Source organism: Bubalus bubalis, chromosome 23 (genome assembly GCF_019923935.1).
Source record: "Bubalus bubalis isolate 160015118507 breed Murrah chromosome 23, NDDB_SH_1, whole genome shotgun sequence".
NCBI classification, from domain to species: Eukaryota; Metazoa; Chordata; class Mammalia; order Artiodactyla; family Bovidae; genus Bubalus; species Bubalus bubalis.
In genome coordinates this window covers 10832798-10976976 of record NC_059179.1, presented here as the reverse complement: position 1 = coordinate 10976976, position 144179 = coordinate 10832798, and the positions used below count along the sequence as shown (strand labels likewise).

The following is a 144179-nucleotide window of genomic DNA, read 5'->3' as shown; positions in this document are numbered from 1 at the left end:
TTTACATAAACAATCATCTAGGTTCACCTTCACATTAATCTGTGATGGGCAGGTATCAGGGATCTGACAAGACTGAGGCTCACAGTGGTCGCTAATCAAGCTGGGATTCCAATGGCTGACTCCTCTGCTCATAACTGTGCTGGAATAATCATTGTCCCCAAGACTTAAGATTTTGGAGATAATTAAGCTAAATCTGGAAATTTTCTTTCTTTCTTTTTTTATTGGCCACACTGTGTGGGAAGAGGCTCTTAGTTCCCTGACCAGGGATCGAACTCATGTCCCCACGAATGGACGTGTGGAGTCCTAACCACTGGACCACCAGGGAATTCCCTGAGCTAGACATCTTCTCACAAAAGAAATCATACAACAGAACTAAGATCCCAAATGGCAAACTGAAACAACATCTGGTTTATCCACTTCAAGGTCACATTAACTAAAGAAAGAATTCCATGGTAATTCTATCATGGAAAAGATCTTAAAAAGCAAAAGACTGCAGAGCTGCACATATTTGGAAGCCAGCAGGAAACAACCTCTTTTCCCTAAGGGCATGGTGTACCTGCTTATCCAAGGGCTTCAGCCTGGTGTGTGGGCACACCTGAGCCCAGCAGCCCCAGGTGAAACCTTACTTAAACCCTCTTGAGTTACACTCACTCTTTATGCTTTGGTGAACAGACGATGGCAATGGCCTCTGGCAACATGAGCTGATAGGAACAGTGAGTGTGGAGATCAACACTGGATAAGAATGCAGTTTGGGTTGGATGTGTCTATAAAAAGAAAAGAGGACAATCTTATTGAACAAGCAACAGATAAGTCTTAGCCAAAACCAGAGCCCATTCCAATAAAAAACTCTAGCTATTTGCTTTATCTTTTTTACCACCACTAATCAAATGGGGGTTTTGAAAACGTCTTACTGACATAATCCTTCCCTTTATACATCTATGGAATAACTAGAACTTTGAAAAGAGACTCTTGGGAGTGTTTATATACTGTCTGCTTACTGGGAAAGATAAAACTGGAGATTTGCCAGAGGCTTTAAATAGATCCTCATTTAATCATTGCAACTCATCTGGGAGATACTTATTATTAATATCTCAGTTTTATGTATAAAGATCCTGAGGCTCCTTTAAGTAACTTGCCTGCAAGGAACAGAACCTCAACTGCAAGATACTTAAGATATGAAACTGTGGACACAGAAGGAAAATTCTTGCTAAATATATCCCACTATGCTGGTGTCCTTTCATGGATCTCCGCCCCCTACAACAAGAGAAAGGAATTCGAAGAGCTGTTGAAGATGTTTGGCGCTCATCTTGCATGATGAGAGGAAAGGGGAGATTATAAATTAAAAGAACTATCTTCTAGGTTTTGGCTATATACGGAAGTGTTTATGAGAGGCAAATCAGAAGTCTATGTTTGACTATGAAAAATGCATGCATTCATAATGATTTTTAAATTCACAATAAACTCCAGCCACTTTCGAAAAGGAATGTGACCACTTAAATCATGAATCCAAGGTCGTATTCATGCGGGGTCCTGGCTTCCTCACTTGTTAGTTGTATGACACTGCAAAAATTCTTTAACATCCTCAAACCTATGTCATCAGTTATAAAATAACGATAATAATACTTTTCTTCATGGGATTACTATGAAAATTAAATGAGACAACCAATGTAAAATTCATAGAACAGTGCCCAGTACACAGAAAGCTGTCAAAATCATTAGCTGTTATGATTGCTGTTATTGCCGTTATTGTTATTTTAACATTGTTATTAAATACTTCTCTATAAAGCAAGCAAAATAAAAGGTGGTTCTTTCTCAGTCTTTGGTGAGACGACTTGTTCCTACCCCAGGCCCAGTGTGAGACTGGATGGAAAAATGTTCACCAAATAGGGAAAACATGGATAGCAAAAGTACCATGTCATCACCAATAACAATTGCTTCAATATTCTGGGTCCCTAGAAGAAAATGTGTTGAGAAATTCACTGACATATGAAGTCCATTATTATGTCCCTATTTTATGGAAGAAAAGCTGATGCTGAGGTTGCTTAAATCACTTGCCAACATTCCTACAGTGAATTCTTAGCAGAGCTGATATTTAAACTCATGTCTTTTGATTTGTAAGTCCTGTCCTGCTTCTATGGTGGCTTGGTAAATGTTGGAACACAAGTTTTTGGTCCCACTCCGTGGCTATATACGCAACCGCACAAGTATCTATGGCCTGTAGGAGAGGTATTTATAAAATGGAGTGTATGGTCCCTATTTAACAAGTACAAACATTGTTTAAAAGAAACATTTTCAGAAATTTTCTTAATCTACTTTAGACCCACAGCCAATGGAAAAGGAATATTAATAATTGTCTAATCATATTAGACAGATAAAAATCTGCCTAGGCCTCCATTAGACTACATAAAATTATTAAGACAAGCCAACCTGACTTCCAAAAGTTCTTCTTTTAACTTGGAATGGTAGTAAAAAAAGGATATTTATAACAGCACTCTCCAAATCCAGATTTGACAGATTTAGACATTGCCTCGCATTGAAGAAAATGCTTTAATATGATGGCATTTATTACACTTGGAAAAATTAAAAATAATAAATTATTTCGATTAAGCTGAAATTCCTCCAGGAGGAAAAAAGCCTTACACACACACACACACACACACCAGCAACAACCTAAAACCCAAAAGGCCAAACGTACATGGATCCACCCCAGAGTGAGGAGATCATGTTGATCCTGAACACTGAATAATTCTTCTACATTCTCCACGTCACAATAGTCTGGTCCCGCAGACTGCTTTGGCACTATTAAGTGGGTAATAGTAAATTCATTATGTGTCTGAAAAACAAAGAGCATAGAGAATAATAAACACCTGAGAGAGAAAAAAAAAAAAAAAAGCCTGAGTAGGAAGTGTAATGTTTTAATAAGACTAGAAAGTACCCACCACTTACATCATCCTCCTCCCACCCACATCACAATTCAAAAACAAAGGCCCAGACTTGAAGACGGATCATTTACCAAAAACTTTGAGAGTCAATTGTTTGGCGCTTGAAACCCATTTTCACAACAGAAAAATGTGTCATAAATAGGAATCAGTATCCTGGGCTGATCCCTGAAGTTTAGATAGTAAGTAAAACGCTGCATTAGAACTGCCATAGAAAAATCAGAATAAAATAGCGGCAGGTTTCTCTGGGAGGGGAGATGGTCATTAAATAATTCTGTGGTTTTATTGAAGGACAATTTCTAATGGTTTGTGCAGGTTGATGGTCTTTCTTATTATTTAATTTCACCTGAAGACTCACGACTTTCTTTTACTATTGGGGGGAGGGATTCACAGGGATTTTCCATAATTAAGACACTGTTTTGGACAGGCAATTAGATAAAGGGGAAAGAAAAAAATATTTTATCCCTTTGTTGTTGTTCAGTCATTAAATCACGTCCGACTCTGCGACCCCATGGACTGTGCCACGTCAGGCCTTCCTATCCTTCACTATCTCTCACAGTTTGCTCAAACTCATGTCCATTGAGTCGGTGGTGCCATCCAAACATCTCATCCTCTGTGACCCCCCTTCCTCTATCCCCTTAGGTAAAAGATAAAGAGTTGAAAGGAAGAGGGTTGTAGTGATAGGATCCTCAGATAAGAGATGCTTGTGCAGTGAGGAGCTATCCCTCCTTCGACGGCACCATCCTGTCTCTGCTCTCAGAACGCCTCTGCAAAGTGGGCACTATTCCTTTGGCCTTGATTATAACACTTCCCTCCACCCCAACCCCTCCTTTCATGACTAACTTTATGTATTCTAAACATATGTAATGTAACCATTACCTTTCAAGGGAAGCCCTTTTTTTTTTTAATTTAAAAAATCATTTATTTATTTTAATTTGGCTTCACTGGGTCTTAGTTGCTGCATGTGGGATCTAGCTCCTTGTCCAGGGATCGAACCCAGGCCCCCTGCATTGGGAGTGCACAGTCTTAGCCACTGGACCACCAGGGAAGTCCCAAGGGAAGCCCTTCTTGACCCTCTCCCATACACCTTCCCAGGATACCCTACACTTCCACTGAGAGCACCCAGCTCCATTTATAATTAATCATCTGTCTGGTTCTTTACAAGCATCATATAGGTATCATGTGGCAAGACAGTGGCTATTGCAGGCTTCTGAATGCCAACATCTAGGGCAGGGCCTGTGAATATTTGTTTGATGAAGGGATGAAGGAAGAATGAATGAATCAATCAAACTAAGTACAACATGTGGTCTTGGGGAAGACGAATCCATAGCATACTGCCCCCCTGCAGGGCAAAGAAGGTGAGCTGTGGGGAGGAAATGACAGGTTATTCTGTGCTTATCTTCTCTGCTTCCTCTGAGGAAACCTCGATAACGCAACACTGGAATACAGTAGGAGAATGTGTGTTGAATGAAAGTGAAAGTGAAGTCGCCCAGTTGTGCCGACTCTTGGCGACCCCATGGACTGCAGCCTCCCAGGCTGCTCCGTCCATGGGATTTTCCAGGCAAGAGTACTGGAGTGGGTTGCCATTTTCTTCTCCAGGGGATCTTCCTGACTCAGGGACTGAACCCGGGTCTCCCGCATTGCAGGTGGACGCTTTGCCCTCTAAGCCACCAGGGAATGAAACATATCATTAAATAACAGTCCTCAAGTAAATGTTTAGGAATGAAAATGTGCCTGAATTCAGAAATATAAACTGATACCCCAAAGAGAGTATATTTTTCTTGAAGCAGAAAAATATACGCATCTTCTCTCTTTTATCTCCTTCTAGTTTGACATTGTCTTTCATCACTTATTTCTGATAAAATCTTCCATACTTAAACATGACTGGTGCTATGTGATTGCGGTTTGCTGAAGCTATTGCTTTAAAGAAAACACCACCACCCTAGCTTTATTCATCACATATCTGAAAAAGGGTGGCAAGATTATCACTGCCACAGATACAAGCAAGTTGAGTTAATTATAGGAATGCATGCAAAACTAACAATTACAAGGGAAATCTGATTTAGAAAACTAGACAATTCTGGAAATCTGAAAACCCCCCTTTTTCTAAACAAAGACTTAATTTACAGTGTGATTAGTTCTTTACAACAAACTTTACAGCCTCCCTGAGATTTTGCAATCTATTTTCTAGAAGGATAATTCCATTAATGACAGTATTTTTATCACGTTAGTCTATATACAGGTAATTTCATAATGACACTGAGGATGTTTCTGTTCTGCTCAACTCATCACGAGAAAGCCAGTTTTCCTGACAGTATCCTGTGCAGAGAAGACATGAACACAGTCCATACCAGCTTCCCACAGAGTATTCCACAGGTTTCAATTCCTCTCACTGTATTGGATTCTGCCAGCAGCAGAAATCTGTGGCAAAGATCTCTTGATAAAACGACGCATCTCAGTCCTTCAACCACTAAATCTAAGAAACAGAAAAGAGAGAAAAAGCTAAAAAAAAACAAACCTTACATCCCCTCCCTCAAGTGACTACAGGTAAATATAAATTCTAAAAATGAAATGATTGGGTGTTCCCCTTCCTGCATTTTATTTTAAAACTTATAAAAGTGAACAATGACCAGAGGGAAGGTAGAATTACCCTTTGCGTACAGATTATTTCTATGTAAGTGGGAAAAAGTACAAGCGCTTGTACATCTTGGGGTCTTGGATCAACTGTTCACATGCGTGTGTGCCGTTTTCACTTGGCACAAAGCGCAGAGGCTGCAGACGACACAGCTCGTATTCTGTAAGCCTTAAGATATTCTTTTTTTGCGTTTGCCATGTGTTGCTTATATCTTATGGAGGTTGGTCATCATTAAGTAATAGCACCACATTTTCAGAAATAGCTGGCAGTAGAGTAATTTATAGCATGACTGCTTATCATAAGTCTTTCCAAATAAAAAGAAATACAAACTCCATCTGACAGCGTTTGCTGGGAAATTTTCCCACTTGGTTTTGGAAACCTGCCAGCACTGATGTAACAGTCCCAAGCAGCACTAATTCTTGGCAGAGACACATAATCCATTGGGAGGTTAACCACCCATGTGTGCGGATCCTCCTGGGCCAGGGAAATGCTAAATATTTACATTTAATGACTGAGCAAAGTTCTGGACAAACAAGTTTACCAGCATCTTCTTTCTTCTCCAGTGTTAAGTGTTTACCTTTTAGGATTTATGTGTTTCTTGATTAAAATACATGAATGAAAAAAATGTTCAGAATGTTTCTCTTCTAAAATATCTGTACTGTGATCAAATATAATCTTCTTTATTATGCCGTCTCTGCTCTGCTGCTGCTGCTGCTGCTGCTAAGTCGCTTCAGTCGTGTCCGACTCTGTGCAACCCCATAAACGGCATCCCACCAGGCTTCCCCATCCCTGAGATTCTCCAGGCAAGAACACTGGAGTGGGTTGCCATTTCCTTCTCCAAGGCGTGAAAGTGAAAAGTGAAAGTGAAGTCGTTCAGTCGTGTCCGACTCTTCGCGACCCCATGGACTGCAGCCTTCCAGACTCCTCCGCCCGTGGGATTTTCCAGGCAAGAGTACTGGAGTGGGCTACCATTGCCTTCTCTGAGTCTCTGCTCTATCAAGGGGCAAATCACATTTCCTGAACGTTAAGGTTACATATAGCAAAACGCAGATGACACAGTCATTCACACCACATCATGCAGGGGAACTACCACGGCTCATGATAAAATGAGTAGACCCTGCCCAGATGTTGCTATACGGTTCCATAGTGAACAGACTTGTGGACACAGTGAGGGGAAGGAGAGGATGGGACAGATTGAGACAGTACCACTGAAACATATACATTACCATAGATAAAATTAGACAGCCAGTGGAAGTTTGCTGTATGACCCACAGAGCTCAAATTTGGTGCTCTGTGACAACCAAGAGGGGTGGGATGGGGTGGGAGGTGGGAAGGGGGGCTCAAGAAGGGGGCACATATGTATACCGATGGCTGATTCGTTGATGTATGGCAGAAACCAACACAATATTGTAAAGCAATTATCCTCCAATTAAAAATAAATAAATGAAAAAAAAAGAAAAACAAACCAAAAAAGAGGTGATTGCATGTTTTGTGGGCGTGTATCACTTACTCTGAACAGCACTTAGAGTGGCAGCTGGCTTTAAGGCCCTGTTGACGGGAGGTGAGTGGCCAGCATAACTGGTTGCGTCACCTTTATGAGACTGATCTGCAAGTACATTCAGCAAGGAATTGTTCTGGTGTGTGGAAAAGCAGGACAAAGCGCTGCCATCGATCTGCTCGGACAGTGCTGGCGTTTCCTGACTTCGCAGCTGACTCCGGGCTAATTCCTGACTCCGGGCTAATTCCTGCTTCTTGAGCTGATCTTCAAAAATCGAAAACTGCTCTGACTCCAGCTGCTGCTGGCGCATCTGGGCGATCCTCTTCCTTTCCGCCTCAATCAACCTCTGATGCTCCAGTTTTTTGAGGATTTCAGCTTTGTATTTGTTCTAGAAAATGTGGTTGCCACAGGAAAAAGTTAGTTTCCAGGCCAAATAAGCAGATGCTTTCAATCTTCCAGCAGACACAGCTAGATACTCCCACATGCCTACAGGGACACTCCTGAGACCACCAGAGAAATACATAACATAGTGGCAAAAGCCCCTTAGTCTGATTTCAGGAGCAGTTTGGAGTCCACTCATAATTTACCAGAGATGAGCCAGGATAATCAAGCTCCCTCCATCCTCCTGTGCTTTTAAATAGTAGAAAATCAAAGTCAGGACTATCTGCATAGCCTGGCTGATCAGACTATTTCACAGAATGGTCATATTACCCTAGACTGCACTGTCCAGTATAGTAGCTACTAGCTATATGTGACTACTGAAATTTAATTAAAATGAAATGAAATCCGAAATTCAATCCCCCAGTCTCACTAGCCTTGTGTTAAGTACCACAGGTTAGTGGCTCCCATATCAGACAGCGCCAGAGAGAACACTGCCTTCATCATCCAAAGCTCTTAGGGATAGTACCACACCCTTGAACCTTTTTGCATCTGACTCTTGAAGTCATAGTGCTGGGACTTCATGGAGAAGGGGGTATCCCTAAAAAGTGGTTCTCAGAATGGGGTCATCATCTCTATCAGAACAAACTAATGGGAACTTTGTTAAGAATGATGATTCCCAAACTCTCCAGCCTTAACAAAAATATCTAGGCTTTATTAGGTCAGAGAACTAATCTTTAAGAAGCTTCCCAAATAATTCTGTTGAAAACTAACTTTGGGAGCTACCAGGAGGCAGGGGCGAGGTGGGGGACATAGTTTAAAGCAGCACTTGATGTACATGAATCCCCTGGGTCTTGTTACAAGGCAGACTGGCATTCAGCAGGTCTGGGGTGGGGCCAGAGAATCTGCATTCTACCAGACTGCAGGTGACGTGAGTGTTGCCTGTACCAAAGGCTTATTGCTATGTCTGTGTCTCCCAGACATAAAGGCTGCTATGCTATCCCCCCAAATATTTCTACCTGTCATATACTTGGGATCCTATTGTGGACTATGAGTAATTGGTATCACTAACAGCAGACCACAACTGCTGATGCTGTTCCTCCCAGAGAGCGGAGGGGACTAGCGTTCACACCACTAAGTAGGGAGGGGAACTCAGGCTTTGCTCCCCCTTCCTGTTGTCCTGTCTGGGCCGCCAAAATTACTTCAATCTTTTGCGTGTGTGCTTGCTAAGTCACTTCAGTCGTGTCTGATTCTTTGCAACTCTATAGAATGCAGCCCATCAGGCCCCTCTGTCCATAGGGATTTTCCAAGCAGGAATACTGGAGTAGGTTGCCATGCCCTCCTCCAGGGGAATCTTCCTGACCGAGGTCAGGCAGGGTCTTTACCACTGTAACCCCTTCCCAGGGGCCACCTGGGAAGCCCCAGTCTTTCACAGTTCAAATCAAATGATCACTATCCACCCTGGAGGGAATCTTCTGATTTCAACCTTCCTTCTGTTACTCAGTGCACACGGCTCACTCAAACCTACTTCCAGCGACACCAAAGGAAGTAAACAAGGCCTGTGACCATGTTCAGCAGCAACGAGACTGGACTGAACTGAGAATCAGTAATAGTGAAACTTTCAAAGCACATAAACACACAGTCAAACAAAATAGCAAAACAGAAGCTGTAAACCTTAAGAGTTCCAGTGCTGAACTGGAATATCTTATAGACTGATCGGTCAGTTTCATTGCTCAATGCCCTTTGATCTCAGACATAATTTTTCTTTTCACTCTCTATTTAGTAAGAATCCAGAAGTCATCATCCTTTGATGATATGATTACATTTCACGCATATGGCTAGATATTATTCTATGTTATTATAGTAATTATAATATTTAAGAATATAATAACATAACATTAAAATATTTAAGAATCGAATTAGATACCTCAGAAACTATATACTATTCTCCCTACCTCTCTTACTGACTCCTTTCATCGCTAAAGAGCAGCCATCTGGTTCAAGATTACACTGGCAAGAGTTGGTCAAAGAGCTCTGTTTATTCTTTTTTTCCCCCAACTTTGAACTTTTAATTTTGTATTGGGGTATAGCCAATTGACAATGCTGTGGTAGCCGCAGGTAAACAGTGAAAGAACACTCTGGTTAAATTACTGTAGAAAGTCTATTTTCTAATGCTTCTCTTTATTAGATCTTGTTGGGAAATAAAAATTACCACATCTTTGGTGCAAGTACTTAACCTGGACATCAACATCAAACTTTTTAATGTGTTTTCCATCACTGTTTCTTTAATTTCAACTTAAATGCATATGACATTTGAAAAACTCATGAAAATAAAATTCAAAAAAATATTTGCACAGAAAACAATTCATGAAATAAAGGCACCGATTGAACTTACTTTGCTTTGCAAATATTCTTGGTATTCTACGTTATATTTCTTTAAAAGGTCCTTTTTCAATTCATCTGTCCTTGGGAATGCAATCTCCTTCAGTTTCTTTTAAAAATATATATATACACACATTGATTAGTAGAATTTTCAGTATAGTCTTTCAGATCATCAGCTGAGAAAGAAAAACAACTGGTATGTGTATTAGAAATCAAGACACAAGTAACCAAACAGGAAGGTGGAAAAATCAGTATTTTCTAGGGCTCCAAAATACAACTTTTCAGCAGAGAAGAGAAAAAAGTATCCCCTTTGTAAGACCTTTATTGACTCCACTGGTTAGGTAAGCATTTTGTTTAGGTAGGTACCTCATTTTCAGGTAGTGGATTTGTAACTGCACATCCCATGGTATGTAAATTATATGGCATCATAGTTAAAAGGGACATTGGAGAACACGGTAAGTAGAGATCCCTAGGCTTAACAGACTGTAAAAAGCAGTTGAGGCACCTTTTATAAAAATATAGATTCCCAGGCCTAACCCCAGATTTACTGAATCAACATGTTCAGAGAAAGGATTGGGATCTGTATCTCAAACAACTTCTTGGTGATTCTTGATGGCATGAAAATACCATCCAAGTACCCACCCCAGCCTTAGTACAGATGAGGAAACAAAGGCTCAGAGACATCAAAAGGCTTGTCCCGTGTCATACAACTGACTTATGGCCTCCTTATGACTAAAACCCCAAACTCCTAACTCTAGCTAAGCTCCTCCATTAAAATTTCTGTGCTCTTAATCTTTTGTCATCCATCAATCCATTTATTCAATGAGCACAAACAGAAAATGTTTATGCTTTTGGAGAATTTTTTTTCTCTATAAGTGAAAATAAGAATAATCCTAGAGTGGGCTTCCCTCGTAGCTCAGTCAGTAAATTATCTGCCTGCAATGCAGGGGACCCGAGTTCAATCCCTGGGCTGGGAAGATCCCCTGGAGAAGGAAATGGCAATCCACTCCAGTATTCTTGCCTATAAAATCCCATGGACAGAGGAGCCTGGCAGGCTGCAGTCTGTGGGGTTTTAAGAGTCGGACATGACTTAGCAACTACACCACCACCACCAAATTAGAGTAAAAGAGTCATCTTGGCAGCCTAACACCTTGATTTCCATCCAGAACTTTCTAACATTAAATGAACAAGAGAACTGAAGGGAAATGTTACACGAAGGCTGGATAAAGAATGACCCTGCAGACAGTGTACAGAAATTTAACAATGTAGATGACCATTTATGTTCTACTTACAGGCACCCTCAGGCCTGACATAACTGGTTGTTGTAGTTTAGTTGCCAAGTGGTGTCTGACTCTTTGTGACACCATGGAGTGTAGCCTACCATGCTCCTCTGTCCATGGGATTTCCCAGGCTAGAATACTGGAGTAGGTTGCCATTTCCCTCTCCAGGGGATCTTCCTGACCCAAGGATCCAATCCACATCTCCTGCATTGCAGGTGGATTCATGACCACTGAGCCACAAGGGAAGCCCCACATAACTGGCTAAGAGAGTTTTTATTCCATTATGTGGTAAAATAGTTATGGAGAATAATTTCAAATTTCATGTTGTGATCGACTTTGTGTACATTATCTCCATCATATAAAATCAACCCAAACTACTTAAGACTAATAAATGGAAAACACTGTTTAAATGTTATCTAAGAGGATATATTCTCAGCTAAAGATATTTGAAACTATATATGTAGCAAACACCGATGCTAAATAAATACATTTCAACAGCCTTCCTTTTCCTTTGGAATATTTCAGATCACTCACTAAAGACTTTATTGTCTAAGAGGTGAGTACTATAAGAAGACAATGACTAGAACTTTGTGGCTGCCTTGATAATCAACACTGATTTTCAAACAGGTATTGAGTTGAGAATTGTATGGAATAACCAAAACCCGCCAAAATGATTGTCTTAAATAAGTATGGGGAAACAGACAACTATTCTCTCAATCTCTGAGAGGAATCATGAAATAATTCCTTCTTCATATCTTAAGATCAAGTGCATTCTTGATTTTTTTCTTTTCTTCTCCCAGTTTTAAGTAGACATCCCACAGTAATGATGACTAAAAGTCTAAGAAGAGATTGAAATATCACAGCTAATGGAATGATTTTTTTTTTTTTTTGCACTGAAACTCTCGAGAGGATTAGACAGAGGAGGAAAGAAAAGGGATGAATCAATAATGGATACTTGGGGAACTTGAACCTCCAGAGAGAGTTGATCACTCAATACCTTCATAATATCTTGCTTTTCGGGTACTGCACATTGCTGGTAATCTCGATGGTTGGGAAGCTTTTCTACAAATAAACTGGAGAAAGAGAAAACACATCCTTAGAGTTATATGACAGAAAAAGTTCAGTGATGGTTTCTAATATAAGATGAACCTCCTTTTCAAAAGGACATGGTTAATAACATTATTTATGTATGCTCAGTCGTGTCCAACTCGTTGTGACCCTATGGACTGTAGTCCGCCAGGCTCTTCCTTCATGGGATTTTCCAGGCAAGAATACTGGAGTGGGTTGCCATTTTCCTTCTTATTTAACCTATATTCTTTCCATCGGCCATCAAAGGTTGGTTTAATATGATTTGGGCACTACAGAGGAGTTAAGCTCGGCAAACTAAGCACTGAGGTTAAGAGGGTTAAAGTCAGGGTGCTCCTCAACAGATCACATCACTTTAGTTTTTCTCAGGTCTGGGGCACGTAACCCCACTAGAGCAGCATTCCACTTGAGTATAGCGCTGGCAACACTGAGCACCACGTGAACATGTCAGAGTCCGGAAAGACGGATAAAAGCACCTTCAACAGAAACAGACTCGAAGGGCCCCCGATGAATCAGCAGTGCCTTGGTGTGAAAGTCACCCAGTCGTGTCCAACTCTTTGTAACCCCATGGAATAGTCCATGGAATTCTCCAGGCCAGAATACTGGAGTGGGTAGCTGTTTCCTTCTCCAGGGGATCTTCCCAACCCAGGGATCAAACCCAGGTTTCCCACATTGCAGGAGGATTCTTGACCAGCTGAGCCACCAGGGAAGCCCGGCATGGTATATATATGTGTATTAAAAACTCATATATGAAAATTCATAACTCAGATAAATGTCAGCCAGAATCCTTAATGGAATCTCACACGCTAGTAAAGTAATGCTCAAAATTCTCCAAGCCAAGCTTCAGCAATACATGAACCATGAACTTCTAGCTGTTCAAGCTGGTTTTAGAAAAGGCAGAGGAACCAGAGATCAAATTGCCAACATCCACTGGATCATCAAAAAAGCAAGAGAGTTCCAGAAAACCATCTATTTCTGCTTTATCGACTATGCCAAAGCCTTTGACTGTGTGGATCACAATACACTGTGGAAGATCCTGAAAGAGATGGGAATACCAGACCACCTGACCTGCCTCTTGAGAAACCTGTATGCAGGTCAGGAAGCAACAGTTAGAACTGGACATGGAAGGGCAGACTGGTTCCAAATAGGAAAAGCAGTACGTCAAGGCTGTTATATTGTCACCCTGCTTATTTAACTTCTATGCAGAGTACATCATGAGAAACGCTGGGCTGGAAGAAGCACAAGCTGGAATCAAGATTGCTGGGAGAAATATCAATAACCTCAGATATTCAGATGACACCACCCTTGTGGCAGAAGTGAAGAACTAAAAAGCCTCTTGATGAAAGTGAAAGAGGAGAGTGAAAAAGTTGGCTTAAAGCTCAACATTCAGAAAATGAAGATCATGGCATCTGGTCCCATCACTTCATGGCAAATAGATGGGGAAACAGTGGAAACAGTGTCAGACTTTATTTTTTGGGGCTCCAAAATCACTGCAGATGGTGACTGCAGCCATGAAATTAAAAGACGCTTGCTCCTTGGAAGGAAAGTTATGACCAACCTAGATAGCATATTCAAAAGCAGAGACATTACTTTGCCAACAAAGGTCCATCTAGTTAAGGCTATGGTTTTTCCAGTAGTCATGTATGGATGTGAGAGTTGGACTGTGAAGAAGGCTGAGTGCCGAAGAATTGATGCTTTTGAACTGTGATGTTGGAGAAGACTCTTGAGAGTCCCTTGGACTGCAAGGAGGTCCAACCAGTCCATCCTAAAGGAGATCAGTCCTGGGTGTTCATTGGAAGGAGTGATGCTAAAGCTGAAACTCCAATACTTGGGCCACCTCATGCGAAGAGTTGACTCATTGGAAAAGACCCTGATGCTGGGAGAGATTGGGGGCAGGAGGAGAAGGGGACGACAGAGGATGAGATGGCTGGATGGCATCACCGACTCGATGGACATGATTTTGAGTGAACTCTGGGAGTTGGTGATGGACAGGGAGGCCTGGCATGCTGCAATTCATGGGGTCGCAAAGAGTCGGACACGACTGAGCGACTGAACTGAACTGAATTAATAATTATTTTTCATCACCTTTTCAGGAACAAGGGACAGTAAAAATGAAGGGAAATCCTTATAGCAAACCAGGTTCATTGTTTCCAGGTAAAGTTAAGATTTTGCTTTCACAAGGGCATGAAATTCTGTTTTTTTCCCTCTTACTGATATATCCTCAGCCTGTAGAATAGTGTCCATCTCATCATTATAAATGCCCAATAAATATTTGTTAAATCAACGAATAGCCCTTAGAGCAAATACTAGTTTTGATTAACATAGTAGCATATTCTTCCTTCCTCCAAAATTGTTTAATTATTGATTCACCACAGACATGTTTCAATTAACTACTTAGTTTTTTTATTGGCTGAAAGAGACCACTTTTCATACCACACTAATTATCTTTAATTTCACCCATGGTAGAATCACGGATGCAGCATTTAAAACAGTTGATCTTGGACTTCCCTGGTGGTGCAGTGGATAAGAATCTGCGTGCCAACACCGAGGACACAGGTTTGATCCCTGGTCCTAGAAGATCCCACATGCTTAGGAGCAACTAAGCCCATGTGCCACAACTACTAAGCTAGTGCTTTATGGCCTGAGAGTGGCAACTACTGAAGCCCCTGTGCTTACAGCCTGTGCTCGACAAGAGAAGCCCCCCGGCACCACAGCTAGAGAGTAGCCCCCAATGGCTACAATTCCAGAAAGCCTGCACAAAGCACCAAACACCCATCGCAGCCAAAAACAAATTTCAAAAAACAGTTAATCTTTTCAACTTCTTGCATGGCCTCAGATTAAATCCCCAAGTAAATTAATACAATTAATCAATGAGTGACTTTCAGTGGAAACAAAAATAAGGGCTTCGGCTCTGATCAGATCACTTTTGGTAACAGGAGATCTTCACAATCGGTAAGATGGCAAATTGGTACAGAAAGTCCAAATCTCATTTTTTTAGTTCAAATGAGGATACATTATTAACAAATATCTATCTAATGTGAAGTATGATATTTTTACATGACTATTTTGATGTTGCCACTTTCAGTATATTGGAAGATCTTTTATACACAACAATTCTTACACAGCTAAATAATTGCCTTAAGAAATACGGACTACAATGTTAAATCAACTACTACACTCTGTCCCCCAATCAGTTCCTTCCTAGGATCATCCATTTATCCCTTGTTTCAACCCATCAAATTGAACTTCAAGAACGTTAATGGCACGTTTCAGATGCTCTAGATAGAGCCACAATATGATGTCGGCGCTCTAAGGCTTGGATTCTTGTGAAGGGAGAATGACAGGGAACAAGAAATTTTGTGAAGAGAGAGAAGTGGGCACTCAGGTTACAGTGCTGGTCTATGGATATACATCCCTGCACCTCACTTCATCTCTGATCTTCCACCCCTAAGCCTCAGAGACGGTATTGGGACACCTTTGAGTACATGACTTGGTAACTTAAAAACCTGACCCTCTCCTGCTTCTGGAGATTGTAAATTTGATCTGAGTATGAATACATGCCTGGCATTGAAGCTGTCTCATCAAAATAGCATGTAAATATTTGCTCCCAATGTTCTCATTTCAAAGATCTCCAAGATAAAATACTTACGTTATAAATTTATTATAAAGGACAAATGCACTTTCCAGGTTTCCTTCTTCCAAATACACAGACGCCATCCTCTCCATTTCTACCCCTGATCTAAAGTAGCGGCGTGGAGTGATATCTTCATTGATGGTGATGTTCCCGCCCAGCTTGCTCAGGGCACGGACTCGTTCTTCTGGGGTGAGGGAGACATCCGTGTGGTCGGGCATCGCAGCTAACTTTTTCTGCAGAGCCAAATTTGAATCTCTGGTTATAAGAAGAAATGAACAGACTGAAATTATAGATGTATTTTTTGTACTAAATATCTGACATCAGAACCTAAGGAAAGTTTTTTTTTTTTTTTTAATGAGTTAATAACATGATAAAAGAGGTCTTTTTGCTTAAACATGTGGCCTGCACACCAGAAAAGCACATATCTGCAGGGTAAACATACACTTTTTTGGACTAAGGTCTCTTGCAGGTTTCAGCTACAGCTATGTGGCAGTTCCTGGGTATGTGTAGGTCATTTTAGGTAAAATATCATTGACCATTGCTGCGATCCATGGGGTCGCAAAGAGTCGGACATGACTGAGCGACTGATCTGATCTGATCTGATATCCTTATGGAAGTAAGCCAAGAGATGGATTCCTGCCAGGGTAAGCATCATATCATTATACTCGAAGGGTCTCCAAGACATGTTTTGGATCCAAAGTTACTGTATGTATTCAATTCTATTCCAAAATCAGATCAGATCAGATCAGTCACTCAGTCGTGTCCGACTCTTTGAGACCCCATGAATCGCAGCACGCCAGGCCTCCCTGTCCATCACCAACTCCCAGAGTTCACTGAGACTCACGTCCATCGAGTCAGTGATGCCATCCAGCCATCTTATCCTCTGTCGTCCCCTTCTCCTCTTGCCCCCAATCCCTTCCAGCATCAGAGTCTTTTCCAATGAGTCAACTCTTTGCATGAGGTGGCCAAAGTATTGGAGTTTCAGCTTTAGCATCAGTCCTTCGAAAGAAATCCCAGGGCTGATCTCCTTTAGAATGGACTGGTTGGATCTCCTTGCAGTCCAAGGGACTCTCAAGAGTCTTCTCCAACACCACAGTTCAAAAGCATCAATTCTTCGGCGCTCAGCCTTCTTCACAGTCCAACTCTCACATCCATACATGACCACAGGAAAAACAATAGCCTTGACTAGACGAACCTTTGTTGACAAAGTAATGTCTCTGCTTTTGAATATGCTATCTAGGTTGGTCATAACTTTCCTTCCAAGGAGCAAGCGTCTTTTTTTCATGGCTGCAGTCACCATCTGCAATGATTTTGGAGCCCAGAAAAATAAAGTCTGACACTGTTTCCACTGTTTCCTCATCTATTTCCCATGAAGTGATGGGACCAGTTACCATGATCTTCATTTTCTGAATGTTGAGCTTTAAGCCAACTTTTTCACTCTCCACTTTCACTTTCATCAAGAGGCTTTTGAGTTCCTCTTCACTTTCTGCCATAAGGGTGGTGTCATCTGCATATCTGAGGTTATTGATATTTCCTGGTTTAATGAGCTTTCAGGGCCTCTTTGAATCTTTACCAAGTGAATAATATAAAACCCCACCAATAGGTCTTAAGAGAAGCCTTTTTCAGCATATGAACACACCACCTTCCTGCCCTCCCACTCCCACTCAGCCCCCCCAACATTATTCTACTGTTAATTCATCCCTGACTAAGAAAATAATGATAATAATTACTGAAAAAGGATCTGTGATATTAACACATTTGTGTTTTATTAATAAAAACACATACACATTTGGAAAAACACAGAACATATAAATTCAGGATAATTATTCAATAAAAAGTCAGTACTTCTGAAAGGTGAAAAAGTCAACAATTTTTTTTTTCCTGTTAAAGGCCCTATAGCACATCTCTTAGGCTCTGTGGGACAGAGTCTCCGTGGCAGCTTCTCAGCTCTGCTGGTGAGGAAACAGCATAAGCCCCATGTAACCAAATAATCCTGACTGTGTTCCAAGAATGCCGTTATATGACCACAGATTAATGCTTCAGTGACATCAGAAAAAAAATCTAGGAAAATTAGGGCAGACTTCAGCCTCCTGCATGCACAAAAGTAACTTGTCCATTTTTTTACTATGCAGTCTATGCTGAGTTATGATGATTTGTTTACAAGTATTTTTGACTCCTTATAAGCTCCTTGAAGGAAAGGAATCATTTTATACTCATCTTTGTGCTCTGGAATATAGTATATTCCCTGTAACACAAATGATAACCAATAAATATATCAAATAAAGGAGGAAGACAGAAAGGGAACAATATGATTATAATTAGACTATCTTTTTACCTGAAGAAAAAAATATTTATTTTCCATCTATGGGAATGTTGCTACTCAAGTTTAAAACTGATTTCAGAGATAAAGTGGGAAAGAGCCTAAACGCTTCATCAATCTATAATTTTTCATTTGAATATGAACTTCTTGGATGTAAATAAAAATGACAAAGCCTTAGTGTTCATTTTTTACATTGACATGTCCACTAAAATTTTAATTATTTTCACATAACATTCTCGAAAAACACACAAGGAACTCCAGGAAAATGACTCCTTCTGCGGAGGTGGAAATGCGGCAGTCTTGACAATACAGTGTCAGAAAATGAAAAGTGCCTACAACTTTCTGCTCCTCAAACATACTCACAAAAGCAACTGGGCAACTGTGGAGGACTTTTTCCACAGAGAGAGAACACTACCCTGTTGCAGAGCGAGCACTAGGCCCTCTGTTTGTGTTCCGGTGCTAAGCTTTGTGTGTAGAAGGTATTCAGTATACTGCTGCCCCCAGGACGACAAGGTTAGTGAGTGGGTTTGGGAGCGTCATCAGGAGAAGGTGGATGGTAATGACAACCTTTGTTTATCAAGCCCCAGTGATAGGCTCGTAACATTAAAACTGGTTTCCAGAAGTCGTAAGGCACAAAGTACAGAACTGGGCCATGGAGATTATATAATGTCGCTATACTCACATTCAGAGACTGATCTGGAACGCACAATAAACCCATGGGACCTCTAGGCCCCTGCTATTTCCTCTCTAGCACATTATTTCTCCTAAGATGTAGCTCAAGAAGGTGTGTACTATGTTGGCTGTAAGGGGAAAAGATGAAAAGGACAAGTGTTCCAGGTATTTGCACATTTACACAAGGATTCCAAAGCCGCATCTCAGTGTTAAACATAAAATGTTTCCTTAGCTATTACCACACAAGGTAAACCTCTAATTTTTCATCTGTGACACACGGAGGCACAGAACAGTCAAAGTACCTGTTACAATGTCATCTCTGAAATTCTCTCTGGTGTCGTGCTAAAGAACTACACTCCTGGAACCACACCAGAGAATTAAAATTTCATACTTTCATGGAAAAAAAAAAGAATTATTTTTAATTCTAGCAAAGATGGTTTTATTAGTCACTTCCTCAAAGGAGAGGACCACACAGATGGATGAAAACGGCAAGTGTTTAACTTCTTGAAGTAATCGTGACTCATTTCACATTTGGCATGTTTCTGTTCTTCTTTCTGGGTTTTCGAAACACGTGTAAAATATCAGTTGGTGCCACCTACCAGGGAGTTCACAGTTAACGGCTGATCCATGTTGTCCTGTCTACAAGATGACGATGTTCACTGTTTCTTCTCAATCACTTCATCTGTTTCAAAGGCAGAAAAAGCAGAGCTAGGGTTATTTCTTGAGAACTCAGGTCTCATATCCCAAAACCCAGGGTTATTTCTGCCTGAGAAAAAATAGGAACCAATGGCAATAAGTTATATAATCAGAGACTACTGGAAATTTCTTTCTGAAAATACAAAACTGCAGGTGGTTATAAGGTTTCTTGAAGCAGACTTTGAAAAGAGGAGGTATGAAGAGATTTAATTATTGCCTAGTACCCGGTAAGAATCTGCTGGTAAGAAATTATCTTTCTTAGAACACCATGCAAGGTTATAAAGTGGGTTTACTTGCTTCAGAAGGAGAAAGAAGGTCATTGTGACTGAGAGCATGGACTCTTAGACCTGGATCCAGTCAGGGCTTAACCTCAGTCTTCCTGGCTATGGTAGGTGGAATTCTAAGATGGCACTGTGATACGCCTTGGGATGCGCAGGTTTATATAATCACCTCACCTTGAGTGTAGAGAAGACCTGTAACTAGCTTTTAACCTCAGCAAAACATGGCAAAGGTGATGGGACATTACTCCCATGTTTACATCCTATCATATGGCAAAGAAGAACAGATTTTTGCAGATATATTAAGGCCCCTAAACATTTGACGTTAAGTTCATCAGAAGGGAGATTATCCAGAGTGGGAGACCTTTCAAAGAAAAAGACATTCTTCTGCTGACCTTGAAGACTCAGTCATCATGAGTCCCATAGCTACAGGGAGATGATGCTGCCAAGAATGACGTGCACTTGGAATACGACTTCAAGCCTCAGATCTGATCCTTACCTTGGTCAACACCTCCATGCTGTCTTGAGAGACCTCGAGCAGTGGACCTACTTATGCCTGGGCTGCCTAGGCTCCCAACCCCATGAAACTGTGAGATAAAACTGTGAGATAATAAATGTATGTTGTCTTAACACATGAAGCTTGGGGTGATTTGTAATGCAGCAATAGAAAACAGAATATTTTATCAGGGTGACTGCAGGTAAATATATAGCTTTCTGTACATCTGAATAAAGGGGAAAAGTACTAGTACCTAAGTCATGTCGATGTGGTAAGGATTAAATGACCTAGCATATAAAGTGCTTAGAACAGTTCCCAGCACACAGTCAATATCATTTCAATGTTTGCTCTTATTAGAATCTTGATTTTGCAATTGAGAAAGCTGAGACTTCAAGATGTTAGGTGAATGTACCCAAGTTCAAATACTCAATAAATGCTAGTCTCCTTCCTTTGTATGCTAGTTTAGATCAAGCACTGCATTATCACTTCCCACTTCTAAATTTATTTTGGCTTTTAAACTCCACTAATCAATTATGTGATGTTGGACACATAACTTCTCCTCAGTTCCTCATTCATGAAATGAGGGAGCTAAGCGCCTTTCAAGTTATAACCTTCTGTGATACTAGAAACTTCAGAGGTACATTATTCAATCCTTTTGTGCTATTTTCTGGCCTGAATCCATGAATGAAAAGCTTTCCAAGGAAAGTCTCTCAGTATGTTCCGATCTCTCACCTTCATCCTCTCCAGTGATTCCTGCAGTAAACATCAAGCTGTGGACCAGCAGGCTGCAGAAATGCCCAAGAAAGAAATGCCCTGCAAGAAGCCCCAGTCATGGTATAGTTTTAAAATCCAAATCAATCCTGGGACCACTGAATATAGGCAATCCCATTGAGGGAATTACTACTTCTCAGGGAGAATAAGCCAGAGGAAAAAAAAAGACATGAAAAGAGTTGAAGAGACAGAACAAAGAGGCTTAGGGAGAATTTGAGGCTGGGTGGAGAGAGAAGAGGACAGGGAATACTAGTTACTCATTGATTACTACTACTACTACTAAGTCAGTACAGTCGTGTCCGACTCTGTGCGACCCCATAGACGGCAGCCCACCAGGCTCCCCTGTCCCTGGGATTCTCCAGGCAAGAACCCTGGAGTGGGTTGCCACTTCCTTCTCCAGTGCATGAAAGTGAAAAGTGAAACTGAAGTCGCTCGGTCGTGTCCAACCCTCAGCGACCCCATGAACCGAAGCCTTCCAGGCTCCTCCGTCCATGGGATTTTCCAGGCAAGAGTACTGGAGTGGGGTGCCATTGTGTTACAGACAGTGAATTCTTTGAGGGCTTACTCAGATCTTTAAACAGAGCACAAATAATTTAAAAAAGTTGGAAACATTAGGAGAGCAGTTCTAAAATCATATAAACCTGAGATGTTTAAACTGCAGGTTGCTGGGACTTCCCTGGTGGTCTAGTGGTTAAGACTCTGTGCTCCAATGTAGTGGGGATGGGGGTGGGTTTGATCCTTGGTCGGGGAACTGAGATCCCACATGCCAGGTGGCATGGCAAAACAAAGAAAGTGTTAGTCGCTCAGTTGTCTCCGACTCTCTGTGACCCCATGGCTGTAGCCCACCAGGCTCCTCCATCCATGGGATTTTCCAGGCAAGAATACTGAAGTGGGTTGCCATTTCCTTCTCCAGGGGATCTTCCCAACTCAGGGATCAAGCCTGGGTCTCCTGCATTGCAGGCAGACTCTTCACCATCTGATCCACTAGGGAAGCTTCTTTGGCATAGCCAAAGAAGAAAAAATAAAATAAATGAAATTCAGGTTCCTGGAACTCAAAAGGATTCTGGATCCATTAGTTTCAAGTCCACCGACAGGCACGGATTGTTAGGATGTGGCCCAGGTAATTCTGATTCGTGAGACTTCCAAGCTATGCTTTGAAAGACACTGCATCTGAGAATGGATCAAGCAGGATTCTCAGTTTCAAGCAAAGAACCCACAGAATGATAATGGAAGGATCACATATTTCCAAGAGGGCCAGAGAAACTGGGCTTGGAGGCTACATATCTGGGAGCATCACCCCAAATCACACAGCAGCTGTGGCCTGCTGCTTGTCGCTGACGGGTAGGACAGCCAGCAGCTCCCGCTGCCAACAGCAGCTGCCGTCCTGGAAACCACCTGGGGAGCTGCCACACGCATTCTCAAGTCACTGGTTTCTATTTCAAAATATGAGATGGAACTGCGTCTGACCAGCAGAACCTCGGTCACATGCCTGCAGTCGGCTGCAAAGGTGGTTGAAAGTGCAAATATCTTTACTCTTCCATAGGAGGTAAAGTAGGACCTGCCAAGTGAGAAAAGGTAGATGCAGGGCTGGGTGGCCAAAAGCAATGATAAGTGTGCACAGAAATCAAAGCTTTCCATAATGAGCTTCTAGATGTATAAACTGTTTAATTCAATATATCTTAAACACCAGAATTTATTGAGTTGCTATAGATGAAAACCAATAGTTAAACCTCTCTTTAACTCTACTCCACAGAAACAAATCTTTTCAGGGTTCTTAGTAATTTTTAAGACTGCAAAAGGGTCCCAAGAACAACAACAAAAAATTGAAAACCAGCTGCTCTAGACCTTTTATGCAAATAAAGAAAGAAAGAAACAAACAAAAAACAAACCTCACCAAGCTACTTTGATAAGCTACTTTGATTTAACCAGAAATACAGAGGGCTATAAGAATCTAAAAGATGAAAAACTTATTGTCAAGGATCGCCTTCCAGGGCTTCCTTGGTGGCTCAGTGGTAGAGAATCTGCCTGCCAATGTTGAAGACAGGTTTGATCCCTGGTCCTGGAAGAGTCCACCTACAGTGAAGTGACTGAGCCCCTGCACCGCAACTATTGAGCCTGTGCTCTAGAGTCTGGGAGCTGCAACCACTGAAGTCCTAGCACCCTAAAGCCCATGCTCTGCAACAAGAGAAGCCACTGCAATGAGAAGCCTGCTCATGACAACTGGAGAGTAGCCCCTGCTTGCTGCAACTAGAGAAAACCCCGTGCAGCAACAAAGACCCAGCACAGCCAAAAATAAACAAACAAATAGAATTTTTTTTCTTTTTTTTTTGGCTTTTAATTTTATTTTATTTTTAAACTTTACATAATTGTATTAGTTTTGCCAAATATCAAAATGAATCCGCCACAGGTATACACGTGTTCCCCATCCTGAACCCTCCTCCCTCCTCCCTCCCCATTCCATCCCTCTGGGTCATCCCAGTGCACCAGCCCCAAGCATCCAGTATCGTGCATCGAACCTGGACTGGCAACTCGTTTCATACATGATATTTTACATGTTTCAATGCCATTGAATCACCTTTCATTTGTACCACTGAAGTCTTACTAAAATAATTAGAAAATTGAGGATATAATAAAAGATACCTTACCTCAGAGAAGCCAATACCCACAAGAGCAAATGTGACAGATGGGTATATAATCTGCAATACCCATTCTCTTTTTCTACTATAAAAATGTAACTTTTTTATAGCCACCGGGGTAAAAACCTACACTTCTTGGCTTTCTTGGAATCAGATGTGGCCATGTTACCAAGTTCTGGCCAATGGGGTGTGAACACAAGTACTGAGATCAAAGTCTGGATCCTGCCTTTAAAGAAAGGGTCATGGCCTTCACCCATTCTTCCCTTCCCTTCCCACCGGCTGGAATGCTAACCTGCAGCTGAACCATCTTTGGCTTATGAGAATGAGCCTTAGCGAATCGAGAAAAGGAGCACTCTAGTTTGCTTACACTCAGACCATTATGACAAAGATAAGTTTCTGTCTTACCTAATACTTTGTTTATATCTGTACACTGACAAACGCAGTAAGTTTAACCTAAAAGGGTAGTTCAGTATAACCCAAGGGAGACTACTGCCATTACTGCTAAGAATATACCTCCTCCATCACCCTTCCCCAAACCTGGTGTCAGCACTCTGCCTGTCCTGCCTCAACACCTTTGCTCCAGGTACCAGAAGCCACAAAAAAAACACTCCTTCCCTCTTTCATCCCCACAGCACACCTAAATCCTGTCCATCCTCTAAGATCCACTTATCATCTACAAGTTTCAGACTGCTTCTGAGTTGATACCATGTTATCCTTCAAACTAGCAGATATTATAAGCAAAGCCCAAAGGCAACATATGGTGGTGATAAATATTTAATTTTGTTGTCACAGTAAGTTTAGACATTCTAATTTAGTTATCAACATTTAAAAACTGAGAGATTTCATATAACAATTCAGATTAAAGCTTCTCTTAAAAAAAAAAATCAGAGAATCTGGCTCCACTGAGCCTGATACTTGGAACACTTGTTATTATTTGTCTTCTATCCTAAGTTTCTAACAGTGCTTCCTACATAATAAGGTCTATATATACACTCACATAAATACACACACACACACACACACACACACGCGTGCATGCTCAGTTGCTTCAGTCATGTCCAACTCTTTGGGACCCCATGAACTATACAGCCTGCCAGGCTCCTCTGTCCATTGGATTTTCCAGGCAAGATTACTGGCATGGGTTGTCAAGCCCTCCTACAGGGAATCTTCCCCACCCAGATATTGAATCTGCATCTCCTGCATTGCAGGTGGGTTCTTTATCCACTAAGCCACCTGGGAAGCCCTACACACACACACACACACACACACACACACAATTTGTCGAACAAATGAAAATGTAATTCCCTTAAAGTATACAGTACACTTCCCATCACATTCCCTGGAATATAACAAAAGCTTACAAAATATTTGGCTGTAGATCTGTGTTAAAATGTATCTTCCAAAGGTGCTAACCAGCCTTTAAGAACTTACAGGTGGGTCATTTAATTTTCTTAATAGTCAATTTATTAATTCAATCCTATATTCATTCAACAAACATGGACTGAACACCTAGAACGTGCTAGGCATTATTCTAGGTATGTGGAGGTCATTGGTGAACAAAACTGGAAAAGATTTCTGCTCTTGTGGAGCAAACATACAGAGAATAAACCTGTTCAATAAATAAACTGTATAGAAGCTGGAAGGTAATATGTATTATTGAAAAAAAGTAAAATCAGGAATGCTGCAGGGGGCATCTGTCAGGCAGCAGGTAATAAATGGCATTTTCAAGACAGGTATCACTTTCAAGGGTTTCCCAGGTGGCTCAGTGGTAGAGAACCCACCTACCAATGCAGGAGATACAGGAGACGTGGGTTTGATCCATGAGTTGGGAAGATCCCCTGGAGAAGGAAGTGACAACCGACTCCAGTATTCTTGCCTGGAGAATCCCATGGACAGAGGAGCCTGGTGGGCTACAGTCCATGGGGTTACAAAGAGTTGGACATGACTGAGCAGGCACGCACACACACACACACCCCACTTTGAAGCCAAAAAGAAGCAGCGGCTTGAAGGAGATGAGGATTAGGAAAGGGCCAGTGCAGATGCCCTAACGTGGCAATGCGTCTTTTTGTGTGTTTGAGAAAAAGCAAGAGGAGAGGGGTGAACGGACAGGAGAGTGGTGGGACATGAAACAAGAGAGGCAAGGAAAGTAAGAGGTCACCACAAGGTCACCAAACAGACTTTCACTTTTACTCAGAGTTAAATGGGGAACTATTTAGGGCTATGGGCAAATGAGGGGCATCTATGGCAGTATAATTTAAAAAGTGACCGTGGGGTGTGCTATTGAAAAGGTGATGGCGCCTTGCTGACTGCAGTGGATCAAGCCAATATGATGTCTAGTATTTCCTCCATTTCCAGCAGAAGGAAAGAGAAATTAAGTGCCATAATAAGAAGCAAATGGTCCTTAAAGGAAGGAAGTAATCCATGTAACATCAATGACAGGAGAGTTGGCATGATGCTGGAAATGCTGTCTTCTCCAGATCCTCACACTTCAGCACTTATCATGGGAGGACAGACTGAAGGTGACCTCAAGTGCTAGAGATAAGATAAACCTTGCAGTTTGGAGGATCAGAAATACACAGAAACAGGACACCCCAGAGGATGCCAAAGGCACAGGGAAAGGACTCAACATCATACACAAATAAAATATAAAGTCCCTTTTCAAAGTGGAGGCTCTGGGACTTCCTGGCGGTCCAGTGCACTCCCAACGCTGGGGGCCTGGGTTAGATCCCTGGGTGGGGAACTAGGATGGTTCTGTAACTAAGACTCAGCACAGCCTAAATAAATTTTTTTTTTTTTTTTTAAGTGGAGGCTCCGGGAGCACATAGTGCAAAGACAGCCTTTGGCTTCAGCTTGGGTGTGAGTCCCAACTTCAGTATCTACTTGCTAGTCATCCTCACTGGACCCTCCCAGGCTCACTTCTCGCATTCACAACCGGGCTCCTCACCACTCCATCAATTCAGAGTGGTCTGTGCTGTACTTAGTTGCTCAGCTGTGTCTGACTCTTTGTGATCCCATGGACTGTAGCCACCAGGCTCCTCTGTCCATGGGGATTCTCCAGGCAAGAATACTGGAGTGGGTTGCCATTCCCTCCTCTATACCCTTCTTGACCCAAGGATTGAACCAGGTTTCCCACATTGCAGGCAGATTCTTTACCATTTGAGCCACCAGGGAAGCCCAAGAATACTGGCTTGGGTAGCCTATCCCTTCTCCAGGGGATCTTCCTGACCCAGGAATCGAACCAGAGTCTCCTACACTGCAGGTGGACTCTTTACCAGCTGAGCTACTAGGGAAACCCTCAGAGTGGTCTACAACTAATCAAAAACATTCATCAGGAATGCCTGATTTAATCCCAACCTGCTCCCTACTCTCTGCTCCCAGAAGAGTCCATATTCCTGAAGCTTGCTGCTGCTGCTGCTAAGTTGCTTCAGTCATGTCCGACCCTATGCGACTCCATAGACGGCAGTCCACCAGGCTTCCCCATCCCTGGGATTCTCCAGGCAAGAACACTGGAGTGGGTTGCCATTTCCTTCTCCAATGCATGAAAGTGAAAAGTGAAAGTGAAGTCGCTCAGTCGTGTCCGACTCTAGCAACCCCATGGACTGCAGCCTACCAGGCTCCTCCATCCATGGGATTTTCTAGGCAAAAGTACTGGAGTGGGGTGCCATTGCCTTCTCCATCCTGAAGCTTGATAACATCTCAACTACAGCCTTGTGATACATTTAGCCTGAAAGATACCTCTTGAAAGTTCTTTTTGTTTTAGAGCTCCTGTTTTCTTGCCTTTATCTCTGGACTGTAGGTTCTAAAGACACAACGTATTTCCTCTTTGAGTGGACCTTTTAAAGTGTAGAGAGTCCTCTCTCTGTTCATCCTCACATACAACACTGTGGGGGAATCAGGCACAGAAGGGGTATCGGGACCATATATTTACAATGAGCACACGGAGACCAATCCTGGCACCCATGGAACAGCTAACAAGTAGCTCCAGGAACCATCTGAGCAATTTCTGACTGTGCCCAGAGGAGGTGGGGCAAAAATCAAATCTCAGCCAAGAGTGGCCTGGGAAGGGGCACGACCCTCTCCAAACTGATATAGCTTTGACTTTTACTCTCTCTATGCCCTCAAGGTATTTATTACACCCAACACCAGGATCCTTCTGGGTTCAGGGTCCCATCTGGATGTCTATGTGTCTCAACTGCCCCCAAGGAAATGTGGAAGCAGCTCTATGATCTTGCACTTTATAACCAGGAGCAAGTAATGCCAAGAATAAGAGGAAAATGTCAGACCAGTTAACACAGTGTTTCTTTTGAGCCTTAATTTTTAATTCCCTTAATTTTCCTTCTTTTTCTTACTTTGTGTATGTGTGTGTGTGTGTGTGTGTGTGTGTAAGCTCAGAATCCTAACTTCCTTGCACAAACAGAACCAGATTTTCCAGAATACAAAGTATAGAATACAGACCAACCAGGCAGTGAACAGTCTCCTTAGCGACGGAGCACACAGGACAGCAGAGAGACCTTGGCACAAACATGTCATTGGCTCCCTGGCACTCCTTTCAGACTGACTGCTGTACAGAACTGGATAAGCAGGTGTAGGCTTCTGGCAGATGAGAGAGGCCAGAACACCTCATGCATATCCTGGACTCTCATTTCTAATTGGTCAATCCAGCAGTCTTTCTTCTCCCTACTGGGTTATAGTTCATGTTTTCCAGGAAGAAAAGGGTGCAGTTCACAGCTGGAGATAAAGGAAATGATCATAACCCAGGCTGTGGGCTGCAGTGACCTAATCTGATTTAGATAAAAGGAAGCAAAGGGTCACTCCCATGCCTTTAATGACAGACGCAGAAAGATGGAGCTCCTGAGTCACACATTTACAGATTGGGACCTGCTTCAGGAAAAAAGAAAAAATGACCTAAGCCCATTCTTGCTATTTGGAAGGATTCAGACATTAAAACCCAAGATTATTTTTTTATACTTGAAAGTTATTTCTATGTAATATTTGTAGATCAGAAATATGCCATGACCCAGTGGATATCTTATTTGTATTAAAATATTGGTAAGATAAATGTGAAATTTGATCCAAATATGAGAACTAGCTTTTGTTGATTGTTTTATATGCTTGTTAAGTACTACATGCAAGCACTCATTGGGGATCAGGTGTTTGTCTCCTATCCCTAGGAGGATGTTGTGTTAGTCACCCAGCCATGTCTGACTCTTTGCAACCCTGTGGACTGTAGCCTGCCAGGCTCCTCTGTCCAAGGAATTCTCCAGACAAGAATACTGGAATGGATAGCCGTCCCTCAACCCAGAGATCAAACCCAGGTCTCCTGCATTTCAGGCAGACTCTTTACCATCTGAGCCACCAGGGAAGCCCATCCTCAGAAGGATATCCAAAGGTAAACACACCTCGCAGTGTAGTTTAGATCAATCGGCAGGAATGCAGTTGCTTCAGGAAAGATTATGAAATAAATCACCACACCCAACATATGTTTTAAATTACTGTGAGGTAAATCTCGGCCACTCTGCATGCAATCAAGTCGCACTTTGGGCCATAAAAGAATTATTTCTCATAGTGCAGTACAGTTTTCGTTCTGACACCAGGAAGAAGTCATTGCCTAGTCTTAACCCAACAGTTCAGGCTTTGGGGCCATATACCTGTAGGAGATTCCAGCATCTACCACTTGTGAGACAGGAGTGCTATGGTGTCTTATTTAACTTTTTTGTGCACTTTATCTTCATCTATTAAATGGAGAGAAATAACAGCTTTCCAGAAGAACTGGAATGGAAATTTATTTAAAGAAACACACAAACAAAATTCTATTATAGTTCCTGGCTTGCAGTAGGAAGATAAAAAAAAAAAAAATCAGCCCCTTTTCACATCAAATGGTTAGGAAAGTAAAGTGATACAGACTTTTATTATAGATATCAGAAATGACTAATATCTAACTACTTGCTTCATTGCAGTTAGCTTTTTGCCAGACACTGTCAGTTGTCTATCCAACAGCCGCCCACTCCTCCACACTCCACCATTCTTCCTGCCAGCAGGGTCCAATCTCACTAGAGATACTCACTTTTCCAGACTCTGTGGCACTCAGGACTTGACTAGTTGACAGTTGACCAAATTTTGGACAAAGGGACAAGAAGGAAGCAATTTGTTGGGAGGACTCGGAGAGACTTTCATCTCCAATACAAAAAGACTGCAGAATACGTGCCTTTTCATCAGCTGGACATGTGTCTTCATGTAGAACTTGAAACGCAGCAGCCATCTTGCAACCCAGATGGGTCAAGCCTAAGAGGCAGCTGGTGTGCGGAGGATGGCAGAGGTGGAGGGTGGAGGGAGCCTGGCTCCTTGCAGATACTGCTGAGCTGCTGAAGTTATCTTGAAACCATTCTCCTCTGAACTGTTATTGTGTAGGACACAAGTACCACTGTCTAAGGCACTCTTAGTATTCCATAATCTGCCGCCTAATTGATACAGGGTTACTCTAACAATATAGGGAAATACTGGTATTTACCTATGTGAATCCAGGGGTGAAAGTGGTGATTCTGAATATCAATAAGACAAAGAAGGAGAAGAATTTTGTGAGATTTAACTGTCGAAGTAAATATTTCTAAGATAATATTATATTTTTCTTTGATTAAAATATAAATAGTGGTAAAGAATTCACCTGCCAATGCAGGAGACCCAAGAGATCCCTGGGTTGGGAAGATCTCCTGGAGTAGGAAATGGCAACCAGTTCCAGTATTCTTGCCTGAAAAATTCCATGGACAGAGGAGTCTGGCGGGCTATAGTCCACAGGATTGCAAAGAGGTGGACGTGACTGAGCAACTGAACACACACACACAATTCATTATATACTCTTTCTTGGTGACTCAGTCTTATTTCAATGTACCTGCTCATAGCGATGTTTCCCTCTATTTCTAACTTGCTTTCATCTAGAAAATCACTTAGAAAAATAACTTCACCAAACCGCTCTGACTTCAGTCTTTCTCTCCTGTTAGTCTAGCTCAATCACTCTAATTTAAGCTTATTTGTAAAATCAAAGCTGAATTGGACACAGGTCTGAAGGGATCTCCTGTATAGTCTCCTGTGAGTAAACTATATGCTGATTACGATGACTGCTACATGATTTATAATTTGGTTGCTCAAAAATCATCTTTCTTACCTTTCCCCACCCCCCTCCACTTCCTTTTAGATAAGAGCAAGCTGAGTTCTGTGAAGGTGATGTAAGACTATGTATATCACCTTTAATTCAGCAAAAGCTATCATAATAATAATAGATAGGGCTTCCCTGGTGGCTCAGATGGTAAAGAATCTATCTACAATGCAGGAGACTTAGGTTTGATCCCTGGGTGGGGAAGATCTGCTGGAGAAGGAAATGGCAACCCACTTCAGTATTCTTGCCTAGGAAATCCCATGGACAGTCTGGCAGACTACAGTCCATGGGATCGCAAAGAGTCAGACACAACTGAGTGACTACCACACACACAACTAACCGAAAGCTTTCCTTCTCTGGAATGTATTAACCCCCGTGAGCTCAGTCCTCACAATAGCCTTATCAAACAGGAGGCAGTTGAGTCTAGACATTTGATATGCAACCTCCAGGGTCAACCACAGGAGTTCAAATTCCAATTCCAATCACTAACTGCAGAGTCACAGCTACCCAGACTTCAAAGTGGGGTTGATAATAGTAAGGAAGGAAAGAGCTGTTGAGAAAGTAAAGCGAGAAAATGCTTGTGAAACCAACGGTGGCAGGAGGCTTGGTGGCAGGAAGCACTCAACAACTGATAATGATCATCATCTCCATTTTAAAGGGGAGAAAACTAGAGCCTAGAATAGGTAAGCAAGTTAACTGAGTGGTGAAGTGAAAGTGAAGTCGCTCAGTCGTGTCCGACTCTCTGCGACCCCATGGACTGTAGCCTACCAGGCTCCTCTGTCCATGGGATTTTCCAGGCAATAGTACTGGAGTGGGTTGCCATTTCCTTCTCCAGGGGATGTTCCCGACCCAGGGATCGAACCCAGGTATCCTGCATTGTAGACAGACGCTTTACCATCTGAGCCACCAGGGAAGTCCAACTAAATGGTGAAGCAAAGACTTAAAACTAGGTGTGTAAGATCCCAGAGTTCCTACCATTAGTCACACAGTGATACCGGTAACTCATATTTAATAGTTAATGATGAAATCATGGGAAGGTCAAATTCTTGGGCCTTTATTGCAGAAACGAGACTTCAGTTTGGCATTACTAGCATCTGATTCATAGTCTTTTTGCCGCCAAAAAGTAAAAGGGCATCCATTCCCTCCACTTGTTTCGTAGGCAGGATGATTCAATGTCTGTGGACTGAACACCTGGAATACGTAGTTAAGAAATTCAGTGTAGGGCTTCCCTGGTGGCTCAGTGGTAAAGAACTGGCCTGCCAATATAGGAGACACGGGTTTGATCCCTGGTCTGGGAAGATCCTATGTGCCATGGGGAAACTGAGCCCGTGTGCCACAAACTACAGCCTGTGCTCTAGAGCCCAGGAGCTGCAACTACTGAGCCCACGAATGGCACCCCACTCCAGTACTCTTGCCTGGAAAATCCCATGGACAGAGGAGCCTGGTGGGCTGCAGTCCATGGGGTCGCTAAGAGTCAGACACGACCGAGCGACTTCACTTTGACTTTTCACTGTCATGCATTGGAGAAGGAAATGGCAACCCACTCCAGTGTTCTTGCCTGGAGAATCCCATGGACAGGGGAGCCTGGTGGGCTGCCGTCTATGGGGTCGCACAGAGTCGGACATGACTGAAGCGACTTAGCAGCAGTAGCAGCAGCTTCAACTACTGAAGTGTGCACGCCGTAGAGCCTGTGCTCTGCAGCAAGAGAAGCCTGGGCACTGAAATGAAAGAGTGGCCCCCACGGGCTGCAACAAGAGAAGAGCCTTCAAAGCAATGAAGACCCAGCACAGCCAAAAATAAGTAAATAAATAAAAATAAACATTAAAAGAAAAGAAATTCAATGCATAATTATCTAACCAAGAGAGTTCAATTTAAAATATTTGCTGGTTTTTAATATAAATTCTAAGTTGTGGTATTCAAATTACTTGGCCATAAGAAAGAATGAAATAATTGCCTTTGTAGCAACATGGATGGACCTAGAGATTATCCTACTGAGTGAAAAAGCCGTATTATATGATATCAGTTATATGTGGAATCTAAAAAGTAATACAAATGAACTTATTTACAAAACAGAACAGACTCAGAGATAGAAAACAAACTTCCCAAAGGGGAAATGGAGGTAGGGATAAATTAGGAGCAGGGAATTAACAGATATACAATACTATATATAAAATAGATAAAGAACAAGTACATCAATGTCATATAACTTATAATGGATGAGAATTAGAAAAAAATACATATGTATAAATGAATTGGTTTTCTGTACATCTGAAACTAAGATGATATTGTAAATCAACTATACTTCAATACGAAAATAAAATAAATTGTGATATTCAAAAGGCATTTCATATGCTCATAAATGTACTAATTTATGATTCTGTTGTATCTTTAAATGAGATGATTCAATTAATATTTTCATAAAACAATAACAACTTCATAAAACATTTGGAAAATGAGTTTGAAGTGCTGGGAAGAAATTCAGCTAATTTGTCACCATAAATTCACAAGAGCCTAATTGTGTTATCTTGCTGTTAAAATACTAAAATTTCCTAGAAATTATGCATTCTAAAGATAAACCGCCCATAAACCACCAAACTCTAATATCCACTTGAACATACTTCCCCTTTATTGTAATTTGCTTTTAAGAAAATACCATCCAGAAGTTATCTAATTCAATAAAGCATAATGAATCAGAAATAAAATTTCTAAATATCATTTTCTTTGCCTGCCAGATGCCTGAAGCCCAGAGATGAGGTCAGTGCTTGGGCATTATTAATCAATTTTATTTAATTTTCATGTATTTCCTAAGGGCAGTACACGAACAAGATGAATTTAATCCAGCACTACTTTCAAAAGCAAAACCTCTCCTAGAATACCTCTCATCCACCGCTTCTCCAGGGTTCCTCAACCACAGGAAATATTCTAACTGTTCAAAATATTTCAGTAGACAGCTGCAGTCACATTTCTGGTTTTGAACTAGACAATCTCTTCAATGCAGGGGACAAAATCCAAACAGGCTGTGTCCCTCCAAAAGTTTCCCTGGCAGATTACTTGTAAATGGTCAAAAAATTCCCTATACTGCCAATTGTGTGCTTAGTCACTCAGTCGTGTCTGACCCTTTGTGACCCTATGGACTAAAGCCCATCAAGGTCCTCTGTCCATGGGACGTTTCAGGCAAGAACACTGGAGTGAGATGCCATTTCCTCTTCCAGGGAATCATCTCCTATGTCTCCTGCATTGCAGGTGGATACGTTACTGGCTGAACCATCAGAGAAGCCCCTGCTGCTACTGCTGCTGCTAAGTCGCGTCAGTCGTGTCCAACTCTGTGCGACCCCATAGACGGCAGCCCACCAGGCTCTGCCGTCCCTGGGATTCTCCAGGCAAGAACACTGGAGTGGGCTGCCATTTCCTTCTCCAATGCATGAAAGTGGAAAGTGAAAGTGAAGTCGCTCAGTCGTGTCCGACTCTGTGCGACCCCACAGACAGCAGCCCACCAGGCTCCTCCGTCCATGGGATTTCCCAGGCAAGAGTACTGGAGTGGGGTGCCATTGCCTTCTCCCAGGGAAGCCCCTATGTATTGCCAAAATCATTAGCAAGTCCACTGTTTCTCTTTGCACACCCCACTCACTTCCTATTTTCCTTCCCTGCAGCTGACATCCCTCCACTCTGATGTAGTTTCCTCTGAGTGTGGTTCCTGGGCCACCTGCAGCATAATTACTCAGTAGAGGAGGAGGGTGGTTGTTAACAAGAAACAGATTTCTATGCCTCACCGAGTCAGAATTTCTGGGAAGGGTGCCCCACAGATCTCTATTTTTATCAAGTGCCCCAGAAGATCTTTATGTTCATTGAAACCTAAGACTCAGTGCATTAGGAAAAAGTTCTCTAAGACAGTAACCAATAACCTCTAAATGCCTGGCCTTGATCAGCTGAACAGTACCTACTCTAGAACAAACTCATGCCTCATTTTAAATGAAGTAGAGGTAGTTCCTTTCTCCTCCCACTTCCCTCACCTTTGTTGTTCAGTCACTCAGTCGTGTCTGACTCTTTGCGATCTCATAGACTGCAGAACTCCAGGTTTTCCTGTCCTTCACCATCTCCGGAGCTTGCTCAAACTCATGTCCATTGAGTCGGTGATGCCATCCCACCAGCTCATCTTCTATCGCCCCCTTCTCCCCTTGCCTTCAATCTGTCCCAGCATCAGGGTCTTTTCTAATGAGTCAACTCTTCGCATCAGGTGGCCATAGTATTGGAGCTTCAGCTTCAGCATCAGTCCTTCCAATGAATACTCAGGACTGATCTCCTTTAGGACGGACTGGTTTAACTTCCTTGCAGGCCAAGGGACTCTCAAGAGTCTTCTCTAGAACCACAGTTGCAAAGCATCAATTCTTTAGCACTCAGCCTTTTTTTTACTGTCCAGCTCTCACATCCATACATGACTACTGGAAAAACAATAGCTTTGACTATATGGACTTTTGTAGGCAAAGTAATGTCTCTGCTTTTTAATATGCTGTCTAGGTGTGTCATTGCTTTTCTTTCAAGGAGCAAGTGTCTTTTAATTTCATGGCTGCAGTCACCATCCACAGTGATTTTGGAGCCCAAGAAAATAAAGTCTGTCACTGTTTCCATTGTTTCCCCCATCTATTTGCCATGAAGTGATGGGACCAGATGCCATGATCTTAGTTTTTCGAATGTTGAATTTTAAGCTAGCTTTTTCTTGTAACACACTTTATGTTAACACACTTTTCTCTTAATGTTCTCTTATTCCACGTTTCTTTCAAGGCTTCAGTTAAGGCTTGGTCTGAGCACTGTGTCTTCACTCCAGCCACTTTCACCATGGCATCCAACTGGGATTGAGTGAGAACTCAACAGTTCCAAGGCTAACTACCTCTTTCCCACAAGTATTCAGTTCAATTCAGTTCCCTCGCTCAGTCGTGTCCAACTCTTTGCGACCCCATGAATTTCAGCACTCCAGGCCTCCCCGTCCATCATCAACTCCCAAAGTTCACTCAAATTCATACCCATCAAGTTGGTGATGCCATCCAGCCATCTCATCCTCTGTCGTCCCCTTCTCCTCCTGCCCCCAATCCCTCCCAGCATCAGAGTCTTTTCCAATGAGTCAACTCTTTGCATGAGGTGGCCAAAGTATTGGAGTTTCAGCTTTAGCAACAGTCCTTCCAAAGAACATCCAGGACTGATCTTTAGAATGGACTGGTTGGACCTCCTTGCAGTCCAAGGGACTCTCAAGAGTCTTCTCCAACACCACAGTTCAAAAGCATCAATTCTTTGGTGCCCAGCTTTCTTCATAGTCCAACTCTCATATCCATACATGACTACTGGAAAAACCATAGCCTTGACTAGATGGACCTTTGCTGGCAAAGTAATGTCTCTGCTTTTGAATATGCTATCTAGGTTGGTCATAACTTTCCTTCCAAGAAGTAAGTGTCTTTTAATTTCACGGCTGCAATCACCATCAGCAGTGATTTTAGAGCCCCCCCAAAATAAAGTCTGACACTGTTTCCCCATCTATTCGCCATGAAGTGATGGGACAAGATGCCATGATCTTCGTTTTCTGAATGTTGAGCTTTAAGCCAACTTTTTTGCTCTCCTCTTTCACTTTCATCAAGAGGCTTTTTAGTTCCTCTTCACTTTCTGCCATAAGGGTGGTGTCATCTGCATATCTGAAGTTACTGATATTTCTCCTGGCAATCTTGATTCTAGCTTGTGCTTCTTCCAGCCCAGCGTTTCTCATGATGTACTCTGCATAGAAGTTAAATAAACAGGGTGACAATATACAGCCTTGACATACTCCTTTTCCTATTTAGAACCAGTCTGTTGTTCCATGTCCAGTTCTAACTGTTGCTTCCTGACCTGCATACAGGTTTCTCAAGAGGCAGGTCAGGTGGTCTGGTATTCCCATCCCTTTCAGAATTTTCCACAATTTATTGTGATCCACACAGTCAAAGGCTTTGGCATAGTCAATAAAGCAGAAATAGATGTTTTTCTGGATCTCTCTTGCTTTTTTGATGATCCAGAGGATGTTGGCAATTTGATCTCTGGTTCCTCTGCCTTTTCTAATATCAGCTTGAACATCTGAAGTTCATGGTTCACGTATTGCTGAAGCTTGGCTTGGAGACTTTTGAGCATTACTTTACTAGCATGTGAGATGAGTGCAATTGTGCGGTAGTTTGAGCATTCCTTGGCATTGCCTTTCTTTGGAATTGGAATGAAAACTGATCTTTTCCAGTCCTGTGGCCACTGCTGAGTTTTCCAAATTTGGTGACATATTGAGTGCAGCACTTTCACAGCATCATCTTTCAGGATTTGAAATAGCTCAACTGGAATTCTATCACCTCCACTAGCTTTGTTCGTAGTGATGCTTTCTAAGGCCCACTTGACTTCACATTCCAGGATGTCTGGCTCTAGGTGAGTGATCACACCATCATGATTATCTGGGTCGTGAAGATCTTTTTTGTACAGTATTACCTCTAAGTAAAGTCATTCATTCACTGACTGATTCAACATTATTTATAAAGCTCCTACTTCATGCTAGGAGCTAGTGAGCAAAGATACAGACACTATTCATCTTATGAAATTTATATTCTGCTAGAGGCAGGAAGTTGAGCAGAGAGACGCTAAGATATTAATCATCTGCACAAATAAATCATTAAAACTGTGGTAAGTGCTACAAATACAAAATACAACAGGTAGTTATGCATTTTGGGGGCAAAAATACCTCAGAAGTGGTGACATATTCGTCTCAGTACTTCAGGGAGACACCGATTTGCCTTGTTACCTGATGTCAACTTCGATCACCTAAGTTACATCTGCCAGGTTTCTTCCCTGTAAAGACACTAGTTTTCCTCTTATAATTACAAAGTATCTTATAGCGAGTTACTTTGAGAAATGCAAATATACTTTTGCCTATTCATTTCAGCGTTCAAAGATGATTCATTCCTGAAGCAGTTATTTCTGTCGAGTTTGAAAATGGTGAATTTTATATTTCTGTCCTTCTATATCATTATTCTATATTTATTAGTTTAGTTGGAGTTTTTGTTGAAGGTTGTTTAATTTTTGTACCAAATTTTTAAAGTTTTAGCCTAATCGATCTATTTTTCCTTGATGATATCTGGGTTATACATCATTCTTTAGAGGGTCTTCAAACTCACTAATGATAAAAATTTTAACTATGTCTACCAATCTTTTTCTCCTAGTAATTTTATGGTTAGTTATTTTTGAATGAATACCTTTGATCTGTGTGCAATTTATTTTTATGTAAGGAGTATGACAAGGACAGTTTCTTTTTATCATGAGGCAACCTGACCCGGAATCTCTTCAGTTTTGCTTAGCTTCTTGTCTAATTCTCAACTCTGCTCAATAAGGTGATCTGCCCAAACTAGACACATAGTACATTATTTAGTCAAATGAAGTAATCTCTGGTGGCTCAGGTGGTAAAGAATCTGCCTGCAATGCAGGAGACCTGGGTTCCATCCCTGGGTTGGGAAGATCGCTTGGAGAAGGGAATGGCTACCCCCTCCAGGATTCTTGCCTGGAGAATTCCATGGACAGAGGTCCCTGACAGGCTTCAGTCCATGTGGATGCAAAGAGTTGGACATGACTGAGCATCTAACACTGTTAATAATACCTCAATGAAGCTGAAAAAAACAGAGTCTGTGAATGATGGGTAAACTTACATAGAAAAAAAGATACTGGCAATTCAGAAAAAAGGCAAAGATGCAACTGTGTTTGAGGTATCCCAGGACTGGACTGAGAGTGGTAAAAAGAATGTAAAAGGATAAATAGCTATTGGGAGAGATTCTGAGGGGAAAACACATAGAACTTGGAAGTGAAGTGGACAGACTGGGATTCAGGGGCACAAGCAGGCAAAGATACTGTGAATGTTGGCATGTAAGGGAAGCAGAGATGGTGATGCATCTGACTTCAGAAGAGATTTCTCCTGTATTTCAGTGCATGCCATCAACATCCAATCAGTTACACAAACCCGGGAAAACCTGGAAATAGTTGCCATACATCTCCTTCCTCCCTCAATCCACATCTATTCTATCGCTCATATCTACTGAGTCACCCTCAAAGATAACTCTCAAATCTGCATTTTCTCACCATCTTTCTTCAGAGGAGCCTAATCTGTGTCACTTTTTATTATGTCTGCATCACTAGAATAGCCTTCTAATTGGTCTATTTGTTTCCATCACGCCCCTCTTTAATTCTACATACAACCGGCATGCCATTCAAATATTGTCATTTCTTCCCTTAAAACCCTTTAACAGCTTCCCATCACTGTCAATATCACATATCTTTAATAGGTCCCACAGAGCTGGGTCTGATCCAGCTGCCAAACCACCAGCCTTCTCTGTACCCTCATTTCACACGTTTACTTCCTCTGTATCCTTCCAGGGTTAGTTTAAGCATCTCTTCCTCAGGCAGATATTTTTGGCTATTTCCAGACTAAGCCACACTCTTAGTCATACACTCATGAAGAAATATACGACAAACCTATATTGAGGGATTTTCTACAAAACAACTGGCCCGTGTTCCGAAAACGTGTCAAGATGATGAAAGACAGACAAAGACGGAGGGAACATTTCTGACCAAAAGGGACTAAGAAGACGTGACAGCACAATGCCATGTGTGATCCCGGATGGGACTCTGGACCAGAAGGAGGACACTGGTGAAGCGTGAATAAGATCTGTAGACTAGACATTATAGTACTGTAGCAATGTTAGTATCCTATTTTGACAACTACCATGATTAATGAGGTGTTAAAATTTGGGGAAAATGGGTAAAGGATACACAGAAACTCTGTGTACTATTTTTGCAGTTTTCTGTAAGTCTGAAATTACTTAAAATTAAATATTTGTAAAATGTTCAGCTAGTCCTTTAACAATTCCTTCAACAAAGGACAACAAAAGGAAAAAAAGTTTGCATGACATGCAATATATATAATACCGGCTATGTCTAAACTATAAGGCATATTTGGGTAACAGTAAGAAAGAGATAAAAAGTTGAATAAAAACAGGCAAATGAACAAGTCATAAGAGAACTATGAATGGCTAAGCAACATGTGAAAGATGTTAATTTCACTAGTAATTATGAAACTATGAATTTGAAATGGTATTTTCATTTATTTGATAAACTTACATGATCCATCATACTTAATATTGAAGACTGGAAGAAAAATTGGCTATTTAAAAAATAGTACTTGTTTCTGTTGACCCAGCAATTCCAAGTTTTTCCCATAGACTGTCCTGCCCAATAAAACACTAATAACACACGCACATACACACACACACTTAAACACACATTTGCTCTAAATCAATGCAGAATAGCTTAAAAATATTACAATTCTGGAAACTGAAATATGTAGGAGGAAATGGAAATATGCAGGTTATTTGAAAAAAAATTTCTATAGTAAATGAAGCCATCAGAAAAGACTTACATCTGTATGCTCTGAACCAGGAAGTTGTCCGAGTTACAGCATTAAGTGAAAAAAAAGCAAGTTATAAAATAACACAACTCCCATCTTGTATTCCTAATACATATGTATTTAATGTATTTTGGTGTTTGCAAGAAAAAAGTTGAACAACATACACTGGACTGTTTTCAGCTGGTGACTCAGACAGTAAAGAATCTGCCTGCAATATGGGAGACCTTGGTTCGATCCCTGGGTTGAGATGATACCTTGGAGAAGGGAATGGTGACCCGTTCCAGTATTCTTGCCTGGAGAATTCCATGGACAGAGGAGCCTGGTGAGCTAAAGTACAGGGGGTCGAAAAGAGTCGGACACAGTTGAGAGACTAACACTTTCACTTTCAACATAATTTGTTACAGATATGTATCACTTTATAATCAGACAAATAATACTTTTTTTTTTTTAAAGCCTATAAATCATAAGTAGGTAGCTCCAGAGTTTTAGTCCAGCCCTGCCAGTTTCTAGATGTATGGATTCTGATCAATTATTCCCTGAGTCTATTTCCCTTGTCTAATGTGAGACTCATGCCCAACCATGGTATGGCAGTAATACTAGTTGAAATATATAGTTATTCAAGGGCTCTCAAAGCTGAGAGAGACTATATGTCCTGATGGCTGGGCTGGGTGACCTTGATGTTACACCATAACATGCAGCTAGCTGCCTGTTGTTGTTTAGTAAAGTCACCTTTGAGTCTTTTGTGAACCCCATGGACTGTAGCCCACCAGGTTCCTCTGTCCATGGAATTTTCCAGGCAAGAATACTGGAGTGGGTTGCCATTTCCTTCTCCAGGGGATCTTCCTGACCCAGGGATCGAACCCGCGTCTCCTCTGTTGGCAGGTGGACTCTAACACTGTGCCGCCGCTGCGGCTGCTGGAGACAGCAATTTACTGGCCATAGGCCTTAAGGAAAACAGCTTGGGACAATTCTGCTTCATGAACCTTTCAGTCAGTCCTGCTAAAATCAAGGCCTAAGTGCTCACCTGCTCCCTTCTGCCTTTCATGAATCCTCTCTTCTGGACCAGGTATCAGGTGTCCCTTGCACAAGAGTAAGGCTTGTTTGCATCAGGTTAGTCCCCTGCTCAAAAAAGCAACTGGCAACCTACTGCCTACCAGAAGAGGTCCAAGCACTCTTGCCAGCCCTCGGTGCTGTGCACTATTGACTTTGTTTTCCACTGCTTCGTAATATATGGCTTCCTCTACTTCTCTTTTTGATCAAACCCTCTCTGTCCTACCCCAACATCCGCCATTCAGAAGGTTCGACATCCTTTCTAAAACTTCCCACCAACTCTGTGGTTTTCTGATTTCATCTATTTAAAAATAGGTAGTAATAAGGAAATAAAACACAGTATTGGGTGCCATTATAAAAACCCCAAGGCAGCACTGACACATGTTATTCCATAAAAATGTATATGAAAGTCAGAGGAATAAATGCATAAAACTTAAAAACAGAAGCACAAATCTGAATATGAAATTAAATTTAGCTTCTAAATAGGTTTTCCTCTAAGTATGGTTTATGGACCACCTGCATCAGAATTCTCTGAAAAGGTTGTTAAAAGAAGTCTCCCGGGCCCAGTCTAGACTTACTGAATAATAAATAACCTATGGGAAGACTTCTCTGGTGGTCCAGGGGCTATGAAATGTAGGGGCACAGGTTCAGTTCCCAGTTGGGGAACTAAGATCCCACATACTACATGGCCAAAAAATAAAACAAAATTTTTTTAAAACTTACAGGGGTGGCATGGAAGTCGTTCTGGTTTTTTGAGACAGTTTGAAATGCACTGCCTTAGTGACCTTTCTAAGTCTTTCAATAATATTACACTTGACCAAAAGAAAGGGCTTCCCTTGTGGCTCAGATGGTAAAGAATCTGCCGGCAATGCAGGAGACTCAGGTTTGATCCCTGGGTCGGGAAGATCCCCTGGAGAAAGAAATGGCAACCCACTCCAGTATTCTTGCTTGGAGAATTCCATGGACAGAGGAGCCTGGTGGGCTACAGTCCATGGGGTCACAAAGAGTTGGACACAACTGAGTGACTAACACATTCACTAACATTCTGATGAAAGAAAAAGAACCTTGATCTCCTAAGAATGTCATTTACATTTCTTTCAAAGCCATATTTGAATTTCTTGAACTTTTCAATATTTGGACAAAAAAGTTCCACACCCACTACTGATTCCAAATGATTTTCATTTTTTTCCCCCTTAAAGAGGTATAATGGTTCAGTAAGCAGTTTCTCTGCCCCATTTTTACAAAAACAGGAATGTATGAAGGATTTATTCCAGGTTTCTCTTTTCTAACCTCATTCTATTCACCACTTCCAATTGTTCTTCCCGTTAAAGAAAATTTACCTTATGGAACAACTTAAAAGCCAATCTTTCAAGGACAAAACAGATTGGAAAAAAAAAACCTGGAGTCAACCCATCAGAAGACTGAAGCATGAACCCACAGGCATGAAGGCCTCCCCATATTTCTTCCCAGTGGCTGAAATTCATGCTTCCAGAGTTAAAAGACAAGGCTCCATAAACAGGTTAAATAAAATTACAGGGTCCTTAGATGAGCAGAAGTTAACCAAGATGGCCATTAGTGATTACAGTTTTCTTTCTGCTTTTAATGAAAAGGTGCACAGTTGATTATTGCCCTAGCCATTCAAGTCTGAAATATAATACTCCCCTAGAGACCCACCCTAAGAGGTACCTTAGAGTGTACCTCTAAGTACCTGGGCAGACAAAACAGGCAGGCAGTGTTAACTGGGGCCTAGAAGGGTTAAAAATGACTCATCACTGGCCACCTGTTTCCAGATAAACCAGAGTCAAATTAAGTGAAGCAATCAAAGTGAATAATTTGTGATGGGTCTCTGAACAGTTATCTCTTATATGAACCTGGGTTGAATCTTTGGTTCAGTTACTGCAGTACTGCTGAAACCTAAGTATAGCAAAAGTGTAAAAACAAAACACCAAATTCATAAAAACTCAAATTCTTTCATCCTTAATCAAGTTTAAACTCACAAATTTTTAAAACAGTTCCTTTAAATAAACTGGACTTCAGTTAAATAATTACTAACACAAAAGGGTAAAATCAAACAGCGCAGGCTATATTTTTAAAAGTCAGATTTAAAAAATATTCCTCAAGTAAATAGTATCCATGAACTTTTTACACAAGACCAAGAATAGTTTTTGCCTCTTTAGAAAAAAACAATGAGTTACAAATTTCTGAAAGTTATTTATGAAAACAAATAATTATGAGGACTAAATTGCCAACATTCGTTGGACCATAAAAAAAGCAAGGGGATTCCAGAAAAAAATCTACTTCTGCTTCATTGACTGTGAGAAAGCCTTGGACTGTGTGATTCACAGCAAACTGTGCAAAATTCTTAAAGAGATGGGAACACCAGACTACATTATCTGTCTCCTGAGAAACCTGTATGCGGGTCAAGAAGCAACAGTTAGAACCTTACATAGAACGACTGGTTCAAAATTGGAAAAGGAGTACGAGGCTGTATATTGTCAGCCTGCTTATTTAACTTATATGCAGAGTACATCATGTGAAATGTTGGGCTGGATAAGTCATAAGCTAGAATCAAGATTGCAGGGAGAAATATCAATGACCTCAGATATGCAGATGATACCACTCTAATGGCAGAAAGTGAAGAGGAACTAAACAGCCTCACCTTGAAAAAGGTGAGTGAAACAGTTGACTTAAACTCAACATTAAAAAAAACTAATATCACGGCATCTGTTTCCATCACTTCACAGCAAACAGAAGGGAAAAAAGTGGAAGCAGTGACAGATTTTCTTTTCTTGGGCTCCAAAATCACTGTGGATGGTAACTGCTGCCATGAAATTAAAAGACACTTGCTTCTTAGAAGGAAAGCTACGACAAACCTAGACAGCATATTAAAAAGCAAAGACATCACTTTGCCAACAAAGGGCCATATATAGTCCAAGTTATGGTTTTTCCCGTGGTCATGTACAAATGTGATAGTTGGACCATAAAAAAGGCTGAATGCCGAATTGGTGCTTTCAAATTGTGATGCTGAAAAAGACTGTTGAGAGTCCCTTGCACTGCAAGGAGATCAAACCAGTCAATCCCAAGGGAACTTGAATATTCACTGTAAGGATTGTTGCTAAAGCTGAAGCTCCAATACTTTGGCCACCTGATGTGAAGAGCCAACTCATTGGAAAAAACCTCGATGCTGTGAAAAATTGAAGGCAAAGGGTGAAGAAAGTTGCAGAGGATGAGATGGTTAGATAGCATCACCAACTTAGTGGACATGAACTTGAGCAAACTCTGGGAAATAGTAGAGGACAGGGAAACCTGGCATGCTGCAATCCATGGGGATGCAAAAAGTCAGAGACAATTGAGTGACCGAACAACAACAACAACGTAATGTTAAAATATTGAAATCAGTGATGACATACTCCTTCCTAAAGAAGTTGTGGAGGAATTGAGAATTTTTTATTCTTTGTTGCCGTAGCAGTCTTCCCACCTCTAATTAAAATCTGATATCTATTTTTTTTTAATTGAGGTATAGCTGAAGTATAATATAATGTTAGTGGTAGGTCCAATAATAAAAAAGATCTGGCCTTTTATAATTAGATGTGATGTAATTATTTCAACAAGTCAAAGAATAGCTGATATTTAACTTTAATATTAAATTTAAATTAAACTAAAATTAAATTTAATTTTAATATTAAAGTTAAAATATTTAAATTAAAATATTAATACTCTAAAATATTCTGAATAAAAATGGTCATGAAATAGCATCATAACTTCACCATGGTTTATGAATGGGAGATATATGAGACTCTTAAAAAGTGGATAAAGGTAGATGGCATAGAAATTTTTCAAACTACATTTCCAATAATTTCCAATAATATAATATTGGAATTATTATAATATTGGATACATTTCCAATAATATAATATATACATACTCATCTGTAACATCTCTCCTTATCCAGTGATTATATATAATGTAAATATCTCCCTAATATAATGTATTATACAGCATATATATTACATATAATGCATATTTTTATAATGCACACATTTATATAATGAACACATTATATTATGTATACACTACATACACTGTAGCTTCCCAGGTAGCTCAGTGGGTTAAGAATCTGCCTGCAATGCAGGAGACACAAGAGACACAGGTTTGATCCCTGGGTCCATAGGGTTGCAAAGGTCTGGTGGGTCCATAAGGTTGCAAAGAGTTGGACACAACTAAAGCGACTGAGCACACACACACATTGTATAAAAGATACGTAGTACATATTACACGGGCTTCCCTGGTGGCTTGGCTGGTAAAGAATCTGCCTTCAATGCAGGAGACCTGGGTTTGATCCCTGGGTCAGCAAGACCCCCTAGAGTAGGAAATGGCAGCTCATTCCAGTATTCTCACCTGGAGAATCCCATGGACAGAGGAGTCCGGCAAGCTACAGTCACTGGGGTCTCAAAGAGTCGGACATGACGGAACAACTCATGCACACACACACACACACAATCTTCCTGCCTCCAGCAAAGGTTCACTAGGTATAAGAAGGGATGTCACAAATGAATATAATATATATTACACAGGTCAACTTTTAGGCAAAAACAAATTGGAACCCTTCTTAATAAGGAATTTAATGAAAAATACCACTTACAAAACCATTAAACATCAAGGAAAAATAGAAATAATTTTGTACAAGAATCTGGGTACTAATTCTATACAGGAGATGATAAACTCTACAGTGGAAATGATTGGAGCACCAACTCTCATGAAGACAAGCCTCCACTTTTCTCACTCTAATAAGTGTCCCCACCTAAGTCAGGAAAGCAGACACTCAGTCAGATTGTCTAAGTTTGATGCTCAGTTCTGTCACTCTCTGAGCAATGACCCTGAGCAATTTACCTAGCTTCTTTGTGCTTCAGTTTTTTAATTTGCAAAATTGTACCTATTGCATAAGATTGTTTTATGAATTAATAATAATAATAACAAACATGTTGCAATTAACCTCATGTCAGACACTTCTTAGAACTTTCCATTTATATCTATTTATTCATTTACTCCTCCCCCAAACCTCATGAGAGAAAAACTAACACCCCAATTGAAAGACGAATAAACTGAAGCTCAGAGAACTTAGGAACTCACCCAAAGACACATAACTCATAAATGGCAAAAAGAGTTCATGTTCCTAACCACTACATCATCTTTGAGATAACACACGTAAAGGCTGAGTACAGTGCCCAGCATATGGCACATGTCTCATAACTAATGCTTTTATTAATAAGCATTTGTCAAATGTTTGCAAGATTCTGAGGTTACATCAGGGCTTGGGAGGAAAGAATGCTTTGCATCAAGTGGAGAGGTGTTCTGTGGATGTGGAATACGTGTGTGACCACACTGTATGTACCCCAGGTTAACACCTCCTCTTCCACATAAAACAAAGAATCCTGATGTCTGGCTGTCTAAAGTTTTCCCTTCTTCATCCCAGTGTCACTGGGATCCTCTGTTAGGCTGTCATTATCTGACACCAGATTATACCTGTACTCTCTCCTTTTGCCAATCCACTCCCCACCCAATTGCCAAAGTGCCCTTCCATAAAGATTCTTTCACGCCTACTCCTTTCAAGAAACCTATCTTGAATTGGCTATGTTACCAAAATCAAATTTCCACTCCCTTGCTTTCAAGGACCTTAATAAGACATGAAAGGAACATGACTTTAACTTTAGTTCAAGTGCTCTGGTGCCTACTTACCAAATAAATACTTGATAAGAATGGCTGTGTTTCATTATGCAGAGAAGAGCAGTGTTTGTGCTACTTCAAAACCATGATAAGCAGTTTTAAAATTTTATTTATTTTGGGCACAGCCCAAGAGAAAAAAACTTAAATATTTAAGTATCTCATCTTAAACAGCTTGACTGGAGTCTCAAAAGGGAAGAATAACAGAAAAATCTGCTTTATTATATGCACTATAATGTTAATATCTAGGCAAATTTCAGTCAGCTTTCTGATCTTTCATTCTGAAATTAGATCATGAATCACAGGGTAAACCTCCAATGACTGAGGATGGAAAATGAGAACTATTAAAAAAAGGGGGGAGGTGGGGGCATAACACCCTTCATATTCAAGATCACACAATGCATTCATTTCCAAAAGTGTCTTGAAAGGCTAACTAGAGCTAAGCAAAAATATGAATTACTGGTTCTTATCTCACAGGGCTGCTTTTAATAAATACAAGTTGCTAAGTAACCAGTGGTCTGAATTAATGTCTTTTTTCCAACCATATCAACGGACAAAATAGTATAGATTTAAATTTAAAACTTAGAAAGAAAATCAAACATGAACTTCAAAGACTTAGCTATTTGTCAAATGTTTAAGTGACTTTTCCACTCAGCATGAGAAGATGAAGGATTGTACTAGAAGTTCACCTGATTTGCTTAGAAATCCAACTAATTTCTGACAAAAGGCATATCCAGATGTAGCTACATCCAGATCATTCCTGAGTTGAACATTCTGATGTCAACTCAGGATTTCTGAATGTACACTCAACACATCCAGTTGCACAACTCACATGTTCAGACAGCTGAAATAAGCAAGTCAGTAGGTACCACTACAGTGGTTTTTCATTTTGTTTTAGAAGGATTGCTATTGTTCCTTCAGTTGGTCTTAGTTGACTGTATCAATTGGCTCCATTTTGACAAAATGTTTAATGATTCCTATAAAATGATGGCTAGAAACAGTCAACATTAAAAGAGGTTATATAGTAAGCATAGGAAGATTCTAGAATTGGTATTCGTTTAAATGAATATTTAGTGTACAGCTAAATATTTAGTGTATTAGCCTCCAGAGACAGAGAACTGACCATCATATTTTCCAGAATGACCATGAGTCACTTTTTGTAGTTTCAACTGAAGTTACTTCTAAATTTTTCACAGGACCGAGAAAAAAAAAAAAAAGCTAGGATTAGACAGAATCACAAGCCCAGTGGTTTAAAAGTGTGTCTAATGGGTAAATGTGTCCGCCAGGGAGGCACCTCGTAGTTTCTGGGCAGCATGTACTATTTCTTCTACCCCTCAGATTTTGAGCAAGAATCACCAGGCTTTCCTTCTCTGTAAAAGGCAACCTCACTCCCTGGATTGTAGCTGTAAGTAGGTTTGAGAAGAATCCTTGAGGGAGGAATGTGATCAAACTGTGTTAAGTCCTTTGTGCTTAAAAAAAAAAGAGAGAGAGATAACCATTGCTAACAATTCTTTAACTATTTTTATCAGTCCTTCTCGGAAGCCAATCCCAGAAACAGTCTCCTCTCCAGGAACAAGTCTCTTTACTGAGGTCCCCTCCATCCTGGGGGCCACGATGCTCCCATTTCTCCCTCCAAGCCTCCCACTGGGAATGAGGCTTATGAAACAGGATGAAAATACGCAAGAAACTGACCCTGAAGACCACAGTGGATAAAGCAGTAGGGCTCTTTACCTGCTGATTTAAATGGTGCTTCCTTGACAAAAGAGTGTAAGAAAACAAGATTCTTCCTAAAATTCCCAAGAACCAGCTGATACATAAATTACAGTTAAAGTAGTATATTCAAGAGCAGATTCCCAAGAGGCAAGCAAATTGCTGTATATACGCTTGAACAGAAAACAAGCAGACGTTCATTTTCCAGGGGGATTCCAATAACATCTCAAGTTTCTGAATGAAAAAGATGTAACGGAGTACATCGTAAAGAGGAACCTAATTCTCAAAGGCACTGACTCAGTATTAAATGGAAACATAGATCTTTACAGAGAAGCTACATAATGCCCACTATAACAGAGTCACAGAGTACATCTTTGAAGTTCAAGTTAGCATCCATCCCACAAAGACTGCCAACTAAAACAAGGTTTGGAAAAACAGATAACAGGCTTCATCTCTATATAAAACCACCATAGAAAACTACTCCCCTAAACTGGAAACAGAAAATCAAACATTCAGGTGTAACTGAACTGCTGAAACGAATCTGCCATACTGACCTTGACAGGGCCTTGAATCGTGAAATCATAAAGCAGCATCCTGATGATTATCCATTATAAAGTCGGAAACGCCTTAAAACCCAGGACTTCATTTTATTCTCAGTGGCTAGCAGGATGTTTGGAACGCAGTGTGCTCTCCGGAGCTCACTTAGATTTCTGTTTTACTTACTACCAAACACTGATTTCCATAAAGCCACCCCCATGCCACTCAAGCACTTAAGATTTCCTTCAATCCTCCCCATCAGGTTCTGCTTCCTGAATTACTTCTTGTTTATTTCTTTATTTCTAAATGTCTGTAATTACAACACCTTAGGCTTTTGACTATCAGCGGTGTGGGGTTGTTTCAGAAAGTTCTGGAAAATTATGTTTTAGTGACATGCCACTTTGTGCATTTCATTAAGGCTTTCAGTTAAGGCTTATACGTTATTCAGGTGAGAAAAAAAAGCCTTAAGAGTGGCTCGTCAAGGGCATAACAGTAAGCATCAGATACAAAGACCTGCCACACGTCCCTCCGGGACGCCTGTTTTTCCAACCTCGCCCCTTCCTTCCCCACACCACGCACCCCCAAAGACAGTGCGGTGGGCTCTCTGAACCATCTCCGAGGCCGCACCCCAAGTCTATACCAGAAACACACGCGGGTACATGGATCACCGCCAGGGTCCCGCCCTGCCCCCCAGGAGTCACAGCTTCCTGCTTTCCCCATCAAGGTGAAACTAACCCCTGGGGGCCCGCCGGGGGGCGGACAGAGGCAACGCAGGCGGAGACAGGCGATCGCAGGGCTGGCAGGAAGGAAGTGAGCGGCTGGCAAAGCGCATTTTCCTCCCGCGGAGCAAGCCCGGGACAGGACGCCGCTAGCGGAAGAGGGGCGAGTGCGCGCCAGGCCGGTGGCACACGCGCCCGGCGTGCACACGCATCTGTGCCGGTGCGCGCTCACCCGCGGGCGCGCGCGCCTACTCACCAGTCAGTCTCTGATGTCCGGAGCCCGCGTGGCACGGCGACTGCAGCGGCTCTCTCCACGCCTGCCGTGTGGCCTGGGCATCCGTCTGGCCGCTGCAGCCCGAGCCGCGGTGGCTTTCGCTAGAAGGCAGTGCCGCCGGGTGATAGCGCGCCCAGGGAGCAGGCGCCCGCTCCCTGGCTTCGGCGACCCTCCTCCGCTGCTCTGCGGGCTGGTGGTGCTTTGCCGCTTTCACTTGTTGGGTCTCGGTGCGCTCCTCCCCTTCTTCTCTTCGCCGCCGTGGCTCCCCAGCGCCGGAGCAGATAGCTCCCTCAATCCCAGACGCGCAGGCCTGGCGAAACCGAGCCTGCAGCAGCCGTCCCTGCTACCGCCGCGGCAAGAAAATAAACTGCCCCTGCGATAGTCCTGGCCGCCTCTGCTCGGGCCCCTGGGTGCCGCCTCCGCCTCTGCCTCAGTCCCCCTCCCTCTCCCCGGCGGCGGCGGCGGCGGCCTCCAGTGGTCCCAGAGAGAGCTCGCGGTTGGAAGCGGGTCTCTGCTTTCGGCCTCGAGGGAGTGTGAAACGATGGAGCGAGACTTTCTCTCCTGAAACTCTGCCCCTCCCTTCCTCGCCCGGAATTCTCATTTTGCTCCGCCATCACTGTCACCCAGGTGGACCAGAGTAGGTGCCTTTTAAGTGTACACGTGTGGTGATACAGCAGGATTTGAGCGTGAACTCGTGGCGCAGTGGTAAAGAATCCGCCTGCCAATGCAGGAGACACAGGAATCTGGGGTTCCTTCCCTGACTTAGGAGGATCCCCTGGGGGAGGAAATGGCAACCCAGTCCAGTATTCTTGCCTGGAAAATCCTATGGACAGAAGAGCCTGGCGGGCTGCAATCCATGAGGTTGCAGAGAGTCAGACACGACTGAGCGCGCACACACACTCGCATTGGAGTCAGAGGAAGGAAAGGGTTTTGATGGAAAATCTCATTAGACCTCCTGTTAGGAATTCCATCTTGAGATTTATCCATTACCCACCACCACCATGAAACACTTTAGTCCTCTTCCTTTCTGCCCACTCTTTGTCCTCTGGTAATGAAAGCTATTATATATGCTGGGTATTATATTAACATGTGTAGTGTTTTTAGTATGGCCTTGGCATTGAGCCGGGCACTCTTGACGTGAAATCATACGTCATCCTCTCCACAGCCTTAGAAAAGTTACTGCTATTTTCCCCATGACTGAGATACAAAGAAGCAAGGTAATTTGTCCCAGGTTACCTACCTAGAGGCCTTCTCTGGTGGCTCAGCGGGTAAAGCATCTGCCTTTAGTGCATTAGACACAGGAGACGCCAGTTCCATTCCTTGGTCAAGTAGATCCCCTGGAGAAGGAAATGGCAACCCACTGCAATATTCTTGCCTGGGAAATCCCTTGGACAGAGGAACCTGGGGTCCTTAAAGAGACATGACTAAGAGACTGGACACACAACACCTGTGCTGGGTTGTGAAATGGAGAGGTCTGACTATTACAGGCGGTCTGCACCCTTGAATTTTAAGAAGCAATGATGTCATTGGGGTTGGGGGGAAAAGTCAAGGGGGGGGGGTTGTTTTGCTTTCAAATTTTAAATTTGAGTCTAAATTTTAAAATCAGGAAATTTGGGGATTTCCTTGATGGTCCAGTAGTTAAGACTCTGCCTTCCAAAACAGTGGGCACGGCTCCATCCTTGGTTTGGAAACTAAGGCCTCACAGGCTGTGGGGTACAGCCAAAAATTAAGAAAATAAATAAGTAAAATCAGGAAACTTTATAAAAATTCAGACTTTGGGCATGTGCTAGAAAGTTGGAAGAACTTGCAATTTTTGGATCATGGTGGGTTCTAGCAGCCATCATCTGGAACGGAATATGCGCTTCAATTTCCCACACTCCCACCACTCCTTTGTACCCCACCTCACTGACCATGAGGATATGGTAGACAGTTGAGTGTGTAGTCCTCAACTAGATAATCTCATGACGCTCAGTCACGTCCAACTCTTTGGGACCCAACCTGTAGGCTATAGCCCTCCAGGCTTTTCTGTCCATGGGGATTCTCCAGGCAAGAATTCAAGTGGGTTGCCATGCCCTCCTCCAGGGGATCTTCCCAACCCAGGGATTGAACCCAAGTCTCCCACATTGAGGGTGAATTATTTACCATCTAAGCCACCAGGGAAGCCCCATGACCTACTAGACAATCTAAAATTCATTGGCTATTTAAAAAATTATTCAAGATTTCTAAAAAATATTAATACTCTGAAACAAAGAATCCCACATAAATATTTACAGTGGTCGTTGATCATGGTCTTGTTGCCTAGAATCCCAAGCTCTCATAAAAGCCAAAATGGCCATACTCAGGGTCTCCTCCCTGTACCAGCTAAGGTACTGTCTCATGACCTACTTTATCCATGTCTCTGAATCTGGAATCTGATTCAAAGAGACATTTTTGAAATAACACCATTATTTGTAAAGTGGCTTTTGGTGCCCATAAATAGCAGTGCCAGAGGTGAGAAGCGGGGCAGTCCAATAGCGGTATCAGTGGTGTCCTCCACAGGCTGTTTGGGCGGTGTTGCCTGTTCTGATGCCAACTACCCAGCGGCCCTGCCTGTTTGATGAGCCTGCTTTTCCAACCTTCCTGTCTCTTCGGGGTTTGATGTAATGGCCTTCAAAGACATTTCCCTTCTGCTTAAGTTAACCAGAATTGGTTTCAGTTTTATCTACGAGAGCTCTGACACAGTGCCATTGGGTTGATCCAAACTCTGCTTCCCTTTCATTAACTGAATTAATGAAAAGTAGGCACAGATACTTCCGTTGTGGTCTAGTGGTTAGGACTCCATGCTTTTAATGCAGGAGGCATAGATTCGATCCCTGGTTGGGGAAGTAAGATCCCTCACGCTGCACAGTGGGGCCTAAAAAAATAATAATAAATAATGATAATGATAATAACAATAATAAGGTGGGCACAAGTATTTATACAACTTTTTAAAATTAATTAATTTTATTTTGGCTGTTCTGGGCTGTGCTGCTGCACAGGTTCTTCTCTGGTGGCAACTGGGGGCTACTTAGTTGCCATATTTGGGCTTTTCATTTCGGTGGCTTCTCTTGTTGCAGAGCATGGGCTCTAGAACACAGGCTCAAGAGCTGGGCTTAATTGCTTCGAGAATATGGGATCTTCTTGGACCAAGGATTGAACCCGTGTCTCCTGCATTGACAGGTGTATTCTTTACCACTAACCCATCAGGGATGCCCTACAACTTTTATCTTAGAGAATTTTAAAGTGTTCTATAATTTTTCTTCCACTTGTAGAGATTCTATTTCAATATTAATCCCTTTAAAAGATAGGATTTTCCACCTTTATCCATTGTATTAACAAAGATTGTGTATAAAAAAGTTGACCTCAATGCTAGTGAGGATGCAATAAAATGAGCCCCTTATCTGGTGGTGCAATTTGGATATTCTCCCAGGGATGGAATTTATCAGTGTGTTAATTTATATAACAGAAGCTATAAAATACACACATCTCTTTGCCCAAAGTAATTCCACTTCCGGGAAGCAATTTATCCTAAGGAAATTGGAAATGAGTACGATTTTTTTCCACTGAGATATTTATCACCAACTTTGGATTTTAAAGTTATGTTTATTATGAAGCTGCTTACAATACAATGTTAAATAAATAAGAATGGTACAAAACTGCATATATATATATATATATATATATGTATATATAAAATCTCAAGTAGGTAAAAACAGAGGGAAAACACATAAGGTAATTTATTAAAATTACCCCCTAGAGATTAGTTATGGGCAATTTTAATTGCCTTCTTTACACGTTGCTATAATTTAAATTTCCTGTAAAGGACATGGTTTTGTCTTATTCAGGGAAAATAAATATTAAATAAAAATAAACAATATTGTAATCAGAAAAATAGTAATGTTTTATCTGTCACAGTGGGCTTCCCTGGTGGTTCAGTGGTAAAGAATCAGCCTGCCAATTAAGGGGATAAGAGTTTGATTCCTGGGTCAGGAAGATCCCCTGGGGAAGGAAGTGGCAACCTACTCCAGTATTCTTGCCTGGGAAATCCCGTAGACAGAGGAGCCTGATGATCTACAGTCCATGGGGTCTCAAAAGAGTTGGACACAACTTAAGGACTAAAACAACAATAATTTATCACTGCCTCATTTGTAATAGTTACATAACAAATGTTTGAGAAAAATCTAAAGGTAGGAATAAAGAAGGGAGGGAGAAAGGAAGGTCACACTATTTCACAAAATGAATTAAGGGATAGTGTCTCCCCTGTCATTTGCTTAGTTGATGGTACATATAGAAACTGGAATGCAACTCTAAATTGCTTTATTAAGTAATGCTGCATTTGAGTATTTCCCAACTGTAATAAGTGGCAAAACAGTAATGCCTTTCTCACTGGATGAGTAGTAGGGAGTTTTTTTTTCCTGTTCCACAACATCAGCGATAAGTCTGTTCAGAGAAGTTGGATGAGCACAGGGTGTTGGTGTTTAAGACAAAGAGGCAACTTCTTGCCTCTGATTGGCCTTCACCTGGCGGCTGGCCAACTCTCCTTGGGGCACCCAAAAGTCCCTAAGTTTGGAGTAGTCTTTGCTCTCCCCATCAGTCAACATCCTAATAGAATCGTATTTGCTGAAACTGACAACACTTGCACCTTGGAAATAAAGCTATGGGACAAACCTAGACAGCATATTAAAAAAAAAACACACACACATCACTTTGTCCACAAAGGTCTGTATGGTCAAAGCTATGGTTTTTCCAGTAGTCATGTAAGGATGTGAGAACTGGACAGTAAAAAAAACCTGGGCCCGAATTGATGCTTTCAAAGTGTGGTGCTGGAAAAGACTTTGGAGAGTCCCTTGGACAGCAAGGAGATCAAACCAATCAATCCTAAAGGAGATCAACCCTGAATATTCATTGGAAGGACTGATGCTAAAGCTGAAGCGCCAATACTTTGGCCACCTGATGCAAACAGCTGACTCATTGGAAAAGACCTTGATGCTGGGAAAGATTGAAGGCAAGAGGAAAAAGAGGCAGCAGAGGATGAGATGGTTAGATAGCATCACTGACTCAATGGACATGAATTTGAGCAAACTCAGGGAGGTAGTGAAGAACAGAGGAGCCTGGCGTGGTGCCATCCATGGGTTCTCAAAGGGTTGGACACAACTTAGAGTCTGAACAGCAACAATAGTGCAAAGAGAAAGTGGGCAGGGTTGAGTTTAAATTGATTAAGAAATTGAAATTGCATTTGTGCATTCCCCAAATTGTTTGGTGTGTGCACATAAAATGGTGGTCCTTGGAATGCTTCTCTGGTGGCTCAGATGATAAAGAAACTGCCTGAAGTGCAAGAGACCTGGATTTGATTCCTGGGTGGGAAAGATTCCCTGGAGAAGAGAATGGCAATCCACTCCGGTACGCTTGAGTGGAGAATTCCACAGACAGAGGAGTTCTCTGTCCGTGAAGAGTCCGTTATGACTGAGCAACTTTCACTTTCTTTACTGGGGGTCCTTCCTGAGACCAGATGAACTGGGATTCTTGTTCTTTGTTTCACATATTTAAAATTTCCTGACTCTGGATTATCTTTAAAATCAAGGGGGAAAAGTGAATGAAAATGACCAACTCATTCTACTGGAAGAAAAACTCATCTCATAGATTGTGTGTTTAAAAGCATGTGCTTTAGAAATTATTATATTTTTAAAAACATTTGTTCTTAAAACTCTTGGGTTTGCAGTTGTTTATACCAATGGTTCTCAAAATATGAAAGTGACCTTTGAAATCTTTTCAGACAGTCAAAACTATCCAGTCTGTTCAGCAAGGTCAAAACTGTTTTCATGAAAACATAAATCCATGATTTGACATTTTTGTCCTCAATCTCTCATGAGTTTGTAGTGAAGTTTTCCAGAGCTGCATGGATGCTGTCTCCACAGCCAGAGTACAGACACAGGTGTAGAATCCAGTCATGTCCTATGAAGCCAGATGCTGAAAGAGACTTGTAATAATATAAAATAGGGCCAGTTTTCGTACTAATTTGCATTATGTTTGGTGAAAATACCATTATATTGTAATGAAAGTGAGTTGTTTGGTTTAACATGGGATCAGTTTATTATTTTTATTACATTGATAAATATTTTAAATGTGTCTATATTATTTTTAGTATAGTAAAAGGAGAAGGCAATGGCAACCCACTCCAGTACTCTTGCCTGGAAAATCCCATGGGTGGATGAGCCTGGTGGGCTGCAGTCCATGGGGTCGCTAAGAGTCGGACACGACTGAGCGACTTCACTTTCACTTTTCACTTTCATGCATTGGAGAAGGAAATGGCAACCCACTCCAGTGTTCTTGCCTGGAGAATCCCAGGGACGGGGGAGCCTGGTGGGCTGCTGTCTCTGGGATCACACAGAATGGGACACGACTGAAGTGACTTAGGAGCAGTAGCAGTAGCAGCAGTATAGTAAAAAATGGATAGATGTAACTCACATAAATAAAAGCTCTCTAGAGTCCTCAATAATTTTGAAACTTGTTTTAAGACTGTATAGATGTACACTTAAAACTAACACAACATTGTAAATCAACTATACTTCAATAAAAAAGAAATTAAATTCAGGATGGGGAACACATGTATACCTGTGGCAGATTCATTTTGATATTTGGCAAAACTAATACAATTTTGTAAAGTTTAAAAATAAAATAAAATTAAAAAAAAATAAAAATAAAAAAAAAGAAATTAAAAAGAAGAAGATTGTGTAGAGTCCTCAGGCTGAAAAGTTTGCAAACCAATGATCTGTGACATCAAGGAGTTATTAATAATAAGGGGCTTGTTATTATCTGAATAGGGACTTCCCAGGTGGCTCAGTTGAGTTCAGTTCAGTCACTCAGTCATGTCCAACTCTTTGCGACCCCATGAATCACAGCAGACCAGGCCTCCCTGTCCATCACCAACTCCCAGAGTTCACTCAAACTCACGTCCATCGAGTCAGTGATGCCATCCAGCCATCTCATCCTCTGTCGTCCCCTTCTCCTCCTGCCCCCAATCCCTCCCAGCATCAGAGTCTTTTCCAATGAGTCAACTCTTCGCATGAGGTGGCCAAAGTCCTGGAGTTTCAGCTTTAGCATCATTCCTTCCAAAGAACACCCAGGACTGATCTCCTCTAGAATGGAGTGGTTGGATCTCCTTGCAGTCCAAGGGACTCTCAAGAGTCTTCTCCAACCCCACAGTTCAAAAGCATCAATTCTTTGGTGCTCAGCTTTCTTCACAGTCCAACTCTCACATCTATACATGACCACTGGGAAATCCTAGGTGGCTCAGGGGTAAAGAATCTGCCTACTGATGCATGAGACACAAGAGACACAGATTTGATCCCTAGGTCAGGAAGATACCCTGGATTAGGAAATAGCAAGCCACTCCAGTATACTTGCCTGGAAAATTGCATGGATAGAGGAGCCTGGCAGGCTACAGTCCATGGGGTCTCAAAGCGTTGGCAGGACTGAGAACACACACCACCACCCAAGCTCTGAATAACCTATTTTCCCCTCAAACCTCATTGAGGAAATATATCATAACTATGGCAACTAGCCTGTGTCAGTAAACGCAGGAAACAACTGCTTCAAAAATGGAAACTGCAGGCATGTTTGGCTTTTTCCACTCCTGGGATTTATTTTGGTGCTCTCTTCCTGTTAGTTACTTAGGCTTCAGAGAATTCTATGCCCATTATGTTCTCATATCCAGTATATTGGATACTCAATGAGGTTTCAGAATTCCTGGAAACTTGTCTTCTCCTACAAACTGCCCTGAGTCTCATCCTTCTGAGCCTAATTTTTCCTGCAGAACTTGGGAATCATGGCCACGTTACAAAGGTAGCTGTGAAGCTCTTAAGGTAGTTATGAAACTGGTAAATATGAGAATATTTTGGAAACTACAATGAGCTTTACAGATAGAAGGCTTACTACAATTTAACATGTTGACATCCAGACATTTGATGACAATGTAAATTCTTTCTTCAACTGGTATTATTTAATCCCTTGGATTCAGGTACATAGGATGTTGATAAATGTGGATAAATAGTAGCAGTGTTTGGAGCAATAGACTTTTTTCTCAAGACCTTTGTTCGCAGGCTGACTTACATACAGACATAAAGGATGTGTTTGGAGGGACAGACGGGTAGAGGGAGAGCAGGAGAGAGGCGGTGGTAATAGAAGAGCAGCTGACCCCTACCCTTACTGTCACAGCGTGTCCTGTGACAGCGGCCTCTCCCCTGGGGCTGCTTCACGTAATAGAAATCCCTCTGTGGCAAGCTTTACTATTATTTAACAGCTATTCAGTAGATTCAGGCAGAAAAGCACACAAGATAGCATTGTATTTGTTATTTAAATTTAAAATGTCTGGGCAATGCAAGAAGAATATCTTCTGTTTATAGAAAAATGTGCCCAACTGAAGTTTTCATTGGAATAAAAGCTTCCTAAAATACAACTCTTAATCTATTGCTGTGTGAGCAAAGACATGACCCTCTCCAAAGACAAATAGTAAAAATAGCAGATCTCTAAAGATACCTGTGCAACTGGGCTTAACCTTAGTCTCATAATGTAGATACATGCTAATGTCTTTGTCTGCTCACGCAGCTGCAAAAAAAGGCCACAGACAGGGTGGCTTAAACTATAGAATTTTTCTCATGTTTCTGAACACTGGCAAGTCCCTATTAAGGTGCTCGCCAACTGGGTTTCTGGTGAGAGTTCTCTTCCTGTCTTGCAAACACCAGCCTTCTCTCTGTGTCCTCACATGGAGGCCCAGGGGAGAAACAGATCTCTCTCTCTTTTCATCTTATTATAAGGCCACAAGTTCTTTAGGCTTAGGACTCTAACCTTCTGACTTTATTTCATCTTGAAAAGAAAGTGAAAGTGTTAGTTACTCAGTTCTGTCCAACTCTTTGAGATTCCATGGGCTATAGCCCGCCAGCTTCCTCTGCCCATGGAATTCTCCAGGCAAGAATAGTAGGGTGGGTAGCCATTTGACCCAGGGATTGAACCCAGGTCTCCTGCATGTACCATCTGAGCCATCAGGAAAGCCCTTATTTAACCTTCAGTTCAGTTCAGTTCAGTTGCTCAGTTGTGTCCGACTCTTTGTTGACCCCATGGACTGCAGCACGCCAGGTCTCCCTGTCCATCACCAACTCCCGGGGTTTACCCAAACTCATGTCATTTAATCACTCCCTAAATGTCTTGGGACACTCCCTCATGTCCTTAATCACTCCCTAAAAGTCTTGTCTTTAAATATAGTCATATTGAGTCACATTTGTGGGTACCCAATTCATCTCTAGCAACATATTTCCCATAGAAGTAGGTATTTGATACAAAATAGACCTTGAATGAAACTGCATAGTTTCATACAAGTCTCCTAGGAAGCACAGGATTCTTCTACTCCAGGGCACGAAATACTCATGACTCTCATGTTATGCACTCACTTATTCAGTTACTCTGAATAAACGTCAAACTTTGTCATCATAGGTCACTCTGTCGTAAGGTTTTTAGACTCAAATAGATACAAACACAGTCTGCCCTGCAAAAAGAAGGGCAGACTAATTGCTAAGAGGTTATATTTATTCCCTGTCTTTGACTTTGTCATTTTTTTAAATCATAAAGATTTTGTTATCATTTTTTTTTGAGGTGGAAAATAAGGTATATTTTCTTGAGCAAGCAGAATTTTCAAGTTTGAGAATCCGAAGTTACCACAGATATCATCTAGCCCAACTTCCTTGCTTCACAGAGGAGGAAACTGAGATCTTGAAAGCAGCAGTGACTTGTCAAGGTCACTGCAGACTGCACCACAAGCTTAGTCTTGAACCTGTTCCATTACGGTCAGGAAACATGCTTAGCTCACCAGTAGCTAGTGTTAGATCTTACTTTTACTGATTGTACATTACTTTCCCAGGCATGATATTAATTGGTTGGTTCTCTTAACCCTGTGAAACTAAAAGGCTGTATGTGAGGCCAAAAGGTGAAGGATTGTGTTTCTAGAAAGGGTACACAGAAAGGAGTGGAGGCGAGAAGACTGAAAATCTGCAAAGCACACGAGAGTAAGGGTCAGAAATAAAGTGGAACTCAAGTCCCATATAGACGCAAGTGGATATCTTTTCTGCATGATAGAAGATAAATGAATTTGTGAAATTGGATGTGAAGTGGCAAGATAGTAGAGGACAAAACATGGATGCTTTTAGTCGGACAAATTTTACATCAAAAGCGAGTTGGTTAAGGGACTTGCATGATGGTCCAGTGGCTAAGACTGTGCTTCCACTGCGAGGAGTAGAGGTTTGATCCCTGACTGGGGAAACTAAGATCCTACATGCTGTGTGGTAGCATGACCAGAAAATATAAATAAATAAATTAAAAAATTAAAAAACAGTTGATTTATCTAAGCCTCGGTTTATTGATGGGTAAATACAGTAGAATTATAAAAATAAAACCATATTTAGCTTCTTCCTGTGTAAGGCAGGAAAGGAGGGAAGAAGGTTTTAGAGTCTGGACTACAAAAAGAGTGGTGCTGTTGTTAACTTAAAGCAATAAAATAGCCATTTATTTATTTATTTATTTATTACCACAGATGGATCTATTTGGGAACAGGAAAGGCGAGGAAGCTGTACTTTTATAGAGGAGACTAGGACATTGGGAAAGCCTGTTGTAAAAAATGAGTCCTTTGGAGGAAACTGGGAGGTCAAAGTCTAGTAGCTTCTCATTGGCTGAGTTGTGGCAGTCTCTCATTTGTGGAGCTGTTACTAGATAAGAAGAAAATCTTCCTCCTGTTGGTGGTAGTGAAGTAGTCACTTCCTGCCAGAGGTGCAAGGTAGATCTTTTTGTTGGAATCTGTATTGATGGCAAGTGGTAAATGTGTGAGGGCTCCCCCTGCTGGGCCCCAAATCTATTTTCATGAGTTTCCCTTTATTAATTTTCACACTATTTTTGCTAGGGAAAAAAATCAAGCAATTATATAGGCTATGTAAGATGGTGATGTGTTGGCAATGAATGCAGAGCTGCTGCTGCTGCTGCTGTGTCACTTCAGTCGTGTCCGACTTTGTGCAACCCCATGGACTGCAGCCTACCAGGCTCCTCTGCCCATGGGATTTTCCAGGCAAGAGTACTGGAGTGGGTTGCCATTGGCTTCTCCAAACGCAGAGCAGCCAAGTGGAAATGCCTAGCAATCCTGAGACCTTAAGGTATAGATTTGGAGATTAGTTGCTGAATGATGATCAGAAAATGAATGAAAGCCTAAAGGCTTAATGGGAAAGGCCTGCACATCATGGATGTCCATGTGTGCTGGGCTGAAGAAGGAAGAGGATCTAGAAAAGGGCAATCTTAGAAGAGAGCCAGGTATAACTGAGTGTGGGAAATGTAAAACTGCTGACTTTTCCTGGCCCATTTGCTTACATCCTCTCACTTAATCCACAAAACTCAACAAAGTAGGTCATATCATCACCTTTATTTTCCTGGTGAGAAAATGGAGTGATACAGCCATGATGAAAGCTGGCATTCTGAACCACAGGGAGCAGAAGATCTCATTAGGTAAGGGGTGGTGGACAGGGCCAAATGTGCAGCGATGGCAAGAACAAAGTCTGAAGGAAGGCAATTGGATTTTCCCCTTTACAAGTCACTGGTCGTAAAGAGTATGCTTTCAGAAGAGGGGTAGCATATCAACCAGGTTATAGGGAAGTGAAAAGAAAGTGTTGGGAAAGAAATGGGAAGGCAACTGTGCACCAGTTACCCCAAAGGAAGGCAAGGACTAGACTGGTAGTCAGGGAGTCCACAGAGCCTAGCACTGATAGCTTCTTCGTCCAGTCAGGGAAGCAAAGGGAAAGACCAGGTATCAAACGGCAGAAAGAAGACTGTGCAATATGGAAAGAAGTAATGAAGACAGCTTTATTACTTCTTGGGCTTCCCAGGTGGTGCTACTGGTAAAGGACCTGCCTGCCAGAAGACTCAAGAGATGTGGGTTTGATCCCTGAGTCAGGAAGATCCCCTGGAGGAGAGCAGCAACCCACTCCAGTATTCTTGCCTGGATAATCCCATGGACAGAAGAGCCTGGTGGGCTACAGTCCATGGGGTTGCAAAGAGTCAGACACGACTGAAGCAACTTAGCATGCATTCAGTGAAGACAGCAAGATCTTAAAGGATGGGATCAATAATGCAGGGAGAGAGGAACTATCTTACCAAATAAAATAATTCAATGGATATCTACCTCACGGTAATTACTGGCCCCAGACTATTCAATTTTAGGTTTCAAGGTGGTATCTTTGAGTTAAGGTTTGAGTGCATGACTCTTTACTCTTGGTTCAGTGTTTTCCTCTGAACTTGGATTATTAGAACCATGAACACCGGCCATATCTGCCAAAAGCAAGGTCATTTACGGCAATGATTAAGAGAGAAAGTGGTTTGGAGTCAGACCTGGGTTTAAATCTTAGTACTGCCACTTTGCAGCTGTGTGACCTTTGAGCCAGTGAAGTAACTTCTCTGAATGTTAGTTTACTCATCTATAAAATAGGGATAATAATTTACTTCAAAGGGAGTTTATAGCTATGCACTGAGCTATTATAGTAAGTACTTAGCACAGTGATCAGCACCCTGTGGGCACTCAAAAACTAGTCACCATTACAGCTAGTGGTGAAAAACAAGTCCCTGGTTAGCAGGTCAGTCAGATGGGCAGAGTCAGATGGAGAGACTTTTCTGAGCCATCCTGCAAGTTCTTTAGCCACAAAATAGGATCAAACCAGTCAATCCTAAAGGAAATCAACCCTGAACATTCATCAGAAGGACTGATGCTGAAGTGGAAGCTCCAATACTTTGCCCACCTGATGTGAAGAGCCACCTCATTGGAAAAGACCCTGATGCTGGGGAAAATTGAGGGCAGGAGGAGAAGGGGATGACAGAGGATGAGATGGTTGGATGGTATCATTGACTCAATGGACATGAGTTTGAGCAAACTGTAGGAGATAGTAAGGACAGAGAAGCCTGGTATGTGGCAGTCCATGAGGTCACAAAGAGACATGACTAAGAAACCGAACAACAACAAAAGTGTGTTTATGGGGCAAGGGCAGAGGGTACAGTCTGTCTATGTACTTACAGGCTATTTAGTAAGCAAATAGCCCAGCTTACTTTTCTGGAAAGTGATGTGTTCTACCTGGAAGCATTTGGATACTCTTTTAGCCTTGACAAAAGTGAAAGTGAAATTGCTCAGTTGTATTTGACTCTTTGCGACCCCTTAGACTATAGCCTACCAGGCTCCTCTGTCCATGGAACTTTCCAGGCAAGAGTACTGGAGTGGGTTGCCATTTCCTTCTCCAGGGTATCTTTCTCACCCAGAGATCGAACCCATGTCTCCCACATTGCAGACAGATGCTTTACCGTCTGAGTCACCAGGGAATCCCTATATCAAAGCTAAAAAGATATACTTGCAATGCAGGCTAGACTAAGGAGACAAATGCATCTGTCAGCAGATACTTGATTAAAATCTGATTTAACTTGATTAAGATGGATATTGACTTAGCCTAAGGAAGTTGTTCGGAGAAGGCGATGGCACCCCACTCCAGTACTCTTGCCTGAAAAATCCCATGGACGGAGGAGCCTGGTAGGCTGCAGTCCATGGGGTCGCTAAGAGTCAGACACGACTGAGCGACTTCACTTTGACTTTTCACTTTCATGCATTGGAGAATGAAATGGCAACCCACTCCAGTGTTCTTGCTTGGAGAATCCCAGGGACAGCGGAGCTTGGTGGGCCGCCGTCTATGGGGTCACACAGAGTTGGACACGACTGAAGTGACTTAGCAGCAGCAGCAGGGAAACTGTTGCAATAGAAATAACTTACTCTAGCATTATGTCAGTGCCTAGAAGATGACTTGAATTCTGGGAAGCTCTTGGGTGATGGGGGATGGATTCATAAGTGATTTTAAGCTTCTTCATTTTTTGCAGTTTTTCTAATTGTATGGTTTTTCTATTTTTTCAATATTTCTGCAAAGAACACCTATTACTTTTATAATAATAAAACTTTTAAAAGTTATAGAAGAAACACATGTCTTTCACTAAACACCCCTTTATGAAAAGCCAGTTTGAAAGGGCATCTGGCCACTGTGTTCAAGATGGCTTGGCAGGACTTCCCTGGGGGTCCAGTGGTTCGGACTTGGTGACTCCATTGATGGGGCCAGGTTCAGTCCCTGGTTGGGGAATTAAGATCCTGCATGCTGTGTGAAGTAGCCAAAAAAAAAAAAGGCATTTAAAATTACGTAGTAAAGGAGAAGATGACTTCTAAGGCTCTTCTCACTCTATCAGTCCATTATTCTTTAAAGTAATAGAGTTTTATGCGATATTTAATTAACTTGAAATGTTGTTCAGTTGCTCAGTCATGTCTGACTCTTTGTGACCCCACGGACCGCAGCATGTCAGGCTTCCCAGTCCTTCACTGTTTCCCTGAGTTTGCTCAAATTCATGTCCCTTGAGTCGACGATGTGATCCAATCATCTCATCTTCTATTGCCCCTTTCTCTTGTCCTCAGCCTTTCCCAGCATCGGCGTCTTTTCCAATGAGTTGGCTTTTCACATCAGGTGGCCAAAGTACTGGAGTTTCAGCTTCAGCATCAGTCCTTCCAATGAACATTCAGGGTTGGTTTCCTTTAGGATGGACTGGTTTGACCTCCTTGCTATCCAAGGGACTCTCAAGAGTGTTCTCCAGCACCACAGTTTGAAAGCAGCAATTCTTTGGTGCCCAGCCTTCTTTATGGTCCAACTTTCACATCCGTACATGACTACTAGGAAAATGATAGCTTGAAATGTAGAGTTGGAGTTTAGTCAAAGTAGCTACTCTTAGAGAGAAGATGATACAATATACACAATCCATCTTAGAAAACTGTTAGAATGAAAAAGAAAATGAAAGTCGCTCAGTCATGTCCTACTCTTTGTGATCCCATAGACTATACAGTCCATGAAATTCTCCAGGCCAGAATACTGGAGTGGGTAGCCTTTCCCTTCTCCAGGAGATCTTCCCAACCCAGGGATTAAACCTAGGACTCCCGGATTGCAGGCGGATTCTTTACCAGCTGAGCCACAAGGGGTAGCTCCCATGGCTCCTAACAGAGATGTTTATGCCACTTGGCAAAAAATGCACCAGATGGCACTCTAAGCAGTAAATACATTTCTCTGTGTGTATGTTTGTGTGCTCCGTCATGTCTAACTCTTTGTGACCCCATGGACTGTAGCCTGCCTGGCTTTTCTGTCCATTGGATTTCCTAGGCAAGAATACTGGAGTGGATTGCCATTTTCTACTCTTGGGGATCTTGCCAACCCAGGGATCAAATCCGAGTCTCCTGCATTGTAGGTGGATTCTTTACCCCTGTGCCACCTGGGAAGCCCTAACAATTTTTCTACTCTCTTCTAACCGCACTGGATGATTTGGAGGGGTTGTTTTGCTTTTGTTTATTTGCTTGTTTCATGGCTTGTTGATAGAAAGGCAAGTCAAGGCACACCAGAATCCTTCCAAGAGAAGAAGAGAGATATGGCCAAATTCCAGTGTTTGTTTTCATATATCTCAAATAAGATGGTTTCCTGTAGAGTCATGGATGACTCAGGGTTAGGATGAGGCAAGTTACAGGTGTCCAGAACCATTATCATCATTGGGGTTAACAAGGTGAGGGGCAAGGTTGCAGATGGGATGACTCCCCAAGAGAATGGTGAGTTGGTAAACATGGGAAGCAGCACCAGGGGAGAGGGTCCTAGGAAATCATGTTTGTTAAGCCTGCTGGCAATGGGCTCAGCCCATGGGAAGTGATAAATAAATAAAAGCTGTTATCTTTGATATCAAGGAATGGCTAGGTAGTCACTAAAAATGATATTAAAGACTATTTTATAACATGGAAGGATGTTACTATGTACTGTTGAAGGGCAAACATAGGATGCAAAAAAGTCAAGCAAAAATATCTCATTTTTTTCTCAAATAACTAAATAGTGTATACGTATTTATAGGAAGAAGATTGAAGGGTATATACCCAAAAAACACTTTATTATAAATTGAAACCAAACACACAAAATCCCATAACAGCTTGAGACTGCATTTCATAGGCTCATAGGACCATTTCACAGGACCTCATAAAGGAGTAGACATAAATCATCTTTTTTTTTTTTAAACCCTGAAAAGCACCAGGAATAAAATAAACTTGTAGGTCACAGTGTAAAGTAGGCTGCATTCTTCATTCTGGGTCAGAGTAATAAACTCACACCCTGAAGTGTTTGTCTCATACTGTGAAACTGGGTTTACAGCGAAATTGAAAGACACTTACAATTTAAGTCATCCAGCAGATTATTGAGTCAGTGTAGAAATAATGGAAAATTTGCAGAAGTAGGCAGCTGTATCTTGAAAGAGCCATCAGTGTGATAAGATTTGTTAGTAATATATTTACTTCCTAAGTTTTACTTTCTGTTTTTACCAAGAAATAAAAATAAACTCTCTTGTTTCTTGTTAAAGGGACTCTTGAGAGTCCCTTGGACTGCAAGGAGATCAAACCAGTTAGTTTGGAAATCAACCTTGAATTGGAAGGACTGATGCTGAAGCTGAAGCTCCAATACTTTGGCCACCTGATGTGAAGAGCCAACTCATTGGAAAAGACCCTGATGCTGGGAAAGATTGAAGGCAGGAGGAGAAGGGGATGACAGAGGACGAGATGGTTGGATGGCATCATTGATTCAATGCACATGAGTTTGAGCAAGCTCCGAGAGATGGTGAAGGACAGGAGACCCTGGTGTGCCACAGTCCATGGGGTTGCAGAGAGTCAGGCATGACTGGGCGACCGAACAGCAACAAAAATAAACTTGCTTGTCTCTTAATAAATTTGAAAAAATTAGGAAACAAAAATGTCGCCATTGCAAAGACTATGGGGTCGCAAGCATGGTATTTACTCTTTTGTTTCCATTAAAGCATGTTATAATTAATTCTGCAAATACATGGTGAAGAATGACACAGAAGTAGAACACACCATGGAATTAATCATTGCATAAGAGCTAAACAATTAAGTTCTCTATTTTAAATCCCCACTTGCAATGCTCAGATTTTTAAAAATTTTCAGGGCTGGCTGACCCCATTTCCTTCTCTATTATCATAAATTTCTCTATTTACTGGAAAATTCAAAAGTGATTTCAAATCTGACAAGATTTTTTAAGTCTTGAAGTAAAGATCCAGTGTTAGTACAAAACAAGAAGTATAATTGCAATTTGACTTCGAATCCTGGGCTTAATTTTAAGTGAATATTACAAAACAAGAGAGAATTACAGAAAGAAATGTCAGGGCTCATTGAATACATGAAAGTCAGAAACACATTCTGATTAGCAAAAGTCCTTATCTAATTAGATAGCAGTTCTTAACATTAAAAGGTGCTCAAATGAAAAACAAATGTCCTTGTATTATTTCAGAGAAGGCAATGGCAACCCACTCCAGTACTCTTAAGATATAACTATACAACCAAGGAATCTGTACAGTTGTAGACAGGAAAAAAAGACTGTAACAAGGTATCTAAACTCTCTTATTTCTTACAGTAAAAACTATTGATTGATATGCTAATAATTCTCAAAATCTTTATCTCTACAACAGTTTACTCCAAAGTTCTAAAACCACGTAACAAACTTATATGAGTTAAACCTGTGTCCCTTATTCACAATTTTGCAAAAACTGGAACAGATCATCTCTCCCTAACCTTTCCCTAGTCTTGCTCCTAGAGTTTGGAATTGCTGTGAAAGGTATCAAAATCTACCAAATTTTCTAAATGGGAAACCTGCATGTCACCCTTGATATGCTATTTCCTGTGTATCTCATATCGGACTAAGAATTCATGCTATATTTAGTGTCTAAACATCTCTAGATTATTATATCAGTCAGGGGGCTCCAGTGAGGACAACCACACTGGTTATTTCAAAAAAGGATTTGATATAAGGAAGCAGTTAAGTGGGTATTGGAGGGTTGGAAAAAGAAAGAGGGATCCCTGAGCTAACTGAGAGAGTTCAGGGGCAGCCACTACCTCTTGGACTGGAGGAACAGAGAGCACAGGTTTGGATCATCAGAATTCAGGAACTTTCGGGAAGGACCCTGAAATTCTTGAGACCCAGGCACGAAGAGGGGCCATTGTCTGGTTGTTGCTAATGCTGCAGGAGCTCAGCAGAGGAGCTGCATCAAGTTGGGAGAGAGAGAGCTGGTCCTGGGACCGCTGAAGGGTGTGATTAGGTTGGTTCAGGGAGTGTGGAAGGAAGCTGGACCAATGGCTATTCCTAGAATGAAACGCTGTCCTGGGCTTACGCGGATAGGCTCAGCAAACATGGAGGCATGAGGGAGTCTCTTTCTCCCTCATTAGCCGTGTAGTCTCCCTTGAGATTTCCCTATTGGGAGAACCCAACAGGAAGCCAATGGAGAGAAAAGAAATGGTAGTTTACAGAGTTCCTATGTCAGCATCACAGGCTAGAACAGAAAGCACTGTGTTTGGTGCCAGGAGATAGTAGCCATCAAATGACAAAAATAAAACAGTTCAACATGATGTCCTTTGTTTAAGGGAAAGCAATCTGTGGACTGGAGGAGGAGAGTGGTTCAGAAGCAGTGGAGTACTCTGCCTGAGGGATGTTTGGGCAGGAGTGAATTTTATAGGTTGTTAGGAGCAGCGACACAGAAATAGGGCATGATGGGTTAGGAGTGTGGAGATTTCTTCATAAGGCTGGCAGGTCATTTACGGAATAAGGAAAATGTTTTGACATTTGTCTTAAACTGATTACTCTGGGGTTCCCATCTGTTCTTATTTGCTTATTCATTTATTTGGCCTCACTGAGTCTTAGTTGCAGCATGCAGGTTCTTTTTAGTTGCGGCATGCCAACTCTTAATTGGGGCATGTGGATTCTAGTTCCCTGACCAGGGATTGAACTCAGGATTCTTGCATTTGAAGCACCGAGTCTTAGCCACTGGACCATCAGGGAAGTCCCTTTGACCTTATGTAGAACAAAGATATGAAAACAGGTTCTTGATATTTGAGGACTAGCAGGCTGGAAATACTGTGGTTTTGGTCAATCAGAGCATTTATAAGGACACAAAAGTTAAATAAGCTTTGGTCTGTTGACCTGGCTCCCTGCGGCCTTCAGAGTTCTTCCTTTTCTCTCCAATCCCACTACTGCTCTTCTGCTTTTGGAACCATAATCTCTCAGTTGACCTAATGCAATATTCTCCTCTCTGGTCTTGCTGCTTTCTCTCTTGGCTACTTCAAATCCAGTCTCCACACAATGGCCAAAGTGATAGCTTTATTATATAAACGAACTTCTGATCATGACATTCCTTTACTCAAGTGCCTCCTATGGGAGCCCTTAGACAATGTGATGAGTCAAGATCTCAGAGGAAAACTCTGAGGTTGTGTGGCCCACACTCCCTAGGTATGCTCTACTGAACTCTCATGATGATCAAGCCTTTGGGTTATACCTTGTAGGAACCTCTTTTCCTCACAGACAGTAAGGTGCTGGGCAGCTGGAGTTGACTCTATCCACAGCCGGAGGAAAAGGGGGCAACAGAGGATGAGATGGTTGGATGGCATCACTGACTCAGTGGACATGAGTGTGAGCAAACTCTGGGAGAGAGTGAAGGACGGCGAAGCCTGGCATCCTGCAGTCCACGAGGTCACAAAGAGTTGGACACAACTGAGAGACAGAACAGCAAAAGCCATATGAAATGGACACTTTTAATTTTAAGCCTGCCAGTGTCTGACTCAAACATTATTTCTTGATAGAAGATATTCATGTGTGAAAGTTGTTTCATGGAACTTCTTTTTTCTTTTTTTTCCCCCTGTAATTATGGCTCAGTTTGCCAGAGCGTAAACCCTAAACAGGTTTAAAAAATTATGTTTCTCATACTTCAGTGGGCTTCCCTGGTGGCTCAGCTGGTAAAGAATCCACCTGCAATGTGGGAGACCTGGGTTCGATACCTAGGTTGGGAAGATCCCCCAGAGTCGGGAAAGGCTACCCACTCCAGTGTTCTGGCCTGGAGAATTCCATGGACGGTATAGTCATGGGGTCGCAAAGACACAACTGAGCGACTTTCACTTTCAGATCTCATTATGACCCTGTTTCACCATGAGGGACACCAGAACATGCTCCCCCCAACTATGCTTCTTTGGCAAATGAATTACTTTAGTGAACTAAAGTCCATTGAGAACCAGCAGATGCAGAAAAAGATTTAAAAGCAAGATAAAAGTTTTCCTTTTGTGAAGAAAATTTGTATCTATAAAGGAAAGGGTGGAACCCTGGAGCCCCCTGCATTGGAAGCTGGGAGTCTTCAACACTGGATCTCCAGGAAAGTCCCTGTTGTTCTCTTATTAATCTATCTTTTCTTAACAGCCCCTCGGAATTCTGTGGTGGTCCACTGGTTAAGACTTGCCTAGCGTTTAGGACTCAGTGTTTCCACTGCCGAGGGCATGGATTCAATCCCTAGGGAAGTAACTAAGATCCCACAAGCTGAGAGGCACAGCCAAAGGAAAAACAAGCAAACTTAACAGTTGTTAAGAGCCCCCAGCAAGAACCTAGAAGGGTAGAAGGAAAAATAAATATTTTCTTTCTCCTCTACAGTGATACTCCATTCTCACACTACAATTGATCTAGTCCTCTATCTTCACCTTTAATTCTCCTGTTGGCCCAGAAGAGGGTTTCTCTACCTCAACACTATTTGGGAAGGATAATTCTTGGCTGGGAGAACTGTCCTGTACCAGGATGCTTAGCAGCACCCCTAGCGTCTACCTTCTTGAGACAAGTGGTAAGCCCCACACACCTGGTTGTGGCAACCAGAAATGTCTCCAGATAATGCCAGGTGTCTCATTTTGAGTTAAACAGAAATTTCAGTTAAATGACATGATTATTTAGTATAAGCATGTTCCCTGCAACATTTTAGAAATTGATCTAAAATTTTCATTTAACTGAACATCCTATATTTTTATGTGCTAGATCTGGCTGTCTTACCTGGGGAAGAAAATCATCCCTGATCGAGAGTCTCTGGTTCAGAGATTAATGAAAGTGTTTCACCACTTGCAATGAATCAGCTGCTTTTTTATTACTTTGCTTTTAGTGTCCGCATCACTGACTCAGTGGATATGAATTTGAGCAAACTCCAAGAGACAGTGGAGAACAGAGGAGCCTGGTGTGCTATAGTCCATGAGGGAGCAAAGTCGGACACGACTTAGCCACTGAACAATACAACCATACCTACATTCAAACATTTCATTTTTCACGATTTTATAATAAGTATCATGCCTTTAAAAACAGGTTATAGGGCAGGAAAAAGGATTTTCCCTCTACTCTTCTAGATTCTATGGCTAAGAACCCCCCTGTAATAAAGGCAGATTAGCAAGAGAAAATTGAGCAGAAGTTTACTAGCATGTATACCTCATGTACTGGGAGAGAACCAGGAAAACTCTTGGAAATGGCCAAGTCACCACCTTAAATACCATCTTCAGGCAGAAGAAGATGTTGGGGGAGCGGCAGTTATGGGAGGTGATCAAGAAAGCACAGAAAACAAGGGTAATGGTGTTAGGCAGATTTAAGTCATTCCTTTCTCCACGGATAAATTTCTAGAGATTTAGAATCACCCTTTCTCTCTGGTGGGGTTTCCCAAATGGCTCAGTGGTAAAGAATCTGCCTGTAATACAGGAGACACAGTTTGATCCCTGGGTCAGGAATATCCCTTGGAGAAGGAAATTGCTACCCATTCCAGTATTCTTGCCTGGAGAATTTCATGGAGAGGAACCTGGTGGGCTACAGTCCATGGGGTCGCAGAGTCAGACAGACTTAGCAACTGAGTAGGCATGTGCACATTTTCTTCCGGGTACAGTGAAGGAGACACTTCTACAAATGGAGACTTTCACTATAAATGTACATCTCCCTCGCAAAAGAGTAAATTCTACTGTTTTCAGATCACCAGTCCAGGTTTGATGCATGAGACAGGGTGCTCGGGGCTGGTGCACTGGGATGACCCAGAGGGATGGGATGGGGAGGCAGGTGGGAGGCAGATTCAGGATGGGGATCACATGTACACCCATGGCTGATTCATGTCAGTGTATGGCAAAAACCACTACAAAATTGTAATTAGCCTCCAATTAAAATAAATAAATTAAAGAGTAAATTCTACTGTTTTCAGAGATTCTCTTGTGAATTTGCAGTTTTAATAATAATCAATTCAAAATAATCCTTATGTCAAAAAGGCCTATTTTAGGATGACATATTCTGCTACCATTTATCAGGAAGGAAAAAAAGATTCTCTACTCTTCTAGGTTCTTCTGGCTGGCCTAAAAATTTAATTGACAAGAAACAGATTAACAGGAAATGATCAGATTTAGTTTTGTACACACTGGAACTGCACATACATGAGAAGTTCAGAGAAAGAAAAGTGAATGAGGTATATATGCCATCCTGAGCTAAGGAATGGAACAGGGGCCTGGGGCTTCAAAGGACAGGAAATTTGTTTGCAAGATAATAAGAGGAAATGTTTGGTAATTTAATATTTGCCCTGCAGTATTAAATAGGTCACTTAGATAAAATTTATCTCCAGTAGCAAGGCTTTTTTTTGGAAAAACTCCAAACTTAAGTTCTTCTGGGTAGTTAGTTCAGTTCAGTTCAGTCGCTCAGTCGTGTCTGACTCTTTGTGACCCCATGGAGTGCAGCACACCAGGCCTCCTTGTCCATCACCCACTCCTAGAGTTTACTCAAACTCATGTCCATTGAGTCAGTGATATCATCCAACCATCTCATCCTCTGTCATCCCCTTCTCCTCCCGCCTTCAATCTTTCCCAGCATCAGGGTCTTTTCAAATGAGTCAGTTCTTCACATCAGGTGGCCAAAGTATTGGAGTTTCAGCTTCAGCATCAGTCCTTCCAATGAATATTCAGGACTCATTTCTTTTAGGATGGACTGGTTGGATCTCCTTGCAGTCCAAGGGACTCTCAAGAGTCTTCTCCAACACCACAGTTCAAAAGCATCAATTCTTCGGTGCTCAGCTTTCTTTCTAGTCCAACTCTCACATCCATACATAACTACTGTAAAAACCATAGTTTTGACTAGACGGACCTTTGTTGACAAAGTAATGTCTCTGCTTTTGAATATGCTGTCTAGGTTGGTCATAACTTTTCTTCCAAGGAGCAAGCGTCTTAATTTTACGGCTGCAGTCACTATCTGCAATGATTTTGGAGCCCAGAAAAATAAAGTCTTTCACTGTTTTCACTGTTTCCCCATCTATTTGCCATGAAGTGATGGGACCGGATGCCATGATCTTCGTTTTCTGAAAGTTGAGTTTTAAGCCAACTTTTTCACTCTCCTCTTTCACTTTCATCAAGAGGTTTTTTTAGTTCCCCTTCACTTTCTGCCATAAGGGTGGTGTCCTCTGTATATCTGAGGTGATTGATATTTCTCCTGACAATCTTGATTCTCAATTTGTGCTTCATCCAGTTCAGCATTTCTCATGATGTACTCTGCATATAAGTTAAATAAGCAAGGTGACAATATACAGTCTTGACGTACTCCTTTCCCGACTTGGAACCAGTCTGCTGTTCCATGTCCAGTTCTAACTGTTGCTTCTTGACCTGCATACAGATTTCTCAGGAGGCAGGTCAGGTGGTCTGGTATTCCCATCTCTTCCATAATTTTCCACAGTTTGTTGAGATTCACACAGTCAAAGGCTTTGGCATAGTCAATAAAGCAGAAGTAGATGTCTTTCTGGAACTCTCTTATTTTTCGATGATCCAACAGATGTTGGCAATTTGATCTCTGGTTCCTCTGCCTTTTCTAAAACCAGCTTGAACATCTGGAAGTTCACAGTTCATGTACTGTTGATACTGGCTTGGAGAACTTTGAGCATTACTTTACTAGCGTGTGAGATGAGTACAATTGTGCAGTAGTTTGAGCATTCTTTGGCATTGCCTTTCTTTGGGATTGGAATGAAAACTGACCTTTTCCAGTCCTGTGGCCACTGCTGAGTTTTCCAAATTTGCTGGCATATTGAGTGCAGCACTTTCACAGCATCATCTTTCAAGATTTCAAATAGCTCCACTAGAATTCTGTCACCTCCACTAGCTTTGTTCATAGTGATGCTTCCTAAGGCCCACTTGACTTCACATTCCAGGATGTCTGGCTCTAGGTGAGTGATCACACCATTGTGATTATCTGGGTCATGAAGATCTTTTTTGTATAGTTCTTCTGTGTATTCTTGCCACCTCTTCTTAATATCTTCTGCTTCTGTTAGGTCCATACCATTTTTGTCCTTTATTGTGCTTATCTTTGCATGAAAAATTCCCTTGATATCTGTAATATTCTTGAAGAGATCTCTAGTCTTTCCCATTCTGTTGTTTTCCTCTATTTTTTTGCATTGATCACTGAGAAAGGCTTTCTTATGTCTCCTTGCTATTCTTTGGAACTCTGCATTCAAATGGGTATATCTTTCCTTTTCTTCTTTGTCTTTGCTTCTCTTCTTTTCAGTACTATGTGTAGGGCCTCCTTAGACAACCATTTTGCCTTTTTGCATTTCTTTTCCATGGGGATGGTCTTGATCCCTGCCTCCTGTACAATGTCACGAACCTCTGTCCATAGTTCTTCAGGCACTCTGTCTATCAGAGCTAATCCTCTGAATCTATTTCTCACCACTGTATAATCATAAAGGGATTTGATTTAGGTCATAGCTGAATGGTCTAGTGGTTTTCCTACTTTCTTCAATTTAAGTCTGAATTTGGCAACAAGGAGTTCATGATCTGAGCAACAGTCACCTCTGGGTCTTGTTTTTGCTGACTGCATAGAGCTTCTCCATCTTTGGCTGAAAAGAATAAAATCAATCTGGGTAGTTAAGGGAGGGGCAACGGATTCTTTTGAACCCACTGGGTTTCTATTGCCTTTAGTTCAAAGTAATCTTCATGTTAACATGGCACATTTGGGGAAGCTTGTTTCAAACTCCTACACCTTCAAGATGCAGTCAAGAGAGAGACACAGATTCCAGTTAGAGGAGTTGTGATCCTGAAAGGAAATTAAAGAAGACTTCTCAGTTCAGTTAGCATGCAAAGAGCTTGGAGACGCCAGCAGCAACTTAGTGTGGAGGTAGTGAAAGTGAAGTGTTCTGTTAGTTAGAAGAGGTTACAATGGAAGCTAAAAAGGGTTACAGAAGATTTACACAAGAGAGTGAAAATAGCATTAATGTTTAGGTCAATGGGAAAGACACTGAATGTCTTAAGAATAAAGAAATGCAAAATCAAACTAAGCCAAAGAGGAAGTCAGCTGCAATCTTGGTGGATATTGCAGACTTCTGTCTCCATGTCTCCAACAGAAGTATTAGCCAATTCTTAAAACTATTGGGGGGTTGGCTCCAAAGCCAAGGCATAGTAGTGTATAATTCTCATTATAACAACAATAAGACTAGCCCACTGTGTCCATCAGTGGAGTAGAAAGAATTTCCCTGGGGAGGAAAAGAAATTCAAGAGCTCAGGTTGAATCCTAGCTCCTTAATCTTGAACAGAAAGAACCCCAATTGATCAGAGAGTCCCATCTGTTTGCTTGGGATGACTGAACTCTTTTCTCCTGAGTGTGTGTTTTAATGAACTCTTTTCTCCTGAGTGTGTGTTTTAATTCTGGGAACGTTTAGCACTTGTGTTAAGTTCAGAGAAAATGTGTGAATATTTTGTAATATATTTGGTACAATACCAAATATAACAACTTCCCTGATGGCTCAGCTGGTAAGGAATCCGCCTGAAATGTGGGAGACCTGTGTTTGATCCCTGGGTTGGGAGGATCCCCTGGAGAAGGGAACTAACTGCTATCCACCCCAATATTTTTGCCTGGAGAATTCCATGGACAGAGGAGGCTCTGAACCGGCAGGCTACAGTTCATGGGGTCACAGAGTTGGAGATGACTGAGCAACTTGTACTTTCACTTGGTATATAAAATATCTGGTTTTCCTAGATGGCGCTGCTGCTACTAAGTCACTTCAGTTGTGTCCGGCTCTGTGCGACCAGACGGCAGCCCACCAGGCTCTGCCATCCATGGGATTCTCCAGGCAAGAACACTGGAGTGGGTTGCCATTTCCTTCTCCAATGGCGCTAGTGGTAAAGAATCCACCTGCAAACATGTAAAATATCATGTATGAAACGAGTTGCCAGTCCAGGTTCGATGCACGATACTGGATGCTTGGGGCTGGTGCACTGGGATGACCCAGAGGGATGGAATGGGGAGGGAGGAGGGAGGAGGGTTCAGGATGGGGAACACATGTATACCTGTGGCGGATTCATTTTGATATTTGGCAAAACTAATACAATTATGTAAAGTTTAAAAATAAAATAAAATTAAAAAAAAAAAAAAAAAAAAGAATCCACCTGCCAATGTAGGAGGAGTAAGAGAACTCCATGGGTTTGCTCTCTGGGTCGGGAAGATACCCTGGAGCAGGAAATGGTAACCTGCTCCAGTATTCTTTTTTTCTTTTTTCTCCAGTATTGTTGCCTGGAAAATTCCACTGATGGAGGAGCCTGGCAAACTACAGTCCATGGGTCTGCAGAGAGTCAGCCATGACTGAGTAACTGACTATTCACACACACACACACACAATGTCAACAGTGCTTAAGAATTTGGCATGTTAGCCTATTTGACCATGTGGCCTTGTGATTCCATGAAAAATGTATTGTTGCTGTTCAGCTGCTCAGTCGTGTCTGACTGACTGCACACCAGGTTTCCCTCTCTTTCATCGTCTCCCAGAGCTTTGCTCAAACTCATGTTCATTGAGTCTGTAATGCCATCCAACCATCTCATCCTCTATCGTCCCCTTCTCCTCCTGCCTTCAGTCTTTCCCAGCATCAGGGTCTTTTCCAATGAGTTGGCCCTTGGCATCACGTGGCCAAAGTTTTGGAACTTCAGTTTTAACATCAGTCCTTGCAATAAATATTCAAGGTTGGTTTACTTTAGGATTGATTGGTTTGATCTTCTTGCAGTCCAAGGGAGTCCCAAGAGTCTTCTCTAATACCACAGCTCAAAAGCATCAAATGTATAATAGAGATTTTAGACTTATGATTTTTAAATGGAATATTATAAATTAATTTGACTAAATTTGAAAAAAGAATGTTTAAGACAATTTAATGTTTGTTTTATTAGAGTAAGTTTAGTTTATTAGATTTACAAGGTTGTTTAGCTGTGAAAGTATTACTTGTTATGCTCAGAATTACAGTACTTATAAAGGAAAATCAAATATGGTAGTACTATAAGTATAATTTAAACCTTTCAAAGTAATTGAATTGACTAGAATGTAAATGGGACTAATTTTTCCAAAATTCAGTTTCTTTTTGAGTTGCTCAAACTTTACTCAGAGATGCCCTTGAAAGTCATTATGAGTATATTTATGTATATAAAATAATATAGCTCACAAATTGGCTTTATTATTTTAGTTTATATTAAAACATCAAGGAATATTAAATGAACTTATCTGTGAATAAAGATAGCAATAATCCATTAGTTTTAAAATTGATTTTTCACAAAGATCAAGTCCTGTGCAGACATATATGGTTCTAACAAGTGAGTTTGTTTGCACTTAGCCTTTCTCAATAGCCACTGAAAACCAGATTTCAATAGGAAATGTCCCAAACACAGTACCCCCAGATTTCAATAGGAAATGTCCCAAACACAGTACCCTGTTTTGAGCCCTGAGTCCTTCCTGCCCCTGTGAGAACTTTCCTTCCCTCTTCAGCTCTGCTTCCTTCTTTTCACATGTCACCATTGGCAGAGTAGATATGACTCAGAAACCGGTTCCTCGGGGTTGTAACATTAGATGACGCAGGACTTGGGCCATTCATTACATGGTAAACCAATGCCCTTGCTTCACTGGGCTGGGCTCTCTGGAAGGTGTGCTGCTGCCTGGGCTGCTGGAAGAACACTCACCGGCGTGGGAAGAAACGACTTGCCACTGACCGACCTGGGCTTCTAGAGACCTTTCTCTGGACTGGGAAGGACTTGGATATTAACTGGAAATACCTCAAGAAGATTCAAGAAGCTGTAGAGGTGAATAAATCCGTGAAGGACCAGTATGGGAATCCTATACTCTGAGGTACGTAAGTTCTCTGGAAATAAGATTCCCAGGGTGTTAAAACTGGCTCCTGCTTTTCAAATGGAACTTCCTATCCCTGTTAATATATCTCCTTTTCTTCTGTCTAACTTTCTGTAAGAGCTTTAAGTCGAAACAAGGTCCTGTGTGCTAGTCTTTTTGATATGTTTAATATTTTTAAGGCAATATTATTTGCAGCTCTAAAACTTTAGCTAGACAGAGCCATAGTGTGAACAAGTCATGATGTCCAGATGTTTATGGGGGTAATTTAGATTCATAAAATGAAGTTTATGAAGATGGAGTTAATGGAGTTGTTGTTTTCTGATGTTAAATATCCAGGGGATAAGTAAAACTTGTCCTCAGCTGAATTTTCTAAACAGACAAAAGATAGCCTGGTTCTTTTATGGAACCATTTGTATAATACAGAGTAACACCTTTCTTCTTGCTATTTGAAAGGAAATTCAAATATTAGCATTACTAATAAAGCCTGTACCTATATAGAAGACAGATAAAAACAGAATGCATTTTGATATTTTTCTTTTCATATCTGATGGATACAGAAATACTTTTTCCTATATTGAGAGTAACCAGTTAGAATCAAACAGATTTTTACTAATGTTTTAAAGGAGAACAAGAGAATGATGTTTAAACAAGAGTCCAAGAAAGGAAATGATGTTATTATTCACGGTTTGCTCCCTCTCCTCTCTAACACAAATAGCCTGTCTGTCTGCATTTCATTGCAGATGCTCAGTAGAACCTCTTTGGGTCGTTCGTCTATTACTAAAAGCAGTTTCTCAGTGTTGGCAGTTTTGTCTAATGCCAGTTGTGGGTGTGTGTTTCTGTAGTCAACTTGTTCTTTAATTAGTTTATATTTCTAGGTATGTCTTGACCAGCAACTTTAAGCTGGTGAAAAACTCTCATAGATGAAAGTGTCAACACGTATAATATTCTAAAATGCTACTCAGGTTTTTCTTAAACCCTAGATTGCCTAAGTGCCGGGGAGAGGAACTTGTTGAAAATGCAGTTTTAAGGGCCCCCACCCCAGAGAGTCTGTTTCACTCAGTTTGGGGTAGGGTCCAGAAACCTGCTTTGTTAGAGGAGCCTCTCAAGTGATCCTGATGTAGGTGATCAGCTTACCACCTCTTGGGAGAGAAACCCTGCTTTAGGCTAGTGCTTTTCAAATTTTAATGTGCATACAGGTCACTCAAACATCTTGTTCAAATATAGATTATTATTCTGTAGGTCTGGCTGGGCCTAAGATAATGCTGCTGGGCCAGGACCACAGCTGTGAGAAGCCAGACTATAGTTTTAGCCGTTCCCTTCTCCAAGGGATCTTCCCAACCCAGGGATCGAGTCTAGGTCTCCTGCATTGCAGGCGAATTCTTTACTAACTGAACCAACAGGGAAGACCAGACTGTAGTTTAGGCCCCAGGAATAATTACTTACAGAAATCTCTGAGCAGTGTAATTGTTAATGGTCTGCTGATGTGGCAGGTGGTTGAGTCAAGGCAAGGCAAGACATAATGAGTTACTTAGCAGTATCAATAAGAATATCCTCAGAAGTAGAATGAATGGTTCACTTTTCAGATATATTGAGGACAAAGTAATGTGGAATTTACTGTGATATTTGAAAACAAATACAACAACCACATGCATACACACACATCACATGTTTACGCACATCCCTAAAAGACTTTAACTTACCCAGAAACTCATAGGTCGTTATTCAAAGCTCATAATTAATATTGAATCATGGATAGTATTGACTGAAAAACATATGCACAACCTAAGAGTAGAGAGTTACATTTTATTCAGCAGACACTCTGAAGATCTCAAGCCCAGAAGGCAACATCTCAAGCAACCCTGAGAAAACTGCTCCAAGGAGGTGAAGGGGAAGCCAGGATATATAGGAGCTTTGCAAGCAAGGGCAGGGAGTAGGAACAAAAGATTACTGTTAACAAAAGAAAGCTAGATATCTCAAGTTAAAATTTTAGTGCTTTTCCATGTATGAAAAGATGCCAGAGTCTGGGCTCACTGAAATCATTTCTTTGATATGCATCTCAGCTATCTGGGGCCTATATCCTGGTTTCTACTTCCTGAGTGTTCTCAGGGCTCACTGTAGGGAATGGCCGCAGTCTGCTGGCTTCTAGATGGCAGGTTATTCTTTGTTTTCTTCCTGAGTTCCCTCAGGGCTCACCGGGTCACCTTTGATGGTCAGAGGTGGCTGCAGTCTTTGATGACTTTGACATCCTTTGTTTACTGATATGACATCCTTTGTTTACTGATATGACATCCTTTGTTTACTGATGGGATAAAAGGTATTTCCATGCAATTCAGTATCAAATGATACTACTCTGGATAACTCGAAGAGGTACTTACAACCTGGGCTCACATAGCATCTTAACAAAAGAACAACAAGTTTGTAGATCAGAGGCAAGATGGAAGGAAAAGAACTTTGAATTCCTAAGGCAGAAAATTGAGGGAAGGCAAATACATAAGATAGCTAAGGGAAGATGAGAGCTAGTTTCTGTGGATTGCTTTGTTGCCTTCTCTGGGCGGACAAAGGTAATTTTGTGTTTGCTGGTAGAGAAGGAAGGGAGACACCTTCACAAATTTATATCCTGTTTTAGTTAAATAGGAGGGCAGAGAACAATCTTTGTATCTACTTTTTCTCAATTGCTTTTACCTCAAAATAACTGTTACATTAAGAGGTGAAAATTGGGGTGCATATTCTGCTACTCTTTAGAGTCGTGCATTGCTAATAGTTATGCTATTTTATATTAATATCTATTTATATTAATACCTAGTATATGTATATTTATTGAGATATAACTGACATAACATTATATTAGTTTCAGGTGTATTCAGTTATGATTCAATATTTGCATATATTGCAAAATGATCACCACAATAAGTCCAGTTAACATCCATCACCATATGTAGTTAGAATTAAAAAAAAATTTTTTTTGGCCATATGGCATGTGGAATCTTAGCTCCCTGATCAGGGTTGGAACCCACACCCCTGCACTGCAAGCTTGGAGTCTTTACCACTGGATCACCAGGGAAGTTCCTAGAAAAATTTTTGATGATAACTTTTAGGATCCACTCCCCTAGTTGCTTTCAAGCAAGAACTATACTGTTATTAACTATAGTTACCAAGCTTACATTGCATCCCAATGACTTACTCATTTTATAACTAGAAATTTGCACCTTTTGACTTCCTTTACCTATTCCCCCCACCTTCCACTTCCTTCCCTCTGTGTCATGCAACCACCATCTATTCTCAATATTCATGTGTGCATATGTGTGTGTGTGTGCTTGTTTGTTGTTTTTCATTGTTGTTATTTGATTCCGCAGAGAGTCAGACATGACTGAGCAACTAATCACAGCACAAAAGTTAGAGCATCTGGTATTTATCTTTTTCTGTGTGACATACTTCACTTAGTATAATGCCCTGAAGGTCCATCTTTGTTATGAGCCCCTGTTAAGTTGCTTCAGTCATGTCTGACTCTTTGCAACCCCATGGACTGTAGCCCGCCAGACACCTCTGTCCATGGGATTCTCTAGGCAAGAATACTGGAGTCGGTTGCCATTTCGTCCTCCATCTATGTTGTTAAAAATGGTGAAAGAAATTTTCTCCTTTTTATGTCCGAATAATATTCCATTGTAGATATAGATGTACCACATTTTCTTTATCCATGTATTCACTGATGGACATTTAAATTGTTTCTAATATATTTTTAAGAAAGAAGAAACTAACACAACATTGTAAATCAACTATACTCCAATAATTTTTTTTTTTTTTTAATAGGAGGGAATGAGGGGGCATCCCAGAATCATTCCTAATGCCTACAGTAGGGGATATGCTCAGAGCTCAGTGAGAGAGCCTAGCTTGGAGTGATCACCCCCAGTTACACAAGCTGAACACGGCTGATTCATTTAAACCCTTATCACACATATCTGTTCATACTATTTACAATAATAACATGTACTTTGGACTTATTATGTGCCTGGCTGTGCCTACCAATGCAGGACACATAAGAGATTCAAGTTCCTTCCCTGGGTTGGGAAGATCCCCTGGAGGAGGGCATGGCAACCCACTCCAGTATTCTTGCCTGGAGAATCCCATGGACAGAGGAGCCTGGCGGGCTACAGTCCACACGGTTGTACAGAGTCGGATACGACTGAAGCAGCTTAGCACGCATGCACACATGAGGCAAAGACGGTTTCAGGAACCTGCTCAGAGTTATGCAACTAAAGAATACTTACTGGCTAGAGACCTGTGCATATTCAGGGAAATTCTGCTTAGCTGCTGGTGAACCTGCTAAACTCTTTCCCTAAAGCTCTCTAAACAGGCGTGTCACCCTCCATAAAGAGGCTGGTCTTAACCACTCTGCTCCCACGAAGACACACTGTGGCCCTTTCCCTTAGTTAGAAGAATAGGGTACTACATCCAGGTGCCAGTGAGGTACAGCTGTAGAAAAGTGTTGCACTGGAAAATATTGTTGCAAAACAAAAATTAGAAAGCAGGAAAATGTATAAAACTTAAAAAGCTCAAGGATTTGTGCTTAGGAGACCTATAGCATCTTCTCTAAGCTCTTATACTTGTCAGCTGGCGAATCAGGCCCTAAGAGGAATATCTAGAGGATCATATGATAAATGATGTAGCCCTTTAAACTTTAGGAAAGTTGAATGTTAAAATTACCTATGAACAGAGGTGCTTACAGACTCACACACACACTCTTGGTATTAATGTTTTAGAAATGAATCTATTTTTCAGATAGGAAGATGATGCCATAGAAAAAGAGCATACGGTTTAAAGAAAAGTGGGATCATATTGAAATAAACAGTGTCTAGAGAAAGCAATTTCAGCTGAGCAGGGCTTTCTGGGGAGAGCTGGTACTCCTGAGGAGGAGAGCTCAGTGGGGAGAGAAAGAGAGATGTAATGAGTGGAAAGGCCATTAGAATGGAAATCCAGAAGACCTGGAATTTAGTCCCCATTGTGCCAGAAACTCTTGGCCCTTATGGGAAATCATTTAACCTCTCCAGGTCACAGTTTTGATACACATAAAACAAGAGGGCTGGGTGAGATCCAGTTCAGCATGAAACACTGTGTCATTCCAGATGAGGGAAAAGGAGAAGCAAAGGCAGTTGGAAAAAAAAAAAAAATCCTCCCTCCTAATTTTACAAGCGGTATCTTCTTTGTTTGTATATTGCTGCCTTTGCAAAATTTTGGCATTATGTATTTAAAAAGAGAACCAAAGAGCACCCAGTTGATTCCTTGATTCCTTCCTTGTATATTTTAAGTATTTTACAAATGATAATAAGGTACTAAATCACTTTTCAAAGAGGAAATGATAACTTCAGTGTATGAGAGGAAACCAGAACTAAGTGCTAATAAATATTTATTCATGCATTCAGTCACCTATTTGTTTAATCAACAATATTTATTGATCACATACTACATTCCAGGCACGTGCTAGTTCCTGGCACATAGTGATAAAAAAAATAAAAGTGGATCTGGACCTCTTGGAGCTACCAGTGTGAAATGAATATACAAACAGAAAAAAAAAGAATTATATGTAGTGAAAAGAGGAAGCAAGGAAGCAACAAGATAAAGAAAGAGTATCTAAGAGGGGTGTATATATGGAATTAGATTTGACCTGAAAGGCTTCTTTGAGATAGTGACATTCGAGCTAAACTCTGGGGAAAATGAATCAGTCTTAGAATCTAATCTTGGGGATAGGGTCCTGGACAGAAGATGCATGTGTGGAGAATCTGAAGCATGGGAAGTTGGGCCAATTGGAATAACTGAGCAGCATATGCAAGGCATGCTGGTGAGAGCAGTTCATCTAAGTGCAGGCAATAAGAAGTTTTATTGTCTATTCAGAATTTGTGCTTTCTTGTGCTTAAGTTGTGTCTGACCCTTTGTGACCCTATGGACTGTAGCCCATCAGACTTCTCTATCCATAGGAGTTTCCAGGCAAGAATACTGGAGTGGGTTGCCATTTTCTTTTCCAGGGGATCTTTCTGACCCGGGGACTGAACCCACATCTCTTGTATCTCCTGCCTTGGCAGGCAGATTCTTCACCACTGTGCCATCAGGGAAGCCTGGAATTTAGAGATTAATGAATCTGACTCAGGGTTGATTTGCTTTTTGTCATCACTGCTCCAGTGATTCTAAATAATGTCAGTCTAACATGGTCCTCCCCACCCTTGGGCAGTCATTGTTTGCCAGAAAGTCCCGGGTACAGGAAGCAGGAAGTGTGACATTGGTCTCTGGTGGTCTCGACCTGTAGCAGCTTGAAGCAGAGTTTTAGCTCCTGGCAGAGACTGATGTCGGGCCATGGCAGTGAGAGTGTCAAATCCTAGCCACCAGACTACCAGGGACCAGGGATCGATGACAAGGCCCTGGCCCCACAGCTGTGTGGAAATGAATTTCCACGTAGAGATGGAAAGTTGTGAAGCAAGTAAAGTGTTTATTAGGAGGAAAAAGAGTCCGTATGGAAAGACACACAGGCAGGCTCAGAGAGAGAGCTTACTGTCCTCGGGGTGGTTTGAATTACTTTTAGGGGACATTTCCTCTGGGTTTCCTTTGGCCATTCACCTTGCTCTGCTGGGTTCTGATATATTTGGTGCATCCCAGGAGCCTCCTAAGTGTGCATATGCGTCTCTCAGCCAAGATGGATTCTAGCAAAGAGGCCTATGGGAAGTTGACATCACTTACTATGAGGTGATGCTGCCTCCCCTTCTGACCTTCAAGGAGTCTTTCTGCACAGGTGTCATCTGGAAGGTCTCCTTGCCTTCGAGAATGAGGAATATGTGATCTTTTATCTCTTACCTGGGTAGGGCTCGGCTCCTCTCTTCCTCCAGCTATTTTGGAGTATCTGTCCACAGGGAAGAAACTCCAGCTGTTCAGGTTGGGGCCCATCTATCTCCTGCCTCAACACTACTTCCTCCTCAAAGCTCTGCACTTACTTCTTTGGTGCGCTGAGCTGGTGGGGAGATACAGGGCTTCTGAGGTGCTAAATCTAGCAGTTAGAACCCATGCTTCCTCTGCCCCTTCTCCTCAAACAAGCCTTTGCCTTCTGGTCCTCATCACAGACTGCAGGGCTTCTCAGTCTCAAGTGTCATAATGATGCTTCTTTAACTTTCTGGCAGTGAAGACAACATCACGTTCTCAAGAGGATCTTTGTTGGAGAAAGAACAGGAAATAGACAAATGTGTGCCTTGCCTTGATTTCCCCTTCACTGCTACTACTCCTTATAACCCAACCATGGCTGAGTCTATCCTTCACGTAACATAAAGGATAGTGGACTTAAATACAAAAAACAAACAAACAAAACAACAACAACAACAAATACACCTTGTGCCTTTTTTAAAAATTTGTCTCAAAGAAAGAATTTATTAGGAAATTTAAGTCACAGTATGTAAAGAAAGAAGTCATCGGAAGGAAAGGCTTGAGATTTATTGTACAAATAAAATTAAACCTTCATGATTGTTCCCTAAGATTTCCTGAACTGAAGAGGAAGAAAATGCTTTCTCAACTTTTCTGGGAAGACATTTTGTTAATATACAAGGCTCTTTACATGAACCATGTTGCATCAAAAGCCACTCATCCTTCTCAGAAGTTGTTAGGGAACATTTTAATTCCCCCACACACCTTTTTTGCCATGCCGTGCAGCATGCAGGATCTTAGTTCCCCAGCCAGGGATCAAACCTGTGTGCCCTGCATTGGGAGCACAGAGTCTTAACTGCTGGACCACCAGGGAAGTCCCAGGGAACATTTTAAATGAGTGGATCTTCAGCATGAAGATGGTTAATAAGCAACTTATCAAGGCAGAGTTCCACATCATCTTTCTTTAGACTGACAGTTAAGGAAGATCCTCTACACTTAAAGGGAAGCAATACTGAGAATGGGAGTGGTGGGAGAAACTTTGCTTTTAGAGAATCTATAATGCTGCAGGCAGCTCAGATTCTTCCATGTTACTAAAAATGTAAACCCGTGGACTGTAACCCACCAGACTCCTCTGTCCATGGAATTCTCCAGGCCAAGAATACTGGAATGGGTTTGCCATTCCCCTCTCCAAGGGATCTTCCCAACCCAGGGATTGAATCTGGGTCTCCTGTTTTGGCAGGTGGATTCTTTACCCTCTAACCCACCAGGGAAACCTGAAAAGGTGAGATACAAAGTGGACAGAGGTGGGCTTCTAGCACCCAGCTCTTGACTATTTTTAAGGCCAGACACGTACACTTCCTCTTCTTCTGGCTGATCTGTGAATTAGATGGGCATGAGGAAGATACACAGGAGAAAATCAATCAAAAGTTTGATAACATGTTTACATGGGAGAGACCCAGGAAGACTGAGTAGCTCACCAAAATGGCTGAAACCCTCACGTTAAATACCATCTTCAGCTAAATATGAAGAGGATGTCAGGGTAGTGATTTGAGACTTCAAAGGGGAGGAAGGCAATTCATGTAAAGATGAAAAAGCAGAGAACTTCCCTGGCGGGCAAGTGGCTAAAACTCCATGCTCCCAATGCAGGGGGCTCAGATTTGATCCCTGGTCGGGGAACTAGATCCGCATGCCACAACCAAGACCCGGGGCAGCCAAAAAACCAAAAATAAACCCTTTTCTTTAAAAAGATGGAAAAGCAAACATTTGGTAGATGGATGTTTGCTGGGCCTGCAGAAACAGTGGGACACAAAGTGGACTCTGGTCTTCAGGCTTTGCTGAGTTTTCCCCATATTCCTTGCAGAGATCTCTGGTGATAGCTCTATTCTGGAACGGGCCTTTTTTTTTTTTTTTTTTTTTTTTTTAAATTATAGTTGATTTACAATGTTGTGCCAATCTCTGCTATATAGCAAAGTGATTCAGTTTTACATATACATACATTCTTATTTTTAAATATTTTGTTTATTACGGTTTATCCCAGGAGACTGGATATAGTTGTTTATCCATTCTAAATGTAATAGTTTACATCTACCAACCCCAAACTCCCAGTCTATCCCTCTCCCTCTCCTCAGCCCCTTGGCAACCACAAGTCTGATCTCAACCAATAGTGTATGAGTCTGTCGCTATTTCATAGATAGGTTCATTTGTGCCATATTTTAGATTCCACAGGTAAGTGGTATCACATGGTATTTGTCTTTCTCTTTCTGACTTACTTCACTTAGTACGATGATCTCTAGTTGCATTCATATCGCTGCAAATGGCATTAGATTCTATTTCTATATAGGTCATTACCGGGCACTGAGTAGAGCTCCTTGTGCTATACAATGGGCCCTTTCTAGTTATCTATTTTATATATAGTAGTGTGTATATGTCAATTTCAATTCCCCAGTTTACCCCTCCTCCAATAATTAGCGATGGGGCTTCCCAGCAGTAAAGAATCCACTTGCAATTCAGGAGACACAGGAGACTTGGGTTCGATCCCTGGATCAGGAAGATCCCCTGGAGTAGGGAATGGCAACCCACTCCAGTATTCTTGCCTAGAAAATCCCATGGACAGCAGGTCGCAAAGAGGTGGACACGACTGAAGTAACTTAGCATGCACAATAATTAGTTATGTTGAGCATCTTTTCTTGTTCCTACTGACCATCTATATGTATTCTTTGCAGAAATGCCTAACATCAGTTGATAAAGAGTCCACCTATCATGCAGGAGACCCCGGTTTGATTCCTGGGTTGGGAAGATGCCCTGGAGAAGGGACAGGCTACCCACTCCAGTATTCTTGGGCTTTCCTTGTGGCTCAGCTGGTAAAGAATCTGCCTGCAATGCAGGAGATCTGGGTTCAATCTCTGGGTTGGGAAGATTCCCTGGAGAAGGGAAAGGCTACCCACAGTATTCTGGCCTGGAGAATTCTGTGGTCTGTACAGTCTATTGTGTTGCAAAGAGTCAGATAGAGCTGAGTGACTTTCATACACATGGCAAAGAATCATAATAGGCCCTTTATATCTAAATTCTTCAGGTAGCTAAGTGGGAGGTAAAAAGAAAGACTTTCTGAGTCTTCAGTTTCTTAAAAATAACCAGCCTAAATTAATCCTCATGCCAAAGAGACACATTTTGGGGTATCAAATTTTGCTCCCCTACATCATTAACCCATTCATCTATTTAAATATAATTGCTGTTTATTGAGTAATATGTGTCTATATTTATTTATGATAAAAACATGTTAGCATAAAGCATGAAGGTCAAACCTCAGATTTTCTGGCAAAAAATTCAGCTAATATAAAGTTCTGTTCAAATTTCCTTAGCACCAAATTGTCATTCTCTTTGGTAAGGTTAATGCTTTGACTTCTGTTTTCTATCTCATCATTACTCTTTCAGTAATTATTTATCTGATAACCATCTCTGCTCATCTTCACTGGCTCCTATGTTTTTAAAAAATAATTATAAGGGCATAGTTTATATTAATTGAGGGTTTATTATGAGTCAGATCTGAGCTATGTGCTTTATCTATACAGTCACACTTAACCCTTTTTGTAACCTAATAAAGAAGATGTGATTATTAAATGAAGAAACAAACTGAACACAAATTGCTTAAGTTGTCCAAACAGCACAGTTGTTAAATGGCAGAGCTGATATCAGAACCTAGAAACTCTGTTTCCAGTGCCTGTATTTATAACCACTTGAAACCACCATCCTGTCTGTAAGAGGGGTAGAACTTTGGCTGGACCCTGCTGCTCCCCTCTGGGTACCCACTGGCTCCGGCTTAGCTTTCACTACCAAACTTACAACCCACTCCAGTATTCTTTTCTAGGAAATTCCGCAGAGTGTGGTCAGAGAGGAATTTGTGGCAAGTCTGGTGTGTGACTCAGTCGTGTCCGACTCTTTGCGACCCCATGGACTATAGCCTACCAGGCTCCTCTGTCCCTGGGATTTTCCAGGCAATAGTACTGGAATGGTCTGCCATTTCCTTCTCCAGGGGATCTTCCCGACCCAGGGATTGAACCCAGGTCTCCTGCATTGTAGACAGACGTTTTACCGTCTGAACCACCAGGGAAGTCCAAGCCTGTATGAAATTGATCTCTGAATGGTTATTAATGATCAGATCCAACAATCTTTTCTTGCACTTGACTTTCTTAATTCTATCTTCCTTCTTGAAACTTTTAAACTTTTCTCTTTTTTTAGCATATATTGCTAAATACAGAAACTGTGTATCTAGGATATAAGAAGCCTAGGAATGATGGAAAAATAAGGTCAGGTTAATATTGTAATTAATGTTGCTCAAATGGGATTGAGAAAACACGCCAAGGCAACTCCTGCAGGAAAACTGTCCACTTTTCCTTTCCTCCTCATATTTAACTCTCAATGAAATTTTGAGCAGCCCAAGCAGAGGGAGCTTTGTGTGGTGTCCTGTGTGAATTGTGGGCTCTTAAAATATTTGATCTGGAAAGCCAGATTACTACATGAAAGACTCCACCTTTTTAAATATTGTCAACAAGAATTTTAGAAAAAGAAAAATTAACAATTCGTATAGGATGTCTAACCAAGCCAGGAAGACGCTTTACTTTTTAACAGAAAAATTAACTCTAGAGCCACCTGTTTTTAAGTTTTGGAGACCATCATTTCCCAAACGCTAGTCCGTGAGTAGTAGTGATCAGAGGCAAAGTTTCACAGGTCTATGGTTAAATTTTTAAAAAATGAAATCGGTTTTTCCAAACAGCTTAATCTAGCTAATATGACAGACTGTTTTTTCCTTCTGATTACAGACTGATGTCTGTTGTCAGTGCTTTTATGACTCCGAGCTGCCCCCTAGTGGAGATAGATGTATAACAGCATGGAATTTTCTCATCTGCTTGTACAAGTCACCCACCAAATCATAGAGTGCAAGGGTAGTCGCTCAGTCGTGTTCGACTCTTTGAGATCCTATTGACTGTATGTAGCCGCCAGGCTCCTCCGTCCGTGGGATTTTCCAGCCAAGAATACAGGATTGTGTTGCCATTTCCTTCTCCAGGGGATCTTCCGGACCCAGGGATGGAACTCACGCCTCCTGCATTGCGGGCAGGCTCTTGATGGTCAGTTCAGTTCAGTTCAGTCGCTCAGTTGTGTCCGACTCTTTGCGACCCCGTGAATCGCAGCACGCCAGGCCTCCCTGTCCACCACCAACTCCCGGAGTTCACTCAAACTCACGTCCATCGAGTCGGTGATGCCATCCAGCCATCTCATCCTCTGTCGTCCCCTTCTCCTCCTGCCCCCAATCTCTCCCAGCATCAGAGTCTTTTCCAATGAGTCAACTCTTCACATGAGGTGGCCAAAGTACTGGAGTTTCAGCTTTAGCATCATTCCTTCCAAAGAACACTGAGGACTAATCTCCTTCGGAATGGAGTGGTTGGATCTCCTTGCAGTCCAAGGGACTCTCAAGAGTCTTCTCCAACACCACAGTTCAAAAGCATGAATTCTTCGGTGCTCAACTTTCTTCACAGTCCAACTCTCACATCCATCCATACATGACCACAGGAAAAACCATAGCCTTGACTAGACGGACCTTTGTTGGCAAAGTAATGTCTCTGCTTTTGAATATGCTATCTAGGTTGGTCATAACTTTCCTTCCAAGGAGTAAGCATCCTTTAATTTCATGGCTGCAATCACCATCTGCAGTGACTTTGGAGCCCCCCAAAATAAAGTCTGACACTGTTTCCACTGTTTCCCCATCTATTTCCCATGAAGTGATGGGACCAGGTGTCATGATCTTAGTTTTCTGAATGTTGACCTTTAAGCCAACTTTTTCACTCTCCTCTGTCACTTTCATCAAGAGGCTTTTTAATTCCTCTTCACTTTCTGCCATAAGGGTGGTGTCATCTGCATATCTGAGGTTATTGATATTTCTCCCAGCAATCTTGATTCCAGCTTGTGCTTCTTCCAGGCCAGCGTTTCTCCTGATGTACTCTGCATAGAAGTTAAATAAGCAGGGTGACAATATAACAGCCTTGACGTACTCCTTTTCCTATTTGGAACCAGTTTGTTGTTCCATGTCCCATTCTAACTGTTGCTTCCTGACCTGCATACACGTTTCTCAAGAGGCAGGTCAGGTGGTCTGGTGTTCCAATCTCTTTCAGAATTTTCCACAGTTTATTATGATCCACACAGTCAAAGGCTTTGGCATAGTCAATAAAGCAGAAATAGATGTTTTTCTGGAATTCTCTTGCTTTTTCAATGATCCAGCGGATGTTGGCAATTTGATCTCTGGTTTCTCTGCCTTTTCTAAAACCAGCTTGGACATCTGGAAGTTCATGGTTCACATATTGCTGAAGCCTGGCTTGCAGAAAAATTTGAGCATTACTTTACTAGCGTGTGAGATGAGTGCAATTGTGCGGTAGTTTGAACATTCATAACAATTTAAATTATAATTAAAAAAAGCTTTGTCTCATTTGCATTTGGGCCATATCTTTTTCTGGCTTCTCTTGCAACCTCTCTGTCCACTATTTCTTTACCTCTTGGCAGATACTATTGATTAATTTAATTAATACTTGTTTTAGTCACTAAATTATGTCCAGCTCTCCACAACTCCATGGACTGCAGTCCACCAGGCTCCTCTGTCTATGGGATTCTTCAGGTAAGAATACTGGAGTGGGTTGCCATTTCCTCCTCCAGGGGATCTTCTTGACCCAGGGATCGAACCAGTGTCTCTTATGTCTCCTGCATTGACACGTGGGTTCTTTACCACTAATGTCACCCGGGAAACCCATAAGCGATAATAATAACTTCCATCAACTAAGTATGATTCATATGCTAGGTATTTTTAGTGTTTTTTAATACTATCTAATTAAAATCAATCTGAAAATATTTAATGTTTTTCTACTCTGTTCTCAGTGCTGCCCAACACTGCATGAAACTGATCTCTGAATGGTCATTAATGATCAAATTCAGCAATCTTTTCTGGCTGTGGTGGTGAATGGAATTAAGTAGTCTCTATTCAAGTGGAATTTCTAGCCTGAGCTTCAGTGCTTCCCCTCAGTCACCATGGCCTCAGCACCTCCTGATTCACACTGGTGTGAAACACACAATTATAAATAAGAAAAGAGGTATAATTATGCCAGTTGCTGTAAAGGAATGCTGCAGTCAGGAAAGACTTAGATAATATGAAAATAATTTATGACATGAAGGATAAGCTAGAAGTTAGCCAGGTGAGGAGAGGTGAAAAGTGTTTTGTTTAGCTTGTTTATTTTGTAGAGGGGGTAGTAAGGGCAGAGGCCCTGATGGGGAAATTAAACATGGGCTTCCCCGGTGACCCAGTGATAAAGAATCCATCTGCCAGTGTAGGAGATGTGGGTTCAATCCCTGGGAAGACCCTCTGGTGAAGGAAATAGCAATCCACCCCAGTATTCTTGGCTGGGAAATCTCATGGACAGAAGAGCTTGGCAGGTTACAGTCCATGGGGTTGCAAAAGAGTCTGACATGACTTAGCGACTAAACAACAACAAATTGAAAAAAAGAGAGAAGTGCAGAGGGAGAGCAAAGAGGGAAAATTAGGCAAGATTGGCACCCCACTCCAGTACTCTTGCCTGGAAAATCCTATGGACGGAGGAGCCTGGTAGCCTGCAGTCCATGGGGTCGCTAAGAGTCAGACATGACTGAGCGACTTCACTTTCACTTTTCACTTTCATGCTTTAGAGAAGGAAATGGCAACCCACTCCAGTGTTCTTGCCTGGAGAATCCCAGGGACGGGGGGAGCCTAGCAGGCTGCCGTCTATGGGGTCGCACAGAGTCGGACACGACTGAAGTGATTTAGCAGCAGCAGCAGCAGGTAGGCTCAGAACCTCCCACTGTGTTTTGCAAAGTTCCTTATAATGCTTTATAAAATAAAAAGCATCTAATTACATAATTCATTATTTGTATGAAATAGGTCTTTCCCACCGTGCAGAGCTCCTTGGTGGGGTGTGCTGGAAGGGAGCAAGTGGTCATATATCTTTAACTTGTTATTTGGTGCTGCCCTGAACTCCTCCCATAGGCTGATTTCATTTTAAGTAAAATCCTGCTTTCCTGACAGACATTAATCCATGAACCCAACACATGATTTCCTTACTGAGTTGGTAATATCGTAGCCATTCTTTCACTTACTGGTCTTGGATGAACATGCCTGCGTGCCAAGCAATTTAGGAAGTCATAACAGGTTCCTTGTGTACTTACACTTGTCCTAGACTTAAGTAAGACTAGGCATAGTGGAGACCCAAGATCTCATCTACAAAGCAGAGGACAACTGTTCCAAAACACTGAATTTCAAGGTATCAGGTGATTTTTTTTTTTTTTTTGACTGCAGTTTAATTATTCCTGTATTTCAAAACCTGCTTTTGTTTTCCTCTCTTCAGCCCATCTGCCAGGCTGCCTATCAGAATGACCTGGGTCAAGTGTGGCGGTGGGTGAGGGAAGACCGCAGCTATATCAACATCCAAGACGGCTTTAATGGAGACACCCCCTTGATCTGTGCTTGTAGGCGGGGGCACATGAGAATCATTTCCTTCCTTCTGAGAAGGAATGCTGATGTGAATCTCAAAAACCAGGTGAGGCCGTGACCACGGTAATGCCTTTCCCCTTGGCCCAGTGGAAGCAGTGGGCGTCATTTGCTTGTTGTTCGCAGTTCTTAATATCAACAAAAAATTTTTTGGCCTTACTTTAGAGAGACTGACACTTACTGAGGCCACGTTATCAGGCTAAAAAGCAAAATAAAGCATAATTCCATGGGTAGGTATAGTTCCACGAGCAGGCGTATTTTGTTGGTTTTATAGCAATTATGTCCTTGCATTTATGAAAAAACAAAACAAAACAGGAAGGGTTCACTCATTTGTCTGCAAAGAGTGTCTTCCTTTCTTTTCCTCCTTCTCCTCCTCCCTAGGCTTCTCTTTGCCCTTCTTCTTTCCTTGCTCATCTTCCTCACTATTACAAAAGTAATTGGCAAGAGTCCCTGGAAAAAAAGTATTAACCTGGTGCTGCTATTTCATTAGTTAGATTTTGTCTACTATGTCAATGTTCTGATCTCCAGAAGATTCTATAATTTGCTTATGGAATAAAAGAATTTCAGTAAGAAATTTGCAAAGAATAAATATGAGGCTACTTGAAACCAGAGAGGAGATGCTGTGAACATCCTTTCAGAACCCGATGGGAATGTCCAATTCTGGCATCACAGTAAAGCTGACATTTAAAGGACACTGAATAAACATTGAAAGTCATGCTTTGTAATAATTGTGAATGCCCAGTACCAACTCGAGTACATTCAATGGCAGAAAATAGCCCATAAGGCCCCACCTGCCCCTTCCAAGTCACTTTAAAGTCCGCATTTGGAGTAATAATATATTATCAGAAAATGGATCACTGCTGGACTTTCTTGTTTGTGCTTCCTATTTTTTGTGTTGTTGGGTTTAAAAGCAAGTCATGGCTGGGCTGAGTCTAACAGATAGGCAGTTTAGTGGAGTGTGACATGATTGCCCCAGCACCCAGCTGAGGAACCAGGTGGGTGGCCTTGTGGTGAGAGCGGGCAGCCAAGACAGATGTGTCTGGGTTCATGCCCTCTCAGGAGACTTGGTGGTTAGGAAGCTGAGAGAGCGAGATGTTTGTCAACACCAAGACGGGCTGAGGAGGCAGCTTAGCTCTCTTTGGCAGAGAACCTGAGCCAGCCTGCTCATGGAGATCATAGAAAGGACTTCAGTGGATACTTAAGTAGAGATTTTATGAGAAGTGGTATTTGGTCTGCAATTTAAAAAATATTTTTAATGTTTTTTTAAAGGTTTAATCTGTTACATTTTCCCCTATTATTAATTCTTATACATTAATAATTTGAACTGGTGCTTTCTCATTTCTTGGGTCTAGGAACTGCCTTCAGGAAGTTCTCCTAACCTAGGAGTGAGTTAAGAGTAAGGACTCCTAACCAGAGTCCTTAAAAACAAACAAACAAAAAGCTCTGGTGTGCACCATTGATGATTAAGGAGGGGTGGTGGTGGTAGCTTAGTTGCTAAGTCGTGTCTGACTCTTGTGATCCCATGGACTGTGGCCTGCCAGGCTTCTCTGTCCTTGGGGATTCTCCAGACAAGAATGCGAGAGTGGGTTGCCATGCCCTCCTCCAGGGAATCTTCCTGACTCAGGGATCAGACCCAAGTCTCAAACCTGTACCTCCCGCATTGTAGTTCAATTCTTTATTGCTGAGCCACCAGGGAAGCCCAGATTAAGGACTAACTATAGATTTTCATACTAAATTCAGTCCTTTGTTTATATCTCAATGTATTTTTCCCCCTAAACTGAGTGTGATAATCCATCTTTTGATAATTTGTAAAAGGTACATTTTATTTACTGTCTTCTTTCTGTGGCCCAACTTTTCCTTTAGACTGTACTGCGTTCAATATTCTGGTCAATGGAAAGCGGGGTTTATTCATTAGATGTACTCTTCAGAAAAGGGTGCCATGGGTATCACAAAAATAAAAATCACAGACTAAATTTTTTGATATTATAATTTAAAAATCTGACTTTTGAAAAAGTGTTTTATTAATAGAGTCCTTTTATGGATTTTTTTAGAAACAGAGAACCTGCTTGCATTATGCTGTGAAGAAAAGATTTACCTTCTTTGATTATCTACTCATTATCCTCTTAATGCCTGTCCTTCTTATTGGGTATTTCCTCATGGTGAGTACAATACTCATGAGATAAGTGAGTAAGAGATCGTCAGCATGAGTCATTTTTGCTACACTGGTGAGATGTAAATAAATGGTAACAAAAATAAGCTCTTGGTTTGTATTCTATAAATGGCATTACCAACATATATGCAATACTATGATTGAAGTAAAGCAAGAAGAAAGGAACCCAGGTCAATCAATCAATGATAAAAAAAAATCAATGATAAAAAAAATCAATGATAAAATAATCTATGCAGTGTTTATTTGGAAAAATAAATTAATTTTGATTATGAATCTTCTGAAGGAAAAGCAAAAATTCTAAATATTAAAAAATCCCCTCCCTACTGTTTATTTTCTCTCTCTCTCTCTCTCTTTTTTTTTATAAGGAGAGTGTAAGTCTGTACATGTCTTTTTGAGTTTCTGACTTTTAGGACCCACCCTGGTGTGAATTAAAAAACAGATCCCAGGAGATGTGCATCAGAAGCTGACAAACATAAGAGATCTTTACAGAGAATTTGAAGCCCACCTTTCCCCTTGGTAGATTTATTCATGCTTGCAGGAATCTTTGGAGTGCAGTAATCTGCTTGCATAAAGAAAGATGCAGTTGGTATATGAATACAGTCATATTATAAATAGAAAATGAAGCTTGAGTTTTTTTTCCCAAATAGAGTGACAGGTTTGCACTGACTCTTTCAGTTTTTCCCATCTGGTTCTTCTTTTGGCAAGCTCCACGTTTGAGAGATGACTCAACATATATGCAATTTATTTCAGTTAAGTGACCAACTCCCTTCCCTTCTTGCTAATAGACTATGGCTGTTAGTTATTCTTGTCAACATAAGCTCCAGAACAAACTCTGCCAGTAGGCAATGTGATTATCTCCTTGAGTAATTAAATGTTATAAATTTTGAAGAACTATAATTAAATATGGCAACATTGATTCTGATGCTTGGATTTATGAGAGGGAAAACTATAATTCACTGACAAACATATAATCTGTTTATACTCTCAAAAAGTTCTTAAAAATGTATATTTAGCCCACAGCATTTGAATGTTTGTAGTTTTGGTGTGTGTGAGGGGGGCGGAATCTGCCTTCACTTCCAAGCCTTTCTAGAGATTATGAAGAAAAAGTCTCAACTATGATTGGTCAGGCTGTTTCAGAATTTGTTAACACACAAACTTGCTCTCTAAAACAGTACAGTGTTTAAAGCTGGAGCCTGGGCAAAAAAGATGAATTACAGTGAATAAGTCAACTCTGATTGTACATGTATTATATTAATTCATGGGGCCTGAAGTGAAGAAAGCTGAGCGCCTAAGAACTGATGCTTTTGAACTGTGGTGTTGGAGAAGACTCTTGAGAGTCCCTTGGACTGCAAGGAGATCCAACCAGTCCATTCTAAAGGAGATCAGTCCTGGGTGTTCTTTGGAAGGAATGATGCTGAAGCTGAAACTCCAGGACTTTGGCCACCTCATGCGAAGAGTTGACTCATTGGAAAAGACTCTGATGCTGGGAGGGATTGGGGGCAGGAGGAGAAGGGGACCACAGAGGATGAGATGGCTGGGGCATCACCGACTCAATGGACGAATTTGAGTGAACTCCAGGAGTTGGTGATGGACAGGGAGGCCTGGCGTGCTGCGATTCATGGGGTCACAAAGAGTCGGACACGACTGAGAGACTAAACTGAACTGAACTGAACTGAAGTTGTAGATATAATGGTCATCTGAGTTAAATTCACCCATTCCAGTCCATTTTAGTTTGCTGATTCCTAGAATGTTGACGTTGACTCTTGCCATCTCCTGTTTGACCACTTCCAATTTGTCTTGATTCATGGACCTGACATTCCAGGTTCCTATGCAATATTGCTCTTTACAGCATCGGACCTTGTTTCTATCACCAGTCCGATCCACAAGTGGGTATTGTGTTTGCTTTGGCTCCATCTCTTCATTCTTTCTGGAGTTATTTCTCCACTGATCTCCAGTAGCATATTGGACACCTACCGACCCGGGGAGTTCCCCTTTCAGTATCCTATCATTTTGCCTTTTCATACTGTTCATGGGGTTCTCAAGCCAAGAAAACTGAAGTGGTTTGCCATTCCCTTCTCCAGTGGACCACATTCTGTCAGACCTCTCCACCATGACTCTCCTGTCTTGGGTGACCCACATGGCATGGCCTAGTTTCATTGAGTTAGACAAGGCTGTGGTCCATGTGATCAGATTGGCTAGTTTTCTGTGATTATGGTTTCAGTATGTCTGCCCTCTGATGCATATTGAAAAGCAGAGATATTACTTTGCCAACAAAGGTCCTTCTAGTCGAGGCTATGGTTTTTCCATTGGTTATGTATGGACTGTGAAGAAAGCTGAGCGCTGAAGAATTGATGTTTTGAACTGTGGTGTTGGAGAAGACTCTTGAGAGTCCCTTGGACTGCAAGGAGATCCAACCAGTCCATCCTAAAGGAGATCAGTCCTGGGTGTTCACTGGAGGGACTGATGCTGAAGCTGAAACTCCAATACTTTGGCTACCTCATACGAAGAGTTGATTCATTGGAAAAGACCCTGATGCTGGGAGGGATTGGGGGCAGGAGGAGAAGGGGACGACAGAGGATGAGATGGCTGGATAGCATCACTGACTCGATGGACATGAGTTTGAGTGAACTCCGGGAGTTGGTGATGGACAGGGAGGCCTGGCGTGCTGCAATTCATGGGGTCGCAAAGAGCTGGACATGACTGAGCAACTGAACTGAACTGAAGTTGCAAATTTGTGATGCATAAGGAATAAATGACATGAGAGGAAATAATCTGGGAAGGGATCAGAAAGGACTGTGTTACATCAGAGGACAGGAGGAGAAAGGCAGAGATTGAGGTGGGAGGGAACTGCAAAGAGAAGACAGCTGGATGGAGCTTCCTAAATGATAAAGGGGCTTAACTCCAGGACACACCCACTTGAATAGGGACAGCCATGCTCCCTACACAGTGGAATGGTGGGGGATGTTCAAAGTGTCCTGTGATCAGAATCTCAGAGGACTAGGCAGAAAAAGTGGATTTCTGAGGAGCCTAGTTAATTTCATTCATGTTTTCAATCATTCACTGCATACTTCTTATAAACCTTTTATGTGCCAGACACTGTGCTGGGTATTAGGAATACAATGATGCACCAAACAGGTTTGGTCCTTGTCCTCATGAGAGTTAGATGGTAGTGAAGAATGAGTCACTCAATCAAACAGTGGAAGAAACTTATGAAATTCTCATGAGGTAGTTGGTACACAGAGGTGGTCAATGGAGAGGGATGTTGCCTGGACAGTAGGTCAGAGAAAGCCTGATGGAGGAAGAGGGGCATAGGGTGAGATATTTACCAGGCAAAGAAGAAAGAGAGGAGGCTTCTAGGCAGAAGAAACATTCAGTGCAACTCTTCTATGGCACAGGGGAGCCTGTGGGGATGAATGACTGCTGCTGCTGCTGCTGCTGCTGCTGCTAAGTCGCCGCAGTCGTGTCCGACTCTGTGTGACTCCATAGACGGCAGCCCACCAGGCTCCCCCGTCCCTGGGATTCTCCAGGCAAGAACACTGGAGTGGGTTGCCATTTCCTTCTCCAATGCATGAAAGTGAAAAGTGAAAGTGAAGTCGCTCAGTCATGTCGGACTCTTAGCGACCCCATGGACTGCAGCCTACCAGGCTTCTCTGTCCTTGGGATTTTCCAGGCAAGAGTACTGGAGTGGGGTGCCATTGCCTTCTCCAGATGAAAGACTAACAGAGGCCAATGTGGCTGGAGCAAGGTGAGCCAGGGGGTGTGATTGAGATGGCTGAGGCCATAAGCGGAGGGCAGAATATATGGGGATTGCCACAGGCTGAAGATTTTGCTTTTGTCCCCAGAGCAATGGGATGTTATTGAAAGGTTTTGAGTGAGGAAAGGAAAGACAGGTCACTGGACTCCAACCTCAGTAGCATTTGGCAGGTATGGGATGGTGCCCTAGATTTTGCATTTCTAGGTCCCCAGATGCTGATGCTGCTACTCCAGGATTACACTCTGACAACCATGGCTTTCCCTAGTCATTATGGGAGGGCAGGGAGGAGGTGGGGAGAATTTAAGAATGATGCATTGCTGAGGTCCAGCCCCGGCTGATTCAGGGAGTTTGAAGGGGAGACGGCTTTGGCGATCAGGATATGATAGCTTTAATTAAATATTAATTATAGATATAAAGAGTAATAGAACGAGGATAGCTCAGCAGGAAAATTCAGTGGAGAAAAGAGGCTGAGTAGCTTGGTTTACACGGGAAACCAATAAAACTTCAAGACAAGAAGTTTGCACCACTTACGTAGGCCGCAGGCCTCATTCTGTTCTCCCGAAGGAGAGGAGACACTGAGGCCTCCCCGGTCGGATCTAGAAGCCCAGGCAAAATTAGTAAGCTTGGTGGGCTCCGCGCTCCAGATGGAAACTCAGCCAGAGTTTGAGATAAAGAATGACATGAGGAGACCAGTATTTCAAGGAACTGATCCCATTTTTTATTTTTCCAGGGTCTGTTTTTATACACTGAGATGTTATACAAAAGTCACACGGGGTCAGCAGTCCTGACTTTTATTAAAGTCAGGTGTTTCATACAAATGTATACAGAGGTCTTAGGGGTGTTACATCATCTTCTGGCCAGGAGGCCTGCTGACAATTTATGACCCTCTCCTTGTGACAGCGGTCAGTCAACCAGAACACTTATTTTTCCAGGGGGTGATTATTCTTGAAACAGACGCCACCTTCCGAAGGTACCAGATAAAGTTACATTCCTATAGGGTGAAGGTGTAGTGGGTTTTAATTAAGGAAAGAATTTGCTTAGCCTAAGGTCTAATGTGATTAATATCAAAGGTTAATACTTATTTCTTCTATATATTCATTAATGTGTATAAGGACAGGGGATGTGGAGACTTAGCAGTAAACATTGGCTCAACAAATGAAAAACCCTTCACCAATACAGTTTCTAATCAGCCCACTATATTTATGTTAATAGTTTTCTAACTTCTCTAAAGAACCTGTTTTTAGAAGGTTTAAAGCATCTCGTGCCTCTCACGGTTGGGAGGCTGTGAACAATCACATGTGGCCGGACAAGCCTGTCAGGCAGGCTAGAGAACCTTCAGAGGAGTTTGTAGGTTAAAACACTCCTGTCACGCCCAGGAATTATTATTAACTGGAGCTCTAAGTTAACTTCTTCTCCGAAAGAGGTGGTGGGGGACAGCCCCCTGTAAAGTCAGAGGTGTAGGTGAGAACACAAAGTAGTAAAGTAGGCAGGCTCTGGTTTTGGGGGTAGATGCTCGAAAATTTCCAGGGGGACTCCTGAGGCTCGATCCCGCCTTTGCGTATGTCGAGCCTCTTTCCTCATGACCTTTGCCACAGGCGGAGCTCCTGGCTCCCGACAATGCATAGATGCAGGGGGATGTTGGGATTAAAATAAAGCCTATTGATGGGAATATTCCAGATATAAGATGGAGACAATGTTTGTAAATAACCGGCTCTTGTTCTTCTTGTGCTTGCCGTTGTAACAGGTGTCAAAGACGAAGCAGAATGAGGCTCTTGTACGAATGCTGCTTAATGCTGGTGTTGACGTTAATGCCATAGACTGTGTAAGCTTACATTTTTAGTCACTTTGAAATAACATTCAAAATGGTACTTATGGGTAGTATACTTGTCTCAAAAGAGTCAGACATGACTTAGCAACTAAACAACAATACTTGTCATCTATAAAGTTGCTTGTTTTTTATTTTGTGAAACACTTGAACATTTAGTTGCTCCTTCCTCCTTTCTCGCCTTTCTTCTTCCCTCCCTCCTTCTTTGCCTCACTCCCTCCTTCTTTGCCTCACTCCCTCCTGCCCTCTTTTTTCTTCTTCCTTTTTACTATGTCAGGCAACCTTTAGATTGCCACTGAACTCATGGGATTAATACTTTTATTGAATATAGGACATTTTTAAAAGAACTGCTCCACCAGTAATGGGAAGGTAAGAAAAATGGAGGCTCTGATTACAAAAGTGCATTCTCAGTAGTTAAGCTGGAATCCCAATGCCTGTGCGTAAACCTTGCCAGTTTTTACCTTTGCGAGTTGTGGCAAGTTTTAAACTTACTTGACTCTTGGGTTTCCTTATCTGTAAGATGGGGACATCACTAGTTCCTACAAGGCTCATCATGTGATGCACTGAGCCGAGTAACTGGCACACAGTAAGTGCTCAATGAATCCTAACAGCTGTTGCAGCCAAAACCCCAATCCACTAGTGAGAAGGTCCCCAATTGCAAACCAAGGAAAAATAGGGCCAGAGGTCAAAGAGAAATCCAAATGACAGTAAAAACAGTGATAACAGAAGCAGTGTAAGCTACTTTCTTCCTGTTTAAATATAAGATTTTGTTTTCACCTTTTGCTCCATACCCGTGTACTCATCTTCTCTTTACATGATAATATAGGGATCAGAAGTTTACTGGCATGAAATTTTGCTTATATTAGTAAAATGAAATTTTGATTCCCAGTTCTTTATTGAAAGGGCATGCAAGTTGAAATTTGATCCTAAGAAAACCAGTATTCTTAGGTTTTCTTTATGATCCATGCTGTGTATTTTATGCTGTGTACATCATACATTTTATGCTGTGTGTGCATGTTTATTACCATTTTTCTGTAATAGAGAAAATGTCCCCACCCATGTTTGCATTATTGTAATTTTAGTTTTGGTTATATTGGTATTGTTTAAATGGAGGTAACACACTCTGTGTGTGTGTGTGTGTGTGTGAGAGAGAGAGAGAGAGAGAGAGAGAGAGAGAGATACAGGAGGAGAATGCCCAAGAGAATACATTTGTGAAATTAATGTTTTCCCTTTTATTTAGGGTAGAATTATTTTTGGATTAATTTGGATAGACTGTGCATCATCATTTTCTTAGATAACTTTAAAATGTATAAAGTAAGATGTTTAAAAAACCTAAAAGATTTGTTGCAGGTATTGCTTGGTCTTCTTATTTAAATTCAAAAGGTGTATTTCTTTTTTTAATAGTGTTTGCTTTAAGTATTGTCTAACCATTTGTGGTTAAAGACTGTATTGGATGACTTCTGATGTCTTGTCTAATTCAAGATTCTGCTTATTTAGTGTTATTTGTACAACTAAAAATATGTAAAACACGTGTAATGTCTTGAAAGATCATTTCATCCAGAGCTTCTTGGTGTCTAACTTAGTAGTTGATGATTTTCAACTTGCTACACCAAGGATGTATATAAATGAGTCAACAGAGAATGTATCTATTTTTAAAAATGTGTTCATAATAATAATTACAAACTTAATTTCCCTTAAAAAAGGTTTAAAACTTTGCCTATGACTGAAATTTCCCTAGGACATTTTTCTCACTATCTATGTCTCTCTCCATCTCTGATAGAAAAATCACATTTCTGCATACACACAAGCACATACATGCAGACACACTCTTTCCTCACTATTTTTCAAAAACCATCTGAATATTAAGGTCCATTTTCCAAATCTAAGTAATATAGTATATTGCATTTTTAGGTAATTAGATCCTATTTATTTCACATGGAAAAATTCAGATCCATATCTTCACTTAACATGTTATCATTTAATAAAAAATAAGTGATTGCAGCATTATTTCCTATGATCTTAGAGGAATTTCTGGGGAATAAGATCCAGAGTCAATTTTATTAGTCTTGACAATCAAGCATACTATTTCTTCACTTCTTGAATATTATTATTCAAAATCATAGTTATTTGGCTGCTTTTTAAAAGACAAAATTTGGGGCACGAATATCTCAGCTATAAATTTCCTTTGACTGTCAGTTAGTGTTTTAAATTAGACCCACGCAGCAGCAGCAGCAGTAGATCTGCTATAGTATAGCATAATATAAGCTATAATATAATATAATAATGTAATGTAAGCTTATAACATAATATAAGCTACAACAAAGCAAGGATGAGCAATGACTATGTGGACCAGCACTGATCTCGTAGGTGTGCTATAACATCTGAGCACCAGCAACCTTCTTCAGACTGGAGGGATTTTGATTATGAACCATAAAGGATGATATTTGTAAAAACTTGGGAACTCTTTAAGAGAAAAGATGGTAACATAATCAAGATGGTGATTGTCCAGAATTGTAGAAAGAAACCCTGGGATAGTTCAGCATCAGCCTTTTATAAGCAGAATTTGTTTAGTCTGGAACAGAAAACAAGAAGGGAAGATATGGATGACTTACAGGATGTTGATAATATACACACTGAGGCAGAACAGGCTTTTTGAGCACAAGAAATGTAATTGCACATGGATGGTTTGCAGACTGTTGGTTTGGCTTAGTTGTACAAGACAAAATATGAAAAGTACTTGCTAAAGAAGCCACATGTACAGTGTGTAAGGGTTCCGATGGATCTGTTATATTGTTGGTCTTTTGTGTTTCAGTATGGCTGCACGGCACTACACTATGCCTGTGAAATGAAAAACCAGACGCTCATTCCTCTGCTCCTTGAAGCCCATGCAAACCCCATGATAAAGAATAAGGTAAGGATCTGTGGACCACGGTCTGAGGTCCTTCCAGCAGCATCACCTTCTAATGTTGGCCTTGTGTTGACATAAATAAATTGCCCCTGAAGTTGTTAATAGCAAATTATTAAGGAATCAAGTTATCCCATTAAAGTTAGAACCCAGTGACATTCAAAGCCCTTGCCAAGCCTGTGAGTCAATCACACTAAACTATTTACTAGATCCTTTGCATTGACATTTGACTTTCTTGGCGATAACTACAGTTTCTTTTTCTTCTCAGGATGGTGAGACTTCCCTGGATATTGCACAGAGATTAAAATTTTCCCAGATTGAATTAATGCTAAGGAAAGCATCATAATCTTTGCGATCTCATATGAAGAAGTAGTAAAAGGCCTGGATTGTGTCTCAATCTTGGACTATGGGTCTGCAGACCATTCACTCTGGGGACCCCCATGGTACGGGGATAAGGTTGGTTGCCATGGGTAACATTTTTGAAGAGCTTTGTATTTCCAATGTTTTTTGCTCAGTGGAGTTCATCGTGGTCACAATCCTTCTGGGGGAGACACTAAAGATGTTGGACTCTCCATATCAGTAAAAAAAAGGTGATATTTCAAAGTCAATCTCTCCTGAAGGAAAGGATCAGTGTTCTTCTCTCTTTTGGCTGTCCCGTCCATATCCTGCCCCAAGAAACAAACTGTTCCTCTGAGGCTCCTTTGAGTAATAAGACGAAGAATCAAGCAGATATATTCGTACAGAATGGTATATGTATGTGTGTAGGTTTAGAGATTTATATGTAAGTATTCCATCTTCAACAAAATCATGTATCAGTTGTCAACAACAAATATTGGCAAATGCTTCAAGTCAGCTTTTTTTTTTTTTCCCTTACAAAGAGCCACTGTATCAGCACATCTCGAGATGTTTTGCTATCAATGTACAAATTAGAGCCGTCTTGATTTCAAACATGATTATGTGACTATCAAGTTGTTTGTTCAAAAATATTTTTATGATTCTCTTGTGAATGCAGGGCAGTTACTAATCTTGTTAGTGCATTTTTTATTGATAAAATTAAAATATTGTAAATTATTTGAATAAAAGAATTCTTTACAAGAAAGAACTATGTGATGAGGTGGCGTCTGGATTAAACTTCTAGAGGAGAGATAGTGAACATTGAAAGATCTGTCTCAAGTTCTTTGTCAGTGAGACAGAACAGAAATAAGCATATTTAAAAATGATTGAATTTTGCAAAGCAAGACTGCATCTTGGTTATTTTTAGCCATGGACTACACAGCATGTAGTAACAAATGCAGTCTAAGAATGAAAGATTTACCATCTCCAAACAGAACAAAGGTCTAATAAAAAAATAAAATCCAGGAAAATTCATTGAACTTTGCACAGTACCTTAAGCACATACTTCTTGAGGGAAGTAGTTGTGTGTAGATATAGATTCTGAAGACCTTAAATCTCTTACTACATTATCTAAGATCTATTCACATTGAACTGAGTTATAAGGTGACTCTGAAGATTTAAAAATAAAAAAGTGAAACTTCCAACAAATTGCCAGTATGCTTTCAGTTTGGTGCCAGAGTTCTGCAAAATCACCATACCATGTAATTCATAACTGTTTTTTTTTGAAACTGTGTGAAAATTGAACAATTTTCTAAAGAAATAAATTCAGACTTATAAACGAGTTACTTTGCCAACAAAGGTCCGTCTAGTCAAGGCTATGGTTTTTCCAGTAGTCATGTATGGATGTGAGAGTTGGCTTATAAAGAAAACTGAGCACCAAAGAATTGATGCTTTTGAACTGTGGTGTTGGAGAAAACTCTTGAGAGTCCCTTGAACTGCAAGGAGATCCAACCAGTCCATCCCAAAGGAAATCAGTCCTGAATATTCATTGGAAGGACTGATATTGAAGCTGAAACTTCAATACTTTGGCCACCTCATGTGAAGAACTGACTCACTTGAAAAGACTCTGATGCTGGGAAAGACTGAGGGCAGGAGGAGAAGGGGATGACAGAAGATGAGATGGTTGGATGGCATCACGGACTCAATGGATATGAGTTTGAGTAAACTCCAGGAATTGGCAATGGACAGGGAAGCCTGGTGTGCTGCAGTCCATGTGGTCGCGAAGAGTCAGACACGACTGAGCAACTGAACTGAGCTGAACTGGGTATGATTGTCTAATAACAGTACTTCTGTTAAGATCAAAGCACAATGTTGTATTATGTTCATGATATTTTTATTTTTATTTATTTAGTTTTATTTTTTAAATTTTATTTTATTTTTAAACTTTACATAATTGTATTAGTTTTGGATTCATTTTGTTCATGATATTTTTAAAACTTTCTTCCTGGTGTTTAATTTTTGAAGGCATAAAACTGGGCTAGACATTTGTAGCCAGTAGGTCTCCTAGCAACAACCTGTAAATTATCAAAGAAGCTTGAGCTAGAATCTAGGTACTGAAATACACACACACGCTTTATTGGAAAAACTCGTAAATATCCTAGAAGATAATCTTCTTTGACTCTCAGCTATGAATCTTGGCCTTTTCATCTATACTGTACATTGATTTTTCTTTTTTGGTTAAAGCAACTTGGCTTCCTGAGGTAGTCTTATGTCTCTGTAGCAATAAAGTAAAAACATCTAGCTTATTTTTTCAAATTCAGCAACCATCTGGAGATTCAAGACCTCTGACTCCAATTCATCATTTTATTTTATTGCTCCAAAAATATGGCTCATAGAGAAGAATAAAAGTTCTAGGGAAGTTTATTTGAATGATGTAAAGAATGACTAGATAATTTCTAGCTGTCAGCTAACACCTACCTTTCAAGATCGCAGAATACACAATAGTACATGAAAACTGTGTTCACCCAATGAGTAGTTCAATTAACTGAAAAAATTAAATGTCAGTTTTAGCCTCAAATGCAAAAAATCTGAAGGAATGAATACAATCTTAACCCTAATCTCTGCCCTCCCTTTTACTAATATGGTGGGTTTCCAATGCTGAAAATCTTTAATATCTTTCATTCTTGACCCCATCATTCATGAGGTTTTTCCTAAGACTAGTTAGTATCAGATGCTTCACAGGCTTACACTAATAGTTCCCCAGGAAAGGCTGGTATCTTCCTGTTTCATCAGATGTATGATTTCATTGTACATACGGTGAGGAGCATCCAGACCCCAGATGAAATCCACGTGAGCCCATTCAGGAATGTTCTTATGGTAGATGAGGTTGGTCACCTCAGAGAGCAGTGTTCTCACATCATCCGGATTTGAAAGCCAGTCCTGACCCCCAGTCCAGATTGCTGTAGGGACTGTCATGTCTCTAACTTTGTACCTTACAGGAGTTGGCTAGAGAAAAGAAATAGTTTTTAACTGTATAACATTTGGACTTCCAAACTCATAATTTACTTTTCTAATAAACTCAGTAAATGCACTCTGTGTTGTGATGAAAGGTACATGGGCACTGGAGCCGTACAAAACTGCATTGAGAGTTTCTACTCCAGCTCCTGCTTAACCTCATTTAACCTCGGTTTCTTCATCTGCAAAATGTGGATGATGCCTGGAATAATTTACCAAGTTAAATGAGAAAACATCTCAATTGTCTAGCACCTTTGGTATCGCATGTTCAATTCTTTCCCTTCCTATTAGTAAATATTTAATATATAAATTGCCTTTAAAAGATAATACTCCTGTTTTTTTCAAAGATAATTTCACAACATTTCATGAGGTCGGATTGAAAAGATTCTACAGAGAAAGGCAAGAGGATGGAACCTACTGAGAAGGACTTGGCTGTTCACAGGGGTTTTCTGTCCTGTGTCTCCAGAAACATGGGGAAGCCAATGGCACTGAAACTTAGGGAGTTTGAACCTAGAAGTGGTAAGAATTAGATCCCTGCTCTAGTCGCCCATCACCCAGAGAAAGGATATATAGGATTCCTAGTTCTTGAGATCTTCTCTTATTCAAACAGAACTACCAGATCAGTTTGGCTGGCTGAGAGCCCTTGATGTTAATAAACACTAAGAACTCTCAACAGAAATGTCCAGGCCCACTTCTCAGAAAATCCACCCTGGACCCAGGACTCCAATCCTGGGAGTCTTTATTTCTCTTTGTGGCTTTTAAGAATTTGAAGGAATAGCATCTGATACTGTGAGTTATAATAAGACATATGTATATGGTCTTCATCCAAGTTTGTGGTCAGATCCACTTTTATAGAGTAACTAGATGTGGAAAGGACTTCCCTGGTGGCTCAGATGGTAAAGCGTCTGTCTAAAATGTGGGAGACCTGGGTTCGATCCCTGGGTCAGGAAGATCCCCTGGAGAAGGGAATGGCAATCCACTCCAGTACTATTGCCTGGAAAAATCCCATGGACAGAGGAGCCTGGTAGGCTACAGTCCATGGGGTCGCAAAGAGTCGGAGACAACTGAGCGACTTCACTTTCACTTTAGATATGGAAGGTTGGAATAGTCTATGGAACCTATGTTTTTCTCATCTAACAGGTGAAAAGATTGGCCTGAATATCAGGACTGGCTCTAAGGCTGTGTGCCTCTATGATATCTTTTTGTGTAATAATACTTTCTGGTATGTGTGTTTTTCTTTCCATGACATTTTTTGTCACATGTTTTGCATGCTTCACTTTCTAATTCATGACCTTAAATATTGATTAATTAAATCTACCTTGGAACTGGTATGCTTTCTCTAAAGCTATCTTTTAGGAAAAAGAAGGATCTAAAAATATATAGCTGATACTCGTGATTGAGAGTTTGCTCTTCAGTGGCACTGCAATGGTCTCTCCAGTTTCCTAGACTTTTATATCTAGACTGTTATAGAAAAGTGGATGCTAAGTATGATGTGAGACTCTCAAAGATTCACCTGTGTGTGTATTTTGCTCCCTCCAGCTTTATGTTTGTGTGGTCAATATCTGTTTACATTCATATACAAGCTAACCAATAAACTTCAGTGAAGATTTTATGCTCAGAAAAGTTTGATGCCCATTACTTTTACTTTAAATTTTAGTCCATAGCATTGATCTCACACACACATTTTTTTGGGTAATATGTTTTCATATTTTTCACTTGCAGATTACAGATTCATTAAAAGTGTAACCAGGGAGAATTCTTACAAGCTATCTCATCCAATAATTTCATTTTAAAGAGAAACAGATTGAGACCTGAAGAATCAAAGCAGTCTAGCCATCATTACATTACTTTGTAGGGCAGAGGCATAACTAATGCAGTAATTCTCACTTATTATTAATACTCCTTTTACTGTACCATGAACCAACCTCACTCCTGCCATCTTCATTTTTTTTTTTCTGTTGTCATTGTTGTTTTTAAATCTTGAAAGATCTTTCTAGCAGCCACCAGACTACACCCTTCCCTTCACTGTCTACCCAGTCTTGCTCCTAGGAGGCCCAGTCCCTTGTTCACAGAGGCAGCATCATCAGAAAAGTTCTCCTAAGCATTATAACAGATTTTTTTTTTTAACTTCTAAAAGTCTCTTGTCAAAGCTTTAAACTTTCTCATTCTTAAATGAAGTTGAACCAGAACTAATTACTTTCTACTTGAATTCTTTTGTAAGAATTTATTTTATGCCATGTACATAGGTGACTGACAATGTCGTGTTAATTTCTGCTGTACAGCAAAATGATTCAGATATATATTCTTTTTCATTTTCTTTTCAATTATATGCACTAGATATTGAATAGAGTTCTCTGTGCTATACAGTAGGACACTGTTGTTTATCCATCCTATATATAATAGTTTGCATTTGCTAATCCCAAACTTCAAGTCAATCCGTCTCCTAACCCCTCCGCCCTGGCAACCACAAGTCTGTTGTTCTGTTTGTCTGTAAGTCTCTTTTGTAGACAAGTTCATTTGTGTCATATTTTAGATGCCACATACAAGTGATAACATATGGTATTTTTCTTTCTTTTTCTGACATACTTCACTTAGAATGATAATCTCTGGGTTCATCCCTATTGTTGCAAATGGCATTATTTCATTGTTTTTGGCTGAGTAGTATTCTATTCTACTTGATTTCTTGTACTTTATTTCCATTTCTAGAATAAACTGCCAGTATAACTTTTCTCTCATGCATTTCAAATGGATATATTTTCAGCAGATGGTATTTGATTTTCTTACCTGATTGCCTTTTTCCAGATTTTTGGTCTCACTGCCCCAGTCAAATGCCCGGAGTTCCCCAGAATTCGCGGCCTAAAAGGAAACAAAAATTTAGATGGCATTCAAATGTGTAAAGGGATAAAGGTGGGAAGAGGGGTGAAAACATGCTGCCAAGTCTGCAGTTATGAGGGAAGCAGAGAACAAAGCCTGAAGCTGCTTTCCATTCAACTTCAGGATAATCTTCAGGCGAGTGTAAAGACAAGAATAAGGTCCTTCAGGAAGAAAAATGTGCTACAGAACTTGACCACCATATTACAACCCCAGGGAGTGTATCCCCATCATAGTCTATGTCGGTGGGTATCCTGCACACACCCACAGTGGGAGAGTACCCCCTACAGTTGTGCAATGTAGTGACTCTGGAAGAAGATGACCAACACTTAATCCAGTTTAGAATTCTTTGATTTTAATGATAAAATGCCTCTCCCCACTCTTCTCTCTCTCTCTCTCTCACTCTCACACACATCTACCAAAATATAACAATGACCTTTGAAGAACAATTTGACTAGGTTCTAAATTAGAAAAATGGACAGTACCAATATTTATGATTTATTAATGTCATCATCACTATTACAACTTTTTGTTGAGTTAAAAGTCTCTCATTTTTAAAAACAAAGTAGTATTTTTAGTATATATGTATATACATTAGTTGCTCAATCACATCTGACTCTTTTGCAGTCCCTTGGACTTTAGAGTCCACCAGGCTCCCCTTCCATGGAGTTCTCCAGGCACGAATACTGGAGTGCGTGGCCATTCCCTTCTCCGGGGGCATTTTTAGTAGGTGAGAATCTAAGGTTAGTGAGGTTCTAACTCTCTGTCCTGTGTGCATTGTTATCCCCACAGCCTACTGGGGTCACTCTATAGTATCATCTATAATGAGCAATATTAGTTTTGTTGCTTCTTCACATGTGAAAGAATAATCAGCAGTCACATTGTTCCTTGAACCAACGCAAAACAAACTCACCACACTGTGCCTAGAGATAGTTCCCGTGACTGTTCATCAGGACGTTCCTTCCTCGGCTACAGGTGCAATCTGCAGCACAGAGGACTTCTGTGGAAACCTCTCTGGGGAATTAGACCTGCGTTTGCATTTTTATTTCTACTTGACCATGCCATCCTGCTGGAAAAGCCTATCTCCAGTCTTATCTTTGAGGTGGCTAGAGACTGAGAAGGTCTCACCTGAACCGTCTGAATTCACATTTTGAGAAGTCTACTAAAAATGTCCTAGGGCTAATCCTTTCCACCCATATCTTGAAAAGTTTCAATGTTCTAGATCAAACTCACAGTTGAAATAGTGTTGACAGAATCACGTGTCATCTTGGAATAAAGGTGAAACAACTCCTGGGCTGCCCAAAGAGCATTGACTTTTCCAGACAAACTGCACAAACACCTTAAACAAAGAGTACAAATTCAGCATCCTTACCTGGCTCCAGTGCAGGATATTTTGCACAGATGTTCCTGAAGGAGTATGAGCGACATACACATTTGCTCGGCTCTGTAACAAAGCATGAGTATTTTGTGGGACATGAATGGAAGTTCTCATTTCAATCCCAAAGAAAGGCAATGCCAATGAATGCTCAAACTACCGCACAATTGCACTCATCTCACACGCCAGTAAAGTAATGCTCAAAACTCTCCAAGCCAGGCTTCAGCAATACATGAACCGTGAACTTCCAGATGTTCAAGCTGGTTTTAGAAAAGGCAGAGGAACCAGAGATCAAATTGCCAACATCTGCTGGATCATGGAAAAAGCAATAGAGTTCCAGAAAAACATCTATTTCTGCTTTATTGACTATGCCAAAGCCTTCGACTGTGTGGGTCACAATAAACTGTGGAAAATTCTGAGAGATGGGAATACCAGACCACCTGATCTGCCTCTTGAGAAATCTATATGCAGGTCAGGAAGCAACAGTTAGAGCTGGACATGGAACAACAGACTGGTTCCAAATAGGAAAAAGAGTACGTCAAGGCTGTATATTGTCACCCTGCTTATTTAACTTCTATGCAGAGTACATCATGAGAAACGCTGGGCTGGAAGAAGCACAACCTGGAATCAAGATTGCCGGGAGAAATATCAATAACCTCAGATATGCAGATGATGCCACCCTTATGGCAGAAAGTGAAGAGGAACTAAAAAGCCTCTTGATGAAAGTGAAAGAGGAGAGTGGAAAAGTTGGCTTAAAGCTCAACATTCAGAAAATGAAGATCATGGCATCTAGTCCCATCACTTCATGGGAAATAGATGGGGAAACAGTGGAAACAGTGTCAGACTTTATTTTTCTGGGCTCCAAAATCACTGCAGATGGTGACTGCAGCCATGAAATTAAAAGACACTTACTCCTTGGAAGGAAAGTTATGACCAACCTAGATAGCATATTCAAAAGCAGAGACATTACTTTGCCAACAAAGGTCCATTTAGTCAAGGCTGTGGTTTTTCCAGTGGTCATGTATGGATGCGAGAGTTGGACTGTGAAGAAAGCTGAGCGCTGAAGAATTGATGCTTTTGAACTGTGGTGTTGGAGAAGACTCTTGAGAGTCCCTTGGATTGCAAGGAGATCCAACCAGTGCATTCTAAAGGAGATCAGCCCTGGGTGTTCTTTGGAAGGACTGATGCTAAAGCTGAAACTCCAGTACTTTGGCCACCTCATGCAAAGAGTTGACTCATTGGAAAAGACTCTGATGCTGGGAGGGATTGGGGGCAGGAGGAGAAGGGGACGACAGAGGATGAGATGGCTGGATGGCATCACTGACTCGATGGACATGAATTTGAGTGAACTCTGGGAGATGGTGATGGACAGGGAGGCCTGGCATGCTGCGATTCATGGGGTCGCAGAGTCGGACATGACTGAGCGACTGAACTGAACTGAAGATCAAATCTTCAGGGTGTCAAATTCAGAAATGGGAACATCATTATAGTCTCAGCATTTATCCATGAAATAGAAAACTATACATGCACATAATTAAAAAATGCCCCTAAACCTGTCCCAAGCACCTAAATTTTTCATCTGAGAAAAGCTTCTCATTAGACATCTGACTTTATCTTTTAGAAAGCTTTCCTAAAGTAATTAACTGAGACCTCATTCAAATCTCACTTCTGCTGTTTATTTTTTAGGAGAAATTGAGAGCATAGCTTAATCCACTAAATGTCAGGTTATTAATCTGTAAAGTGGGAATATTGATAATACCTGTCTCATAGGGTTGTTATAGGGAATAATAGCCTGGCATACAATAAAATGCTTATCAAATGATAGCTATTCATCATATTTTTGATTAAAAAAAAGGCAAAAAAATCTTCAGGAATTAAAACCATGTTCCTCCAGCTGTTGACAGATAGCCCTCCGCTGTCTGGTGCCCTTGGGGAGCTGTCCCCTCTGCAGAGAGCTGCACTGCCCATCTCCCCATGCCTGGTGCTGTCTGCATTAAATGACTATTTGATGTGGGGGTTATAAAGACCCAGCCCTCTCATGCTAACTTGGGACAATTCTGAAGGATCTTCCCATCTTTACAGATCCCTAGAGGGTCAACTGAGGTTCCCACTGAGGCTACATCCCAGCTGGACTTTTTTGATCTACCAAGTCCTGTTGCCTTCCCTTTCCTATGTGTTATCCCAAGGCCATAGCCTGAATCATTCTGCACACGAATCTCCATCTCAGAGTATGCTTCCTGGGGAACCCACTGTCATACTTGCCAAATGGAAGCTATGCCTTGTGTGTGCTAAGTTGCTTCAGTTGTGTCTGATTCTTTGCAATCCTATGGGCCATAAACTGCCAGGCTTCTCTGTTTATGGGATTCTCCAAGCATGAATACTAGAGTCGATTGCCATGCCCTCCTCCAGGGGATCTTCCCAACCCAGGGACCAAACCTGTGTCTCCCACATCTCCTGCATTGGCAGGCAAGTTCTTTACCACTAACACCACCTGGGAAGCCCTGGGAAGCTATCTTAGCCAAACTGAAATTCCCAGACAGCCTATCACAGGACTTAAACTACAAACTGGAAAGATCTGAGTAAAAAGAAGACATGGATGGTGCACAGCAGTTTTCTGTTTTGACTTATGGGTTCTAATCACATATTTTTGCAGATGTTAATTCACTATAGTAAAGCTGCTTTCAGACCTCTTCAATCTTGAATCTATGGAGTTAATGTGTAGTCATGCTGTTATGTTAAACTTGACTCAGCCCATGCTGAAGTATTTTCTGCACAGTATTATGATTTGAAGAAAACTGAGTTTCTTGGAGCATCACTTCCCTAAATCTTCCCTGGCATTAGCTCACCCTCAAGGAGAGAGACTAATAATTGTTTGCTTTGTTCTGGGACACTGAGAATTGACTAGGCTGCCACTTACCATGTTCATATTCTTTGGATTAAATCCTCCCAGGAGTAACATGATGTTGCTACAAATCTGATCCATAATCACCTGGCTGCAAAGGTAAACAACAAACTGTCTAAGAAATCGGGTCTGGTACAGAAATTCTCTTTTGCCAAACAATCCCTGTAAAAACATGAAATGAAATAGTCATTATAGTAAAAAAGAAGTATCTCTAATATAAAAGTGTATTTCCTAGCCAATGGGCTGGAAAACTCTTGTGCATAGGCAAGGAATTTTCTGAGGAGTCACATACCTTGATCATCATATCTGGCAGCAGCAAAAATTTGGTCCCAGGGCTTTTTGCATATTTAATAGTAGCTATGGGTGCTAAAGCAAAATACATTTTTATTTTCTGAGCCAGCTCTGGCATGGTGGAAAATGCAATAAAGCCTGCAAAAAAGAAATATGTCAACATGGATATTGAATATCCTAGAGCAAATAAAATGCTTATTTTACTTCTATCAAGATGTTTCAGTAATTGTTTTGTTGCTTAGTAGCTAAGTAATTATGTGTGTTCTAACTCTCTTGAGAAATTATAAGCTCCTTGACAGGCAAAAACAACAGCAGCAACCACATCTCTGAGCTTGCTCTGACGTATAGGATACTTGCTGCCCATTACTAGGTTCTCAGTGAATTATTAAATTATTGAACCCAATAATATGGATTTTGAGAAAATATGTATTTTGAGAGGTAACTATATGTTAGACACTTTGCAGGAGAGTTTCATGGATCTTACTTAATTCTCAGATGCTTGTGAGGTATTTTTCATAAATCTTTATAGTGAGAGACATCAAGGATGAGAGACATTTTCTTGTTTATTGATAAAAAGCATGTTCTCTAACATAATGGGTATCGAGATAACAGAGTTTTGCTGGTTTTCTTGGATCTCCAGCTTTTCGGAACACAGTAGCTCAGGTGGGAAAGAATCCACCTGCAATGCTGGAGACCCTGGTTTGATTCCTGGATTGGGCAGATGTGCTGGAGAAGGGATAGGTTGCCCACTCCAGTATTCTTGGGCTTCCCTGGTGGCTCAGCTGCTAAAGAATCTGCCTGCAATGTGGGAGACCTGGGTTCAGTCCCTGAGTTGGGAGGATCTCCTAGAGAAGGAAACAGCTACCCACTCCAATATTCTGGCCCAGAGAATGCCACGGATTGTATAGTCCATGGGGTTGCAAAGAGTCAGACACGACTGAGCAACTTTCACACATACTAGTAGAAAATTTGTCCAGTGAACTGGATTCCAGTTCTTATTTCTGCCCATAGACTAGGTATGGGATATTGGTAAAGTCAGTCTGTGCCTCAGTTTCCATACTTATAAAATAGAGACTAATACCCCAGATTGCAAAGGGACAATCTTTCTAGAGCCTTTGGGAGGAAAATACTATCGTAGACAGCAGGGCATGGCCATTATATTTGAAATACTATGTGTCTATTTCAAAAGCGCCTGCATACTCTCTGTCTAAGCTGATATTTGCATGTTGTGGGGCAGGAGAGTGGGCAGGGAGAAACCAGAATCTCATGGCCCTGAAGAAGCCAGATCTGAGAGAAGTGTGTGATGCCTGGCCTGGCTGTGCTCGTATACGCTCACATTTCTCCTGAATATACAAACCTGATTTTTTTTGGAACCTACCCATGGTGGTGCCCTGTGAATAGCCGACATAATAAATCTTTTCTTGGCCCGTTTTCTGCAAAATAAAGTTTATGACTGCAGGAAGGTCAAACCTAGCCATCTCATCATAGCTACAAGGGGAAAAGACAAAGTTATATGAAAAATTATAACCAGAAACAAACAAAAGCAGCCCCCCAGGGTTTACAAACACCCTTGAGTTGTCAGTCCCATCCATCAGCTTGATACTGTGCTCCTCACAACACTCAGGATGGACTTGTTTCAAACCCATGATGCATGGGTGCCTCTGGGATCATGGGCTGTTAGCAAACTGCTGTTTTCTCTAAATATTATCAAAGAGAAATAACCATCTTAATCAACATTCAGTGAGCACAAGCTCCACCTCCTGATGGGGGTGTCCTTGTTATTCGACTAGCAGAATAGAATAGGGCCAACCAGATTGTTTGTTTTTTAGGCCATGCCAGGCGACCTGCAGGATCTTAGTTCCCCACCAGGGATTAGACCCATACTGCCTGCAGTGGAAGCATGAAGTCTGAACGATTGGACTGCCAGATAATTCTTATGCAGATTTTTTATATGAAATGTATTAAAGATGCTGCAGGCTCCCTTCTCTGGTGAAACGGATAAACAGCAAGTTGAATATCAATAGATCATTCAAATAAAAACATTAAAAAAACTTTTGTAAGAGTGTGAGAGATATAGTAACCAAGTTGATGGCCCCTAAGGCTTATTCATTCCCCGTATATCTTTAACACTGCCTGTCCTCATCATCTTCTGGGGGTGGGAGTCATCACTTAGGGAAGAGTCAGTCCCAGGATATCCATCTACAAAGAAATGGACCTACATTTCTCCCATTCCAGTCTCCATCGCCTGACACTAACCATCATTCTTATCCCACTGGCCATACCAACCTTCTACTTGAGGAACTCAATTTACTGCCCCCAGAGAATCACTAGTCAACTATGACAATTAGGGGACATAGTGTTGGGATATTGATGGGCCAACCAAAGTAAATTATCCTAATACCAGGAGCGCTAATTGTTTACTCGGTTCTCCCAAAGATATCCATGTCCACCTCCACTCTCAAGATTTACATATACCTGAAAGCCCAGAACTCATCTTGGTCTATGGAGAGGGTCTTGTGCTTCCGAGACCAAGCGTTTCCTCTGCTGTTTCCCAGCCACACGTCAAAACCAGCATCTGCCAGAATGAAGCCCAGGCTGTTGTTGGGCAGGTTGGAAATCCAGTTGCTAGCATCTCCCAACAGGCCATGCTGCAGTAACACCACAGGTCTGGGACCTACAGAAAAGTGAATTTCAATAGCGTGTAATGTTCTGCACCTGCTTTATCCCTTAATGTGTTTGAAAGTTTAAAGTTAGACAGACCTGTGTTCAAACCTCGATTCAGCTGCTTGCTAACTTGATTACCTTGGGCAGTTACTTAACCTTTCTATGCCTTGATTTCCTCATGAAGAAAATAGTATTTTTGTTATGAGTAAGTAAAATAGTGCACAAGAAGCAGAAGGCAGAATGTCTGGCACAGAGAAAGAATCAATAGCGTTTGCCTTCTATTGTTGCTTTTGTGTAGTTACCATTATCATTAGACTTGTCTGGGGTCAGAGGATATTGGAAGTGCCCCAGGAAGAACGTATAGTATAATGATTAATGTAATTATATATAATTATAACTTTCATATATAAATAAGAAAATAATGTTATTATATTTTAATAAGCTATATTATAAAATCATATATAAATATATGTGTATATTAATATCATAATATCAATAATGTATACTATGGGCTGTAAAGAGTCAGACACAACTTAGTGACTGAGCAATAAAATTAATATACAATTTAAAATTAGGATTCTAAAGTATATATAATTATTGACATACTATTAATATACACACATATAAATATATACAAATATATTTAATATATTATATATTTACTATATTAATAATATATAAACATACACTTATGTAATTATAAATATTATGATATTTACATACACATGCATATATATACACACACATACACCATACACTTAATGGCTTAATTATTATAAGTCTTTCATATCAAGAGGACTGGCAAGCCAACTTGAAGGAATTCCAACTGTTAAACATGTGAAAATTTTAACATCAAAATAAATAATGATGATATAAATTACATCCCATTGAATAAATTAAAAATGTATGAGTTGACATTGACACCAACAAAAGAATAAACAGTAATTATGGGAGAAAAAACCTCTTAGTTACAGCATGTGTGTGAAAGTGTCATTCATTTGTGTCCGACCTTTGTGACTCTCTGGACTGTAGCCTGCCAGGCTCATCTGTCCATGGAAGACTCCAGGCAAGAATACTGGAGTGGGTTGCCATTCCTTTCTCCAGGGATCTTCCTGACCCATGTATCGAACCCAGGTTTCCTGCATTGCAGGCAGATTCTTTACTGTGTGAGCCACCAGGGAATATGGAAACTTGGATGGTGTTATAAACTCATCCATGGATGCTAAAATTAGTGGGTAAAAGTTTGAAGAGATAGGATATTTACATATCTTGAAAATATCTCCTCACAAATTATTTATGAATTCCAGAGTGAAGAATATGAACTTTATGGTAGAAAAACAGCAGACACCACCTTAGCAAAGTGATCATTGCTAAATATTGCCAAAATGGAAATGCCTGACCTCTTAAAAGATAGTAGCTCCTGTCATTCAGTAAACTGAGTTCTTATCAGTGAACTGAGTCCATACTCAGTCCATACTCAGAGGCTCCATATAAGACAAAGGCCTTTCTATAGCAAACTCATTCAGCATCTGGGCAATCTTCATGAATGCCATTTGCCTCATTTTATCCTTCTGGAGAGAGAACTCGCAGGCTGCTACTGCAAGGCCAGGATAAAGGAACTCAGAGTTATTTTAGGTTTTCCTTTATGTCTAGTCCTTGAGTTCATCCTCTTAACCCTCAAGGAGATGACCTTAACATGAGGTGATCAAATCAAGGAGAATCAGTGCTCCTCTTTGGAACCCTAAGGACGTTTCCCATAATTGGGGCCAGCTTGGTCCTCTTTAGCAGTACGCTTTGTACTTATGGTTCACGGCTTAGAAATGATTTATTTAATTTCAAATTTCCCCTTGAGTCATGGGCTTTCATTTAAATTATAGCCAGCAGGTGAGTGTGTAAGGGCTGCTTAAGTATCTATCATTTCTGAAGATGGCCCAGCCTATTTCACCTCTTGATGTAAATATTTGAAGCTAACAACGATTATTTGAGAAAATACAATTTAAAAAAGGCTTTTGTCACAAACTTATAGACATCTTTCAGTCATTTCGATATGAATTTTATCGGCCCTCTTTTTGAAGAGATGCTGAGAAATCCTTTTCCATCACTGCTGGGAGATTTCTTCCTTGAAGAGGCCAATGGGGGCTGCAGGAACAACATCAGCCACTAGAGGAGAGTATTCTGCACCCGATAGCTCAGTTGGTAAGGAATCCGCCTGCAGCGCAGGAGACCTGGATTCGATCTCTGGGTTGGGAAGATCCCCTGGAGAAGGAAACGGCCGCCCACCCCAGTACTCTGGCCTGGAGAATTCCATGGACTGTGTAGTCCATGGAGTCGCCAAGAGTCGAACACGAGTTGAGTGACTTTCACTTTCACCTTGAACTCCAATTGCCTGGGCAATGAGGGAACAGTCTAAATAAACAGTATTTAAGAAAACAAACTCCATCGTGAATAGGTACTGCAGGTAACCCCCTAAGCTTATGAAAGTCCACAGTCTCCTGATTGCTTGGAAGAACTGTGGCTTGCTATCCCTCTAGGATTCGTGGGGCTTAGTGAAAAAGTTCTATCTCCAGGCCATTTATTTATACAAAATTCATTCATTCATTCATTCCACATATATTTGGCACCTGCCATGTGCTTGGCACTATTTTAGGCACTGGTTTTACCCTTGAACCGGAGAAGGCAATGGCACCCCACTCCAGTACTCTTGCCTAGAAAATCCCATGGACGGAGGAGCCTGGTGGGCTGCAGTCTGTGGGGTCTCTAAGAGTCAGACACGACTGAGCGACTTCACTTTCACTTTTCACTTTCATGCATTGGAGAAGGAAATGGCAACCCACTCCAGTGTTCTTGCCTGGAGAATCCCAGGGACGGGGGAGCCTGGTGGGCTGCCGTCTATGGGGTCGCACAGAGTCGGACACGACTGAAGCGACTTAGCAGCAGCAGTAGCAGCATACCCTTGAACAAAACTGATAAAGTTTCTTGCTGAGTTTACATCCTGGTTGGGAGAGACAGTTAATAAACAAATGAGAAAATATCTATCATATCAATGGTGTTAAGGGCTATAAGGAAAATAATCCAGATAAAGGGCCAGATCTCCATAGTTGGCAAGGGTTTGTTGTTTTGAACAGACTGGTTAGGGAAGAACATGGCAGAAGACCTGAAAGAGAGGCCAGAGCAAACTGCATGGATATCTGATGAAACTGTGGTCCAGAGAGAGAACTGTAAGTTCAAAAGCACTGACATAAGGGCATGCTGGTCATATATAAAGCATAGCTATTTAGCTGGTGTGAAAAAAAGCTGCATATTCCCACCAACAGTGCAAAAGAGTTCCCTTTTCTCCACACCCTCTCCAGTAGAAAACCATAATTTAAAAAGACACGTGTACCCCAAAGTTCATTGAAGTACTATTTACAATAGCCAGGATGTGGAAGCAACCTAAATGTCCATCAAGAGAAGAATGGATAGAGATGGTGTGGTATATAGACACAATAGAATATTAGTCATAAAAAGAAACAAAATAGGGTCATTTGTTGAGATGTGGATGGACCTAGAGTCTGTCATGCAGTGTGAAGTAAGTTCAGAGAAAATCAAATATCATATATTAATGTATATATGTGGGCTTCCCTTGTGGCTCAGCTGGTAAAGAATCTGCAATATGGGAGACCTGGGTTCAGTCTCTGTGTTGGAAAGATCCCCTGGAGAAGGGAAAGGCTACCCACTCCAGTATTCTGGCCTGGAGAATTCCATGGACTGTATAGTCCATGGGGTCACAAAGAGTCAGACACGACTGAGAGATTTTCACTTCACAATGTATATATGTGGAATCTAGAAAGATGGTACAGATATATCTATTTGCAGGTCAAGAATAGAGACACAGACCTAGAGAACTGATATGTGGACATGGGGGGCGGGGAAGGAGGGGGTGGGGTGAATTTTGAGATTAGGCTTGATATATATACACTGTGCTGTGTGCTGTTCTGAGTTGCTCAGTCGTGTTCGACTCTGTGCAACCCCATGGACTTAGCTCGCCAGGTTCCCACCATGTGTAAAACAGGTAGCTAGTGGGAACCTGCTTTATAGTACAGGGAGCTCAGCTTGGTGCTCCTTGATGACCTAGGAGGGGTGGGATTGGGGTAGGGAGGAAGGGAAGTCCGAGAGGGTGGGGATGTATGTATACATCTAGCTGATTCACTTCCTGTACAGCAGAAAGTAACAACATAAAATAATTATACTCCAAAGAAAAAAATAAAATAAAATGAAGATATATTATTTGAAAAAGCTGTACAAATGTAAATTAGAGTAAAATAGAACCCTGAAGCTTCTTTATACCAGAGCCAAATAGCATTCATTCAGCATTTTCTGGTCCTAGTTAAGAGAGGAATCTTAATTTGAGTGCAGGTTTTGCAACATACTAGCAAGTACTAGCTGAGATTCTCTGGGTAATTTAACCTCTGTGAGTGGCAGTTTCTTCAGATTATTATGAAAGCTAAATGGGATTAATGTAAATGAATTTAGCATTGTACCTGGTATATGGAAAGAAGACAGTAAGAAATTACAGTATCTGTACTCATGACTGATAACATAGCGGATGCTGTAAACGTAGCTCTAGCCTTTTAAAAGGAATAGAGCCAAATGTAGCTGAAGGATGGGTGTACTTTAATTAGTAATGAAGGTGAACTTCTTAAAAGCCAACAGTGGCTGAAAATCATTATTAAAAAAAAGGGATTTGTAAGAGCAATGGAAACATGTACCAAAACCTTAAAATATACATATAGTGCTCAATTCTTTAAAAGACTTTAGTGAAAAGCTAAGCAACATCTTAAATATTTACAGGATATTTATAAGACTATCTGGATGGGGAATATGGTGTGCTAGGGTGGATATCAGATGCCATGTTGGAGTTTATATTCTTTGTGAACAAGGTTTGCTGTGATTTATTTAAGAGATCATCAGGGGATATTCTAGAATATCTATATAGGAGGGATTGGGGGGAATGAATTAATTACTAGAAGGGATAAAAAATAAACTTTTCTTGAAGGTGTTTTTTGAAAAGCAAATTCTGTGTTTAGAGACTTCCCTGGTGATCCAGTGGTTAAGAATTCCCCTTTCAATGCATGGGATGTGGTTTCAATCCCTGGTGAGGGAACTAAGATCCCATATGCTGAGGGGCAACTAAACCTGTGTGCTGCAAGCAGAGAAAGCCTGTGTGCTCTGCACAGCCAAAAAAAAAAAAAAAACCCCAAAAAACCATACCTCACTGTTTATTTGAGATAATTGGGAGTAGGGCAGTGGTGATGGGAATTAAGAAGGAGCTGAAGCCACCTTTTGGCTGGAATAATGGGTCCAGTCTATACCAAAAATCCATGTTCCTTTCTACATACTCAAATCACAAGGAATTCTTTACTGTAGGGAAGACTGCGATGTTGGGATAATATAGGGGAAATCATACCTGTCTTCTTAAGTTGCCCGAGGCCTTGAGGAATCCTGTTAACAGAAAGGATATATCCATCTTCTGTTAAGACTTCATACTCCTCACAAGGATAACCTTTATGTTGGATGATTTCACTCTACAGAAAAAGCAAAACAAAATTTTTTTTTAGTTCAGTTCTGTATGGTTATGTTCTCAATAATTATAAAGTAAAAAGATTTCTTGAGCATGGAAGAAATAGATAAGAAATTCCTTGCTTCTCACTAGCTAATTAGATTATTGTTTAAAAAAAAAAGTAAACCTTTTCCAGTTCTCATTTTCTTTATCTTTAATGTGGAGATTGAACTAGAAGGATAGTTTTTAAAGTGTAGCCCTGAGCCAAGAGCATAGCATCACTTGGACAATTGGTAGAAACACAAAATGATCAGTTTCCACTCAAACCTATTGAATTGGAAACCCTGAGGATAGGGTCCAGCAATTTGGGTCTTAACAAGTCTCTTAGGAAATTCTGATGCACTCTAACATTTGAGAACCACTGGACAAGAACATTTATTCCAAAACTTGAGCATGTGTCAGAAACATTCGGGGCACTTAAATATTACTGACTCACTTCAGGTTAGGAATCAGGTAATTCCAATGCATTTGTAGAATATAAAGCTGCCAAATCTCCTAAGTATCCTCAGTTTCTGCCCATTGTCATTACTTAGAGAAGGAGGGAATTATTCCTATTAGCTGCTGGTTTTAAAGGAACAGGAGAGGAGAAAGCCAGGTGCAAAGTGGCCAGTGTAGTATACAGGATAAAAGGGCATAGTAGTTAAGAGAAAGGCTGTGGGGTCCCACCGCTTGAGTTTTTAAATCCTGACTCTTGGACTAATACATAAACTGTGTGATCTTAGGAAATTTAGTTAACCTGTCCCTATTGCTCAGTTTTTTTGTTCATAAATTAGGTATACCAATAGTTTATTCAGGCTTCCCTGGTGCCTCAGTGGTAAAGAATCTGCTTGCAATGCAGGAGATGCAGATTTGATCCCTGAGTCAGGAAGATAGCCCCTAGTGGAGGAAATGGCAATCCACTCCATTTTCTTGCTGGGACAATCCCATGGACAGAAGAGCCTGGAAGGCTACAGCCTGTGGGATCTGAAAGACAACTGAGCACCCAGACATGCACGTGCAATGGTTTTCATTCTGTGGGATTATTGCAAAGAATGTAAAAAGATAATTCACATATGACACCAACAAGATTGACGGGTTCATAGTAGGGACTTAATGAGCATTAGCTGCTACTGTATTTAGAATCACCCCTACCCCTTCAAGTAACTCCTATTCATCTTTCAGAATTCAGGTTAAGAAATCTTTCTTCAGAAAAACGTTCTTAAATTCTCTGTTTTACATTTTCTTTTTTGATGTCACTGCTCTTGTGGTTAATAATTGAGTGTCTGTCTTCTCTGCTGGATTGTTAACTCCATGAACTCAGGGCTTTGATATGCTTAGATCTCTCTAACTTCGGTGCTTAGCCCAGTATTGAGGCCTAACAGGTGCTCAATTAGCACTAGCTGGAAGAATACTTGAGTGAGGCAAGTTGTATAGCAAAATATAGGATAAATTATATCCATATGAATTAGTTGTGTGTATATGCTCAGACACTTAGTCATGTCCCATTATTTACAACCCCATGAACTGTAGCCTGCCAGGCTCTTCTGTCCACGACATTTTCCAGGCAAGAATACTGGAGTGGGTAGCCATTTCCTTCTCCAGGGGATCTTTCCGATACAGGAATTGAACCCGTGTTACTGTGTCTTCTGCATTGGCGGGCATATTCTTTTTTTTTTTTTTTTTAGAGTGTTTCAATTTGAATTTTATTTTATTTTTAAACTTTACAAAATTGTATTAGTTTTGCCAAATATCAAAATGAATCTGCCACAGGTATACATGTGTTCCCCATCCTGAACCCTCCTCCCTCCTCCCTCCCCATACCATCCCTCTGGGTCGTCCCAGTGCACTAGCCCCGCTGAGCCAGATCTTTAGGAGACATCCTTCTGGCCCTTAGAAGTTCCCATACAGATTCTTCTGGGTTGTTGAGTGAAGAGAATCTCTTTAGTTGTAGATATAGCTAATCTCCCTGGGCCTCACCCACTGGGTGTGCCCAGCACCTACACAACGCTCGGGCTTCAGGAGCCCTAAGACTAAAATCCATTCAATTGGACTTGGCATGGAGAATTGTACATGGAGAGACAAAGTAAGATAGAAAATTCTTATAATCTCTCATATAAATTAAATGAAGTAGAATAGAAGTGCTTCAGAGTACTAATTTATATGTCTTCCCCGATGGTTCATGGTGAAGAATCCACCTGTAATGTAGGAATCGAGAGTTTGATCCCTAGGTGGGGAAGATCCCCTGGAGAAGGAAATGGCAACCCATTCCCAGTATTTGCATGTGTGTAGATTCAGAATATTTTGATAGCCTATTTAGAGTTTTAGAATTCATTCAAGGAAGTTTCTGTAAAAAGCATCTTAAATCTGTATAAAGGTATATTAAGTCTATGATAAAGCTGTGGAGCATGAACATTACAGAGAGTGACCTTACTCAGCTGGAGGCAGCCTCTTCTTCCCTGGGAGGATTTATTGCAGAGTGGTTACAATCATAAGCTGTGTGTTCAGGCAGGCCTAGATTTGAATTCTAGTTCTACCACCTACCAAGGATGTGGCCTGATTTGAGTTGCTTAACTTCTTTCATCTCAGCTCTTTGACTGGGAAAATGAGGATGGTCATATGTATAGCATAGGACAGTGAAGATGAAATAATATCTTTTCAGCTTTCATCACAATGTCTGCTCTGGGATAAGTATTACTATACCATGAATGTTATTAAAATTCAGCTAAGAATGTGAGCAGAAGCCAAAAAAAATTCTGTGGGATGCCTAGAGAGGTCACATCATTCATTAATTTTACCAACAGGAAGGCCTCTCTATCATTCATAAGGGTCCTTTTATTGCCCTTCTATTGCCCTTTTATTGCCCTTTTATTGCCAGTCAACAGAGTTACCAGTTCAAACTAGGACTAAATAGATTAGAATGGCACAAAATGTTACTAAAAAGGGCTGTCCTGAGACTAAGAAAGGAGGTCTAACATCTTTCTAATATTGGAAAAAGTAGAAGAGGAATATAATTAGCACAGATGATATGGAAATAATCATAGCTCTGAGCTTGACCCAAGACACTGCAATGATTTAACAGTTCATAGGATGAACCTAAGAATTCAAGAAAAAGTTAAATTGCCTTTGAAGCTCAAAGGGATTTAATTATTTGCCTGAATTTACCAAAACTGTTTGAGGTGAGCCCATATCCACTCACACCCAGCTTAGTGTTCTTTTCAGGACAATATGTTAATTTACAACTATGCTCTACTAGCAAAAATCACAACCACATATAAATATGGTACACAATGCAGATAATACACAGTTGTAAGCAATAAGCATGTAAGGTACTTCCTTTCCCCCAAACACGGAAAATCCCGACTTACAATATTCATGAATGCTTCTGGGTCCACAGTGATAGCTCGCATATGTCCTGAATTCACATTTCTCTGGAACAAATGGGCCACCAGGATCAGAAGCCACATCTCGTTTCTGTATGAAACAATCCATTCTCTTGACAAGATTTTTGGCATGGTTCAACACCTGCATTTATCTCTTCCTGGTCATATAACAACTGATTCTAAAGTCAGAAGAGCCTCTAGGTTTAAAAACTTTTTCACATGTTTGCCAGCTATAATTTCTTCTCCAAATTCCAAAGCATATTAAATAAGCTTGGTTGATAGGAATGAAGGAACATAAGGTAGAATGGAAACACCATCCAGAGCGTCCCAATACTATCTGGCTCCTCCCATTCCATCACATGAATTGGTGTGTAGAAAGAACTTTCTCTGATGCAACCTGCAATTAAGTGCATCTGATACAACCCATAAAAATCTCTGTTCACCATCAGGTAATATGAACCTGGTTGTGCTTAGCCACTCAGTCGTGTCTGACTCTTTTCGACCCCATGGACTGTAGCCCGCCAAGCTCCTCTGTCCATGGGGATTCTCCAGGCAAGAATACTGGAGTGGGTTGTCATGCCCTCCTCCAGGGGATCTTCCCAACCCAGGGATCGAACCTGGGTCTCCTGCATTGCAGGCAGATTCTTTACCACTGAGCCATCAGGGAAGCCCAATATGAACATAGGAAGGAAGCATCATTTTCTTTTTACCTAGTTCTTCAAAAAAATTTTTTATTGGAATAAACTTGATTTATAGTGTGTTAGTTTTAGATGTACAGCAAAGTGTATCTGTTATACATATACATATATCCCCTCTTTTTTAGATTTTCCCCCCCATATTAGTCATCACAGAGTATTGAGTAGAATTCCCTGTGTTATACAGTAGGCCCTTATTATCTATTTTATATTTATGTATAGTAATGTGTATATGTTAATACCAATATTCCGATTTCTCTCCCTTTACCCCTTTGTAACCATAGATTTATTTCTACATCTGTAAGTCTATTTCTGTTTCATAGATAAGACAAGTATATGATATCACTTATATGTGGAAACTGAAACAAAGGTACAAATGAACTTTTTCCTATTTCTTATCTTACCTTTACTTTGTTAAGTAGAAAGATATGAAGTCTGCAGAAAACTTTACAGTCACATTCTAGGGCTTTAGTGATCACTGTCCTTTGGTTGAAGGTCAATGTAATGATAAGCATTTTTACTCAAAATGTGGAAAAAATTTTAAGATATTTTCTATTTTCAGTGATGAGTAAAAACATTGATTGGAAGACTGAATCCTCCATGTTTAGGTCATTTCTAACCAGCTCAGCTAAATAGATGACAAGTTTTATTTGGGGTTGTAATCACTAGTTAGTAGCTGAGAGATTAATTTGATGGATACCTGGTAATTAAATCATCTGCAATAACTAAAGTGAGTTGCAGCCTAGTTATTCTCATGAACTAAATGTCTCAGTTCAATCAACTGTTTGAGCAATGCCTTAACCAACTAATATTTAAGCAAAGCAGAATAGTCTTACTGTCATTGTAAGTAAAGAATGTGTTAGAATTTAAGAAAAAATACTATTTAAAGTAAAATATTTGTTTCCTTTTACATCAAAGCTTCAGAACTGAGGTACCAGCAGCCACAGTAAATGAGAGACTTTTGGAATGTGGTTGGTGAAGGAACTAAAGCTAAAACAGGAATGGTGAGTAAATACCCACCCACACCTTCAGCCTCACCCACTCTGGGCTGCCTGGCACAGACCTGAGGAGGTGAGCTTGCAGCTCTTATTTGGACCAATCTCAACATCTCCGCCACTAAAGATCTGATGTGTGATAAGAGTAGGCTTTGACCTAATTTAAGAGAGCAAATAGATGGGGAAACAGTGGAAACAGTGAGAGACTTTATTTTTTGGGGCTCCAAAATCACTGCAGATGGTGATTGCAGCCATGAAATTAAAAGACGTTTACTCCTTGGAAGGAAAGTTATGACCAACCTAGACAGCATATTAAAAAGCAGAGACATTACTTTGCCAACAAAGGTCCATCTAGTTAAGGCTATGGTTTTTCCATTAGTCATGTATGGATGTGAGAGTTGGACTATAAAGAAAGCTGAGTGCCGAAGAATTGATGCTTTTGAACTATGGTGTTGGAGTAGACTCTTGAGAGTCCCTTGGACTGCAAGGAGATCCAACCAGTCCATCCTAAAGGAGATCAGTGCTGAGTGTTCACTGGAAGGACTGATGCTGAAGCTGAACCTCCAATACTTTGGCCACCTGATGTGAAGAACTGACTCATTGGAAAAGATCCTGATGCTGGGAAAGATTGAAGGCAGGAGGAGAAGGGATGACAGAGGATGAGATGGTTGGATGGCATCACTGACTCAACAGACATGAGTTTGGGTAAGCTCCGGGAGTTGGTAATGGACAGGGAGGCCTGGCGTGCTGTGGTCCATGGGGTTGCAAAGAGTTGGACACAACTGAGTGACTGAACTGAACTGAAGAGAGACGAGGAGTGGGTGCCCAACGCTGCAGAGCCCAAGTCCTCGGTGCCCACTGAGCTCACGCTGAAGTTATGCAAAATAAAATTTTGGAAAAGAACTTGGGTTCCCACTGTCGACACTTTGGGATTTTAAAATGTCATTCAGCCAGATATATACACACTGTGTGCATGCTAAGTCGCTTCAGTTGTATCCGACTCTGCGACCCTATGGACTGTAGCTCACCAGGCTCCTCTGTCCATGGGATTCTCCAGGCAAGAATACTGGAGTGGGTAACCATGCCCTCCTCCTGGGGATCTCCCCACCCCAAGGATTGAACTCTTGTCTCCTGTATTGCAGGCGGATTTTTTACCGAGGCACTGGGGAAGCCCCATATACACACTGCTGCTGCTGCTAAGTCGCTGCAGTCGTGTCTGACTCTGTGTGACCCCGTAGACGGCAGCCCATCAGGCTCCCCCGTCCCTGGGATTCTCCAGGCAAGAACACTGGAGTGGGTTGCCATTTCCTTCTCCAATGCATGAAAGTGAAAAGTGAAAGTGAAGTCGCTCAGTCGTGTCCGACTCTTAGCGACCCCATGGACTGCAGCCCACCAGGCTCCTCTGTCCATGGGATTTTCCAGGCAAGAGTACTGGAGTGGGGTGCCATCGCCTTCTCCATATACACAGTACTGTATGTGAAATAGGAAAACAACAAGGACCTACTGTATAGCACAGAATGCCTCATTCACCATCTTGTAATTATCTATAATGGAAAAGAATCTGGAAAAGAATAGAAAAATCTGAATCCACTTTGCTGAATGTCCATTCGGACAGTCCACTTTGCTGTACACTCGAAACTAACACAGTAAATTAGTTTTCAAAAAGTTATACAGTCAGAAGGAAAGAAACTCTCATTCAGCCCTGTCATTTTCATTTGGGAAAATATGTTAAAAAGCCTTGCCCAACATTACCTAGCTAGACTGTGGCAAGGCCAGAAATAAAATTCAGGTGTTTTAATTCATTATTGAGGATTATTAATACATGGGAAGAAAATGTAACATTTCAATGTTCCCCATTCAAGGACAAAGTTGCTGCTGTTGCTGTTGTTGCTAAGTTGCTTCAGTCATGTCCGACTCTGTGTGACCCCATAGACAGCAGCCCACCAGGCTCCCCCGTCCTTGGGATTCTCCAGGCAAGAACACTGGAGTGGGTTTCCATTTCCTTCTGCAAGGCATGCAAGTGAAAAGTGAAAGTGAAGTTGCTCAGTCATGTCCGGCTCTTAGCGACCCCATGGACTGCAGCCTACCAGGCTCCTCCACCCATGGGATTTTCCAGGCAAGAGTACTGGAGTGGGTTGCCATTGCCTTCTCCGGGACAAAATTGCATCTACTATCAAAAGCAATTATATCAAACTCTATGAATTGTCCCTTTAAAAGTTCTCTCTAGATTTAAAACTCAAAATGACTCTCAATAACTTCATTATAAATTTGGGACAAATCTCCCATTGTTCCAGTATATTCAGGTAAGATCAACTCTCTCATAATATACACGTGAATACTGTATAGATGTATAATAAAAGAATTGATACCAAAAACTGATTAGTTTTGGGAAGAAAACCCTATGTTTTTGGTAGTGGGACCACTTTCCCCCAACATTACCTATTTTTCAGCCTTTAGAAAGTGTTCCTTCCTTTGGCTTCCCTTGTGGCTTAGACAGTAAAGCCTCTGCCTACAATGAGGGAGACCCGGGTTTGATCCCTGGGTCGAGAAGATCCTCTGAAGAAGGAAATGGCAGCCCACTCCAGTACTCTTGCCTGTATAATCCCATGGATGGAGGAGCCCGGTAGGCTGCAGTCCATGGGGTTGCAAAGAGTCAGACATGACTGAGGGACTTCACTTCACTTCACTTCAATGTAGAGAAAACAGAGTTCAATTCAGCTTATCAAATTCTTGGGTGACTTTATGAACTCACAACTGTCATTTTGGAAGCAAGAAAGTGACAGGCAAAGTCCAGCTCAAAGAGCTACATTTTGAACAACTGTGAAATAATTATAGTTCTTCTGCACTGCAGAATTTTAAGAATGCCCTTAACACCTGAGCAACCCGCTGCTCATGGAAAGCATCAGCAGCATCACAAAATGAGCCAGTGTGACCTTGCACTTGGAACTGTTTATTTTGAGAGGTTTATCTTTAGAGGTTTCTATCAAGGAACTCTGATCTTTTTAAATATATATATATTTTTTACAATCTCAACACATAAAGAAGGATGATTTGAAGTACCCTGACACCTTGAAACTAAGAAAATACATCTCCCCTAGTGTATACAACCCATAAATCAATTAAATATCAAAATTATATAAAAAGCAACAGGTCAAATAGGAGACAGGTTAAGGAAAAACTAAGAAAAAGCAAATAGAAGGTGATTATCTATAGATGTTCTATGTGTAAAAATTATGAAAATGATGAGTTAAGCAAAACAGAACCCCCTTACACCCCACAAACACACACATATGCCAGTAACATAAGAGTGTAAAAAACACACCACCAGGAGAGAATGCCTTTCTTCTATTTGAGTTGCAGTTTAAAGGGCTCTCAAGCGCTGCTTTCCCCCAAAGTTAAATAGAGTTTAATTAAAATATTTCATTCAGGTTCTATAATCCAAAACCCCAAGTCCAGTGAAGGTTATACCATGAAATGTGCCTGAAGGCCCAAGTCAGTGCTCTTGTCAGGATCACACTATGATCAAATGACCAAAGCTCTTGTTCAAACAGATGCCCTATTCCTTCTCTCAACGTGAGTTATCTCACAAGAGACTCTGGGCCACCTGGCAAATGCTCTTTTGGTTTGTTTGCCCTCCCATTTGTCAGACATATCTGAAAATGTATAATTCTCATTTTGAGATCAATCACTATCTCTCAGCTGCATTAATCCCAGGTGGCACAATGGTAAAGAATCTACCTGCCAATGCAGGAGACACAAGAGATGAGGGTTTGATTCCTGGGTTGGGAAGATCCCCTGGAGGAGGGCATGGGAACCCAGTCCAGTGTTCTTGCCTGGAGAATCTCATGGACAGAGGAGTCCCTGGGTCACAAAGAGTCGGACATGACTGAGCATGCACAAGATCCAAGTATCACTCCGCTGGATACTTGGTATCCAGCAATACTTAAGTATTGCATTAATCAATATGTGATGATTCTTTTCTTATAAACTGTTTTATTTTAAAATAAAGCTATTAAACTCTAAAATTAGTTGTAGTTAATTTTTAAAAAATTTAGGGGGACTTCCCTGTTGGTCCAATAGCTGACTCCACACTCCAAATGCAGGGAGGCTGGGTTTGATCCCTGGTCACGAAACTAGATCCTGCATGCTATAACTGAAGATCCCGCATGCCTCAAAGAAGATGGAAGATTTTGAGGGCTGCAACTAAGACCTGGAACTGCCAAATAAATAAACATCTAAAATTTTTTTTTTAATTTTGGGGAAAATATTTTAAACATTATTTAAACAGCAGAATGTACTTATGTTTATATTTATGCACAAGGAAAATTAGAAGGTTTAAAAATAACCATGGTACTATATTGAGGTTGTTGGTATTATAGAAGGTATAATCTGTTTAGGTGAGTTCATAAATATTCATACCCTAAACTTATCACCTGATGAAGTTCCAGAGAATTTGAGAATATATAGTACTAGTCTGTTAACATCATGTTTCTTGGAATTTATCCCTTTCTTCTAGGTTATCCAATTTGTTGACATGTAATTGTTCATATGGTTTCATTGGATCCTTTGTATTTCTGTGGTACCAGCTAGAGTGCTGCCTTTTTAAATTTCTAGATTTATTTATCTCTCCTTTTTTTTAGCCTAGCTAAAAGTTGGTCAATTTTGATTTCCTACTCAAAAAATTAATTCATTGCTTTATCAACCTTTTCTATTGTTTTCTTGTTAGTTTTGTTATAAAGTGTCTTCGAGAAGGTCATTTTGAATAAAAATTTTGAGTTGACCTACTAGCTTCATGAACTTGGATGCCTCCAAATTTGTCCCCAGGTTTGGGAATTTCTCTTTCTTTTCCAGGACTCCAGAAACACTGTTTCTGTTTTGGCTCCAAAATTTCTGTTTGCTCTTTTTATGTTTTCTAGCTCCTTGTTGAAGTTCTCATTTTATTCTTGTTTTCTCTCTTTCTTTATTCTCTTTTGGGCTGTGCTGACTCTTCACTGCAGTGCAAGGGGTTCTCTAGCTGTGATGTGGGCTCAGTTGCCTTGCAACATGTGAGATCTTAGTTCCTTGGTGAGAGATCAAATCTGAGTCCCCTGCATTGGAAGGTAGATTCTTAAACACTGGAGCATCTGGGAGGTCCCATATTGTTTTCTCAATACCATCCAATTATTTATTTGTGCTCTCCTTTGGCTGAGCATCCTTAGAGCAATTATTTATAATTTTTGTTGGGCAATTCCTGGGTCTCCATTTCTTTGGGGGAGTTACTGGAGGTTTAGTGTATTCCTCATTCTTCCCGATCCCTAAAGCCTTGTATTGGTGTCTGTATTTGGAGACAGTCATCTCTTCCAGACTTCATGATCTGATTTTGGTAAAGGATGACTTTGACCTGTGAGTCGGGGCATGCTGAAGCGTGCTGTGACCTCAGAGCTAGTTGTGTAGGGCACCAAGTGCAGGAGTGTGTGGCGGCTCTGGGTCCAGTGAGGAATGATGTCTCTTGGGCTCCGGTTGCTAGGACCCATAGCATTGACAACTGTGTGATCCTTGGTGAGTGCTGCAGTGTTGCACTCCTCTGTGACTACAGGGGCTTTCGCGGCCCTCAAAAGGTCCAGTGCCTGGAGTGCCTGCAGGGCCAGCTGTTACAGATTGAGACAGGCAACAGTGGTGTCCGGAGGTGAGGTTGAGCACACAGTCAGCTGCGGGGGCCGGCTGCGGGGGCCTGTGTAGTGGCTGGGGCTGATCGCAGACACCCAGGTAGAGGTGGGAGCTAGGGAGGCAGCAAGAGCCGGCCCCATCAGGGGCATGCAGTGCTTCTCCCGTGGAGCTGTGGCCCTCTGTGCTCTGATTTGATATTTGTAAGGTAAACCAGAGTTTCTTCATCAACCAGTGAAACTATAAGATATCTGATATAGAAAGCAACAATTGTATTCCCCACAGACTGGTCCAAGTGTAAATCCCAACTCCATCTTGTCCTGGTCCTGTGATATTTTTTATTTTTTCGGCCACACCATTCATCCATTTGTCGTGTGGGACAAATGTGTTCCATGAACAGGGATTGAATTTTCACCTCCTTCAATGAAAGCTTGGAATCTTAACCAATGGACCACGGGAAATCACATGGCCCTGTGATTTTTGTTAAACCTCTCAACCTCTCAGAGTCTCAGTAGAAATGAGATGCTAGCAGGATAAATGGGGAAATGTATGCAAATGGAATAAGCATGAAGTGTCTGCTTAGAGAACTGTCTTTCCTTTCTCTTTTTCTTTTCCTTGAAGGATTCTGTGATATGGACTCAAGCTTTGTGGCTTATTTTCAAATTTATTTCTAAATCAGAATTAAGGCATAGGTTGTTAGAGCCAAAATTATACCTTTCTGAAATCATTTAGTTCAATTTATCACTTTAATTTAAAAATTATACAGTATGCACAATACATATTTGTGGTGAAACCTAAAACACTATGAAACACATAGGATGAGATGTACATCCTGCTTTTCTTCCTGGAATTAATTCCTACTGATCCGTTGGATGTGTATATTTTAAGACACTTTTTATAAGTTTACATATATGCATAATTATGTTGATAATTATACATACACAAACATTATTTACATGAGTAAATAAATTTATTTACACACATGTGTATATTTACATGTTTATATACAGCTCTGGGAGTCTCTGTCATATAAAAGGTTTTTTCACTTCAATAGTTTAAATTATCTCATTCAATGTAAATATTGCATAAAGCTACAGTGTATGGTTGGATGGCATCACCAGCTAGATGGACATGAATTTGAGCAGGCTCCGGGAATTGGTGATGGACAGGGAAGCCTGGCATGCTGCAGTCCATGGGGTTGCAAAGAGTTGGACATGACCGAGCGACTGAACTGACTGACATTGTATGTATCAAGATAGAATGTTGTGCCAAATATTCCTTGTTGATGGCTTACAGCTTGTTTGTAAAGTTTTGTTATTATAAATAATACCATGCAATTACCCTTGTTATACATATATGTATGTGTATATATATATCTATAGTGAGCACATATGAGAGTATTTTTATAGAAAAGATTCATAGATGTAAATACTGGGTCAGAGTATACCATCTACATTTCCATAGCTACTGCTTAGTTGCCTTCAAGAGACCAAATTAATGTAAGTTCTCCTAACAGGGCATGAACATGCTTGTTTCTTCACATCTTCCTTTATTCATTCTGCACTTCGTAAATCTTTTAAATTTTGCCAGTATGATGGGATCAAGACATCTCATTGTAATTTTAGTTTGCAATTTTTTCTTTCTTTCTTTTTTTTTTGCAACATTACACAGTTTATGGGATCTTGGTTCCCTGACCAGGGATTGAGCCCAGACCCTTGGCCCTGAAAGAACCGAGTCCTAATCACTGGGCCACCACCAGGGAATTCCTCCATTGGCTTAAGTAATAATGAAATTGAGACCTTTTTTTTTCTATCATCATGGTAGATTTAATGCATCTATAATTAAGGAGAGAAAATTTAGTATGGATATAAAATTTATGAACACAATTAATATACTTGTTCTTTTTTTGGGTGAAAATAATAAATGCTATCTTTTTTGTCCATAATACAGTATCATGTGTATAAATTAAAAAGTTTTTTATTGGAGTATAGTTACAGTGTTATGTTAGTTTCAGGTGTACAGCAACATGAATCAGTTACACATATACAAATAGCCATTCTTTTTTTTTTATATTCTTTCCCATATAGGCCATTACAGCATATTGAGTAGAGTTCTCTGTGCTATTACTTGTTATCTATTTTATATATAGTAGTATGTATATATCAGAGAAGGCAATGGCATCCCACTCCAGTACTCTTGCCTGGAAAATCCCATGGACAGAGGAGCCTGGTGGGCTACAGTCCATGAGGTCGCTAAGAGTCAGACACGACTGAGCGACTTCACTTTGACTTTTCACTTTCATGCATTGGAGAAGGAAATGGCAACCCACTCCAGTATTCTTGCCTGGAGAATCCCAGGGACAGGGGAGCCTGGTGGGCTGCCATCTATGGGGTCACACAGAGTCGGACACGACTGAAGTGACTTAGCAGCAGCAGCAGCAGTATGTATATATATATCAATTCCAATATTCCATGAAAAGGAGACTTTTAAAATGTTTTGGCTATTTGATTTTCTTTTATGAATTGCTTTTGTGAATTATTAGCTTGTTTTCTCTGTGTTTTTCAATTTGTCTGGGCTTTTAATTTTCTATGGATATTTGTCATCAGTTTGCTATATATATTACACATATTTTCTCTTTTAAAATTTTCAATTGCAGTGCCTTTCTTTAGTTATTAATCCATCATGCAGAAGTGCTAAGATATTACGAGTTAAGTCTCTTGAGGTTTTCACTTTGGGTTTCTGGATTTTCTGAATCTTAAGACAGTTTTTCTTTACTGAGGTTATACAAATACATTTCATATTCTTTTCAATATTTTCACAATATTTTTTTCTTAGAACTCTGGACCATTTGAAATTTATTTTTCAATATGAGTAGGTATTTAATGTGTATTATTTTTTCTTTCTAAATAGTTGTTTAATTTAACCAGTATCAATGATCATATAGTCTTTTCTGATTCCACTACTATGAAAGCCACCTTTACTCTTTCAGCTTATATCGCAAAATCCTGAATCTTCTAAGCTTAACATGATTTTCCTAGAGCAATTCTTCTCAGAGGGGAGTGATTTCATCTCCCAAGGAAGCTTCCAGCAATGTCTAGAGACATTTTTGGATGTCACCGCTATAGGAGTCTTACTCTAGGGGTAGAGGCCAGGGATGCTGATAAGCATCTGACAGTGCACAGGATGGATCCTCAAAGAACATCCCAACCCCAACTGTCAACAATGCTAAGGTTGAGAATCTTGGCCTATAGAGTCATCACAGTGTCATTTGGTTGCTAAGTCACATCAGACTTAGCAACTCCACGGACTGTAGCCTATCAGGCTCCTCTTTCCATTGGATTTCCCAGGTAAGAATGCTGTGGGTTGCCATATCCTTTTCCAGGGCGGGGATCTTCTTGATTCAGAGATTAAATCTGCATCTTCTGCATTGGCAGGCAGATTCTTTACCACTGAGCCACCTGGGAGGCCCAGAGTCATCACAGTATATGAATATAAGCCTGAAAAAAGTCCTGTTTAGAAAAGGTATGTGAACATATTTTTAAAATCAGCATTTAAAACTATTTTTTTTTGTATCTGTTGACAAATCCTCTGAGAGTTGTTTTGCAAATGAGCTTGTCATCACGATTTAGTATCTGTTTTACAGGCAAGAAAAACAAAAGACCTTTCCTCATTGTCATTTCTATGCAATGTTCCCTATTCTGATAACTAAAATATTTTATACTCACCAACTGTAGAACACCATGTTTTATCCTCTGGATGACAGATACATATATTAACTGTGTGTTCAAAGCACTGGCTTTTACTGGATCAGATGGGGACCAAGTTTTCAAACCTGATGTCACCTCTCATATGCAAGAAAACCAGACAGAGAATCATCTGATTGATGAGGCTGGTTTCAGTTCCCACCCTAAACCAACTGAAGCAAGGTATCTGGGCTTGGGGTCCAGGCAAGTATTTTTTATCAGTATTTTTATCATATGAACCCGATGGTTCTGAGGAAGACCGGGGTTTGGAGGTCGCTGCCTTGCAGCGCTCACAGACATCCTGCTTGCAGGAGGAGAAACTCTAATCTCTGTGCAGCAAATTGTTCCAGCCTTGTTCCTTCCCCAGAGATGAATTTGGTTCCAGATAGTGAAATAAGACGGGGGGCTTCCAGGGCTAAAGATTTTCCTTGTACTCACCAGCATAAAAATGTAGGAAAATGATGATTCATAATGACACAATTTCTTTGAGTTTTTAAAATGTGTAAGGAGAAATCATAGGGGTTGAAGAAACAAAAATAACAGCTAATGATAGTTTACTAGCTTCCTTTCATCTCAAGGTTGATTTAAACATTAATTATCATAAAACTGGACTGCACTTAAAAAATATAGTAAAGCCTAGGGAACAAGAGCAGGAGGATTTGGTCTGAATGATGCTAGATAGAAAACACCATGGAGCACCTCAGTCTACCCACTGGGACATGTTGCAGATAGTCTGATTAACTAAACTTTCCATGGTTTATTGAGATGGTTAGCATTTATGGCCACCCAGTCCCAGAGATAAAAGAGCTCTCAAAACAGCAATGACGGGGCTGAATTTCAAAAACTGCTTCAACAACAGTGAAAGAATTTTCTTAAGTACATTTAACAATTAGGGGAAAGTTATCTTGAATTCTTTAAATCTTGGCATTCCCAATTTTTCAGCTTTTAATAGATTCATTATATAAATTATCAAAATAATTTCCTGAAGAACATGTAAAAAAACAGAAAATTTGCAATGAATTGACAAAAAATTCTGGTATATCTTTCCAACAGGGAATATAGAGCTTATTCTTAATCACATTAATACAGAATAAATGAAATATATCAAAACAAACAATAACAAATCCAGAAACTTCATGAAAACAATTTTAAAACAACGCCCTTAAAGACATAGAAGAAAAGCAGTTTTTTTCCCTGCTCTTAAAAATCTATGCTATACCTACTAATGAAGTATAATTGAGGATCATAAAAGACTCTAGCTGTCATTAGTTGCTTTAAAAATTTTTTTCCAGGGCCATTGAAGGGGTAAGTGTGAGAATGTGTAGATTTAGTTATGACACCTAGAAACACCAACTGAAGCCTCAGGTCACAGGGGCACCTTGCAGAGAGTCCCACCTGGAAGGGACAATCAATGGCAGTGGAATCCAACAGACCTGTGTTTAAATCCCAACTCTGCCTCTCACCAGCTGTGGACCCCTGGACAATTTTCTGATTTTCTTTTTTCTTACCTATAAATTGATAACAATAATAACACCTTTCTTGCATCATTGTTGTAAAGTTTAAGCAAAATAAGTGTGTGAGGTGCACAGCATGATGCCTGGCACTCAGAGGCTACCTAATAAGTTGTTATTTATTGTTCTTAACCTTATTTCTAGGATTATGTTCAATTTGCCAGGCTTGCGGTGGAGAAGACTGGAAATTAGGTTGATTACTTGGAGATTCTCTACCTCATATTTTAATATATACATAGACCCTGGAATGGGCAACCCCAACAACAACTTATCATCTTTAGCTGGCAGAGTTTGCTGTATGGACTGGCCAGGCTGCTCTGGGCATCATGGGCTTTGCCATGACAGCGCCTAGAAAGCAGGGAATTTGGAAGTTCTCCATCTAATAACCCGTGTAGACAGCCAAAGTAGAAATTTACTTTAAGGTTACATAATTTGGTTGTCTGTAGCAATTAAAATATCAAATTTATTATTAGCTGTGTGTGTACCTTGCACAAACCCTTTCTGAAACAGGCAAGACTTTTAAAAGACCTTCCACATTTTGCCCTACTGGGGATTGTCCACCTGCTACACCTTTCTGGAACCTGAAAACACTGACTCTGAACGTGTTTATGGTTGTCATGCTTCAGTCGTGTCTGACTCTTTGTGACCCTGTGGACCGTGGCTTGCCAGGCTCCTCTGTCCATGGAATTCTCCAGGCAAGAGTACTGGAGTGGGTTGCCATGCCTTCCTCCAGGGGATCTTCCCAACCCAGCGATCAAAACTGCATCTCTTGAGCCTCCTGCATTGGCAGGTGGGTTCTTTACCACTAGTGCCACCTAGGAAGCCCAGAAGTTTTTATAAATTCATCTAAATACCCTTAAAAAATTTCCTTACTAATTTTTTCACCTTTAAGAAGTCACTCCAGTTCCAGAGCATCTTTTTCTGCCCTCTTCTTTCTCCAGTAGATAGCCAAGTGAGGAGAAAGACAAGCATATTCTCTTGCTTATAATATAAAACATGAAATAAAAAAGCTTTTCTTTCTCTTTCGTCCCAAAAGGTTATCACTTATTTTCCTCTTTTATTTACCTAAATGTGCAATTCATTCTCTTTAAAAGAAATTTTTTTCCCAGTATAAATTTTTATAACTCTCTGATGGGAAATCTGGCAATAAGTATTAAAAATTTAAGTATTCTTAATTCAGAAATTTATTTCTAGGAGCCATCAGTAGTGAACAAAAATATTGTCAAGGAGCAGGGTGAAAAGTTGGAAACAGCAAAAATAGCCACATGAGTAAAATGGTTACAGAAATTCTACTTTATCCTTACCACCCAATACTATTTTGTTATTACAAAAATATTATAAATGTTTTATCATAGCTAATGCAAAAGTGTTTATATTTTAATAGGGATAATGAAGGCTATTACACAGTATTTATTGGCTATTTTTTAAGTTATAAGCAGACGTGAGGAGAAATGGGACCAGAGAAAAATCTATCAAAATATTAAAAAGGAATTTTCTCTGGGGAGGGGGTTCAGTTACTGGTTATTTATTTATTTATTTATTTTTGTTAGCTTTTCTTTATGTTTAAAAAAATGTCTGTCATTAACAAATTTTTCTTTGGCAATGATACAAGAACACAGTTATTTTTTTCAAACTTGAGAAAACATTCCCAAGCCTATTTTAATCTAATAGAAAGGCAGTGTCATTTAGGAGCAAGAAGAACCATAGCTGTGACCTACCTCAGTACAAAGTCCATTCGCTGAAGGTTCAGGAATGCTGTCTCCTCAGCTCAGACACTACAGTATCAAGGGAGGTTGAAGTAGGAGAGGAAGCAGGATACCGACCACGCAAAGCTTCTTCCCCTATAATCGGCCATTGTTTCAGTAACCAGCTTCACGGCCTCAGGGCTAAATTCTTCTGCAGTTGCATTCATCTGTGGCTACCCTTTTCTCTGACGCCCTGGTGGAATTCATTAGGCAGTGCTTCCCAAGTGCAGATGTACAAGACTGGGCTATGGAAGATTTTAGCTGATACGTGTGCATGGTTTTAAATAATGTTGTATCACTTCGTATGAGAATTAGTCTCTGTATTAGTTTCCTATTGCTGCTGTAACAAATTACCACAAACCTGTCCTGTGCTTAGTCGCTCAGTTGTGTCTGACTCTTTTAGACCCCATGGACTATAGCCTGCCAGGCTCCTCTGTCCACGGGGTTTCTCGAGGCAAGAATACTGGAGTGAGTTGCCATGCCCTCCTCCAGGGGATCTTCCCCACCCAGGGATTGAACCCAGGAATCCTGCATTGCAGGCAGATTTTTTCCATCTGAGCCACTAGGGAAGCTCATGATATAAGTTTATTCTCTTATAGTTCTGAAGGTTAGAAATCTAAGTTGGAGGGGTTGATCGGGTTGTATTCTTTCTGGAGACTTCCCTGCCTTTTCCTGCTTCTAGAGGCTTCCTGCATTCCTTGGCTCCTGGTATATCACACCAATTCTGGTTGTTCCATTGTCATAGATCCTTTTTTTGACTTTGATCTTCTTGCCTCCCTCTTATAAGGACCCTTGTGATTACATTGGGCCTATGCAGATAACCTAGAATAAACTCTCCACCTCAAGTATCCTAACTTAAGCACATCTCTAAATTTTCTCTTGCCATATAAGGTAATATATTCACAGGTTTCTGGGATTAGGACATGGACATCTTTCAGTTGGGTGGGGGGAGGGCATTATTCACATTATTCATCCTACCATAGTCTCTCTATATAATTTCTTTCAATCTTATGAGTGCATCAAGAAGAAAGTCTAACTTTGGTTTATGTCTCTTTTTCTAACACTTGTTAACTTCTCTTTCAAATGAAGAGCCCATATTGAACAAAAACAAGGCAGTTCTGAAACTCCAGTGTCCTGAATAGTAATCAATTTTATTCTCAATCATCTCCTTTTCATTGTTGCTATGTTTATGCATGTGCACTCTGACTCTATGTGATCCCATGGACCGTAGCCCACCTAGCTCCTCTGTCCACAGGATTTTCCCAGCAATACTGGAGTGGGTTGTCATGCTCTCCTCCAGGGGATCTTCCTGACCCAGGGATTGAACCCATATCTCCTGCCATCTCCTGCATTGCAGGCGTCTTCTTTACTGCTGACCAGGGAAGCCCTATTATGTTTCTGGTTATTCTCAAATTTTAGCAAATAGTATTTTTCCCTCTCATTTACAGTAATTGTAGGAAGTTTAGTTTTAAAAGTTATTTAATTAAATAGGCAAATTGATTTTGAGGCTTTTAAACAAGTAGTACTAAAGGTGGCATACAGATGGGGCAAACATTGTGAATGAGGAACGTGAATGACTACAGTTTAGGAAGATGCTTACTCCTTGGAAGAAAAGTTATGACCAACCTGGATAGCATATTGAAAAACAGAGACATTACTTTGCCAACAAAGGTCCGTCTAGTCAAGGCTATGGTTTTTCCAGTGGTCATGTATGTATGTGAGAGTTGGACTGTGAAGAAAGCTGAGCGCCGAAGAATTGATGCTTTTGAACTGTGGTGTTGGAGAAGACTCTTGAGAGTCCCTTGGACTGCAAGGAGATCCAATCAGATCTCTGAAGGAGATCAGCTCTGGGATTTCTTTGGGGGAAATGATGCTAAGTTGAAACTCCTGTACTTTGGCTACCTCATGTGAAGAGTTGACTCATTGGAAAAGACTCTGATGCTGGGAGAGATTGGGGGCAGGAGGAGAAGGGGACGACAGAGGATGAGATGGCTGGATGGCATCACTGACTTGATGGAAGTGAGTCTGAGTGAACTCTGGGAGTTGGTGATGGACAGGGAGGCCTGGCGTGCTGCGATTCATGGGGCTGCAAAGAGTCGGACATGACTAAGTGACTGAACTGAACTGACTGAACTGAGAACACCGCCCTAATTAAAATTAGGGAAGAATCAGGGAATCCAGGGATGGTTCTGCCTCTCACTTAGTTTTTCATGAGGCCTCCCCGGAACAGACAAAATTTCCTTTCTGTCTCTTTTGACTGTTGGTTCTGTAGCTGCTTGAAGATGAGCCAGCAAGACAGAGAAAAAGACCTTCCTTTTCATTCTTGGCATTGGCAAATTGCCAGCGATCTATGGGGTAACATGCATTGAGTGTTGGATTAGTGCATATCACCTTGCAAATCTTGCTGAAGGGGAAAGAAAAGTCCTTGAATGCTGGTGGTCTTATTCTAGTAAATGACTATAGATCAGGGCAGCATAAGGAGGAAAAGGTCAGATCCATAGGAAAAGCAGCGATACAAAGCTGCATCGTTCAGACAGGAGATGATCCTTTCAGTTTGAAGGTAGAGAGGAACAGGTGAGAAGGGAATAAATGGAGAATGTGGAGGATCAAGGGGCTCTTCATGATGAAGACATTTTTCTTCAGAGACTTCACCAGGCCTTTCCTCAGGAGGCATTTGAGGAGGGAGGCTTCATCATTGCCATCACTTGGATTTTTTCCTTGACACCATCCTCGGTATGAGAAAGATTTCCTGAGTCCCTTGCCAACTTGCTAATAATGTGCTGATATAAAACTAGAGTTTAATTTTCTCTCTGTTAAAATCATAAGATATCTTAAATTATGAGTCTTATGCTAATAAAGTTTATAAAAGGACTTTCTTTACCTTTTATGTAATGTGCCCATGAATCATAGATTCTGTCCTTTCAATATTTCTTGTAT

The 144179-nt window shown here is 41.0% G+C and overlaps 3 protein-coding genes across 9 annotated transcripts in view; 1 reads left to right on the top strand and 2 right to left on the bottom strand.

The window, feature by feature from the left end:
• The window catches only part of STAMBPL1 (STAM binding protein like 1), a 53567-nt gene extending 2836 nt beyond the window's left edge, over positions 1–50731 (bottom strand). The window contains exons 1-9 of one of the 4 annotated variants that reach the window (XM_006058442.4): positions 50287–50731; positions 19424–19506; positions 15848–16065; positions 12110–12185; positions 9846–9941; positions 7085–7460; positions 5291–5415; positions 2696–2833; positions 652–764 (exon numbers count right to left, since the gene is read on the bottom strand). In XM_006058442.4, the coding sequence (XP_006058504.3) occupies positions 652–764; positions 2696–2833; positions 5291–5415; positions 7085–7460; positions 9846–9941; positions 12110–12185; positions 15848–16065; positions 19424–19453 (1172 nt within the window). In that variant the 5' untranslated portion in view covers positions 19454–19506; positions 50287–50731. Of the gene's footprint in view, positions 1–651; positions 765–2695; positions 2834–5290; positions 5416–7084; positions 7461–9845; positions 9942–12109; positions 12186–15847; positions 16088–19423; positions 19507–49328; positions 49912–50046; positions 50234–50286 lie in introns of those variants that run through there. The other 3 variants (XM_006058446.4, XM_006058441.4, XM_006058443.4) reach the window with 3 other exon arrangements.
• Positions 50732–78137: 27406 nt separating this feature from the next.
• Positions 78138–106216, top strand: ANKRD22 (ankyrin repeat domain 22). Of its 3 annotated transcripts, XM_025273944.3 has the most exons (6): positions 78140–78396; positions 93705–93896; positions 95899–96006; positions 101516–101593; positions 104409–104507; positions 104770–106214. In XM_025273944.3, exons 1-6 carry the CDS (start codon positions 78376–78378, stop codon positions 104845–104847), a joined length of 576 nt encoding a protein of 191 aa, XP_025129729.3. In that variant the 5' UTR covers positions 78140–78375; the 3' UTR covers positions 104848–106214. The 3 variants fall into 3 exon arrangements, with proteins under 3 accessions (XP_025129730.3, XP_025129731.3, XP_025129729.3); XM_025273945.3 differs by lacking the exon at positions 101516–101593 and having other exon boundaries at positions 78138–78396; positions 104770–106216; XM_025273946.3 differs by lacking the exon at positions 95899–96006 and having other exon boundaries at positions 78139–78396; positions 104770–106216.
• Positions 100581–127256, bottom strand: LIPM (lipase family member M). Of its 2 annotated transcripts, none has more exons than XM_044934946.2 (9): positions 126896–127256; positions 123399–123516; positions 117764–117962; positions 116667–116776; positions 115290–115426; positions 115013–115159; positions 112093–112164; positions 110634–110705; positions 100581–100762 (listed from the first exon to the last, which is right to left on the bottom strand). In XM_044934946.2, exons 1-9 carry the CDS (start codon positions 127040–127042, stop codon positions 100679–100681), a joined length of 1086 nt encoding a protein of 361 aa, XP_044790881.1. In that variant the 5' UTR covers positions 127043–127256; the 3' UTR covers positions 100581–100678. The 2 variants fall into 2 exon arrangements, with proteins under 2 accessions (XP_044790881.1, XP_006058501.1); XM_006058439.4 differs by lacking the exon at positions 100581–100762 and adding an exon at positions 107571–107840 and having other exon boundaries at positions 126896–127255.
• Positions 127257–144179: the final 16923 nt, after the last annotated feature.

Excerpts from the sequence above, each read along its gene's own strand:
- ANKRD22 (XM_025273944.3), top strand. The coding sequence starts at position 78,376 with ATGGGAATCCTATACTCTGAG. Across the intron at positions 78,397-93,704 it reads TGGGAATCCTATACTCTGAG|CCCATCTGCCAGGCTGCCTA; the intron begins GTACGTAAGTTC and ends TCCTCTCTTCAG. Across the intron at positions 96,007-101,515 it reads TTATTGGGTATTTCCTCATG|GTGTCAAAGACGAAGCAGAA; the intron begins GTGAGTACAATA and ends CCGTTGTAACAG.
- LIPM (XM_006058439.4), bottom strand. The coding sequence starts at position 127,042 with ATGCCAAAAATCTTGTCAAGAGAATGGATTGTTTCATACAGAAACGAG. Across the intron at positions 117,963-123,398 it reads CGGGCAACTTAAGAAGACAG|GTCCCAGACCTGTGGTGTTA; the intron begins GTATGATTTCCC and ends ACTTTTCTGTAG. Across the intron at positions 112,165-115,012 it reads ATCCAAAGAATATGAACATG|AGCCGAGCAAATGTGTATGT; the intron begins GTAAGTGGCAGC and ends GCTTTGTTACAG.